The sequence below is a fragment of the Hippoglossus hippoglossus genome, chromosome 6 (assembly GCF_009819705.1).
Source record: "Hippoglossus hippoglossus isolate fHipHip1 chromosome 6, fHipHip1.pri, whole genome shotgun sequence".
Lineage (NCBI taxonomy): Eukaryota > Metazoa > Chordata > Actinopteri > Pleuronectiformes > Pleuronectidae > Hippoglossus > Hippoglossus hippoglossus.
The window spans coordinates 5761408-5883534 of record NC_047156.1 but is presented as its reverse complement, the minus strand read 5'-3'; the positions used below and the strand labels follow the sequence as shown (position 1 = coordinate 5883534).

At 43.4% G+C, this 122127-nt stretch overlaps 9 protein-coding genes across 27 annotated transcripts; 5 read left to right on the top strand and 4 right to left on the bottom strand.

The window, feature by feature from the left end:
* Positions 1-1761: 1761 nt before the first annotated feature.
* fgd4a (FYVE, RhoGEF and PH domain containing 4a) lies at positions 1762-49290 on the top strand. 9 transcript variants are annotated; one of them, XM_034588233.1, is made up of 19 exons: positions 7284-7483; positions 7604-7693; positions 30509-30592; positions 39036-39188; positions 40046-40274; positions 42664-43063; positions 45087-45177; positions 45352-45496; positions 45672-45828; positions 45947-46085; positions 46171-46229; positions 46321-46467; positions 46803-46975; positions 47274-47304; positions 47399-47479; positions 47564-47689; positions 47847-47984; positions 48268-48408; positions 48504-49290. In XM_034588233.1, exons 1-19 carry the CDS (start codon positions 7429-7431, stop codon positions 48771-48773), a joined length of 2709 nt encoding a protein of 902 aa, XP_034444124.1. In that variant the 5' UTR covers positions 7284-7428; the 3' UTR covers positions 48774-49290. The 9 variants fall into 9 exon arrangements, with proteins under 9 accessions (XP_034444127.1, XP_034444124.1, XP_034444129.1 ...); XM_034588236.1 differs by lacking the exons at positions 7284-7483; positions 7604-7693 and adding an exon at positions 1762-2033; XM_034588238.1 differs by lacking the exon at positions 7604-7693.
* Positions 49291-51527: 2237 nt separating this feature from the next.
* On the bottom strand, positions 51528-65149 carry nup205 (nucleoporin 205). 2 transcript variants are annotated; one of them, XM_034588231.1, is made up of 42 exons: positions 64711-65149; positions 63742-63884; positions 63401-63572; positions 63120-63264; positions 62807-62966; positions 62438-62666; positions 62117-62281; positions 61852-62027; positions 61585-61701; positions 61294-61431; positions 61043-61193; positions 60658-60863; positions 60292-60474; positions 60096-60146; positions 59616-59825; positions 59254-59491; positions 58968-59157; positions 58668-58788; positions 58420-58501; positions 58109-58273; positions 57895-58019; positions 57685-57799; positions 57224-57373; positions 57055-57129; positions 56757-56914; positions 56557-56637; positions 56236-56427; positions 55921-56122; positions 55703-55801; positions 55454-55602; positions 55005-55196; positions 54725-54846; positions 54289-54421; positions 53998-54124; positions 53790-53863; positions 53576-53704; positions 53323-53449; positions 52937-53109; positions 52683-52812; positions 52394-52522; positions 52188-52264; positions 51528-52079 (listed from the first exon to the last, which is right to left on the bottom strand). In XM_034588231.1, exons 1-42 carry the CDS (start codon positions 64736-64738, stop codon positions 51927-51929), a joined length of 5982 nt encoding a protein of 1993 aa, XP_034444122.1. In that variant the 5' UTR covers positions 64739-65149; the 3' UTR covers positions 51528-51926. The 2 variants fall into 2 exon arrangements, with proteins under 2 accessions (XP_034444122.1, XP_034444123.1); XM_034588232.1 differs by having other exon boundaries at positions 58109-58267; positions 64711-64801.
* agk (acylglycerol kinase) lies at positions 65134-68563 on the top strand. Its single transcript, XM_034588244.1, has 14 exons — positions 65134-65409; positions 65498-65537; positions 65989-66068; positions 66164-66239; positions 66333-66458; positions 66562-66656; positions 66771-66840; positions 67124-67203; positions 67302-67359; positions 67535-67682; positions 67793-67890; positions 68023-68093; positions 68218-68302; positions 68404-68563. The coding sequence occupies exons 1-14, from the start codon at positions 65300-65302 to the stop codon at positions 68536-68538; spliced, it is 1272 nt and encodes a 423-aa protein (XP_034444135.1). The 5' UTR covers positions 65134-65299; the 3' UTR covers positions 68539-68563.
* A 1830-nt stretch (positions 68564-70393) lies between these two features.
* Positions 70394-77799, bottom strand: dennd11 (DENN domain containing 11). 2 transcript variants are annotated; one of them, XM_034588229.1, is made up of 10 exons: positions 77193-77631; positions 76458-76557; positions 75558-75716; positions 74687-74840; positions 74450-74588; positions 74212-74343; positions 73965-74115; positions 73725-73793; positions 73111-73307; positions 70394-72594 (listed from the first exon to the last, which is right to left on the bottom strand). In XM_034588229.1, exons 1-9 carry the CDS (start codon positions 77593-77595, stop codon positions 73112-73114), a joined length of 1503 nt encoding a protein of 500 aa, XP_034444120.1. In that variant the 5' UTR covers positions 77596-77631; the 3' UTR covers positions 70394-72594; position 73111. The 2 variants fall into 2 exon arrangements, with proteins under 2 accessions (XP_034444120.1, XP_034444119.1); XM_034588228.1 differs by having other exon boundaries at positions 70394-73307; positions 77193-77799.
* Positions 77667-83174, top strand: wee2 (WEE2 oocyte meiosis inhibiting kinase). 3 transcript variants are annotated; one of them, XM_034588220.1, is made up of 12 exons: positions 77667-77815; positions 78757-79125; positions 79231-79439; positions 79717-79774; positions 80117-80286; positions 80391-80512; positions 80940-81086; positions 81155-81259; positions 81355-81440; positions 81551-81721; positions 81829-81977; positions 82694-83174. In XM_034588220.1, exons 1-12 carry the CDS (start codon positions 77702-77704, stop codon positions 82857-82859), a joined length of 1866 nt encoding a protein of 621 aa, XP_034444111.1. In that variant the 5' UTR covers positions 77667-77701; the 3' UTR covers positions 82860-83174. The 3 variants fall into 3 exon arrangements, with proteins under 3 accessions (XP_034444111.1, XP_034444114.1, XP_034444113.1); XM_034588223.1 differs by lacking the exon at positions 77667-77815 and adding an exon at positions 78153-78306; XM_034588222.1 differs by lacking the exon at positions 77667-77815 and having other exon boundaries at positions 78696-79125.
* Positions 83175-84239: 1065 nt separating this feature from the next.
* bida (BH3 interacting domain death agonist) lies at positions 84240-87744 on the top strand. Its single transcript, XM_034588230.1, has 4 exons — positions 84240-84376; positions 84672-84960; positions 85365-85498; positions 86174-87744. Exons 2-4 carry the CDS (start codon positions 84693-84695, stop codon positions 86366-86368), a joined length of 597 nt encoding a protein of 198 aa, XP_034444121.1. The 5' UTR covers positions 84240-84376; positions 84672-84692; the 3' UTR covers positions 86369-87744.
* Positions 86832-101551, bottom strand: bcl2l13 (BCL2 like 13). 4 transcript variants are annotated; one of them, XM_034588226.1, is made up of 7 exons: positions 101367-101551; positions 100450-100634; positions 97886-97975; positions 96813-96969; positions 96162-96234; positions 95835-95963; positions 86832-88900 (listed from the first exon to the last, which is right to left on the bottom strand). In XM_034588226.1, exons 2-7 carry the CDS (start codon positions 100589-100591, stop codon positions 87878-87880), a joined length of 1614 nt encoding a protein of 537 aa, XP_034444117.1. In that variant the 5' UTR covers positions 100592-100634; positions 101367-101551; the 3' UTR covers positions 86832-87877. The 4 variants fall into 4 exon arrangements, with proteins under 4 accessions (XP_034444117.1, XP_034444116.1, XP_034444115.1 ...); XM_034588225.1 differs by having other exon boundaries at positions 100450-100663; positions 101371-101551; XM_034588224.1 differs by having other exon boundaries at positions 100450-100660; positions 101371-101551.
* Positions 101552-102874: 1323 nt separating this feature from the next.
* atp6v1e1a (ATPase H+ transporting V1 subunit E1a) lies at positions 102875-108719 on the top strand. Its single transcript, XM_034588218.1, has 9 exons — positions 102875-103045; positions 105165-105230; positions 105555-105664; positions 106359-106425; positions 106850-106939; positions 107017-107085; positions 107208-107302; positions 107449-107536; positions 108342-108719. Exons 1-9 carry the CDS (start codon positions 103013-103015, stop codon positions 108402-108404), a joined length of 681 nt encoding a protein of 226 aa, XP_034444109.1. The 5' UTR covers positions 102875-103012; the 3' UTR covers positions 108405-108719.
* Positions 108720-109222: 503 nt separating this feature from the next.
* Positions 109223-118293, bottom strand: slc25a18 (solute carrier family 25 member 18). 4 transcript variants are annotated; one of them, XM_034588215.1, is made up of 11 exons: positions 117999-118289; positions 116414-116813; positions 116023-116148; positions 114748-114803; positions 114407-114497; positions 113692-113807; positions 113158-113347; positions 112265-112419; positions 111678-111753; positions 111398-111578; positions 109223-111367 (listed from the first exon to the last, which is right to left on the bottom strand). In XM_034588215.1, exons 2-10 carry the CDS (start codon positions 116431-116433, stop codon positions 111437-111439), a joined length of 972 nt encoding a protein of 323 aa, XP_034444106.1. In that variant the 5' UTR covers positions 116434-116813; positions 117999-118289; the 3' UTR covers positions 109223-111367; positions 111398-111436. The 4 variants fall into 4 exon arrangements, with proteins under 4 accessions (XP_034444106.1, XP_034444108.1, XP_034444105.1 ...); XM_034588217.1 differs by having other exon boundaries at positions 109223-111578; positions 116023-116145; positions 117999-118293; XM_034588214.1 differs by having other exon boundaries at positions 109223-111578.
* Between the last annotated feature and the right edge of the window lie 3834 nt (positions 118294-122127).

Below are 122127 nucleotides of genomic sequence, written 5' to 3'. Positions count from 1 at the left end.
TACTGTCCAAGCACAATTATAGCAATACGGTAGTGGCACCGGTCGTAGACGGATCTGGATGAGATTCACGTGATGTTTCAACCATTTCTGTCTCCACGAGCGCACCAGCAGGCTGACGACAACAAGAAGAAGAAGACGGCAAGATGCTCCCCGACTTTCTCAAAGCGACGCAGTTACAGCACTACTCTCGATTTCCTTTGTCACAACGGAGATATCGTTTCTTTTTCAATCGCTGCTTTGAGCCCAGAGGGACGGGGCTAAGTCTGATTGAGACAGATTTAATTTGTGATGTTTATTACATAATTGAAGTCCCCTCTCTCTCTCGGTCGTTATAAGATGATAATGTCTTTAACGTGGATGTCGTCGCCACTGCTATGAATACACACTTTGCCACATGGATATGAAATGGATGAACTAAAACTAGATAGCCAGTATTGCGTTGTAATGACATGCGGAAAATGAGCAGACTATGTTCTCTGTGTGTACATTTGTGTGTACATTTGTTGCATTTGTCTTTGTTAACGATGTAGATTGTTGCTACAGAGTGAGGAAAAATGTCTGTGGTCCGAAAGTAGCTCCTGAAGCCATGCAGGTTAACTCTCATGGTTTGTTTGCACAATAAAGCTGAGATGGAGAGAGACTAATCCAGTGAGAGGAAATAAAACAAAAACCTGAGGTTTAAAAAGCTGAACTACTGTGGGTTTTACAGTTTCTCCTCCATTTTAAAATAACGTGTTAAATTGGTTTCACGAGTCAATTAAAGATCTGTCCTCGAATTTATATGTGACTGTTTGTGTGTGTGTCCGTTTCTCTATCCAACTGTTTTCTGATCATCCATTTAAACTCTATATAAAGATGGACGACATGACAGCTACTCAGAAGTGAAGCCAAAGCATTTTAATCTCCCCCTGGTGGATGGCTATGGAATAAGTCATAAACCCTGTCTCCTCAAAGTCAGTGGATGGGACGTGGATCAAAGTAAAAAGTTTTGTTTTTCTCAAACGTGGTTTCTGACGTTTAGACTTTTCCAGTAAGTTTGGTTTAAATAGTTAATATCTGATGTATAACTGAGACTGATTCGCCATCGGTTGACCTCACTCCAAATGACGTCATCGGCACAAGATGGCAGCGTTCGTACGCTTCATGTCTGGATAGTGGGAAGAAGTGGACACGTCGCTCATCCTTATATACAAAGTATGACCCATGCAGACCACACACACACACACACACGGTAGATTAGTATGTTTTAAATACACTAGATGGATCTTCACGTAAGACTGCTCAAATGAGAATATTTCTCATTTTAATATTCTGTAGTTATGTATAATTGTGCCAGTTTTTATATATTATTTGGGGTTTATTTGAGGCCACATTACTCAAAATGTAAAGAGTTGTTGAGGAAGTTGAGATGTCATCTGTGGAATGTGACTTAGTACAAAACAACAACTTTTACTTTTTAGTTTTAGAAGAAAACATTGATTTTGACAACTTGCAAATAATGAGACATTGGTGTGTGCGTGTGTGTGTGTGTGTTTAGGGGGGGAGGGAGCAACAGTAGGGACATTGTGTGGCTTTAACAATAAGGAGGTCTGCACCACCAGTACACACTGAGGGGGGGTGGGAGGCGGTCGTGGCGAAGGAAACGCCCCCATCACCAAGGTGACATTCTGGGGGGGAGATTAGTGGATGAGGCCGAACCAGCTGTTCCAGATGTGCGCAGCTGTTAACGTGTCCCTCCCTGTGCGGCTGTTAATGTTTTATAAACGCGCACTCAGGTTGTTTTCACTGGCGGGACGCACGTGAGGAGCCGCCGCGCCGCTGGAGCGGGACGCGCGGGACGCTGAGTCTCAACGAGGCGAACACTTGTGTAGTTATGTGTTGATCGTGTTTGATTGCGTTTTATTTAAGTGTCTCGATGCTGGAGCGGCCAGTGCGTCACCGGAGAATGGACGGATTTAGCAGAGTCGCTTTTCGAAGGAAGGAACGAAGCATGGAAAGTGAGGAGCCAGAAGAAGAGGAAGAAGAGGAAGAAGGTGAGTTTTTAAATGAACACTAGGAGATCGTTTTCATCAAGGAAACTTAAATGATCACAGATGAGATTAATGTAGATTTGTGTGTGTTTTTTGTGACTTTTTACGCACAGCAACACCATGAAAACGTCTTTACGCACCAACCTGTGCAGAGACAGCTTGGCTACAAATGAATAACCAGCTACAGGCTGTAAAAGTTCCACCTGTGACTCAGTGTGGTGACTTATCTGTAGCATTAGCTGTCATGTTTTTCTGGTCAGTCTGGTTGGGAAAGCATGGAATGACCACACTGCAACACACCTATAGACACCTGGGCTACATTACAGCCTTGTTTACACACCACTGGCTGCTCAGCTCAGCAGGTATGAAGGTTTCTCAGACAAGCCCCAGCCTGTTGTGTAACCATGCACATGCTGGAGGGCACATTTCTTTTTCTTTCCGGAAAAACGCCACCTCAAAGGAGTTCAGGAACACTTCTTGTGCTCAAGATGCAAATCTCAGGAGCAAGAGGTTCACTTGCATCTTTATATCTTTACTTTGGATTTTTAAATGTGATCAAAAAACTGTGTGGGATCCATTTCGATTCATGCGTCCAGGTGGATCTTTGCTGTCCCTGAAAGTTTCCCAAGGCTTGAGTCAGATTAAATCTGTCTATATTTTTTTCAGAAAACAAGGATCCAAATAAATGCCAGTTGTGTGTCTGGGCATGAACAGCTGAGACGAGAGGCACTAGTATGACTCCTTCAGGTCTTGCAAATCCGTGGCGTTCGTGTGCAAACATGCATCCAAAGATCTACTGTACTGCACAGGCAGCTTGATGTGAACTTTGCTCTGTGCTTATTTTTGCCATTTGTTAAGACGAGGTCTGCGAGCTCTCTCAGCTCCAGTCTCTTCATCTGTAGGTGATTAGTATTGAGTCAGGAAGTGAGGTAGTTACCCAGAGATATTATCTGTCAGGGAATCATTGGGTGTTAGCAATACTGAAGTCAAAAGATCCACCCTCATAGTTCCCACCTGTGCTGCAGTGCCTCGTTTCTCTATCTTAGATGAACGGTTTCCACCGCCCTGACAGAAAACCTGTCCTCATGTCCTCCCATCATTTCTGCTTCTCCGTGACCCACTACTGAGCTTTAAACTAATCTGCCACGCTGTTTCTGTTAAAAGTAAAATGAGTTCATAAGAATGAGACTTAGCAGAGTGCAAACCTTCACCAACAAACAGGGCCTTTGTGAAACCACATTTAAATCCTCTACATTCAGATTAGATTCAGATTAATCCGTATCAACTGGCACACATTCCTATCAGTTCCCTGAACCTGATTGTTTTCATCAAGATCCCTGAATAATTCCCTGGGGCATCTATGAAAAATTCCTGGATTTGCACCGATGTCCACATCCGTTCCAAAATTGATTGGCTTCTTTCTTGGCCCATGTCCCATCCTTCCTCCAAGATTTGTGGAAATCTGTTCTATAGTTATATAATCATTGCTGACAAAGAAACAAACCAACAACCCACACAACCTATAACGGCACTTAGTCGAGCGCATACCTCTGCCAAGACCCAGCAGTCTCTTTAAATTCAATCAAGCTGCACCAAATTGCACACAACAAAAAATGTAATGGGTTCTTTCTGAGCCCATTTCTCATCCTTCTACCAAATTCCGTGGAAATCCGTTCAGTATTACATGAGTAATCCTGCTGACAAAGAAACAAACGAGGGAGAAAAAGCAAAACCTCCTGGGCAGAGGTAATAAGCTTCTGTGGTTCCAGTGGTTTTATTATGCCGTGGATGTGATTTCATTACAGAAGCAGTGTGTTGTCATAATGATGCTCTGATATGCTTCTTACATTTGAGGTCATCCTGAGTCCCATCAATTTATGCTGGAGAAAAAGAGCATCATTATGAAATATGTCTGTTTTGTTCCTGAACAGATGTGTGTCACACTGATCTGATTTCACAGACTCATCCTTGGATGTACATTGCGAGACGCTGTGATCCTGTTAGCTCTCGTGTAACAGAGGTGGTTGTCGGAAATGCTTTGCGATATAAATATGAACACTTTCTTTATCATATACACTAATAAGGAGTTTGCAGCAGCGGAAGAAGAAAAAAAAGCTCTCTCTTGAAATTGCCTCTTATTGATTTAAACATAAAACGTCCCACTGCTCAAGCCTCCATCTTATTAAACCTCACATGTTAGAATGAGTTATTTATCGCTGTAGCTTCAGGGCAGGTCTGTGTGCGGTGTTGTTACTGTGAGTGCAGCCGAGTCCCTGACAGAGGAGCTGTGTGTTCCCTGCTCAGACACAAGCAGTGGGAATGGTGGCCGCCTGGATTGTGTTATTTTTGCGACACTGGTGACCATTCAGCCTGAACTCAACCCTCTCACTGTCTCCACCGACACTTCACAGTGGTTCCCTTGTGCAGATCAGTTCATGAGGACTTTAAGAGGATTTTATTGTTTTTATATGTCGTGCTGTGCTGCACCTCGTCATTATAAACCACCTATAACCGTACCTTCTGACATGGAGAGCCACTGCTTCATCTGGGATTTGTATTTATTTCTACAAAGTCAGATGGAAATGATTTGCTTTATGGGAATATCACTATAGTCTTGTGAATAACCCCTAAAAACAGGATTCCTCCTCTCAGAAGAGACGTCATGCCGAGAAGATGCATAGACACCTTTGTAAATTTACTATTCTATAAACTTTTTGTGCCGTATATTCTGATTCTAAAAAGGAAAAATATCTTTGCCGCCTGTTAATGAAATGAATAATTCTATGATTAAAGCTGCTTAATCATTATAATACAAAAAGGTTTTGCTTATACTGGTGAATCATCAGTGAATTATTACCCAACTCTGCAGTTCTTGATAATTGTCAGTATCTCTCAGCTCATTGTTTTTGTCATCCACCTTGTTGCCAGCAACAACAGGCAGCTGATTTCAAACAGTTCTGATAAAGCCCATGTTTTCCATACACGCAGCAGTTTAGCTGCTAAAAAAACAAATATTTTCTTAATCCAGAGCTTAAAAGAGAGTGAATGACTAGAAACACTTTTTTGTGAATATATATTTTTTTTATTTACATGTCATGCCGATGGATTTAAACCAATTGTTTAACAAAACGTACACATTTCTCCAGATAACTGGCTACTTAAAGTTTTAATATGTAAACCGCTAACTCAGTCTTTGTGCATCATCCATATTTAAAAAAATCTTTTTATCTTTGTAAAACGCAGTTCATAATAAGAGGGACAGTAGAAATTAACATCAGGCTAATGTTGCTCTCTGTTGCTGAATGTGTAAATTGGCAGTTACATAAGGTATAATCTAGTTTTTGCAGCCTGTTGCAATAAAATGTGTGACGGCTGGTTTAGCCAAATACTTATATAGACATTAAAGGAACAACCTGATGCTTAATATTCAATAAATGCTTTTAAATGTATGTAGAATACAGTTTTGAATTTGGACTGAAGATTGAGCTCTAAGTGTCAGTTTATGACTTTCTCTCGTTCAAAGGTCAGATTTCACTTTGGTACAACATTAGTGACCGTGGTGTATGTTACTGTCACTTATAGGCCAGTTGGCCAACTTTTTATGACATGGAGGAATGCATGATTACATCATTTCCTTGTTTGACTCTTCTGAGTTTACTGTGTCGAGCGGGGACGTCTCAGACAGGACGTGACTGTACATAAAGGTGTGAAGGATGTTATTGGTTTGATCAGTTGGTAATCCCTGTGGGGTGCACTCAGCAGGAAATGACTAATCCGTGTGTGTTTTCGTGATATCGTTCTGCGGTCGCACACACGTGATCAGACACGACACAAAAACACTAAAGTTAAGGTTCAAAGTTGAGATTTTCACACAGGCCAGTAGGTGGAGGTAAACGCTCAGGAATAATTCACCCGTCGAGCGGCAGCTCAGTGCAAAACACCAACTTCTGTGTTCAGTGTTTTATGAGGACACGCACACAGGGTCCAAAGTACAACTTTGTATGTAAAGCAAGATTTTATGCATTAGCTCTTTAACAATTTAATTTAGACTCAAATATGATTTAAAAATACAAAAAAATTGCAAAGTAGTATTAGTACAACTGTGACATACACACAGAGTTGTGTTTAATGTCATTGACTTACATTGATTTCCTAACCTTAAAAAATGTCTTCACCTTAAACATACATGAGCAACACACCCTTTGATCGACCACACACACACACACACACACACACACACACACACACACACACACACACACACACACACACACACACACACACACACACACACACACACACACACACACACACACGTTTGTACCGCTATTTTAGTGAGGACACTCATTGGCATAATGCATTCCCTAACCATCCAAATTAAATGCTTAACACTAACCCTAACCCTTAACCTAACCTAAACCTAATTCTAACCCCGACCCTAAAACCCCCAAACAGTCCATCAGAGGGGGGTCACAAAGTGAGGACCGGCCAAAATGTCCTCACTTTCCTTAAAATGTCCTCACTCCGTAGGTTGTCAACTCAAACTGGTCCTCACAAAGATAGCTGTACAAGAGCACACAGACACACACACACACACACACACACAAACAGCCACAGAGAGGAAGCTAATAGATTAACTACTTGTAGACAGTTTGTGTGTGTGTGTGTGTGTGTGTGTGTGTGTGTGTGTGTGTGTGTGTGTGTCTATATCCCTCACACAACATTCAAGAACAAATTGTTCTCTAATCGAATCTTTAATTTACTGCACTTCAATTTTTTTTATCTTAACTCCAAACCTTAACAGTTTGAACTCATTAATCCTGTCGGTCTGAGTCAGTCCCAACATGACCCGTCCACAGCAGCCTACACATCTGCTGTGATTGGGACAGGAAACACTCCTTTCTCCTTCCATGACCCAGCCGCTGCTTCCTGCCTGCAGCGTTTCCCCTCTTCTGACTGGCATCGTCGGCCTATGTCGGGTCGTTTCCCAGAAAGCTACTGTAACTGACCCACACCTCAAGTCTGAGGTAAGACGGGTAGAATACAGACGTGGACACCGAGGGACACTTTGAGGAAGTAACTTTACACAGAGGAAGACGTGGAGCGGTTTCACCTTTGCGAAATTGTGGACATCCCGTCTGCAAGAGGACAGAAAAGATGTGAAGGTCTCGTCTGTCTCCTCAGTGCCGTGTCTCTTCTCTCGAGCAGGAGATCAGTCCAGCGCAGCGTCCTGTCAGGTGGGGGGTCTCCTCTGTACCTTTGTTCCCTGGATGAGGTGGAAGAAGGAAGGAAGGAAGGAAAAGAGGTGTATTTTTACTCCAAGTTTGAGAAAGTGAACAGTAGCACTAGTTATTTCCCTTGACTTCATCTAGTTGCACACCAGAGATTGGGACACAGCATGGACTGCCTGGCCGCCCGTTACCGGAGGTGCCGCCTGAGACACGCTGCCTCTGGTAGGTGATTCTTACAGGCTGGACAACACAATGAGGATGAACACTGTTAGTTGAATATATCTGTGTTAGGTGGAAAGCTTGAGTTTCATTTCTGTTTTCCTTTTATTAAAAATTATAAAGACACTGGACTGACAATGAAACGACGGCGTAAATACTGGTTTTGGGGCCGGAAAGGTAAAAACTCAAAGACGTGTCTGCTCTGCTGTTATGGTAAGATTTGGAGACTCCAAACTTCTAATTTGAGTTGAATTTTGACATCAACTGTGATTCTTCTTTCATTAACATTAAAACTTTATCCTGACTCGTTCCATCCCTGCTGCTGCGTTGTCCTTGTTTGACCGGCATTCTGCTAAATCCATTATATTTCTACCATGTGAGCAGGATCCATTTTCTAATGTCATCATCTGGCTGCTCTCCCACGTTCCCCTATTTATTTTTCACTCTGCTGATGTTGAGCCGATGTTCCCTCCGACCGTGTGGTTTTGTGAAAGAGCTGCAGAGGACTAGGGTGAATCATCTTTTAAGTGTTCCTCCTCTCTGCAGTGTGCATTTGTAGGTCTTCTGCCAAGGAGGTTATGTTTCCACCCCTGTTGGTTGGTTGGTTTGTTTGTTTGTTTGTGAGCAAGATTACGCAAAAACTACTGGACGGATCACCACGAAACTTGGTGGACGGATGTGGTTCTCATCATTGAAGAACCAATTAAATGTTGTTGCAAATCCAGATCCAGGAAAAAAAGATGTTCTGATATCTATGAGTGTGTGTAATTTGTGGGGCCTTGTTGGATGTGTGAGCTCTACTGAGTGTCCCTCTAGTTTATTAGAGGTTTCGTTAGTAGTCGATTGTTAACCAGAACGAAAGGTTTACATAGAGTGTGTGTGTTGATTCACTGAGCTGCAGCTCTGACCTCCATGTGGACCGGCCTGCTGCTGTGGAGCTATTTACAGCAGAGTGTGAGGGGACATTTAAATCCACCCTGATGGAAAAAAGACAGTTTTGTTCTAAGAGCCCTGGGAACCAGTTCCCCCTCTTAAGACCCTCGTCCAACCACTCTGGCCTTTTGGCAACGTCCCCAGTCCTGTTACCCAACTGCCTCCGAGTTGTGTGTCTCCATAGGAAGCGTAGTGGGCAAGTGTATGTGTGTGTGTGTGTGGTTACTCCGCAACCCCTCAACCATGCACCTTTCTTAGGGTGTAGGGTGTTGTGTGTGTGTGTGTGTGTGTGTGTGTGTGTGTGTGTGTGTGTGTGTGTGTGTGTGTGTGTGTGTGTGTGTGTGTGTGTGTGTTGTTGGTGAGCAGGGGTGAATCACCCTGATTTAACAGCAGAGGGGGGAGGAAACAGTGCGAGGCTTTCTGCTTTCATTCTCACTGGCAGGAAGGAAAAGGCTGGGAACAGCAGTGAGTCCGAATCCTTTCACCGAGCTCATTGTTTCAACGTGGGAGAGGGTGACACAAGCAGCAGTAACACAACATGCTGGCATCAGTGTGTGCACTCTGTGTATTTGTACTGGAGCCTTGCATAGGGAAGCAAAGAGTTTGTGAGAAGTTTGACAGTGAGAAGTTTGACAGTGTTCCGTGGTCCTAACGACAACAGATGAAACAGTTTAGATTTTATGGGGGAACTGTTCCTTTAAGAAAGCCTAAGGTGAATATTGAGGGTTAATAACTTCGGTAATTAATAGACAGCAATAACAAGGTGATATTGACAGACAGAATATAGTTATGTAGTATTACTGATAATTGTTTAATATTGCCTTATTGCAGAAATATATTGGTCAGTCATCAGCATACACTATATGTCACATTATCAATAACAAGTAATTGCCACCAGGGAGCGCTGATAAGGTTATTTTTCAAATGCAAAGATTTTTTTTTTTTTAATGGCCTCATCAAATATTTGTTACTGGATTAAATAAGTCCTGTATTGCATATAAATTACTATCAGTAGTGTTTTTATGTCACACATTGTATATTTTAAGGTGAATAATTAAGCTGAATACTGTTACACCTGCAATGATCTGGCTCCAGGAGAAATCAACTTAATTAGATTCAAGGTTTCAAATCCACTGTTTTGTTTGGGAATAGTTTGGAAAGTTTTCTAACAAAAGAAGATGACATACAATATAAAATCAACCCGTACACAGCCACTCACAAAACATTGAACAAGGCAAACTCACATTTTCTTGCCCACAGTCCAAACATTTGAAGCTTGAGGCCTCAGGTGTTTTTCTTTTTCCTGACAGAGTTCTGCAGGTGAGCTGACTTCCTGTGTAGGTTCTGTGGGCGGAGCCACAGGGATCAGTCAGCCCGGGCTGCGTTCAGCTCCGACAAACTGCAGCAAAACTGTTTATTTAAATGTAAACGGTTTTGCTTTGAACACTGTCGAGATGCAAGCTTTGCGTTCTTGTGGATGAAATCTCAGAGGTAGATGACGTGAGTTTAAATACATGTTTAATACTTCAAAATATGTTTTTGCAGTCTGGATATCTGGAATATCTGCCTCCAACATCTTCAAACATCAAAACAGCAGCTGCTGCATAGAGAACTTGAGAATCCATTGTGTGGACTTCCTTTTTAATAAGGTGGGGTTTATATACACATCACTGCTGATTGGGCGACACCCACCAAACTGATGAAAACAGACAAATGCAGAAAACACAGTCATGCTCCCAAGAGGATAAACCCCTTCACATTTTGGATTTACCATTAACTTTCTTTATGTGTTGCCAAAGATCCCAGGAAGTACAGAACCTGTGACCTTTCTTGATGAGCTGGTTGTTGAAAAAATCGTCAGACAGTGTTGTTTTTATTATAAATAAACAATATTATTGTCCTTTTTTTTAAAACTGCACTGCACTTGTCCATTTGAATACGCAGGAATTTGAGAGGATTTTTTCATTTCTCCTCTCGCACCACTCTCAGAACATGGTTTTTCATTATTACCCCCATTTGTAGTCGGCCTGAGCACACATCTGCTTCACTCTCCATTTTTATTACCTCCGCCGAGGTGGTTAGGTTTCATCTGCGTTTGCTTTGTCTGTCTGTTAGTTTGCAGGATTATAAAAACTGGAAGAATAACCACAAAACCTGGTGGAAGGATGTGAACCCATTACACTTTGCAGATCCAAGAGTTTTTCTTTTTTCACTTTCTTGAACATTATGAGATTTTCGTTGATTTAGTATAATTCATGGATCTTGATGAAAATATCCGACATGTTTAGGAAGCTGATGTTTAGGATTTTGGGCAATTTGCTGCAGATCCAAATAAAAATCTGGATCTAGTGGTTTCACAAGGCGACTGTTGGGCCTTGGTGGAGTTATGAGTTCTAGTGAGAACCATTCTAGTTGCATCATGTAATCAACACCGTGGCCTTGAGAGGCTCGACTGGTTGCTCTTGGCGTGGTTACCTATTAATTTCCCCTGGTACTTCCTCGTGTGTTCCCTATGTCGCTAATGAATCTCAAGCTTCAGATTTATGGAGCGTTAACAGCACAGTATGTTCTAAGTAGATAAGACTGTCTGTGGAGGCAAACCGAAAGTCGGGTAGACAGATGGAGATGCTGATGCTGAGCTAAATTTAACTCTGCTGTTTATTTTCACTTTTGTTGCTGTGGTTATCAGCCTCTTCTGCAGTGTCAGTGCTTCCTGGAAGACAGCATTTTTCATGTTTTTTATCTTCACCTGTTTTTCTCTGGGGCTATTTATGTTATTGCTCACTCTCTCTCTCTCCCTATAGAGTGACAGGAGGTGTGTGCTCACTCACACAGACACACACACACACCCTGAGACGTGTATTCACCACAGAGATTCACTTGAGATATCCGATCATGCAGTTTATTTTTATTTTCTAACACGTAAACAGGGAAAACTTCTCCTGTGGGTGCATCTATACACAAGGAAATATTTACTAACTCTATGTAGAGTCAACATGGATAGCTCCAGGATTATGACACTTCAAACACCAGCAGTGATGGATAACTACTGAGGCTCAGGAGGTAGAGTGGGTCGTCCTCTTACAAGAAAGTCGGTGGTTCGATCCCCGGCTCCTCCAGTCTGCATCCATCATTTGCCCCAGTGCTGAAAAAGTGCTGGATATAGATGAATGAATGAATGTGAATGGGTGATTGTGACTTTGAGTTGTCAATCAGGCAAGAAAAGCCCTATACATAAATGCAGGCCATTGATGTTTCCATCTATAACATGCAATTCTGACTGTGACCAATTGGGGGCTTTGCCAATCAGAACAGTGATGCTGTATTTAGTCATATAGGAAACGCACTGCTGTTACTAATGACATAACAATGGCTGTTTCTGTTGGTGTGTTCCAGTAAGTCATGACAGCCACAGTGAGTCAGCACCAACAACACAGAGACCCAGAAACTGAAGCAGCCAAATGGAATCCAGCCCTCCTCAAAGTTATTTACCTCCGTGTCACAGTGGAATAATGATGTGCATGAAATATGAACTTCCCACGTTGCTCATCAGTCAGAATCAGCTCAGTCTGCTGTGATGTGATTGAGCCGTGAGAGCGTTAAATCACGTCGAAGGGAAAGTGGTCGATCCTGTTAGCCCGGGACGTGATCTGCAAAGCCTGCAGAATAGTGATTCAAGCAGACAGAGTGGAAAGGTGGGAACGTTCTGCCAAGGTTGGAAATCAAAGTACATACAGTACTTTTACACAGTGTGCACAGTATTGAAAATAAAAACAAAGATAATTTCACCAAGAATCAATACAACATGTCAAATAATCCAGTTAATCCGTTTATTCTTCACTTTGTAAACCTTCTTATTTTAATGTCATAAAAAAAAGTACCTGAACTTGATTCCTGTGTGTTTGGTGCACACTCACACACGCTGCTACTGATGCACTCAGACGTGAAGATACTGCAGTATTATCGCCCTCAGCGATCCCTTTTAACCCCTGTACTGTTAATTCAGAGTGGATTAACGTGGGATTTATTCCCTGTGTTTACTCTGAGGAATGCTGAGAAAGATACGGTGGATAATGAATCTTTTTGTGCTGAGATGCTTTTCAAACGCTCGCACTAAACTAATTGTTTAATCAATTCGGTGTCTACGTAAATGTGATTGTCGGGCCGGGTTATTATCCGGCTCTCGCAGCGCCACTCGGGATGAAACTCTGCACACTCAGCATCGATTTTAGGAGGTTGTTGGGTTTTTTTCAGGGGCAGACTGACGGCAGGGATGGCTTGGTGGTCTGTGTGTGTGCATGTGTGAGTGTGTGTGTACCAGGCTGATTTTGGGAACCAATCCAACGTGTGTTGTTGCGGTGACGCGGGGGCAGATGTCGACCGGGTGCCTGCCATGCCCCCACGACAGATGTGCTTTGTTGTGGTATAGCGGCAGAAAAACATATTGTGTACCTTGTCTGCTGTTTCTTTGCAGCTTTTGTTCTTGTGTGCGTTTGCGTCTGTAAACGTGTGCGTCTGCAGACAATACCCATCACTCATCATTGACCTTCATAATGTGGGTGGTGCACCGGGAGGAGGAGGGAGTCAATGAAAACAGCGAGGGCTGAATTGCAGTTTGTGCATGCCACGTGTGTGTGTGAATGTGTGCATGTTTGTGTGTGTGTGTGTGTGTGTGTGTGTGTGTGGTCAAACATGCACGTATGCACACATTCTAAGTGATGTGGGTTTAATTAATGATGTGTGTGTGTGTGGGAGGCCGACAGTTCTATGCATATAGAGATGTGGTGGGTAATGCCACACACACACACACACACACACACACACACACACACACACACACACACACACACACACACACACACACCTCCTCTCCTCTCAGGCCAAAGGAGAGAAGAATGAAGGAGGTGGAGATGGTGGAGAGAGAGGTGGATTAGAGCAACGGAGGGATGAGTGGTCGGTGGACGTGATAGAGAGACAGGGGAGACGGTGAGGGAGACACCAGCTGTGGCAGCAAGGAGGTGGGAAAAGTGTGAGGTGCATGGGCAGTGTGTGTGTGTGTGTGTGTGTGTGTGTGTGTGTGTGTGTGTGTGTGTGTGTGTGTGTGTGTGTGTGTGTGTGTGTGTGTGTGTGTGTGTGTGTGTGTGTGTGTGTGTGTGTGTGGGAGGAAGGTAGTGAGGCATAAAGAAGACAAGGACAGAAAGAAGGGAAATATATGCACATATAGAACAGTGCGGTTACATAAGATTTTAAAAAAGCCCATTTGTGATGCAGTTATTCAGGATTGAGCGGCAACTGGATCAATTATTTTAAATTGAATTAAATCGCCGCTGTTCCTTTTTGTTGAATCATTACTGATCTGGATGACAAACACTGAAAAAGCTCAGAGTGTGAAAATGTTGATGAGCTCTTCATTCTGCAGTCAAACAGATTAAAAGTCTGTTCAGGAAGAGGTTTTTAAATATCTCTCACACTGAGCTGCTGGTATGACGAGCTCAGGTTTTAATTTGAAAATAGAAAAACAAAAATGTTATCTGTAACTTCCCTGTGATACGATCCATGGGAGCATTTCCTGCCTGTGGCTGCCAGACTCACTCTGTTGCTCCTGATCCCACTTGAACTTCATCACGTAGTTTTTAGACCCTTTGCTGAAGAAAAGAAATGACCTGGGAGGTAATTTACTTATGGGAGAACTAATCAATATTTCTATATTAACACTGCAGATCATTTAAAATATCATCACATCAGCTAAAATAGGAGTGAATACTGGGTTTAGTTCATTTTAAGTTAGAAAAAGCATTTATTTACTCACCGTCATGTATCATTTAGGTGATTTTCCAGTTATTCATTATTAGAATAGAAGGTTTAATATTCTTAATCCATGTCACCTGCCCAAAATTATCTAATAATAGTAAATTTTGTGCGGATTGCCTCAAATTCTGGTAAAAAACTATTAACTTCTAATTCTTCATTAGATTTGATAAACGTATAAATAAACTATGGACTAAATGTTTAAATTCAATCATACTTTCAACATCTGTGAGTTTTATTCGCGAGTTCTGTCCCTCGCAGCCCGAGTGGCTCCATTTTTCCTTTTTTACTCAAGAATGTGAGTTCAGACTGTCGCTAACCATCCTGTCTGGAGCCCGCACATCCACACTCTCTGAGGCGTGAGGACGAGTCGAGGCCTGTGAGAGCATCAGGGTCACCCGACTGTGAAAGGCAGAGCCTGACGCCGACAGAAATAAGGTGCAGGAAAACGTCCGACACGGCTTCCTTACACGATGTTCTTCATTACTTCATGAATTTTGAAGGGATACCAACCGAGCGGGTTTAAAGGGAGCGTGTGGAGGGACTCAGGAATGATTCTTTAAGCCGCTGTGACAGCAGCAGTGTGTGACAGCAGATTGATCCGCTGCAAAACAGAGAGGAAGGGCTTATCTGCCAGCGAGCAGTTTGATAGCATTTCTCATTCCAAGTGTATTTGTAGCGTCTCTGTCTGCATTCATTTCACTGCTTCCGTGTGTGTGTGTGTGTGTGTGTGTGTGTGTGTGTGTGTGTGTGTGTGTGTGTGTGTGTGTGTGTGTGTGTGTGTGTGTGTGCGCACAGTTCCAAGATCCAGGGATTTGAGTCGTTTTTCACACGTCTGCATGATGGTTAATATCTGTATATGTGCCTGCGAGCTCACTGCACAAATTGAATATTGTTCTGTGAATATGTAAACAGGCCCATTACTCACCGTCTGAAAACCAATAATACAGGAAAGTGTCGCCATGGAAACAATAGGCCGTCGTGCTGATAACAATCAATGAGCGTATTGGCTCGTGTAAGAGGTTTGATTTATTCAAATGTTCAACACATAACGATTCCATTCTCCTCGAAAGTGGTTTTCAGACACGAACTCCGGAAAATGCCCGGACAATTTCCAAAATTTGCCTTTCACATGTGAAGAACACAGCAGACGACTGTCCGAGTCCGACGCGTTCACAACAACAGATCATGTACCAGATTAAACATCCTTTATCAGTCTGACTGATCCGTGCGCTACAAAGGGGTTGATGGACTTTAACTGCTGGAATGTGTGAGCTGAATTAAAGTAGTTAGACTCAAGTACAAAGAAGAAAATAGGATCTTAAGTCTAAGTTGTCGTATTTATACTTTAATGTTTTCTCAGCTGTCATCTCGTCACCAATGGCAACAGATGTGCATAAAGTCGTATCTGTGCTCGTCATGGAAACGAACCGACCTTGTCTTCTATTAGTGAAACTAAATCCAGCAAAGAGAATTTCCTGCTTCTTCTTTACTCTCCTGCTGCTTATTAATGGCGGATGTTTTAACTGCTGCGATTTTATGAGTCCTGAAAACTGAACTCAGAGTATGGACCCTTCACCTCTGTGTGTCTGTGTGTGCTTTGAGTGTGTGTGTGTGTGTGTGTGTGTGTGTGTGTGTGTGTGTGTGTGTGTGTGTGTGTGTGTGTGTGTGTGTGTGTGTGTGTGTGGTGTGTGTGTGTGTGTGTGTGTGTGTGTGTGTGTGACCCTGTGCACAGCTGCAGGCCATGTGACCCCTGATCACCAGAACTGCCATGTTGGTGGTAATGGTTCTGCAGTTCATGGTCAGGAAGGATCAGAGCACATGTCGCACCCTGATGTCCTGCATATGGTTTGCACACACACAAACACAGACACACGTGCACAGACACACACACATGCACACACACACTTGTAGGCACATACATCTGATGGTGAGGTCTGGATATAGTTATTGCTCGCTCTGCCTTCCGGTCACTAATTACAGTGTAATGAGGCCTGCACACACTCATACAGTGTAGGCCTATTCATGGTATTTCCGAGACTAGTAGAGTGTGTGTGTGTGTGTGTGTGTGTGTGTGTGTGTGTGTGTGTGTGTGTGTGTGTGTGTGTGTGTGTGTGTGTGTCGGATGTGAGCTGGAAGGATTTCATTTTGATGGGCGTCCATGTCTGGCAGTGATTCTAAAAGGTGAACAACAAAGTTATTATAGCGAACCGGCCTCAGCTGTAGGGAAACATTAGAGATTGAGAAGTGAGATGAAGATGGAGGGAGGAGGAGGAGGAGGTCAGTGAGGAAGAAGCGGTTCAGAAAGAAAGTATTGAAGTTGGAGCTGAAGTTAAAAGGATGAAAAGATGGTTGCAGGAGAAAGAAAGGAGGTCAGGCCTGTGATGGCTGCCAGTTTGAATAAGTGAAGAGATGGACAGAGTGAACCAGTGAATCTGCTCCCGTCATTTTCCAAACTTTGCCTTTCACAGAAGCAGAACGCAGCAGGAGATGGTCCGAGTCAGTCTGGGTGCACGTTAAACATTTAAAACGTTTAAACATGACATTTAAATTCTGTTGGGGAAATCACGTGTTTTTGTTTACAACAGCCGTCTTTGCAAGTTAAATTCTTTGGCGGCGTCTTCTACGTGTTTGCATTCTTATAGTTTTTATAGTTTTGCGTCTGTTGCCTGTTGGAAACGTCATCGTCTCATCCACTAAAGAATTCTCTGCACATTTTCCTGCTGTGTTCTCACATGGGGTTCAGTGTATAAAGACACAGTTTCCTCTCTAGCCGAGTGTGGATTTGCTTCACATTCAAACAAAAGCATGTGTCCTCACACAAGTTGAGAAAACAACACTTCACTGTCACATCTATTTGTGCCTGTAGGTCATTTTCACAGACACATTTTACACTATGACGACAAACAGCAGCACTTTCTCACCATGTCAACACTTCAGCCTGCTCAGCCAACCAGAGCTCAGATCTGTCCACGCTGCCGTCAGCTGACGAGCACGGCTCTGACAGTGGGCTGAGAGGAAGAAGACTCATCTACATGCATATGGTGCATTTTTATAGTTTATAATTTCCCTTCAGTTAAACACTGAGAAGTTCTCTATGACAACTTGGCTCATTAAAACGTCTCAAACCTCAAAATGTGAAAAAACAACACGTAATGACGTGAAGCTTAAAAAAAATGTGTTGGTGCTTTAGAGGCTTTTACAGGAGCTGTGAATTTTAGACCTGATCTTAAATCTTGAATTGGACTTGATTGCTGACGTTTGATTTCCCATTGACTTGAGACTTGTGAACAAAAACATTAAGATTCAACAATCAACATTATTATATTTGCCACATTATTCATACAATACAAATGAGTGAAAAACATTTGCAGAAAAGTTCCATTAGCAAAAAAAAACAAAGCAATCAGGTAAGGTAAATGATAAAGAAAGTAAATACAGTAATATTACAATAAAAACTAATACTTGTGTACAATTACAGAATAAGAATGAAATAAGAATACTTGTATGGACATATTGGAGCAGATATTTGAAATATATATATATGTGATGTAGTGAAGGCTGAATACTTAATATTGCACAGATTTATGGTTGTTGCATTGCACAGGATGGTTTTCATTATTTATTGAATTGTCTTATGGCCTAGGGGGAAAAGCTTTTATCGTCTGGTGGTGTGAGTCCGGGGGAGGGGGGGCAGGAAGGAGGACAGTCTCACATTTTGTCCAGGTCAAGTCTGATAGACAATAGATGAGACAAATGCTGCTTTCAGACAAGCACTGACCTCCGGGCATTATCTTGAAATAATCCGGAGGGGCTGCATGAGAGAACGCAAACGTCCGAGTCAGTCCCGACATTCTCCAGATTTTTTTCCTGCCAGCCCCTCAGTGATATTTCCAGAAAACTTTCCAGTGAGCTGCATGTGAGAAAACAGCAGGAAACTGTCACAGGGAGAGATCGGGTGTGTCGATAACATTTCTAACACGTGACGGATGCGAAACTTAAAAAAAAATAAGGAACACAAATATCTCAGGATGGAAAAGATGTGTCCTACAAGTAGTAGAAGCCAAAGAAGTGTAAACAAAAACATGTGATTTCTGCAGCAGAATTTATACGTCATGTTCCGCCTCCTGCTGTTGTAGTGAACGCATCTGATTCGGGTAACTGAAGATTCAAAGATTCAAGGATCTTTTCATTATACGCATACTCAGGAGCATTGGGATTTTAAGAGGCTCCTGCTGCGTTCTTCACATGTGAAGAGTCTGCAGGTTGCAAAATCGTGCAGAGCTTTAAGCTAAAGCATGACAACATGCTCACACTGGTCGGGTTTCCATCAACAAAGCAAAGATGATTATCCAACCGGCTGCTCCAACATGTACATCAGCATGCAGGCAATGTGAGGCCGGATCTGGAATCATTACATCTGCAACATGTTTTAATTCCAGGGGAAAAAAAGACCGATATAGAAAAAGAGTTAAAACTATTAAATATAAAAACATCCTTTAGTGGCTGCAGCTCTTAGTACTTGGAAGTGATTTGAGCTTTGTAACTGCAACTGACCTATAAGACTTGTTTGTGTATTTGGGCTTGAGACGTAATTGACTCGGACTTTGTCTTTGTTGACATTTGGACTCAACGTACATCTCTACTGTCTGCATCATTTCAAGAAGATCTAATTTGTATTCTCTGTAAATATTCCTCAGAGAACCTCGGGGGGGGGGGGGGGGGGGGGGGGGGTTGTAGCGACTGATCTGGTTGTCATGGGAAAAGAGTGGGTGGCCTCCTTACTTCCACTTCCCCCAGTGTACATGGTGCCTCCACTTCCAGACCTCTCCTCTCTAACGGACAGATCAGTTCTTCATCATCTCTCTCTCTCTACGTGCCACCCCTCCACCCCTCCACCCCTCCACCCTGCTCCACCCTGCTCTTTCTAGAGGAGGGGGTTGTTTTGTGTCACGCTCTGCACCTATATATGCTATAGCCAGCAGCAGCAGCAGCAGGGACAGCAGATGAGTGCGGCCATTGGCTTCATCCCCTCTCACTGGCCCTCCCCTCATCCGACACAATGGGAGTGATTGTCCTTGCGACACACACACACACATGCATACATATACGCACACACACACACACACACAAACACACACACAGAGGGGGCTTTACTCTGTGGCCGAGTGTCGCTCCCCCGCCGTATGCCCCAATCTCCGCTGGAATGTGGTTATCTTCCCTCGCCGTATAGAGAGAAAGCAGTGAGGAGAGGGTGAAAGAGGAGAGGAGCATCACAAAATAAGGGGAGATTGAGTGAAAGGGCGAGTCTGGCTGTCACTGGGCGTCCAAGTGTGTGTGTGAGTGTGCGTGTGTGTGTGTGTGAGTGAGAGAGAGAGCGAGAGAGAGAGAGAGAGAGAGAGAGAGAGGGAAGGAAGGGAGGATGCAACCAATGCAGCGAGGCAGCAGTTCAACACAAGCCTGAACCTGCCGGTGCGAGCAGCAGAGCGACAGAGAGAGAGAGAGAGAGAGAGAGGAGGGAGAGGTCCTTTTGCTTCAGTCTAGCAGCGTGGAATTTATTCTCCTGTACCGGACACAGCCTCCACTCAGGTTAGTGCTTCTCTCTCTCTCTCTTCTTACAAACCTGCACCAAGTGCACGGACGCAGTGGTGTGGCGTTGGGCTCACAGATCTGTCCGAACAAGATGTTGGTGGTTCATGACCACAGAGAGACTGAAATACTGTTCTGCGTTTCTGCACACACACACACACACACACACACACACACACACACACACACACACACACACACACACACACACACACACACACACACACACACACACACACGCACACACACACACATGCACAGACACACACATGCACAGACAGAGGCTCGTCGTCTGTTCAGAGTGATGCTTAACAAAGGGAGGAGTAGATCAGAGACGCCAAACCCTAGATCACATCACTGAATGTTTTCGTCTGGCAGGTACTGTAGTTAAGTAGCAGTGGTTGTGTGTGCTTGTGGGTGTTGTGGGTGTGTGTGTGTTTGTGTGTAACCAGTGGGAGCTGTATTGGCTGCTGGGGTCTATTAATTTCCTTTAAGGCGTTGTTGGCTGAGCCTCTCAGCTGCAGGCTGTCTCAAGATATCCACACACAAACACACACACACACACACACACACACACACACACACACACACACACACACACACACACACACACACACACACACACTCACACACACGCATGTGGAGGCTACTGCTGTGGATCTCAGTTAACTCTATTTGCAGTGATTTGGAGTAATGTGCCTCAGCTGTCCACAGTGCGCTATGGGAAAATTGTGTGTGTATGTGTGTGTGTGTTTGTGTGTGTGTGTGTATATCTGTGTCATATTCTGTGGCTGCTGCTGAACCTTGTGCAAACAAAACAGATTTTAAGTCACCTTGTCATCACCCTGATGGTACATAATCCCAACTGCTGGTAGTCGCTGCTGATTCCTAATGTCCACAAAGGAAAAGTCAATCTTATTCAGAAGTGTTGCAGTTATAATCTTTTCGTTACCAGGCACATAAAAGACAATAAATTCCTCGTGCTTTTTTTTTTCTCTTCGTGCACAATCTCTGCACCACATCTCCCTGCTGGGTGCACTCACTGTAACTCATTGGGCTATAACAATCTCTGCAGCTGAAACCATTACCTTTATCTGCAGCAGTATATTTTCTATCCTCTGCTCTTAAAGGCATCGGCTGAGGTGTTATCAGATCTCGATGCTTGTGTTGCATTTGGAGGCCATGTATGTGTGTGTGTGTGTGTGTGAGAGAGAGGGAGAGATTCCTCCAGACTCGAGGAAGTCCCTGCAAATCCAACAGCTCAGATGAAAACAAATAGAGGTTATGAGCTTCATTCATATCTGAGATGCTCCTGCGGCTCAAATATAAATCAGTAAGGGGGGGGTTTAAAATGAGACGTGTCCAAATTGTCATGGAGAGCTGGGTTTCAGTGTGGCGTTGAGATTGAAGGATCTGACCCTAGACCCTCTTCTATACTTTGTAACCAGAGTCTGGTGGATGTTCGGATCAGGTTCGGATGGATCAGCGTGCAAAGGCCTATGTAGATTCGTAGGCTTGATGCTTCCTCTTCATCTGCTTTCACGTTCCTCTCGTCTCTGCTTTCAGCTTGTGCTGCCTAATTAAGTGCAAATTTGAGAAATAACTAAAAAACTGAGGGAAGGGAGCCTGTCATGGGGCTTTTACTAAAGAGAAGCTGAAAGGAGGAAGGAGAGTTAACAGCCTTTTCACAACCAATACTTATGTAGCCTCGGTTATTCTCATGGGTATTTCGCTTCCTCCTCTCGTTCGTGTTGCTTAAAGTAAAAAATGCTGTGTCATGGTCCTGCTGTGGTCTCACCGGCAGCGTCTGTGGCGGCCGATCGTCTTGTCCTCTTGTCCTCTCAGTGTACGGTGGTTTATCTTTCTGCTGAGCCTCCGCATGAAACAGACCAGAAATGCTGATGCAGTTTGACACTTTATTCCGCCAGGCGGTGTGAGATTAAGTGCTGTGTGCAGGGTGTGTGTGTGTGTGTGTGTGTGTGTGTGTGTGTGTGTGTGTGTGTGTGTGTGTGTGTGTGTGTGTGTGTGTGTGTGTGTGCACGTGCAGATGAACAGAAAAGCAGCTAACTGAGGTTATGTGCACTGTGAAGTGTGCAGAGCAGGTTCACATGAATATTGAGTAAGAGAGGAAGTGATTTTAGCCGAAGCGTTATGAGCGAAACAGGAAGTTTAGATCAGGCCCTTTTCTCTTTCTGCCTCATTAGTGCCCCGGCCTCGGCTGTGGGCTCGGCCTGCAGGGTTGCTTTCAGGATCGCAGGGTTTTTACTGTGCATTCCAGCTCTGTGCCGAGGATACGGGCTCCAGTCAGAGGAGCTCATTCATACTGAGCACAATGAAACACAAGTCTTCACCCACGCTGTTTGATGTTTACTTCATTCATAATGCATCGAGTCAAATCTCTTTAGTATTGATGCATCTCTGCTGTTTTAAATGCGCAGGGATCAATCGGAGATAAACAAAGAGACATTGAGGACAGATCAGAATGAAGAATTGATTAATTTGTCAATTCAAACTATCACATCAACTACTTATCACTTGAGATATTGTTTTTGAAAAGAAAGGGTCACTGAGACAGAGGCAGGAACAAGCAGCTCCTCTCACAGTCACTAGCCCCCTGTAGCTGTGGCTAACCAAGCTAACATGACTTGCTTTAAACGCACATTATGACGTTTTGTCACATTCATGTGAGAATTCTATAAAGTACATGACGCTTTAGATGTGATAGTGTCCTAGTTTTGAGATGTAAATCTTAACATGATGAGGAATACAGGTATTACAAGGAAAATCTTATTTCTAACATAACAAGCAACAACCATCTTTGATGTATTCTCTGTTGTATTTTCAAACAGTATAGATTTTTAATGTTACACAAGGGTTTTAGGGTGTTACCAACGTTTTTGGTAAATGCAACAGTATGAACTTCTCCAAATCTAACAGCCTCTGAGATGTTGTCGGCAACACATCCGTCCACCATGTCCTTTCACAAATGTCATGCGCTGTCCTCCTGTGCACAAGGCATCTGTTGTGGCTCTGTGCTTCTAACTCAGTGCCTCCGAATATTTTGTCAGCCAGCGCTGTGACTTGTAGCCAGCGACTGGATAACAACTTAGGCATCAGTTTGTGAGAACTTCTCATGGGGGAGTTATTCTTGGAGCTGGAGCTATATTTTCACTTCAGGAAGTCATTTACATTTGCCGAACTGATGGAAACTTTAATGGTTATTTTTGTAAATATTTGCTCGCCACAGACATCGAACGGAAACATGGCTTCATTGTGGGAAGAAATACCCTCGGGGGGGAAAGCGGCTCGCTGGTTCGACTTCACAGATCTAACACTAATATGTGAGTGCAGCTGGTTTGCGACTGTAGATTATTGCTTTTCATAGACTTATTCTGATTGCTTTGTGCACACAGAGAAAAAAACAGTCTTTCATACTGGATATCGGTCACTTTCACGCATCTGCATCTTATTTATGAGACATTTCAAATCCGTTTGACTCAGTCTTATCATTAAAGAGCAATGAGTAAGCACGCTGCTGTTCATTGGTGGACAGACGGGTCTGCTGGGGCCCGGTCACACGTGGTGATTGAGCGGACGGGATATTGATTGACACATTTGGGATCGCCTGCCCAGCAGCTGTGATCTGTTTTCCGAGGTGTAGCCGGGGCAGGCCACAGGGGGGGAGGAGATGGGGGGAGGTGGAGGAGAAAGAAGGCGATAAAGAAAAGACTAGAGGAATGAAAAGGGTCATAGTGAAGGGGGGAAGTGTGAGAGATAGAGAGAGAGAGAAAATGACTGTTGCCCGTTGATGTTATCACAAACTCTCACTCCAACAATCGATCTCTCTCTCAGTGACCAGCGATCGAAGCGTCCACTATCTCTACGCTTATCACTTCCTATAACCTCTGCTTTTATCAACTCACGGTTTCCTGCTTAGGTCACTTGTGGAACTACAGGGTCCACAGCACGTGAACCACTGATGCTGTTGTTGTCTGGAGGATTGTTATCTCTCGCAGTGACAACCAAGAAACGGCAATCTGTCTTGCGTCCTCTTCCTTTTTTCTCCGTGTCCTCTTTGAAGTACAGACAGGAAGTGTTTAACGGCGGGGGCGGCTTGCCTTTTAGGTTCAGGATCGCTGCGTACCCAGTCGCCCACTCGGCCTGCCCTCATTAGACATGGGCCAGGGAGCCAGTGTTCAGATCATGCTAAAAGCTTATCTTCACATGCTGGGGCTCTGCAGGGAGGATGCTGGGAAACGGTGAGGCGACTGACAGCGTCCGCACAAGATGTGAGGACCATGTTTAAGTTATTGGAACGTGAGTTAGTGCTAGGTGAGCAAAAAGAAGGAGGAGAAAAGTGCAGCCTGGCAGTTTGAACATAAATTGGTTTTCTCAGTGTTTTTTCGTGGCCTGAAAAAGTTAAAGTATCCCAAGGAAGTATCCAAGAAAAATCTGAAGTTACTTATCACTGTGAATCATTCTACTCTTCCTTTAAACTCTAAGAGCGTCTTCAGCTATTTGTTTTAGTTTTTTAAGCCTAAACTTGAGCTGGAGAACGTGGTGGAGACCAAAATAAAGTTAATTCTAATAGTTAATGGTTAGATTGTAAAATATCAAGCCTCAATTACATTTCTTGGTTATTAACAACAACATCTTACCGTTCATTGACAATTTTTTAAATACATATCAACTCATATATCTAGTATTGGAAATCTTTTACTCCATAACATTATTTTGGCTTCAGGCTTAGAATTCGTATCGTTTTGGCTCCAATAAAAGGAGAGTGATAGGTGGACGGACGAGAGGCTCCGCAGGGGGTCACCACAAATATGCTGTAAATACTTTGCTGATTGGCTCATTAGCCGTAAAAGAATTCATCACAGGATTGAATTGTTACGCTGAACTCTACTCATGTCCGTGTTTGGAGACGCGGGGTCTCGTCTGGTCACATAAAGGCTTCACAAGGCCTTTTAATTTCCACTCTATTATGTTTGTGGCAGTAAACCATAACTCTTTGGTGATTGTCCATTAAGGACGGACAGGAGACGGAGAAAGGAGACGGACGCATCTGGTCTCATTCAGCAGCCAATCTCCTGTGTCAGGCATGAAAACCTTCAGACGGACACACACACACATTATCACCGGCATGAACCTCACTGTGATTAAAGGGGTGTGACTCGGCATATTAATGCATTCTGCCATTTCCATTATTTATGAGTTACATTTGAATGGTGGTTATCTCAATCTGGGGCAGACATGCAAATGAGGTTACTTTGCATTCTTGTGTCCTTACGGGCAGAAACGGGCCCTTTTTCATATGTTCAATCGTATCTATTTCACATCATTATAGGACGATAAGTGTCGACCCCCCTCTGTGATTCTGGCATTTCTAATGTCAGATTCTCTGTTGTGGAGCATCAGGGTTCAGATGAGGTTAAAATTGGGGGTTTGGGGTTTTTTACGCAGGCAGATTTGTGTCGGAAATAGAGTTTGGATGCACCAGAATAAAACATGATTTGGTTCATTGTATTAAACAATGTGTTTCATAAGGGGGTTGGTAGATTATTTAGTTTTATCAGTAGTGCAGATAGTCAAATATTAACCGTGCAGCTGGTTGATTTGTATATTTCTCTCTTCCCCCTTCCTCACAACACAACGCTCCTTTCTTCACCTTTACTCGGCATCGATTTACATTGTTTCCACCCCCTCCTTTAGTCCCTCTCCTCTTCCCCCACCTCAGGGTGACTTTGTCCTTGAGCACTGGCATTATTATGGAAATGGTAAAAAGCGAAAGGCGACTTCTCCCTCCCCCCTCCTCCCTCTTCCCTCTTCCCTCCTCCCTCCCAGCTCCTCCCTCCTTCGCTCCTCCCTCCCTCACCTGTTGGCTCTGGTTTCCAGGGAACCGGTTTGTACACTGACACATAGTTTAGAGGGTTCTATGAGTAAATACAGACATGAAGCAACCAGACGACAGGGACGCTTGAAGAGAGGAGTTTAATTTCCCTGTATGCCTGCGGATACAACTGAGTTGAAGGAGGTTGTGGGATGGATAAGTATCGTGTGTGTGACAGGACGGGCCTGTACTGGAGAGGAGTGCTCACAGGTACTGTTGTCTTTTGTTTAAAGCTGCTCCGGCAGCGCTGCTTGTTTTGGTTTCGTCCGGTGAAAATGTTATTTTTATACGTCAGTGACACGTTAAAGTACCGTTTATGAAATTATATTTAAAAAAATGTATGTGATTTAGGCTGAAAATCGTATCTGTACTCTACTGCCTTGTATTTGACGGGAAATTAGCTTTTGGTCGGAATAGACAAGGGTTTGTTCAATCTGTTTAGAAACTTCAAATATGTGATAAGAACAAAAGTTCTTATCTGCACAGGCTGGAGAGATATTCCAGATTTGGGTGATTTCATGTTTAATTTAACTCAATTCATTGAGTTTTTAGTTTTGATTACTTGTCTTTTATTGGTTCCTGCCAATGTCAATGTCAATGTCAATCTTCAACATTTCTAACATATCTAAACATCACCTTTTTTTGTTTTGTTTGTAAAGGTCAAATAGTTTCATGACGTACAGCTCTATGCCCTTTGTGCTGGGGAGGAAGCTTTTATATCTGATTTGACTGGTGTCATATTCTAATATTTCCATCCCATGTTTTATAATGTGAAAAGTCAAAGTGGAGACAGAGACTGAAGATCATAACTCATTATGCGTTGGACTCTCTGTCTCTCAGAGGCTTCCTGTTGCTGTCGAGCTGATAAAAGTGAAAAGCAGCAGCTGGTAGATTGAATTATGGGATAAAAAGTTTGCTCACACTCCTCGACTGATACTGGATTTATGGGAAGAGAAAAATTGCGATACGTATAAATCAGCAATCGGACTCAAGTTTGCATCTCTTACTACATATAGAGTCCTGAAGATCTGATAACCGTCACAGATCATTAACTGTGTGACGTTGGCAGATAACACGAGGAAACTCCACCACTGTGGTTTTATCAGCCCCTGTCAATACAGCTCTGTATAAATAAAACAGAAAACACCAGTTTATGATGGTGACACTGTGGAAATATCATGTGGGAAGCAAAAGCATATATTTGGTGACTGATTCCAATATAACTGCAATATTTGATCATTGTTTTTACCTTGATTGTGATCATTGGAGAATTTGCAACCTGCGTTGAGGCGTGTCTACGATAAACTGAAGCCCAAAGACGTACACTCCCGAGTTAGCAGGTTGTGTTGAATATAAATATGAACTGACATAACCATCCTCTAATACCCTCAGCTTTATACTGTATGTGCGGTGTGTGTTTACTGTAACTGACAGCAAACTGGCAAGAGACACAGACATCAATTTCTGTCACATGCTTTCTTTTTTCCCCCTGTTGTTGTGGAATGGGGGGGGGGGGGGAAGCACCACAGTATCTTGTCATTATCTTTGCTTCCAGACAGATTTGAGTTTAACTGGCAGATATGACCCTTTCAGTTTCCTTCTCATTATTCAGATGTTGTTGTGGCCTGCGTCTCACTTCACTTCCCCCAAAAGACCCGACCTATAACCAGCGTCCATTATTTTGCATGTGGACACGTGCATGTGATTTCTCGCAGTTTCTCCTTCGGCCGTAGTTAAGACTCTTCTCATAAGAGTCTAAGACTACCAGATTAAAAACTTGAGAATATGAAAAACAGGAAGTTGACAGACAGGAAGAGGAAGTTTGGGGTCAGGTCAGTCGACTCTCCCCTCTCCTTCATACTCCCCCCCCCCCCCCCCAATACCCGAATCTCACAAACCCATTCACTCTACCTTTACATTATGGATGTTGTCACGAATGTTCAGACAGAGTGTGTGTGTGTGTGTGTGTGTGTGTGTGTGTGTGTGTGTGTGTGTGTGTGTGTGTGTGTGTGTGTGTGTGTGTGTGTGTGTGTGTGTGTGTTTTCAGTACTGACATGGTAACACGTACCTCAGGAGACAATAGGTGTGTGATGGCTGTGATCACGTGACCGGTGGTAGTTTCCTCTATAGAAAACTGTCTGATGTGTACGTAATGCTTTTGATAAGCTGCTTAAATTCATGCTCTGAATAGAGAAACTTATATAACAGATTGTGCTAACATTTATGAACTGTAAAGTAAGTTTATGTGTAAGTGTGTGTGTGCGTGTGTGTGTGTGTGTGTGTGTGTGTGTGTGTGTGTGTGTGTGTGTGTGTGTGTGTGTTTGTGTGTGTGTTTATATGTGTGTGTGTGTATGTGTGTTTGAACAGCAGGCAGGCCTGTCATGAGGAGTCCAGATGGTGGGTGGAGAAAACCCTCCTTTAATCCCTGAGCCAGGATATTATACCCCCCCCCCTCTACTCTCACAGACACACACACACACAGACAGACACACACACAGAGACAGACACACACAAACACACAAACACACACACACACACACACACACACACACAGAAACACACACACACACAGACACTAACACACACACAGGGTACCTCCTCATGCTCGGCCCCACGCTGAGTCCACTTTTCTTTTACGTGGCATTATCCACTCTCAATTATGTCGGCCTCAGTTCTGCCACATCACAGCACAGATACTGTGGATAAATACTTTTTGTATAGAAAGTTTGCAGACGCGTGGACGGACATTTTATCAAACATTTTGTGACAAAGATCTGTGAGAGTAAATATATTTAAGAGTAGAAACAGCTGATATTCAATTAGGTTATTCATTGTTTGTTCATCTTTATAGCTCTGGGCAAAACACACACATCATTGAATATTTCTTGCAAATTGTTCCTTGTTCAAACAGTTTCTGTAATTTAAAAGAAGCTTAGACACATTTATGCCAGGGTGCGTGGATACATAAAAGCGGGAGCAGCTCCTCTCTACGGAGGCAGCCATGTTTTTTACAGTAGCCCAAACTGGACAAACTAAACACCTTTTGGGTTTTTATGACAACTGAAGGCTGCCCCAGGTTCTCTGTCATGTTTGGAAGAGGAGGGTGAGGTGAGGGGTGTTCAGCTGCAACATGCAACTTCACCACTAGATGTCACTAAATCTTACACACTGAACCTTTAATAAATACCTGATATATAAACTACTCAGTTGTCATAGTTTGTGTTGTTTAATCAACCATAAAATCAAGCTCTGCCACTGGAGACACTCATGGTTAATTATTTATTATGAACGAGTGGACATGTTGCTGACGTTTATGACTCGTGACAGAAGCAAAACTGAAAAGAACAAAAAGAATACAACAGGATGAAAAAGAGGAACCAAACGCTTAGAAGATGTCGACAAAGATGTCAACGAGACAGACAACGAGATTCCAGAGCTTTGTGTGATAAGAGTAGATGTCGGTGTCGATGTGCTGTGAACAAAAACACGTGATTTCCACAGCTGACTTTATACGTCATGTCTCCTGCTGCTCCACCCAGTGACCCCCCCCCCCTCACCTGATCGTTCCTGACTTTGTCCTGTTGTTGTGAATGCGTCTGACTCTGACCGTCTCTCCTGGTGTCTTCTTCATACGAGAAACGTCCGTGTCTGAAAACGGCCTGACACACACCTCACTGAGGCGAGGGAAGAAAATCTAAATCACAAGATTCATCCTCAAAATCATTTGTACTAAAATTCATGGCAGTTCTTCTAATAATTAGGTGTTTAATTAACCGATGTAACATATAAGTGCATTTTGACAGTTAATGTGAACATAAAATATTGTTAATAACAACTCGAAAAAGCATAAAACTGAACTGTATAAAACTTAAATAGGGGAAAAATACTGTAAATTTAATATTTACTCCTGCATTTGGCTGCTGTGATAATCCGGTGTTAGCTGATTGTTCTGAAAAGTAGTTTTTTTTCTTTTGAAATAAAATAAACCCTTCAGGAAAAAAAATGTAATAAAAGAGAATGAAATAAGCCTTTCGCCGTTGGGATCGTTGTTGTGTCACTTCATTGTCATTACCGGCACATTACTTGAGAGGGATAAAACTGAATTGAGTCAACTCAAATTTAATTAGCTCAACTTTAATTTGTGCAGCTGTTGTGTCGTGCGGCGCGTCGCTTGCACATGTTGCTGAATGTCAATGTGCAGCTTTGATGCACAATATTAGATCAGGCCGTGAGAGCACAGGTTGGTGTCTGTGTGTGCACCCCGCCTTTTAATTGTGTCTCGTGTGTGTATGTTTGTGTGTCTCACTAATACTCATGTGAGCCCATCATAGCTGTTATCTTCTCTTTAATCTTTTATGTGCATATGAAACGGCTTGTGTTGAAAGAGGCTTCGCTCTGCCCACAGACGATGCCCCACAAATCACAGACTAATTAGGGTTCCGCTCCCTCGAGGGACGTATATGTATTTCCTTTTCATTCTCAAACACACAAAACCAACATAAGTTTACACCCGATCTTGATAAATGCAGCTACTGGATCCACAGCTCCGGTGGCTTTGATGATCTCCGGCTTCGTGCACGTCTATCATATCATATTGGGGGGGGGGAAGAAACCATCCTACGTCTCACTCCACAATCTTCATTTTCATCTCCTCCTGAGTTGGAGCCCCTCTTAAATAAAACATGGGCTTGCCTGAAATTGCTTGAAGTTGCCCCAGATGCGGGTCGAGTATTTAAATAGCCTCCTGTTCTCCAGTGTGCTCGCACCACACGACAATAACAGTGAACCTTGTGTTTTTGTTGCAGCGAGGAAAGGGAAAGCTGCATGTTTCCAGTCGAAGAACGCTGACGAGGAGGCGTGCGTGGCCGTGAAAATCGAACACTCCAGAGGTAGGAAACTTTAAAAATCATCCTCTACCTCCTTTTCCACCCCCCCTCTTTCCCCATGCACCTATTTATTATCATTCGGTCTCAGTGTATCTGCTTTGAAAATAGTCTGCAGCATTTCACATCTCATAGTTGTGTGGGGTTGTTAATAAACTTTGGTTTCCTTTTGCTGGTACTGATGTCGTCCACTTTTGTTCGTCCTCATCTTGCAAACGTGTAGGATGTCGTATCGTTAAGATGCAAAGCTTTGTTACAAGTCAGTCAGCACTTTTAATTCACAGCAGGAGGCCTGTGCAACTTTTGCATTTGAAATTCATATCACAACAGGAGTTTCAGTCCTCGGTAAACTCGACCAGATCTAATGCAATCGTCTACTTCTAATGGGCAGCATGAACTCCCCTCGCTGCAGCTCACAGATACGCAGGGGTGAGAAGGGAGCTGCTGCTCTCTGCTCTATTTTTACTTCAAACCTGCAAGCGTGTGTGTGTCTGTGTGTGTGTGTGTGTGTGAGTGTGTGGTGCACAGTTGACATCTTGATGAATGGCTGCTTGCCTCCAGCCCCCTGGTGCCTTCCTATTTTTCACTTTTTCTCATTTTCTCTCCTCTTTCGCCCGTCTCACCCCCTCTCTGTTTCTCTCTTCTTTTCACCTGTCTGTCTTTTCTTTCCTCGTCTATTTTCATCACGTTGTTTTTCCTCAGCGCTCCTGAAGCATTTTCTCATCATTTGCATCCTTCCCCCATGCACCCCCCCCCCCCCCCCCTATACACTCCATCCTCTTGCTCCCCCCCACCCCTGCACCCCTTATAGTGTGGTGCACACTGGGGGTTCTAATCTCACTCTGGCCCTTGGATTAGGGGATGAGGCATTGTTAATCTGAAGAAAGTCTGGGTCGTTGAACAGAAGTGGCTAATCCCCCATGCATGGTGATAATGGTTATCCGTCACCCTGTTACAGACACACACACACACACACACACACACACACACACACACACACACACACACACAATGAATTCTTCACGTGCTAGGTTAAAACCAGACATGCAGTGTATCTGCCCTCGCTCTAATCTCTCCGAGGGATGTAGGGCACCAGAAACACTTAGATGGTGGGTTTTGTGTGGAGTTTATGTGCCGCTTAAGTGTGAATATGTAAGTGAGATCTATGGACACTCTCCTGAAATTATCCAGAGGGGGATGTGAAAAACGCAAATGTATGAGTCAGTTGCTCCGAACCTATTCTGCCAGCTCCCTAGGTAGTGATACAGAAAATGCCCAACTGAGAACACAGCAGGAAATTCACAGTGAGCGAGTGGGCGTGTTGATGATGTTTCTCACAAGATGTCCACTTGGAAAGAAAACGAGATGCGAGAGCTTTTGCTGATAAGAGCCGACGCAGATGTTGATGTGCTGCAAAAACTTCTTCTGCTCTTCCCAGATGCCACCCCCCCCCCCCCCCCCCCCCACACACACACACACACACACACACACACACACACACACACACACACACACACACACACACACTAAATGTTGTGTACATGTTCCTGTTGTTGCGTCTGAATGCGTCTGACTGGGACAGTCTGTGGAGTTCATGTCTGAAAACATCTTTCTTAGTATCCTAGTATTGTGTGTCTGCCTCAGCACTACTGTGTCAGCAGGAAATTTAAATGTCCTAGAAAAACCTGATTTTTAATTAGGAAAGATTAAATATCTTTGGGCAAATTCTCCTCAGTGAAGCCTCAAACAAAACTTCTCAAATGTAAACACACACTTAATATCCTAGTTTGTCTCATCGTGCTGCAGTAAAAAGTTCTATTAAACCCAATGGAAGATAAATTCAGGTTGTAGTAATCATGTTAACAGGGTTAGATTTCTGCAGAGATAACCGGATTTCTATAACATGTATGTGCACATGTGCGAGGTGATGATGTCCAGCAGGGAAATAATCGTTTGCCTGCACAACTGAGGGATGAAAACAAGTTTGAATAAAGCATTCCTGCAGCTGAATTGATTAATGGTTAAATTTACCCATAAGACCTCAGGATTCAGCATCAAATATCACACATGTGAAGAAGTCGAGGGCAGTAATCTTTTAATCTCATTTCTGTTCAGCTGCATGTAAATGTCGGCTTTATACCAACGAGGTGCTTTCTAGCCCATTTCCTGGATTTCCTGTGTGACAGTGAGTAAAGTACTGAGACACTACCACAGGCAGGATTCCTGAATCCCAGTGAGACCTTGCCCACAACAGTGCAACAGGATTCTGCAGAAATTGGTTAATTGCCCCGACTCACCCCACCCTTACCCTCCTGGTCAGCACCACCACAAGTAAAGTCTAACTCTGTGGGAAACACTGCGACTATGGCTGCGACTGGGACATGACAGTGCAGCTTTGGTCAGTTTTTATTTTCCCCCACTGTGGGAAGATTAATCCTCAGCACTGTAATCATAGATGTTTGTTTCATTTGTCTAGAATGGGTCTGATTTGAAACTTGGCTCTCCATGAACTGCAGTCGTGTGAGCAAAAAAGGAATTAAAGGGAATGGAATCTCTACTTCCCCAACTGGTTTAGGGGAATAGCAAATGAATGACACGTCGTTTCTCCTCATGCTGAATCTGAAACATGCAGGTGTTTTGACGTGCACGAACGTGTATGTGCCACACGAGCACACAGGCACCTTTCACACATTCACAGATAGGTCAGTCACATCGGAGCTGTAGGCGTAACTTAAATAAAGGCTTCCTGTGGTGGTTCAGTTTTTCTTTGTTACTATGTGATAGTTCAGAGTTGATAACACTGTGCGCAGCTCTAAACTCGACGTGCAGAACAAGACTGATACAGAACATGGAGAAGCTTGAGTCGCAGTTCCCTGTTCCAACTTCTGCAAAAGGTACATCTCGTTCGGGTTATAAATAACATGTAAGATGAGGTCATTGTTTCACTTTTATACGTGTTAATACAGATTTCTACAGATTTTACCAATTGCATGTTCTCTTTTCTTTGCACGTCTACGCCTAAATTTGACGGAGAAGCATGGGCTTTAGTTTTTCATTTTGTTTTACTCGGTTCCTTGTTTTTGTGGCTTTAGATATTTGCACTAGTGATGTGCAGGAGAAGAGAAGTTGATATGATGGTGGTTAATAATATTATATTATGTGCTCAAGGGCATGCAGAGGAGAGAGCTGGTGTGTGTGTGTGTGTCCCTCTACACTGTGTAGTTTGTTAATCATTACTAACTAACTGCACACCCTGCTTCATGTGTTTGCTTATTGTACAAACTGATTAAAGCAAGTGAAACAAACAAGCGAGAGGAAGCAGGACTTTAATCACATTGTACCTGCAAGGGCTGTGCACGTTGAATTCAATGTGCCATCAATCCAAATTTAACATCTCCTGATTAATTAACTGCAGTTCATTTCCACACGTCATCGATGAAGAGAAGAATATTGGTTGTGCAGGAATCTGTAGCCGGACTCTCATTGGTTTGTGAATTCTACATGTGCAGACCCTGTGAGTTCAGAGCTGCAGAGGCAGTGTGTGTGCGAACCTCTGGAGGTGTGTTTGTGTGCGTTTTTTTAAAGCCACATAAACCAGGGGTGTGTGGCAGTGAGAGCGAGGGAGGAGCCTCGTGCAGCTCTGAACTCTGATGCAGCTCGGTGAGTGTCTCCGCTGCAGCTGAGTCACTCATCAGTGGCGGTGCAGCCTGGGAAGATCGCATGGAACCTAAACTCAGTGCTCTTCTGGGACACACACACACATTCTCTCTCTCTCTCACACACACACACAGCATGGCCCCTCACTGAGGAGACTCTCCACAGCTCTTCTCCTCACTGTCTCAAACACAGGGTGAGTTCAGAGATTTTCAACTTTGCAGAATGATTCATTTCTCCTGCCTGTGTTTTCACCTGAGATGTTTGTTGCAGTGTTAGATTTCTCATCATCTGCAGCAGAGCGTATACGGTCCTGCTGTGTAATAACTAAAACAGCCTCTGATGTCTGTGAATCTGTTGATTTGTGTTTACACTCTCAAACTGTCCGAGCCTTTAATAGAACAAACTGCTGACTTGTGTAAACAGGCTCCGACAGATCAGTGAACCCACTCGTTTTCTACCCTTTTGTGCCTCAGCCATGATGTAACAGTTGCAGGTTGATTTACGGCTACAGAGCAAAGCATGAAAGTGTTTTTTTTATAAGAAATCTCTGGGTATGCCTGTTGGTTCCAGCTTCTTCTATCTACTTCTCTTCTCTTGTTTCCTGTGTAGAAGACACGCAGACCATCTTTAATATGCCAAATCATTTATTAAGCAGAAGCAGAATAAAAAAAAAAAGTCTCTTTCAGACAATCCTTGTGGTCTGAGTGTCTCAGCGGCGAGAAGACAAAGCCTCTCTCTTACGTTGTCAGACACTCCTCTGCTGAGTGCTGGCAGGGTGCGGACACACACACACACACACACACAGGTTTGCCTTTTGTTTTTGTGTCACTCTGAAGTATCGACACACATTCTTCCAGATGTGGGTGAGGAGGAGGCACAGAGAGAGTGTGATAATGCTCATGTGAAAGACAGGAAAGGCAGGTGTCCTGTGAGGCGGCAATGCCCTGCTGAGATGTGGGTTTTGCCTCAGAGCATGTGTTTGTCTGAGAGGCTGAGTGGAGGTCAAGTAATTACTGGCACATCTGCCCAGGTCATTAGTGGCTGGTGGACGACCCGCTCTACCTCCTGAGCCACAGCTGCCACCAAATAGTAAGCTTTGTTTATACAGCAACTTTCAAAAGACAGTTACAAGGTGCTGCACGTGTTAAAACTGAATACTTAAGGGAAACAAGTGAAAGCAATTACAGCGTTAGACAACAATAGAGCACACATATAAAGATGAAAAAAGAGACAAAACAAAGTGAAACATTATACATTGATTAAAACAGTCGGTAAGATTAGAGCTAGATTAAAAGTAAAGGAAATAGATAAAAAGTAAAAGTTGAAGGTGACCCCCCCCCCCCCCCCCCCCAAGGCCTGAGAAAGCACTCCTATAAAATGTGCCTTTAAGTAGGATTTAGAAGAAGCAAAACAAATCGCCGTGAATATTTGTGCAGAAACTCTGTTCCAGGAAGATGATGCAGAAGTGACTCCGATTCATTTCCTGTGAACTGTCATTCTACAAAATTGTAGCCATTCATCTCTTGGTTGTTTTGCGTTGGACCAAAGTGTCTCGTCGACAGAACCTTGCTGTGCCTGGAGCCTGGAACTATTTCAGGCTCTCACTCGAATGATTCACTGTTTTCAGGAGCTGTTTGTTTTTTTATTGTTGCAGAGAAAGATATTTGTCCCTCAGCGTCTTTTAGTCGATTTGCAGTAAACTCTTCTTCCCTCTACAGCTGTGGAGCAGCAGAGCTGGAGGGATGTGGATGTCATTAATGCTGCGGTACCTCACACATTTATATGAATCGAACTTGCTGAGCCATGGACGCTTTTTAACAGATTTGATATAGCTCGGTCCTTGAAGGGAAATACTCTCCGTAGTTGTAGATAAGTTTGTTCTGTGGCGTTTTGCAAACCAGCGCTGTGCATAATTCCTTTTTATCTACAGCGTGAAAGACGCCTGACCTTTACGAGAGCATTTCTCATTTTCTCGCACACGCTGTGCAGTTTTGGATTTATTGAGATAGAGGCAGACGCCTTCGGGGCTCAGGCCGCTCAGGAGAGAAATAAATTCAGCATCTTCGAAACGGTAACACGGCAGTTGCCATGACAGCAAGTCTCACTGTCCTGTAACTAAGACAGAGGCAAAAGGTCTGGGTCTCGGTCTGATTTGACAACTCCTCACTTCCTGGTAGCACTGTTTCGGTTTTCGTAAGGAGACAACCTATGTAAAAGTAGCAGTCATATCCAAAGTGAAAGCATATAAGACGTTGGTCATGCTTGAAGTCCTTGTCCATCAGAACCTTGTGTTTTATTTACACGAACGAGTCTCGTTTCCAGACGACAGGCCTCGTTCCCGTTCACACAGATGGAGGAGGCGAGTCGAAGTGGCCCAGCAGGGTGGTGGCTGGCTGCTTCTAATTTACTGTGCCGGCGGTCTGTCACTTGTGCCAAGCCAGCTTTAATGACAAGATGCCAGAACGAGCGTGTTACCCAGGAGCTCTAATTCCTGCCAAGCGCAGAAAGGAAGCGGAGATCACGCTGGTTATTTTTTACTGTAACAGACACATCTGCGTTTCACGGCCCCAATCGTTAAGATAAAAGCGTTAACTCAATTGTACACGAGAGCTGGCATACGCAGGCACAAACCGAAGGCCGTACTTCTGCATTTCCACATATACTCTATTTGCATCTCTCATTTTATGATCTTGAACATTTAAACACACTTAAAATACCTGCCCGACTGGCTCTGGCTGCACTGGGATGAGTTAGAGCTCAAGGGACTGGTGTTTGACACAGTTAATAACAACCTTAGGAGACAGAGACGAGCTGTGGACCGTGGACCCCCTGCATTATCCCAGGATAACTCCACCCAAGCCATACATGGACTACTTCATGTTGGACCTTATATGTACAATATGCTGTACAACTTGTCCCTGGGTGTTTTCTTACGATCTCTTAATGTGGCCGTGAGGAGAAACCAAGCACGTAATCAAGAGGAATTCCTGAGGCTGCCTCCGGGATTGATTGGTGATTTTGGGGCTGTGTTTAAAACGTCTGCTCTGCCAAACTCGGCGTGGGACCGTTTCCAGTCAGACGGTTTCTCGAGCTGTTGTCTTTAATTACGGTCATGTTGTTAAAAATAGAAAGAGTCACTGTATGATTCTGTGGCGATTTTGTTTCTCTTTCTGTTTTAGGATCGGTAAGCTAAAGATCACTGTCGAGAAAAAGAAATGTGATGGGGCCCCGAGCACCATCTTTACAATTCTTGCAAACAAATACAGTAAACAACACATATACATTCTTCACTCTCATAGTAGTTGTACATATTTATCGCAAATTAATTATGTTTACAATTAATCAAATGAGTTTATAATGTGAAAGAGAATTACCACCTCACACTCAGTTTGTACTTAAGTGTCTAAGTGAAAAATAAAATAAATTAAGGCAGTAGAATAAAATAGGGGAGGAGATTAAAAGAGGTAAAAGAAATGAAAAAGGATCAATCTGTTTAAAGTTAAAAGAGTACGGGTAGTGAAGATTGGTCTTACGCTGGATGCCAAGAGCGCTAACTCCAGATGTTTCCGTCTTGAGTTTGCTAACACTTGATAAGGTTAAAAACCGAAACTTTCTCCTTTCGCAGTTTACAGAAAACAGAGCAGACGTGAGCTGTAGTTTTTGCGGATGCAGGGTTATTCCTTCCCCTACACACACTGTTTATCCATTCAAGTTAGTCAAGGGCGAAGCTACATCGATTTCTGCTGCAACCTATTTATCAGGGCCTCTCGTTAAGTCACACACACTCGTTTAAAGGGTCGCCCTAAATGGAAAGTAATGGACTAATGGCCTATAGAACAATGAGAGGGCCCTCGTAGCTCCTGACAATGTAGTTCCATATACGGGCATTTGCCTTACTATAGGCTGTGTGTGTGTGTGTGTGTGTGTGTGTGTGTGTGTGTGTGTGTGTGTGTGTGTGTGTGTGTGTGTGTGTGTGTGTGTGTGTGTGTGTGTGTGTGTGTGTGTGTGTGTGTGTGTGTGTGTGTGTGTGTGTGCGTGCGCTGTGAGGTCAGACAGAGGTGGATTTAGGCTCCTGTAAACACTGTGCCTTAAATAAGTCTGTGCGTTCTCTCTAAACACCGATGCTGCTGCACCATCTGTGTCCAGCTGGTTGGTTGAAAGCATGGATCTGGATCATTAGCCAGATAATCAACCGAAACCGTCTGACACGCTCCGATATTTGGTCTGCAGCTGTTTAGCATGAGCATGTTCACAGAGATAAATATTTACAGTATGTTCTATTTAAATATCCTGTGATTGTCAGGGGGGGGTGGGGGTCGATGGAAGAAAGTTCAGTATGTTTCTCTGAATGGTTTATGACAGCGAGTGAGTTTTTGAAATCCACAGTAATTCTCCAGCTAAATCTAGATGTGAAAAGGTAAAGTAAAAATGTTAAATAACTGTGATTCATCCATTTACACCTGTTTGAGCATCACATGAGATTTTTCAGTGATATTCAAAATGTTGCAGAGACACTGGCCTTTTCAAACAATTTCAGATTTTTAAAGAAAGGATACACGTTGACAATATATCTGAATATGTCAATATCTTCATCATCGTCATCATTTGACATGAGGTTGCACCAGTGGATCTGCAGGAGATTTGTTGTGACCCATGGTTCTTGGTTGCGTGTCACTCTCTCACCAGTCTGCCCTCATTTACAGTTTCATCATCACTCTCTTTTCATTGAGCTTGTTGTAATTGACTCTCTCTCTCTCTCTCTCTTTCTCTCTCTTGTCTCTGTGTCCTTCAGCTCTCGGCAGTAGTCCGGCGCGCGATCGCAACAGCGCACCCAGCGTGCAGGCGTGTCTGAGTCGGGCCGGCGGTGGGACGAACAACAAGAGCAGGGGGGGAGTCAATGGAAGAGGCCCTGGCGGCAGGCCTCGGCTGCAGTCTAAACCAGAAGGTAACATAACAACCAGACACTCTGAGCTGTCAGACGACAGGAAACTGTGACAGGGTCTAGAGATGAATCATACGTGAAAGTAGTGACACACTGATTTAGTGTTCAGTCCCATGTTGACCTTTCTGCGGCTCTGACATTGTCCCTCTGTGTTTATTTACTAATTCTACCAACAGTTTATATAATCAATAGATAGTGTGAGTCCAGGCCTGGGAGCAGAGAACCCTGAGCCTCGTTCCTCTTTGGTTCCAGTAAATCATTGTGCACAGATAAGACAAGCCCCATTGTTACCGCTGCTGTGAACCAGACAAGAAATATTTCATTCCTGATTAACAAGAGAAAAAACATGTATCTCTCTTTCCTGAGCCAGGTGACTTACTAAATACAAGTTAAGGATGTTAAACACAACCAAAATCAAATCAAAACTTTACTTTGAAACCTTGGTCTCTCCATATTCTAATTGATTTGTTTAAAAGGTGCTGTGTAAATAATCTGATAACGAAACAATTTGATGTGAGTAAAACAAAAATAATTAAAGAAGAAGAAAGAGATGATAAAATAGAGAATAACAATAATAAGAACAACAGCAATTATATAGCATAAATGCCATAAATTATACAAATTATACAAATTATAAAAGTATGGGAAACTATGACAGCCAGGCTGAAAAGGTGGGTTTTAAGTTTACATTTAAAAACATCTACATTTTCAGCTCCTCTCAGATCAAGTCCATGTTCTTTTATAAACAGTCTGTGGTTCTGCAGCAGGTGTCTGGAGGCATCTGTTGGGATGTCTTATACCGCCCCCTTGAGCTCTAAGTTGAAATTGCAGTTAAATATTTCCTCCTGTCCTCTCTCCAGTGCCTCCAAAGCCACTGCACCTTCAGAGCCCAGTGACAAACCTCTCATCCCCACTGGGCCGCACCAAGAAACCATCACTTAGACGGGGCATGGAGGAGGGAGGAGGAGGAGGAGGAGGAGGAGGAGGGGGAGGAGGAGGAGGAGGAGGAAAGACGGCAGTGAACCGGGAGAGGGCCAGGGAGAAACACTCCAAAGTCTCAGACCTGATCAGTCGCTTTGAGGAGAACAGGTAAAAAGGTTTTCATACTAAATCTTGCCGACTTTTTTTTATCTTGACACATCAGCTCTGGTTGAATAACTCCATCTACGTCACTCAATGGCTTTTGTAATGAAAAAAAAAACCTCATTCAAACTGTCGCAATCCCAGTGACGGAAAACTCTTGCCCTTTCCTCATGTTTCCGTCTCGGTGGTTAATTTCAAGGAGGGGAGAAAAGCAGAAGTGTCTTTTATTAAAGTCTTGACTCACTGATAGTAGCTCAGACGAGAGCCGCAGACGGAGCGAGCGGAGATTAGCCTGTTCCTTCACAAGCCAAGCGTTAGCCAAGGGGATGAAAGGAGATTTGTACCGACGAGGGGAAACGCGGCTCCTCATTCAGTGGTGGGACAGGACTCTGCGTCGCGGGATGAAGCCCAGGTGGAGGAGGTAGGAGCTTTCTGAGAAACTTAAAGGTCTCTGCTTTTATGTGGATCCTTTACAGTTAGAGGGAGATTTAAACTTTCCTTTAAGGTCCAGATCCAGGATAATAGACTTTTCTACAAGGTTTCCCCCCTTTTTTTTGGTGTGTCTTACGTCTTGTTCTGTTAAGTTTGGATTGGAGCTGCAGCCCCAGGAAACGTGAGTGTGGCCTGTTGATGGTGATGAGAGGCACAACAATGGTGCCCTTGTCCCCCTCATACAGTGGAGCCCAGCAATATCCGGCAGTAGCAGCCCACTACTCAGTCTCCCTTCACTCTGTAGACTCACTCACCTCCGTCTCTGAGCTCTGAACGCAGGATTACAAAATCGAATTCCCATTCCCGGGCGTCCTCTGCACCTGTCGTCGCATTTTCAACAGTGAAACGAGGTTAATAAGAGCGATGTGGTGAATCTGTCCCGTTCACACTCCGGCAGGGCTGTGGGGATTAGCCCTCTAGTGGGAGAAAAGTGAGAAAAGACCCGCAGCTTCCGAGAACAGAATTAGCCCACTAATATACTAATCTGGTTCACATGGCAGTTGGCTGCCTCGAAGGTGCCTCGACAGCCACATGGCAACTGAAGCTGTTGTTGAAGCTTGTGATTCGTTCAGCCTGTTTAGAAAACACTGGACGTGCACTGGAAGGCTTTAGAGGAACTGTAGAGTGTGTGTGTGTGTGTGTGTGTGTGTGTGTGTGTGTGTGTGTGTGTGTGTGTGTGTGTGTGTGTGTGTGTGTGTGTGTGTGTGTGTGTGTGTGTGTGTGTGTGTGTGTGTGTGTGTTGTATTAACAATCCTCCTCCAGCTAATCACGGTACATTCAGTGTACCTCAGACAAATGGAGATTATCCTTTTTTTCACATTTTAAACACGTCAAGTGGCCGTCAGCCCAGAAGTGTTTCACCAGCCTGTTGTTGTTCCTCTATTTATACAGACTTCCTGTTTCGACCAGACAGTCGCACTCAGCGCAACAGTGAATGTCCCCTGAAGCCTGAATATATATATATATATTTTTTTTTTTGCATTTTTTGGATAGAGATGCAGCGTCTTTTGTTAATTTTCTGCCGAAAACTGGGGATGTTCTCAGTGCTGGAGGTTTCTGCTCAGATCTGATGATTTATCACCGTTTTTTTAAACTCAGAGGATCAGCACAACTGAGCTGAGCTACAGTAGCTGTAACAGTGGAAGTCTGGAGGGTCATTTATGGGGAAACAGCTGGACTGACTGCCGGGAGAGGAAGCAGGAGCAGCTGAATGGTGTACGTGTGTGTACGTCTGTGTGTACGTGTGTGTGTGTGTGTGGTTTCCATTCCTGTGCTATATTTCAAATCGTCTCCTGCAGACTGCTGTTAACGTTTCATTCATGTTCAAGCAAAGAGTGAAAGTGATGTTACAGCTAAATGTATAAAGCAGGTTCTCTCTGTGTGTGTGTCTGTGTGTGTGTGTGTGCGTGCGTGTGTGTGTGTGTGTGTGTGTGTGTGTGTGTGTGTGTGTGTGTGTGTGTGTGTGTGTGTGTGTGCGTGTGGTTGTGTGTAAGTAGGACAGCATCAATCACACTCTTGGGAGCTGTGTCGTACTCCTCCTCCTCCTCCTCCTCCTTCTCACTGTACCTCCATTCCTCCTCCTCTGCACACATACATACACACACACACACGCTTCATTTGCGTTACAGCAGCCTCTCCGCAGCCTCACAAGACAGAAGGAAGTTTGTGCATCTCCACCATTTTATTTTTAACCCTCACACTCACATGCAAAAGCTCTCTGCTCGCCCTCGTGTCCCACACTCCCAGATCAACGTGCCCGGGCAGAGCAGCTACTCAACCTCCTCCTGTAATCTTGTGTTTCTCTCCTTTTGTCTTCGGTTCAGGCCGTTAGTTAAACTCTCTCTTTTCTGTTGATGTGCTAACCCACTTCCCCCTTTTGCCTTTTTTGCCTCCGGTCCTGCAGCAACACAGAGCACAAGAGAGACACCTCACCGCTCAAAGCTGTCAGCAAGTCGACCAACGGCAGCCCGGCCCACCGGCCCAGCCCGAAGCAGACGGAGAGCGACAGGAACCAGGAGAACCACACCCCCGCGCTCAAGGATGACCACAAGCCGGCTGCCAACGGGGTGGTAGCGCAGATGGAGCCGGTGAAGGAGGATAAGAAGGAGCAAGAGAACGGAAGTGTGACGATAGAAACCGCCGGGCTGGTCAATGGAGATATGGGGGACGGGGGAGCAGAGCAGGATGAGGATCCTTCACCTCCACAGACAGGGAGGACTGATGGAGAAGCTGAGGAGGAGAAGGACAGTGGGGCCGCGACAGAAAGCGAGCACAGGAGTGAAGAAGCGAGCACAGACCAAAAGGTACAGTGATGAAACAGCGGATTTATCTTGTTTGTGTGAAGTATTAAGAGCCTCGTTCCGTCTCGCTGCTCTGACGGCGCAGCCTCGGACAAACAAACATGTATTTATACTCTGGACTTTCAGAGTAATTAAAGTCTTCTGATCTGCTTCAGTTCTGGGTCACTCGGACATTGTAAAGATTGAGTTACAAAGTGTGTATGGTCGTTCCTCACTGCTGTGTGTGTATGTGTGTGTGGGGTTATTTTCAGATGCCAAACGTTTGAGCAGCTGACTTTGCGTTTCACTGCCCCCCCCCCACACACACTCCCTGTGGTGGCTGCTGTTATCTGCAGATTATAAATATCTCAGGTTGGGATCAATCTGTCTTTCTCAGCGCTGGAAACAACCGTCTCCAGAGAGAGAGGAAGAGCCACGAGCAGCGGCTAGAATAACCGTCGTCATGTTTTCACTGGTGTTGTTTTACTTTGGAGCCGTCGCATGTTCCCTCAGTAAATCTAATCTAGCAGCCAATTGAGTCATGTGACGATTCCAGTCCGGATTACTTCTGAGTGTCTTTGTTCCCGTGATTGAATTTCCCATCAAAGTTATTTGTACAGTTTGTATTTATCTTGATCTGGTTCCTCTTTATCTCGACTGGTTCTAAAACACTTCTTTAACCCTTCCAATCAGTCAGATCAGAGGTTTTTATCTGAGTCTTTCTCCAACTGTGGACGTCCTGATTCTAATTTTTGGCCTCAAGCAATGAATGAAAATGATTTAGAAGACTTTATGATAAGTTTCAGCTCACTGCAGACAGTAGATGAACACACAGAGATAAAATCATGCCTCCAGATGCATGCAAATGTAGTTTCATATCTGCCAGATGTGACAATAAGAAACCGTTTGCTCATAAATTTGACAAAGCTACTTAGAATCTGGTCAAATTCAAAAAAGACAAAAAAATGAAGCATGCAAAGTGTCTTTTGAGGAAGTGGTAAGTTTCTAGGTTTCAAGCCTACGAAGAGGTTTTGAGCTTTAATATAAATGTGTTGTGTTTTTAAAGCTTATCTCGTCCTTTTTTATAAAAACATGTAAAATATCAATCTGAAAAGTAGCTTGTGGCTGCACCTTTAAGATAAAACTACAACGTAAACCACTATACTATGTTCAACTGTCTAAAAACATAATGATTTGCGTTTTTTTCTTCTCCTGAAATATAATATGCCTGAAAATACAAAACAAGAACTCATCTGTCAAACACTCATTAGAGAATCGTGGCTGTACTGACAGATGAATTATGTAGAAACCTAAAGCTAATTGCTCTCGGGACACTCACATCTCTACCCCACTGCCTTGGTGGGTTGCATAGTGTGAAATATTCCTCCATGGACATCGTGGTGTTAACTTTCCTGGCGGGCGAGAAAGACGTCACACTTCATGTCAGCGAGCTGGTGGAATTATTTCGAGTACTTCTGTACTGGTTGGCCTCTCACACAAACTCTGTCTCAGACTTTATTGTTTCTTTATTTAAATTTGGTGTCATTTCCCCTCTTCACTTCCTGTTCTGAGGGCCCTCCTCGCCACACCACAGTTTTAATAACACACACACACACACACACACACACACACACACACACACACACACACACACACACACACACAGACACACAGACACACACAGACGTTACATGCTGTTGTTTGCCAAACTGAGCTGAAGTGAAATCACGAGCTCGACACAGTTTATCCCAAACTTCTGCAAAATGTGGGTTTCATTGCGAATGCTTGTGAGAGTAAAAGTTGTGTGCACACGAGTTAGTGCGTGGGCAAAACTACACAAAAAAAAAAGACTTTCATTTGTTAAATTGGCTTCATGTGTCACAGAGAAACTTTGTGAGCTCCCATCAGATCGTACTGGTCGGTCATGCCTCGGAAAAGGTTGAGAACGCTGACAGAATCAGATCACGTCCACGAGCTCATTCGCAGCTTCATTAATAATTCAATGTTGTTCAAAAACTCATTTTAAACACGCTCTTGTTATTTTCAGGAGACGAACGAACAGAAGCTGTTTAAGATCGCCAGCGAGCTGCTGCAGACAGAGAAGGCCTATGTAGCCAGACTGAACCTGCTGGACCAGGTAACACAGTGAAATCTGCACCTCACTTCTCTAAAGCGTATTTACACATCAGAGAAACTGTGATGTAAAAACCGACAAAGCAAGTTTTCCCGTTTTCATTTCCCTTTTACGGCAAAAATGCATCTTCTCAACCACTTGTTGCTCATCAGCTCCGTGTTGTGTGTGACTCCTCAACAGTTCTGTACTAAGCTAATGGAGGAGGCCAACAAGGGAACGTTCCCGGTGGACGTGGTGAAGAACATCTTCTCCAACATCTCCTCCATCCACACCTTCCACAGCCAGTTTCTGCTCCCAGACCTGGAGAAACGCATGGGAGAATGGTGAGAGTCCGACAAATGATACGGATGATGATGAATGTTCTGTATGAAGCACAACACTTTTTTATCCAATAACTCATGTATACAAAATAAAACACTCACTATTTTTAAGATTAATAAACCAATAGATTGTTAATGTCAATAAGTGACTTACCTCTGTCCCTCCCTCCCCCTGCAGGGCGTCGAAACCTCGCATCGGGGACATCCTGCAGAAACTCACACCCTTCCTCAAGATGTACGCCGAGTACGTGAAGAATTTCGAGAAGGCCATGGAGCTGCTGAAGCAATGGTCCGACCGCTCTCCTCAGTTCAAGTCCACCATCCAGGAGATACAGGTACCGTGGACCTGGATCCAGTCTGGAAAAGTTTCTGATAAGCATATTTCATACATGCAAACATGCTGCAAATGTGTTAAGTGAAGTAAAATTTGTTTTACTGGTTATTTTTGGACAGACCCACGAGGCCTGTGGCAGCCTGACGCTGCAGCATCACATGCTGGAGCCCGTGCAGCGAGTCCCTCGATATGAGATGCTGCTTAAAGACTATCTGAAGAAGCTGCCTGAGGAAGACCCGGACAGACGAGATGCAGAAAGTAAGTGTCTCATCATCTCACTGCAGGGGGACGTTCTTATTTCTCTGAGGCCATATTTAGGTAACGCGTCCTTTTCTTTTTTCAGAATCGTTAGAAATCATCGCCACAGCAGCGACTCACTCCAACAGCGCCATACGGAAATCTGTAAGTTCAGATGTTTGGAACCTTTTTCCTTAGGATTATAAAACAGACTGTTACTAACAAACAAACAAAAAATGTCCCATCCGTTGTTCAGGATAATCTGAAGAAACTGTTGGAGATTTACGAGTTGCTGGGAGAGGAGGAGGACATCGTTCACCCGTCCAACGAGTTCATCAAAGAGGGCCACATCCTGAAGCTGGCCGCCAGGAACACGTCCGCCATGGAGAGATACCTCTACCTGGTGAGAGAACGAGCCGAGCACAAGAACATTCTCATGTCTAATTAAGGGCCCTGCAGGGAAATATGCTGAGACGAGACTCCGCCTGCACGAGTCAATTGAAACATTTAATGCCAGGAACATGTCTGTGTATGAATACATCAGGGGCACATTAGCAAATCTCTATTACTACGATTACAAGATGATTATGTTTTCCCTGTTTCTTATTAGCTTCAGGCTGAATGTCTCCCACCTGTGTAGTTTCAGTTTTCCTGCAGAGTTTCGGGCCAGAAACCCAAACTAGAAAAACGCTGATCTTTACTCTTACTCTAATGTTTCTTCTTCTTCTCTCCTGTCAGTTCAACAACATGCTGTTGTACTGCGTGCCCAAGTTCAGCCTGGGAGGACCCAAGTACACGGTGAGGACGCGAATCGGCGTGGACGGCATGAAGGTCCTGGAAACGACCAACGAGGACTACCCGCATACCTTCCAGGTGTCGGGGAAGGAGAGGTTGCTGGAGCTACAGGCCAGGTGAGCAACACGCTCAAAGAGGATTTACACTTATTTAAAAATAAACCTTTTTTTGTAATTGTAGAATTTTTGATGCAAACCACGTTAAAGGTGCAAAACATGTCATCCCCTCCCGCACTGAAGAATGTAATTGTATGTAATTTGTACCTCGTACAGTATAATGACCAAACCCAGGGTTCATTTTTAAATCTTGTAAATCTAAATAAGCTCTTTGACCTCAGCTAATTGCCATGTTGGTGTAATTATAACAATTTATTGGTTTTTGTCGCTTATTCTGTCTTTTGTTTTTCCTTCTCAGCTCCGAACAAGACAAGGCCGACTGGATCAAGGTACATACGATACAATCACAATGGTTTTTTACATGATTTTCTTACTTCAAAAGGTTGTTCAGAATGATTTCAATGCTGATTTTTTATCCTCCAGGCTTTCAGGAAGACCATTGAGATCTTCCAGCAAAAGAACGAGTCCTTCAAGAACGCATTGAAAGATGTGGAGGACGTGTCGGTAAGTGTCACGTCACAGAACTGTTCGCTCAAAGTTGAACTTCTCCGAGCCGTCGCATTGACCTCTGTCTTTATTTTAATACAGAAAGCGGAGCTGGGGAAGCGTGCCCCTCGATGGATCCGCGACAATGAAGTGACGATGTGCATGATGTGTAAAGAGCCTTTCAACGCTCTGACGCGGCGGAGACACCACTGCAGAGCCTGCGGATATGTAAGTAACATTTTTTGCATAATGCATGAACAGAGAGCGGCAGTGGAGCAAAAACCTCACGAGTACAACTGTAAACCCAGAAGCTCTCATGTGGATCAGTGTGACGTCTCTTCATCACCTGGGAGACTGACCGATCTCGTCTTCCCGTCTCCTCCAGGTGGTGTGCTGGAAATGTTCAGACAACAAGGTGCAGCTCGAATACGACAACAACAAGACGAACAAAGTCTGCAAGGACTGTTTCTCCATCCTGAAAGGAGAGACAGTAGCTGAGGGGAAGAAGAAGGGAATACTGGAGGTAAAGAGGATGCATTGACAACTAGAATTTAGATCAAGACCCATGAATTATTCCCTGGGAAATCTGTGTGAATGTTAACGAAGGTGTTCTGCTTTAAATTGTTTTCTTTCTTGGCCCTTGTCTGATCCTTCCACCGAGTTTTGTCCAAATCCATTCACTAGTTTTTGTGTAATCCTGCCGACAATCATACAAACTAACCTACTGACAGGGGTGAAAACGTGTTTGGATACAGATACATCTATCATCGAGTTTAATCTGATGTTGTGTCGTTCCTCCTGTGCAGATCGAGGCAGCTCAGTTCTCCGGCAGCAGCATCATGTGTGGCTTCCTGCAGTACTGCGAGAAGAACAAACCCTGGCAGAAGGTTTGGTGCGTGATCCCTGAGAAGGAATGTCTGGTGCTCTACCTCTACGGAGCTCCACAGGTAAAACACCACGAACAAAAGTTCACCCCCCCCCCCACAAAAAGATTATTAATTTGAAATCAATCATATGGATAACGGTCTTCTCTCCCCCCCAGGACGTGAAGGCCCAGTGCACAATCCCCCTCCTGGGTTACTCCGTGGACGACAGCGTCCGGCCCACAGACACGCCGGCCAGCTTCCGCCTCTCCCAGTCCAAGTCCGTCCACAACTTCTCTGCTGAAACCGAGGAGCTCAAGCAGCGCTGGCTGAAAGTCATCCGGGTGGCGGTGACGGGAGAGGTGCCAGAGTGCCCCCCCACCAACGGCACCAATGCAAACGTGACTGAGGACCACAGCACCCAGGAGGCGGCGACCGACAGCTCATAGAGGCCTTTCCTCTGTCGAACTTCTGCTGTTGTATTGCTCGAGAAAGACGGGATGAGCGGGGGTGCGTCTCCATGGCGTCTTGGAATCTGACTTCTAAAGATTAAGTGGACAAAAAGAAATCAGTGCTGGATAAGCTGCCTTTCCTCGTAGCTCTCCTGTTTCCCCAGTTTCCTCCTGGATTTTCTCCTAAACTTTGATTCAGAGCTGTGCTGGATAACTAAAGGATCTCTGGTACAATCAACACTAGAGCAGCGGAGTTTCTTGGAAGTCCCTAAGACTCGCACTGTTAAGTAAGAACAGCTTAAACTCTACAGTCTTCAGGGACCTCGGCCAAATCCTCCTGAGCCAGAGGACGACAGGACGTGAATCAAAGCTGAAAGACGGTTCAAACTATGTCTGCTGGTGCTGTGACTCAGCTGTGTACATGTATAGTATAAATGTTTTGTTTTTTCGTTTTTTGAAAAGGAACACGTGTGTTTTTAATGTACAGAAATCAGAAAACCATCTAAGTATGATATTAATCATTTCTCAATATTCTGCCGCTTTTTCTTTGCTAAAGACGATGGTTTAAAAAGTGAGAACATGAAGGAGATAAAAGATAATTTCTCTCTTCACTCAGCCTAATCAAACTCTGGATGAGCTGATGTGTCTGTCTGCTCTGAAGCTGGATGCACCCATTCTACGAATTTGCAAATTAAACCAGTTTTGAATATATATAGATGGATAGATAAGAATAGGAATAAATAGATTTTTGAATATACTCAAGCAAAAGTACCACATCAACTTTTCTACTTCAGTAAAAGACAGGAAGTACTTGCTTTTAAATATACTTAGAAGTACTGTATCCTGTTCCCTAATGAAGCGTGGTCTACTTCATGCTTATGGCTGAGCCTGGGCTATTCAATCAAGCTGCACTAAATTGCTCAAACTAGATATAGATACCAGTCGTCTTAATGTGCCTGAAATAACGTCCATTGTAGAATCTTATGTTACAGAAAGTGACAGAAATTCCTGTATCTGCATTAAAGTTTTAGATGTTAAAACAGTTCTTACAGCTTGGTCTGGAATGTCTCTTTTAAAATAATAGTTTCAATATTAAAGACAATGGCGTAAATAGACAAATCTTAATTAATTAATTGTGTTTCATCATCGGCTGCTCCCCCCACAGCCTGAACAGTGCAGTTTGTATTAAAATATCACAGTGGTGGTTTTAATATATCATAGAAAGTGATGGATGATAAACCTCAAACCGTCGTCCAGCTCCACAGCAGCAGACCTCAGTTCATGTGGAGAGAGATTCTCTTCACATGCGAATGCAGCACAATCTCAGACAGTGAACAAGCTGTCGCGGGAGAAATGTAAATGTACTTTTAATGCTGTAATTATTATTTAAAAAAGTAATTTATAGAGAATGACGAGCATGATCTGTTGATAGTAGCACAACATTTGTTCCCTCGCTGTCCACGAAGAAGAAGAAGAAGAAGAAGAAGTAGGCAGATGTTTTGTTTTTTTCTATGAGCAGATGTATTTCCACTAACTCTACAAACGCATCACCTCGGCCCTTCAGCGGGACAACGACCAGTCGCAGCGCTGGAAGGACTAAAGGGGGAAAATGTGCCTATATTCTCCACAGTGAGCTTCTCTTCATTCACGACATCCTCTTGTACTCGATGCTGTTGCTCGGCCCCCTGAACTCCTCCTCCTCCTCAGTATTCAAAAAAAGGAAAAACCAAGAGCACAAAACATCCCCATCTGTTGGATCTGAATGTATATCCTGATTTCATGTCCCTTCTTCTCCTCCCCCCCAAAGGATTGAGAATCTACGCACTTTACAGTCCTATAAAGTGTCCCTTCAAAGAAATAAAACAGCATAATGAAATATAACATGTGCGCCAAGCTCATTTGTAACGTGATTTGACTTTATGAGTAACTTCAGTGTGAGTCACTTTGTGATGCTACTTTCACAAAGAAGCATCTTGTCTTGTTTCCTCATTTTGCTTCTCTCCTGATGAGGATTTTCATAGTGAGTCATGATTCTAAAAATGGGTGAAGTCGTTGTAGTAGTTGCTGTTTGTCAGGAACGGTCGATACTATGACAGGGTGAGGTTTCAACCAGTTTAATGTAAGACTTTGGGAGATCATGATGAGTAAGATTTAAGTCTCAAGGAAAATCAGAGTCACAGATTTACTTACGCTTCCCCATAAGTAAATATAAGGTGAAGTAGGTGAGTAGAGAATAACTTGAAACACCACCTTATCCCTCAAACTAGAGACAGTAGGAATCAAGTCTTTCTCACTGACAAGTCCAGTTAACTTGTAGATGATCAGTTATCACGGTCACGTTGGTCTTATTTGTTTTATTACGTGTTAATATCTGGATCATTAAGAAACAACTACGAAAAGCTACATAAAAGATTTTCTCGTAGTGACCCTAGGAACTAAATTTCAGATCTTTTTATTTAAAGTTTTAGGACCCCACAGAAACCCTGTACAAAAGATGTAAGTGACAAATACAATAAAATTTGTATTCACCTAAAGCTCGTCTGACAAACTGAGAAGTTCCAGCAGAGTGAGAATGTGGCTGTGAAACAGGGAATTGAACCAGGAAGTAGTTTTCTTTTCATAAACGTGTAAACTCACAACTACACATCAGGAGACACTGACTCCAGTTTAACATTAGAACCTAAAACCTCTGCTTGTTTACTGGTTTAATTTAGGAGGTTTGCTGTTTGGTTGGTGTGAACAAGACACGAATTTAACAGACATAGAAAATGTTTATTTTCACAAAAGAAAAAAAAGATCAAATCAAACAAAACCATATCAAATACTTCCTTTAACGAGTAAAACTTCCATATTAAATTTGTTCTGCAAGTTAGATTTCTCACCTCTTGCACAACGTTAGTCAAACATACTTAAGATTGATCACACAGAATGTAGCACGTGTTGTGATGGTAGTGACATCCCATAATACTCCAGAGAGGAGCTGGGACAGGTCGGTAAAAAGGATGTTGCAAGAAAAAGCGTATTGATTGAAAAAAGTCTCAGTCCTTGGGGTTTTTCCTGGAGTTGCTCGTCTTCTATGCTTGGCAGAGGTTTTCATTGAATCAGGGGGAAATTGAAGTCTTGGCCAGTCTCTGTGTTTGTGTGTGTGTCTCAGCTCTTGGGCTGTCGGAGCAGACCCCGGATCCGGCGAACCAGGGCCTGGATGAAGGTATATCGGGAGCGGACCTGGCTGTACAAGCCCTCCACCTCCAGCAGCTTCCTCTGCAGAGCTTCTCCGAAACCTGCAACCATGTCGCTCTTCAGCTGCGGGAGACAAACAGGAATTGAGAGATGCAGTAAACACGTGTGAAGAGATACAACAATTGTTAGAGCTTAGATCCCAACTATAGAATGTACACATCCATTTCTTACCAGATCAAGGTCTTGCTGGCTGACTCGGGACAGACTGAGTGCGCGGCTTCCACTTGGCTGCAACCCGCCAAATGAGTCTAGAGAAAATAAAATAAAAATACATAAACAATCAAGCACAATTGTGTCTTTTTCACAGCCAGGGGAGTTTTTTTAAATGCTTCTGAAGTCTTAAGCTCATATGTGAATATATTAAAACATCTTCTCACCATCTGTGAGGCGCGATCTGTACAAACTGGCTCCAGGCATCAGGGAGTCCTTGGGGTCAGTGGGGGTACAGTGCAACAGGTAGTACTCCAGGTGGCGCCACAACACAAACAAACACGTCTCTATAACGTCTGAGGAAAGAGGGAGGGGTCAAGGCAAAACAACTCGTGATGGGACATTTCTACTTGGTGCTACTCCAGCTTCCTAAAGAAATACAACCATACAACAACCAGTGATGGACACTGTCAGAAACCCCCCCCCCCCTTTACTGTGCCAGGGGCCAAAGGATACAGGAGCACAGGGCCAGCAGCTTGGCTCTGTTGTTGACGAGCTGGACCAGTCGTCTCTTGGCCAACAAGCTCCTCTGGACTGATGAGATTTTCTCCACACCTCCGGGTCCTGACACCAGACCCTGGCACAACTACAGAAGAGGACTGTGCTTAGAACCCACTTTAAATTCATTCATTTGTTTACTCGATCTTTTACATAAACAGTTTGCTCATGCGTGCACCAGTGTGGTGACTGTGAGACAGAGGGATCATTACCTCCTTGAGCTCCTCGGGAGGCAGCTGATCCAGACTCTGCAGTTTGCTCAGGCTCTGTCTGTGGCTCTGGTGGAACCTGAAGAAATCGGCAGCACTGTTCTTCAGCAGGTAAAGGACCAGACCCAGACTGGGAGCTCGGGAGTAAGCCATCGACGGCAGAGTGGATGAAAGATCTAAAAAAAATAAATAAAGGATTTGAGTCTCATACTTGCTAAACCTTTCGGTAAACCTCCAGGTTTCTAAACTGATGTAACAGCTTTCAGACATTTCACAAACAGGAGGTCTGACACTGAATGTATCAACAACAGTAGCTTGGTTACACAGTGTAAAGCGTCATGAGTTAATTTCCTGTTCCTTTGCTTTCCTATGGGCAGAACATCACTGACCTGTGCGTCCTCCGTCCCTGCCAGCTGGCTCGCTGCCCGACGGGCTGAACAGGCAGATGCTGAACTGAGCCTGGGTGGAGCTCTGCAGCAGCAGCGTCTGGCAGTACTCCATGATGTTGGCACACACCTGGGGACAGAGGACACCACCTCTCAGGGTCACTGACACAGCAGAGTTGAGGAAGAAGACTCCACACACATTATATCAGTGTCATATGTGTAGTTTACTGTATTTATCAAACACTTTTTGTCAAACCTGTTGCATGGCCACCTCCATCTCCTCTCGTCGTTCTGCGGACTCTCTCGGCACAGCGATCTCAGCCTGCTTCAGCAACCTCTCCCGCTCACTCCCCACCAGGTAGCCGAGCAGAGACAGACACAGACGCTGGAAAAGATCAAACATGTGACTAACTGTGCTAAGCTGCCAAAAAAACATAGTATATGGAGTTAAAGGGAAAAACGGGCCTCACCTGGAATCTGTTTATGTGACCCTGGAACTCCATAAGAGCTGCACTGTTGACCTCCCCACCCGACTCCAGGGCACCTGAGAGAACAAGCCGTTCATGATCAACACCATCATTCACTGAATCACTGATGTGTGTGAAAATGTAGTTTGCAGAATGGAAATTAGAAAATATAAGAACACTTTCAGTTTTATGTGCTTGGTTTTCTTTGTACCTGGCAGAGCTGTTTTACTGATGATGCCCGTGAGCAAAGAGAGCTCCTGCAAAGATCCCATGCTGAGCTCATGACAGCGTAACAAGGACTGAATGGTGTCTGCGTGGACTATGAGCCACTGGAGAACCTGCACAAACAGACACACACAAAAATTGGTATTTGGACAGTTAGATTGCAACGTTTATGAAACTTCTTGTTGTCCAAGATACACATGATACCAGCAGATCACAGAAAAATACCTAAATCATTATCGCTTGCCAATTTTGAAATAAAACAATCTTCTGTGCTTACCTGTGCTGCCCCCTGCTGGTGATTCACGGTGGTAGAGGTCAGGATGACCTGGAAGAGTCTCAAGGTGGGTAAGAGAATCTGCCTGTAACGATCCATAGGACTGGGGAGGAAGCCTGACGGGTCCCTCATCCCCCTGGAGACCACAAGGGAACATACGCAAACATGAGGAATACTCAGAACAGATGTATAAACAATATGGAATAAAAAAAGATAAAGGGTATTTGAAATCCTTCTGTAGGGACAAGTTGCTGACTACGACAATTACTACACTGCCGGACATTTCTGCCTGCAGCCGAGAAGCTTTTAGTTGTGGTGAGGAGTTATCATCACAGCACAAAGTTCATAAATCTATTTAAGGTAATTCAAGTAGGAGGAATACAGATGTTTTCTCCCAACGTTAAAAATGCAGTTTATTCTTTCCTCTCTAGACCCGTACCTGTGCGCATCACTGTCAGGTACCATGTCAAACACCTGACACTCCATCAGCTGCACCACAAGTCCACAGCGCAGCAACTCCACCGCTCCCTGGCCTGTCTTCGCCACACGAGTCATCAGAGCCTGAAAACACACAAATGAAATGATATCATCATAATCCTGTATTTACACATTTACACATACAGAGTCTACATGGGGCTTTTTGAGTCTGACTTTATTACAACCAGCGCAAAACAAAGCGTGTCTCTTTAATAGTATTGCAGCTGTCAACGTCTCCTCACCATCTTGCTCTCATAGATGTAGAGTGGTTTGAGGAGTGGGGGCTGAGGTGTGAGCAGGGTCTGCAGGGCGGCATCATCTCGTCTCAGGCTCTCCACTAGCGACCGCAGGTAGCCACTGTTGCAGACGTAAACCAGCCACTGATTCTGTCGATCTATTGACAGGATCCGGTCCAGCACGGCCAGGGCCAGCATCTGAAGGACAGGGAGAGGAGACGAGGAAGTCAAAAGAGGCACGTTGTGACAAAGAAAAGATGTTTTGAATCACAGTGATTAACAAAATACATTAAGTATTAGAGCATTGATGCATCTTTAATGATTCAAAAGCATATTTAAAATCAGAATTCAGTATCAGTAGACGTTCACATGTAAAAACATCAGGTCACTATCAGGCTGAATCTGGCAAAATGAGCACACAAGTCATATTGTTAAAGAAAACATTTGGCTCTTACCCGGCTGATTTCATGGCCGTCACAGGCGTCCCTGCACACAACCTCCATGAGGGATTTGCCATAACTCTCGATGATAGCGAGGTTCTCTCTCTGGAGTTTGGTGAAACCGTCTTCGGGGGCCGTGAGTCGTTCCCACATCGCCTTCCCAGCTGATGGAGGGACAGAGAGAGATTTGATGATAGAAACTTGTCTGCAAAGCTTTTCTGACAGAATATACCTGCACATATCAAATGTGAAATCACAGTGTACCTGTCTGTAGAGTGTCGGGTTCCTCAGGTTTCTGGGCGATTTGCAGGTAGTACAGCAGAGAGCCATACAGGTGAGCCCGCAGACGCTGGTATCCACCTCCTTAAAGTGTAAAAGACCAAAATCATTAAGTCTCATCTGACCAAGAATTATCCCCACAACACATTCAATATGAGAAATGTGGGTTTATGAGTGAGAGAAGGTCATAGGTCATCACTGACCAGTACAGAGGATGAAGTCCAGCAGCTTGCGGAGGACCAGATGCAGGGCGGAGTTAGCGATGGAGGCGAAGCCTGAGGATGTTTCTAATCCCTCCCCCTGCTGCTGCTCAGATAGCACCGATTGGCTGAGGTGGGCAGTCAGAGTGAAGACTGCCCCGGCAACAATGGGCATCAGTTCTCCTGCTGCGTCCTCAGATAACACCTGGACAACGCAAAACAACATTTTCATTTAGTTAAAACAATCTTTGGATTTGAGAAGAGTTAAACCTCCTCCTGGACATGATCAGCCTCCATGTGACAAATGTCCTCACTGACCTTATCATGCAGGTCCAGCAGCAGGTCTCTGATAATGAGCTGTCGGTCATCAGCAGGTATGAGATCAGCAGGGCAGGCGGTCAGCAGCACCTCCACCAGGCTCCTCCAGGAGCGCAGCGCATGTCGCTTTGCACTGAGACTTCGACGGACGCGGTTACGTTCCACCACCTGCTGCAGGATGGAATTCACCTCCTGGAAGATACAAACAACCGGGGACAGAAATAAGAATAGGAAAAACATTTTAACTCCAACAGAACATTACAGGCTGGACATGTTGTTGTAACAACAATATGTTGGACAATGGAAGTCATTTTTACTCACCTCCAGTAACAGGGGCCTCTGTCCGATGGCTGCCATTCCCTGTAGGGCATTCACCTCAGCAACCAGAACTCTGTGAAGCAACTGTGAGGAAAAGTACATTATATAATAAATGTGTCTGACTCAGAGAAAGAAAATCCACAAAAATATTTGAAAACAACTCAATAGGGAAAGAGAAAATCACGTTAAAATGGGAAACTCACCTTAACGTTGCACACAGTGTGTCCCTGCTCGTTGACGTGCTCACAGTTGGAGATCACCTGCTCTATCTGAGTGCGCTCAAAGAAGTCCAGCTGCAGGAGCTCGGGCATGTCCTGACTGAAATCGATGGCGTCCAGCACACTCAGCAACTTCCTGCGCACTGATGACATCAAACAAGGACAAGATGAGAGTTAAAGTCAAAAACAATCCAGTTGAGAAACAAGACAAACATCAGCGGAGTCAATGCTAAATATATTACAGCTATTAAATATTTTATCTGTTCACTGAAATGTCACAAACCTTTAGAAACTGTGTCAAAATGGAGGAAGCCGCTGACTGATCTGGTCTCTTCCTCCATCCCGAACTCTCCATCAGCTGAAAAGAAAAGTAAGTTTACATTTGAAACCTTAACCCCCCCATTAAATTACTTTTGAAATCCAAACATCAATTGAGAAAACACACTACACACCTGTGTGCTGAGTGTGTGGCTGGTCGTCCAGCAGGAGGCTGACGAGGCGTTGCGTGTGTGAACGCTGGCGGTTCAGTGAGGTCACTCTCAGCTCGATTGCAGCTGTTTTCATGAGCCAAGACATCTGGGAGAGGGCAGCGATCTGGTTACCTGAGGAGCGGAGCGAGCAGAGGGAAAAAGACAGCACAATTATTATTTTTTTTCACTGTATTTTTAACACTTTTTATCAGTGATAGAAAAAGCTCTGACATATTAAGAGTTCATTGTTGCTGCCGTTTCCTGGCTTTCTTTATTTTTCCTCACATTCATCATCATCACTGATTTCAATTAATTGTTCTCATTTCCTTTTTTCCCATTTCCTGCCCCTCGTGTTTCATGCCATCCCTTTCTCACATCCTTGATGATGTTTTTGTTGCTACATATTTCAGGACCGGGCAGATCAGCAGGGATCCTGTACTCACTGGGGAGGATGAAGGGCATGTGCTGCAGGTGAGAGAACAGGAAGTCCTGGCTGGTCCTCAAATAGCGCATGGTGGGTCCCGATGTGTCAGGGCAGGCACACAGCTGGTAGATCACCTAAGAGAGGAAGACAATGGCAGAAAAAGACAAATAAGGAATCTGACTGCCCATAAATATATCAAAGCTACTGGACATAAATGGTTGAGGAGTACCTGGTAGCAGAGCTCGGCCAGGTGCGGGGCCTGCGATGTGATCACAGGTCCTGATCTCTTCTCAGTTCCTCTCTGCAGCAGACTCAGGATGGCGTGCAGGCAGCTCCGTGGACATCCCAACACACCTGCAGCACAGCAAGCATTGTGAAGTTAACATCTATTGCAAATACAGCTACCAAAATCAACATTTCAGTGGCGGAGATTGAGGTCTGACCTGGGTCCTGGAGGTTGGTGGAGGACACAGGCTTCTTGACTTCGTAGCCCAACAGGTAGAGAGCCAGGTTGGGTGTCTTGAGCTCCAAGGAGTTGATGAGTAGGTTCAGAATATGGATCTGGGTTTCATGTCGGATTCTTGCCATCTTATTGTGTTGGTCTGAGTCTAGAGACAGAGGCAGCTGAGTTTGAGCGTGATTCTTCTAAAACACAGGTTTCGACTTCACATTGTGAACAGCATTTTTTGAGCTTGTGAAGAATTTTACAGACAACAAAGAATAGATAACAAACTTTTCTCTCTCTCTCTCTCACCATCTCCATTCTCTGTTCCCTCTTCTGCTTCTTCACTGTCCAGACACTCCACAAAACCTGCCATCAGTTTTTCACTCACTGTCTGAAGGACAGAAGAACAGGGTTCTGGAGTTAACATCAGAAGTTCCAACAACTTCACAATAATGATGGTAACTGATGCCAAAATATCACCTTTTCCAAAGCTTACTTTGGGAAATATCCAATTCTTTTGTAAGAAAAGTAGTGTTAACCTTGAGATTTGCTTATACCTGGTCATGTGTGAAATCTCCCACCAGCCTGTTCTGGATGTTGGGGTAGCTGGCGATACGACGCAGGATCTTGGCACTTTGGAACGCAGCCTCTGGGTTGGAGCTGCTGTGGTACAGGAACCTGCAGGGGACAAACAAGGTTCCCCATTTAGTTGTACCTATTCAGACTTTGAAATAGTATGATCTTTCATAAATTACCGACTATTACTCCTAGGGAGGTTTGACATTTCAAAAGGAAGGACAGAACTGGCTCAGCAAAACGCAATGCCACAGTTTGCACTATGACCTGGATTACCTTACCTGGCAATACTGACAATGTGATCAGCCCGTCGGGTTTGAGGACTGACACCCTGGAGGAGCTGCTCCATGGGGGAAACCAGCAGGGAGGACTGGCTCTCCCTGAGGAGATCCATAAACACCACCTCCTTCTGCAGAGCCAGGTCCAGCAAGCACAGGCAGTGGAGAACCGCTGACTCCAGGTGTTTTTTACCTGTAGGGGGGGGGCAGTAATGGAGCGCGTCTTCAGAACAAACACATACACACTACCTCTCCCTTTCTCCAACAGCAGCAGTGTATGTTTTCTCACCAGGGAAAGGTGCATAAGTGTCCAGCTGGCGTACACCCTCCTCCAGCAGGCTGAGGCAGAGTGCCAGTGTGGGTGAGTCGTTGAGCAGATGGAACATGATGCTGTGGCCGGGGGGCTTGTGGGCTGGGAGCTGCTCACCCTGCAGCTCCACCATCTCCTGGACAAAGTCTGACGGCTGGGGCTCGTAGTCCTGCAGCAGCTTATGGAACACCTCCAGAACAGAGTCGGCCACCTCCCACTGAGACATGGCAGAGCAAAAAAGCAGGATAAATGAACAAATGCAAGAGTAGGGAAATTGAAAATATATGCATGTTTGCAGCTACACGTCTAAACCCCGTGAAGACACAAGAGGAGAACTCTACCTTCTCAGCTGCACGACGATATGCTCTGGTGGGGAAGGGGAGGAACACGGAGTCTCGCAAAAAGTTCAGGTAGGGCTGGAAGCCTGGGACGCGTAGCCCGGCGCCCAAATTAACAGGAAGGCTGCTCTCGACTAGTGTGCTGATCAGATGACAGAAGGCTTGTGTCAGAGGGTACTCCTCGCAGCTCGACTCGATCTCATTCAGCTCCACCTAAGAGACAAGAACAACAAATCAACCCATATTTATATTCTTCATTACATAAAACATAAATCCTTCATAATGTTTATCTATGATTGCCAAAAGAAATTTGCAAAGTGCTAATTTCACTCATTTCTATTTGGGCTTTAGTTAAGAGTTGTCTTGTTGGATTAATTGGACTCTTAATAAACAACCAATGAATCTTCTCATTTGCTTGAATCTGACAGGGAAAGAAGAGACTGTTTCTTACAGTAGGACAAATCCAGTTTGACATTAGCTCACCTCAATGCCAGCCGCCTGCCTCTGTCCTGGGGCTCGAACAGTCTGGAGGATCTGTGGTGGAAAAACAAGTTACAACACTTTAGAAGATCTGACACAAAACTTATGAAACAACACAAGCTGGAAAATTAAAAAAAACAAGGTCACAACAGTACAAGAATGACCAGAATATAAAAAGGGAAGTTTTTTAAACATTGACCTGTGTGTACTCCAGTGACTGCCAGAGGGAAGCGGCGATCTCTGGTGACTTCCCGAAGGCGGCGAGGCAGTTCAGGACCTCGGCCTTCAGGACGGGTGGAACGCTGCACTGCAGCAACCCCAGCATCACCACAACTGGAGTCCACTGAGGATGTTCACACAACGCCAGGCGGGCATTTTCACTCTAGGAAAATCAAAAACACACACACACACACAACCCCAATACAGTTAGATAAACATTTAAACGGTTTTCCCAGACATAAGGTGAACATATAAATTGATCTTGATATTAATGTTGTTTTCTAATTCATGTGATATTAGCACAAAACAAAAACTGCCCATCCTTGTGGTGAATGTTGTAACATACCCATGTAATGATGGTGGTGAGTAACTCCAAAAATGAAGTGAGTCCTTCCAGCTCCCGTTGGGTGATGCCCCTCAGTGGTGGGTGGCGGTACTGTGAAGCATCTGGATTTGGAAGGTCTCGCCGCAGGTTCTCATGGTAGAGCATGAGGGAGTGAAAGAAATGTTCCCAAGACACTGGGCTGCCAGAAACTCCTTGAATGTTGTCACCTGCATAACGTGTGCATGAAGTTAGTTTGCATTCATTTGAATATGCTTTGAATAAAACGATAAGATTAATTAGTGCTTGCCAAAGGGACAAACAGCATAGTACGAGAATATGTACATTCTTCAATCTCTGAGAATAAATTCACAATGTTTTTCATGTTACAGAAACAATGGGCTCTCACTGTGTGTGGCTCCGTTAGTTTTCAGTAGGCTGAAGCAGTAGTGTGCACACTGAGGACCATTGGCGAGGCCTTTAAGCATACGCAGATAGGAGATATAAAGGGTGGAGGGCAGAAGGTCTCCCATCTGACGGACAAACTTGGACAGAACCACCTGTGTGAAATCACAAGTAATTAGAAAAGAAACTTGACTGATTGCATTTTTCTATACCTTTCACTACATCCAACCTGGGATCAGAAAATATGGCCCTCACCTGTTTATGTGGAGGCCTTTGAAGGGCCATTCCCAGGTAAGATCCCTGCAATGAGGTGTGTTGGAGAGACTCTGTGGGAGACCAGAACTCCAGACCCAGCTCCAGCCCAAAGGAGTCTTTATTGTAAAACTCCCCGATCTGAAAAGACGAAACAGAAACCAAACTGAGACATACTTAAAGCCACACACTGCAGCATTTTTTCTTACACACTTTTTCTACTGTTTACATGTAACCGAAATGTAAAAGGTTAGCTGAAGTGTACATATGCATGCGTATGAGAAAAAGACTGACAAGGAACATGAGGTGGTCCAAGTCCTTGCGCATCGACGACGGAAGCTCGCTGTCCATCTGTAGCGACATGTGCACCAGGCGGGCGTCCTCATCGGCACGGTTACGAAGCTGCTTCACCTGTAAAGACACAAAAATATATATATATATATATATATAAAAAATCAGGATACAAAATAACACAAACTAATAATGAATCAGTGTAATTTCCAATTCTGGAAAAGTTGACAGTATAAAAAGATATCCAAAAATATCTTTGGCATCTCTCACCTTCATGGGCATGAGTGCCAGGAAGTCTGTGATGAGTGAATGGAGGCGGCGGATGTAAAACTCTTCCTGTGCGAAACTCTCACATCCCAGCATGCCCTCCCTCATAAACAGGAAGACATCTCCCAGTAGAGCCTGGTCAGTTAGAGTCTCATCAGCCTCAGTGAACTCAACCAGGGCTGCACAACACACAAACACACAAGATTTAAATGGCTGTTATCTTTGTGAACTATTATTCCTGCAAGCGAGGCAGAAATAGAGGGCTTACCAGATCCCTGTGGTAGCTGGGAGAGGACCCTCAGGGACAGAGCCCAGGCCAGACGACACACAGCCTGCAGGCCTGGAAGCTTCCACGGCTGGCCATCCATCAGACGACTGTGCACTGCAGCTACATACTGCCTCTCTGTCAGCAGTGGCAGAGCCTGGAGCAGATCTGAAAGACACAAAGACGGGCCTTCAATAGCTGTAAAAGCAAAACACTGAAACTAACAGCAATGTTATGCAACTGCAAGTACATGCATTTTAGTGGATATAACTAGTGACTTCCAAGTTAAAAACTCTAGGCTATATGTATTAAACATGACCCCACCTTCTCTATCTTCAGTCCCCTGCTCTACAAAGCTGACATCCAAGCAGTAGAGCAGAGCCATGACCAGAGCCTGGTTCACATGGTCCAATGAGCCGTCGGCCTGAGCTGTCGCTGTCTCCAGGTGGCCAATGAGAGCCAGAGTGTCATCTTTACTCAAGGGTGATTGGCAGGTCCATGAAAACAGGCTGTCAGCCAGTGCCTGTCTGCATTCATTAATGAGGTCAGAAACCTAGAAACAACAGAGGGAGTTAATGAGGTCCATATTTCTCTCGGTACATTACTTTAGTATATTTACTTTCAGCCGAGTATGTTCAAAGTAAATACAATGAGAAGATTTGTTTTAAATTAACACAAGAGATTTGCTCCCACCTCCTTCCTGTGTTTTTCGTTGCCCAGGCCGCGCTCCTTCTGCAGCCGTTCAAATTCACGCGTCACACTGATCTCAGAAACCAGGGTCAGGATGCGTTTGGTCAGACCCTGGCTCATTAGTTCATCTGTAAAACGTGTCGTCAAGGCCACCAGCTCCCCACTGAGGCACAACACAGACAACAATATAGGTCAACAACAATTAACATGAGTAACAGAGAAAAAGATCATTCAACCACAGAACTATAGTATGCTCATCCTGTGGACCTTTAAAACCACCCGTCATATCTTGAATAGACTACCATAACATTATTACCTCAGATCCAGGGTGAAGGTCTTGCCGTGGCGTGACTGGATGAGTGTCCGCAGAGAGTTAGCCACACACAGCTTTCCATCCCAGTAGAGCAACACACCTACAAGTCCTCGTGTCAAACCTGGAAAATGAGGTTGTTGCTGCTCACCTGGAGAAAGACAAATGTAAACACTGAATCACTTTTGTGAAATGCTAATATGTCATACAGTCAGCAAATTTACAACATAACTTAATTTAAAAACATTTATGTATGTAAATGTTCTCATTTGAAGTGTCCACTTTACCTGCCAACAGAAGCTCCAAAGCTGCCAATTCTCCAATATCAAATAAGTCACTGAGGATGAAGGCTTCTGTCAGAAGCTGCTCAGGGAGGAGTCGAGACCCCTGTTGACCCTGGATGGCGATGCCCTCTGTGCTGGCTTTACGCACCTTCTCTCTCTGTTCCGCACTTTTTGGCTATAAATGGAGAGAGGACAGAGGTTATTGATATTACAGTGACAGAGGAGACACTTTATACTACAAATCAGCCGGTCTGCACCAAAGTAATTTCTATGTTTGTAACACAAGAAAAAAAACTATTAAAAACATTAACATGTGAAATTTTAAAGTTTGCACAGCATCTCACCGGATTCTTAAAAAGTGACAGAAAGTGCGTTTTGTGTTTCTTCAGCTGCAGGTCCAGAATGTGGACACTCTCTGGCTGTCTCCTCAACACGGCCCCGTCCACCGTCTCCCAAAGCTCCTTCATCGGCCCCCACAGACTGGCTCCTGGTTGGGATAAAGGGTGACTTCATTGGTGTGTTGTCCCATCACAATTGCACAGAACTAACATATACCACTCCTGACGTGCTAGTCTCTCACAAACATATTTTGAGTATACATGATACATAACATGACTTGTAGGGAATTAACAATCCTGTATAACCTGAGATACACTATATGGACAAAAGTATTGGGACACACCTCTTAATCATCGAATTCAAGTGTTTCATTCAGTTCATTAGATTTTAATTGAGCATGGAAATAATGAGCATAAATTACATTGTAAGTCTGGCACTTCATGGTGATGAAGCTTTTATTAGCCTGCACAAACTAATTAAACCCTCCCTATAAATCTGGTACATGTATATGAACCATTGTCCTCAGTGACTGTTCCTTTTAAATACAGGTTAACAAGCAGGAAGCAGTGGCACAACAAAACAAACCCACATGCACAGTGACATGTGAAGGAAGTGAAGCCAAACATCAGTTGCTTTCAGTTTTGTTTACATGTGAACTGGTTTGGGGACAATATGGCAGAGAGGTCACATCTAGTTTGACTTCCGCTCTACGGTGAAAACGAAGAAGAGTAAACACGTCCTCCTTCCTGCTGCTTATTGATTCAAAGCTAGCTAACTAAACGTTTACTTCCAGGCTAGGCTAAGTTAGCTTAGCAGCCCGAGAGCCGGAACTTGAGGGTTCCGTCAACATGTGGTCAAAGCATTCGACAAATGGCGCTGACACACAAACGTGTACGAGTTTATCTACGAAACGACACGAAACAGCAGCTACTCAACACACTGGAGTTAATAAATGAATTAATTGTTGTACATACCCGAATTTACCGCCATCTGCGCCGCCATGATTCACCCGGAGAACTGGAGTGAAACTTCCGGGCCTGTGCCAGTGTCAAATTTAAAAATAATAAATTCTCTACCAACACTCAGGTGCAATTTTTCGGAATTAAATTAAAAATTGTAAATCAATGTGTACGTTAGATGATTAATCCAGTCAGATATTTTTAAACCTCGCCACAATTCTGTAATTTCCTTTAGGCGGGGTCCTCGGCCCGGCAGAGCACCGTGCCCGGACGGAAATTGAAGTTTACCGATGCAGATTCAATCAAAGTCATTTCACCGGTTTAACTATTAAATGTGTCAGTTTTGATATCATATAAATTCAATTCTCCTTAAAATATATTTTTAAGTGACGCCTCGATTGAGAACGTCTCTTTCTTTCCCTCTGAACTATGTCCGGGCAGCAACATTGGTTCCGCCTCGCGTTGGCCCGAACTGTTTTTGACGTTACTCCAACATGTCCACGCTAACCTGACAGATGTGAGTCGTGTGACCGCTGCGATGCTGAACTGTGAGTAAATGCAGCAGCGTGTTTAAAAACCACCGGGAACTTAAATCGGAACAAAGATGGCTCGGGTTGTGAAGGTGTTTCGGACCCTGAGGAACCACTGGAAGAAATCCACGTTCGCTGCGTGCGTCCTGTCATACGGGAGCTACTGGCTGTATGGGAAACACTGGTGGGTGTCTCTGTGAATGGTGTTCACACGTTTTTTTAAACATCGAGGCTGTTTACGTGTCTGACATCTTGTCTTTTCATCCCATTAGTGACAGTATTCTGCGGAGAGAGGCGTGTCTAGTGGCCAGGGTAAGACACGAGATCTGTCAGTAATAATGTGCAGGTTGTAGTCCACAAAGTGCAGGTTGTAGTCCACAAAGTGCAGGTTGTAGTCCACAAAGTGCAGGTTGTAGTCCACGAAGTACAGTTGTAGTCCACGAAGTACAGTTGTAGTCCACGATGTGCAGGTTGTAGTCCACAAAGTGCAGATTGTAGTCCGTGAAGTACAGATTGTAGTCCATGAAGTACAGATTGTAGTCCACGAAGTACGGATTATAGTCCATGAAGTACAGATTGTAGTCCACGAAGTACAGATTGTAGTCCACGACGTACAGATGTTGTCCACGAAGTACAGATTGTAGTCCACGAAGTACGGATTGTAGTCCATGAAGTACAGATGTAGTCCACGAAGTACAGAATCTGTGAGTGATACAATCAAGCCTCAAGTGCCCATAGTCCTACTCATCAAAATCTCTTTCAGGAATTTGGGCGTCAGCAGATTGCACCTCAGGAGCGGCTGAGGAAAGCAATGGTCATCATGAACCCTGCAGCCTGTAATGGGTAAGAAGAGACACATCTCCAAACATCTCACTGACCGTTCTGCTGGGACACCATTCTTACTTTGTTTTCCAACTCTGTGTCAAAATCTCCCTCAGCAAAGCCAGCAAACTGTTTGAAAAGAATGCTGCTCCTATTTTACACCTGGCTGGTGTGGAGGTCACAGTCGTAAAGGTATCCTTTGCTTTTTAGTTTTCAGATTTGAGTTGCTCTACGTGGGTTTTCATTGTGTGGCTCCATGATTTTATACTGTCTCCTCATCTACAGACGGACTATGAAGGCCAGGCCAAAAAGATGATTGAGCTGATGGAACACACAGACATGCTGATTGTAGCCGGAGGAGATGGCACCTTACAGGAAGTCATCACAGGGTTACTGAGAAGGCCAGATCAAGTAGGCATAATGACAGTAATTGTCATTTTATTGTGTTTAACAGCTAAATGAGACCAGAATACATTTTTGTTTTCTTTTTCTGTTCTTATTTTTCTTATTATAGGACACTTTCAGCAAAATGCCGATCGGATTCATTCCACTGGGATCTCACAATACCCTGAGTCCGAGTCTTCACCTCCTTAGTAACAACAAGGTCCAGTAAGTAATGTGATCAGAACCATCCCCACAGATCTGACAACCCCATGAGGGGTCAATATTGATTTCCTCATGAGTAACTTGCACTAATTTTTACGCATTTTTTAACATTTCCAGAGACATTACATCTGCAACTCTGTCGATACTGAAGGGAGAAACTGTGCCTCTAGATGTTTTACAAATTCAAGTAAGGAACTGGTTTGTTTTACTTTGCAAAGCCTCAAAAATATATTGTACATATTTGTTTTCATGTCAAATCAATAGATCATTTCATGAAAATGTGCAATAACTTCCAGGCCTATATAAATATACCATTGACCTTATGTTAACATAGATATTACAATACAACTTAAAACTTGAGCCTACATTTGTTTGAAAATAATGTCTTACAACAATAAACAGTTTTTGCCCTGAATTATTAAATGAAGTGTTGGCACATGAACAGGAATTTAAACTTGTGTGGTTCTCAGGGGGAGAAGGATCAGCCGGTCTTCGCTCTGACTGGTTTGCGTTGGGGAGCTTTCAGAGATGTGGCTTCAAAAATCAGCAAGTAAGATTACTTTGTTCTGACTGTTACCATGGTTACTGATAATGATATAATCCACGATACATAATGTAAGACTAATTAACTATGATATTTCCCCTCAGGTATTGGTACCTCGGGCCACTGAAGTCAAATGCAGCACATTGGTTTAGTACTTTAAAGGTGAGGTGATATGTCAGCTGTGTGAGACTGGGAAGCCATGTCAGCACATTCAGTCATTCTACTTTAAAATGCTGTTGTCGAGGTTTTTATAATGTGTTCATGGTGCTTTTAAAGAGTTGTTATATACCTGTGTTTGATGTATTTTAATCACACATTGTCATTAAACATCCCTCAGGAGTGGCCCCTGGTCCGGGAAGCGTCAATATCCTACTTGGCCCCCAGCCTCCGGCCCGCTGACCTGCCCCTATATAAGCCCACCAGGCCAAATCTGCTCAACCGCATTGCCCGCAGACTGAAAAACTACTGGAACCCGCCTGTGGAAGGTCAGTGAGATTGTGTTGATGCTTTGGTTATAAATTATCCCCACAACTCAACAGAACAGTGGATTTTACAGTTATATTTTTGTGTTGTTTACGTGTGTGTGTTTGCTCAGAGCCTCCAAAAGTGGAAGAGCCGGAGAAGTGGGAGGAGAAGCAGCTGTCAACTTTAGAGCTGTTCATTCAAACGCACAACAAAAACCCTGTGGAGACGGTGAGTCCAAATATAACTGTACTGATAACATCTCGTTCCAATTGTTATAAAACTAGAGCACTTAACATGTTGATGTGATTCCATTAAACCCCATCATTAATCATAATTCTTTCTATTTATTTGAACTTGCAGCGTGTGAATGACTCCCTGATGATCTGTGCGGAGCCGGACGACTTCACTGTGGGCGAGTTCATCACTGTTGGGTCAGTAGTTAAAGTACAATTTAAAGTTTGTTTGAAACAAAAACTTATTTAGGCCATACACTTTATTTAAAGGTTCATGTTTATGCAAATCTAAGTAAAAGAAAGTAAATATTCTTCACTATAGGAAAAAAAAAGATGAGGACTCAACTGTTTTCACTAAAAACGCCACAAAACTGGAAGTCAGCGCTTGTCAGCTGCAGCTGCCCGAGGTCAGTATCCCTGAAGTGATTTTATTAATACAATTTTATTGCTCAACCTAATTTCTAATTCTCAGTGTGTTGGCATTTAACTTTGTATTCTGACTCCGAAGGGCACCACTGGCTTCTACAACATCGACAACGAGGAGTATGAGGCCATGCCCGTGGAGATAAGGCTGTTGCCACGGAAACTGCGCTTCTTCATCAGCGCAGAGCGCAGGGAGCAGCTCATGTCACAGACACAGTGAGAAAATATAAAATCACAAGGAGGACGAGAATAAGCAGAACAAACACAAAAGAATTCATGAAACTTGTGTTCGTCAATCGATCAGGAAGTGCTGACGGTCCGTACAATCTGTTTTACTACTTATTAACATAAATGTTATTATTTTTAACTGTTATGAAGAGGATTCATTTACAGATTGTTATATGTTAAAGGACCAAGACTTTGTTTCTCTAAACTAGTAACACATGTATAGTTTGTCTTACAAGGACTTTGTTTGCTGGATTATTTACTATATCCCTCATATCTGAACTTGGCCAATAAAAATGTGTGTCCAGTTCCGTGCAAAGTGTTTTTATACCAGTGTGACCAAAGGTTAACATTTAGCAGACGCCTGGTTTAAGAGGCACAGGCGTTTGTTGGAGGGCTGGAGGTGAGAGGGTGTGAAGTAAAAGTTGAAGCTGCAGTTCCATCACTGAGGTGAGAGGACAAAGGACCAGAGTTATGGAGTCGTTGTCACAGAGACAGGAAGGATAATTAAAGTGGCCAAACACAAGTTGCATGATGCGAGCGGCTGCTGGGATGTAGAGGAGACTGGACCGTTGAGGCAGCTCATAGATGAACATGAAAGAAAAGAACAATACTGCAGGCTTCTGATCAGGAGCTTGGCAGTGAGCTCGGTGAGTCTGTGTCTGATCCGACAGATGGTGTAAACTGCAAATCTGCAGGATTAAGCTGCGCGGCTGCATCACAGGCCTCCTATTATTATATTTAGTTTAGGATTGCATTGGATGTTCTTGGTTTTATTTTGCTTATTACAATCATTTTTTATTTTACATCTTTAAAGATACATTTGGGTGGAATGTACATTTAAGTAGGTACTGTATCTAAGTTCAATTTTAATTTACTTGAGCTAAATATTGTACTACTCCTAAATATTGTAGTACTACTACTTTTTACTCAACCACCTTTATTTTACAGCTTTAGTTATGAGTCACTTTGAATATTAAGTTGCTGTATACAAAATATGGTGCGTTCTTATAGATTAGATAAGGGAATATAAGGAGAAATAATCAACTACAACAGTCAAATTTTATGCAAATATTTAAATAATAAAATACTTTATAGTTTAACACTCACATGAGACATTTATCTGCGCATGAGAACTTTTACTTTTGAAACTTAAAGAACACTCTGCTGAAAATACTGATCTACTAAGTACTGCACTTTAAGTACAATTTTAAATGCACATCTTTTACCTTGAACAATTTGTTTTTATTGCTGCTTTTACTTCTTTGTTATTTGCTGCTTTCCCTTGAAGCCACACTAAACTTTTATTGAGCGACAGCGCCCTCTGCAGCCACACGTAGAGATTAAGTCTGTTGGGCGTAGAGAAAAAACAAGTTGAGTGGATCTCTGACTGCATCGTCCCTCTCACTGAAACACAACTGAATGGTGGATATTACCCATGATCCTCGGCTTCCTTGACTAGAAGATCTGCTGATGTAACAAATCTACAAAACTGTTCAGAATTCTTCATGTTTTAAGTTTCTTTGCTGAATATTGGAGATAAAGGCTGGTTTCTAAAGACTTTAGTCTTTTAAACTGATCTACAGTTCAGCATCACTCTTCTACTTGCTGGACCTGGTTCTGGTAATTAGAGCTGTTAGTCAAAATTACAAAGAGCAAGAACAGACATTCAGGGTGAGGAGGGGGAATGAAAGAGGAAACATTCTCCCTATTCCAAGTCAGCGAACCATCAAACACATTTTGAAGCTGCTATTTTAAAAAGGTAAAAAAGTTTTTCACAAAGGGCAGAGAACGGTTCAGGCAGACCAGGATTATAAAGAAGGCTGAAGAAGCAGAGGATTAGAAAGCTCTTAACCAGTATCAGTGTTTTATTGTCTTACAATGGCAGTACAGTGAAATTAACAGTTGCTCATGCTATTGAGTTGACGTGTACATTATTACTGACAGTGTTTCACATTAGTAAAGGTGAAGACTTACTCGTTATTCTTTGAATAAACTTTGAATCACGTTACAATCGAGAAGATAAACGGTTACAACTATTTGGATGTGCTGCTGCATGTGTGCAATACGTCTGCTGTCTCTGACAATCAGTAGTGACGCGCTGTACAAACGGATTCGTGCGGCTGCTGCCCGGCTGCGAGCGACTCCACAAAGAAGGCATTTTATACAGTGGCGTGTGGTGTGTACGTTTCTTTTTTTACATCGAACGTACACCTGTAAAGCAAACACTGTCGGAGATAAGAAAACATGTCTCCTGACGAGCAAACAAGAGGCGACAGGTTCCACTGGAGACAGTAAGGTCATTCAGAGGTGCTCGGAACAACGAACTTAATCTTTCAGCAAATAACGCCGACGAACGCACTTTAGTGAGTCGCCCGCTGCTTTGACGTGAGAAGGTCACATGTCTTTTAAGGCCCCATTTAAACAACAAAGCACAAGTGTCCTTTTATTTCATATACACAACACTTTCTTCAGTTTTTATCCAACTCGGAAAACACCATGACTCACTTGGGTTTCAAATCAAACTATAAAATTTGAGGTTCTCAACCTGTGGCCCCTGAAAACTAAATACTTTGGGACTCTTTTTGTGTCGGAATAAGAATTGGGCTTTTCTCCAGTGTACTTCCTCACAGTACACATGACCAAGTATCACTACCTCTGCCAAGGCCCAACAGTCCCCTTGCAAAACCACATTTAAATTCACTAGATCCACATTTTTTAAAAATTGGATCTGGACACAATTGCACACTGCTCCTATCTCTCAATTTTAGAGAAAGCGATAAAAATAAAACTCCTGGATCCATCCCCTGATCCGGATCCGCACCAAACTATTTCATGTATTCCTTCCAAACAGACAAACGCAGACGTAACCTTGGCGGAGGGAATGCCAGTGTCCATCAGGGGGCCCACGACAAGGTTGAGAACCACTGCACCGAAAATATATACGAGGCATCGACATCATCCTCATGTGTTCCAATGTGGAACAGATCATCACTCTGATTGACAATGAGATGGATGAACACAACCGGGTCTGCCAGCCGCCTTCAAAAACACACAGTTGGCCCGTCTCTGGAGCTGGATCCTCTGAATGGGGCCTCGATGAAAAGAAGCCAGAGAAGCCCTCAGAGGGAACAGACGGGGGCCTTTCTGTGAATGCACCCATAGAGGAGGAGTTAAAGCTCCAGCTCAGCCCTAAACATGACATTAGCAGATCTAAAAAAAAAAAAACCCACAAAGGAGTCTTTGTCACGAATGCAGACAAGAAGAGGGGGAGCTGTTTGAGGCTGACAAACAAGGAAACTCCAAACGGCTCCATCGAGGACTCTTCATTCAGTGGGATCACTACAGATATCGAACCAGCCTCTGTGTACAGTGAAAGCCTGAATACGGTTTTGCAACAACACACACACAAAAATACACAAAAAAAATCCTCGACTACACAACCACTTGCTGGCTCATAAACATAGCATCTAAAAAAAACACACACACACACACACACACACACACACACACATTACAGTTAAGCATGATCACTGTGTGCAGCAGGAAACAGTCCAGTGGTGAACATGGTGCAGCATTCATGATAAGTTAAGAGTTATAGAGTCACATTCATTAATCAGTCCTTTTTCCAGTTAAGACAAAGTAGACACAACACATGACAAAACATCCCCGACAACGCTTTCACTGAAACTGGGATCGAACCGAGATGCTCGTGTTGAAGGTGCATCAAAGTGAACTAAGTATTTATAACAGCTTTTCCCTTCAGGATAATTATAATTAATGAAAAAGAGGTTTTCAGCAAACGACTGTGCGGCTGAATCTACATGAAAAAAGGCCGATACCTTCAGCCGCCACAGACTCATATTGCTTTCTTCTTTTGAAAAGGCAAATTAAGTGGTCACAAAGCTTTTTGAAATAGTAGCTTCACAAGAGCAAGGAACATATCTCGAACACCTACGTATGGTATTACAGCAGAGGATCTGACGTCGTTGAATTTGTCACACGTTACGGAGGCTAGAATTTCAAACAAAAGGTTTTTGAAGCACACAAATTAAACTCTAGCTCTAAAAACTTGTCCAAATCATATGAATGTGTTCTTCGGAGAAAGCACAATTGACGACTGAAGCTGGAGGACTGTGAATGTGTCACTTTCTTGACGGGTGCAGCAGAGAGCGACTGAGCATCCTGCTGCGATGACCAGGCCTTATCCAGACAGGTTTATGTTTTCCAGTGCTTAAAGCCTGGCCACGTGAGCTGGGAATCTGAGTCAGTCAAGAGCAAACAAGGAGTCACAGAAGTGATGGAAGATGTGAAAGGCTCTAAGGGGCGTGCACCAACGCTAGGTGTCCTTTTTACCCACGCTGGCTGGAAACGGTCTCTACAGGTCAGATGAGACACAAACACGGGGGGGGGACACACACCCAGCAGAGTACAGCAGGCGGCAGATGAAGCCCCAGGGTGGAGGCAGTGTCTTCAGTGTCTTGGTGTGTGTGGGCCTTGAAGGCACAGATAATCCAGTGACGTCCTGAGATTCCCAGGCTGAGTGAGGAGGAGGATGGGGGGGGGGCTCAGGAGCAACAGAGGTTGTCTATGACCAGGGCGACGTCGATACCGTACACCTCCAGCAGGTCGAGCAGGAAGGAGCGGTCACACTGGGGATCCAGCCCCATGGCTCTCACGTGATCAGCGGTTAGGGTGGGGTCAGAGCTCCCTGCCACCTCGGACAGGGTCTGGAAGATGCGGTTGTTCAGCTCCATGAAGAATCTACGATTGGAGGTTTGAAGAAAACGGTATCAGGCGGTGGTCCCCCATAGCACATTAAAACTCTCAAATGAAAGAAGAATGAAGGAAAGGAATGAAGGTTTGAAGGAAAGGAACGGAAGGGAAAGGAAAGGAGGAACAAAGGAGGGGAAGGAAGGGAACGAAGGAACGATGGAAAGGAATGATGGAAAGAAGGAACGAAAGGAAGGAAGAAAGAAAGTAAAAGAAGGAATGAAGGAAGGAGAGGAGTAAGAGAAGGAACGAAGGAAGTAAAAAAAGGAACTTTAAGTAAAGAAGGAAGGGAAAGAAGGAAAGTGAAAGGAGGAAGGAAGAAAAGAAGAAATGGATAGACAGATAGACAGATAAAATATAAATACATCCTGTGTTACATAACTATGAATAAAGCTGCGGAGGACTCACAGAATGAAAAGGTCCTCCTCGTTAGACGTGCAGTCTCCGTCCACCTCCTGCGAGTACAGCAGCAGTTGTCTGGGGAAAAAAAGTAATCATCCATCAATATGAAATCTGAGAGATACGACCTCAAACCACTAACCACTGACCTCAAACCACCATTAACAGCTGATGTGAGGGACTCGTTCTCACAAATTGATATTGATTTCAAATGTAGCGCAGTTCATTTAATTCCACTTGTTGGCGTACCTCTGCTCACTCAGTTTCCTGTACTTCTCCTTGTCCGCCGCGTTCAGCCGGAGCAGCGGCTGCAAATGGCTCCTGTGTGTTTTCACATTCTGGTTATCAATGTAGACATCGTACAGATCCTTCTTCTCCTCAAAGATCTTCTCTGTGGTACCTTCACACATAAAAAGAGATTGTATGTTTATAATTAAATAGATTTTTTATTTTTAAATGGTGGTAAATGAGCTTTTAAAAGTCAACCTCCACTCACAGGCCACATATGACATCTCTGTTTCCAGTGTGGTGATGTCGGCTATGTTGATGTAGAAGAACGGACGCAACTCAGGCACAGAGACGCCGACTCCAGGTAGAGACACGTTGGCCAGGCAGCAAAGGCAGTAAACTGAGGAAGCACAAGTTCATGTAGAATTAAACATCTCTTTTGTGTCTGCTGCAATAAAGCCGTGTGTGTGTGTGTGTGTAAAAGCCTTTATATCTGAGCTGCTCACCCCTGTAGCAGACCACACCTACAGGCGGAGGGGAGAAGATGAGGAGACGTTTCCTCAGCAACGCAAACTTCCACAGCACCATGATCTGCTCCCCGAAGAACTGGATGAACTGGGACATGCAGCCCGCAGGGTGGGTGATCTGCAGGAGAGCAAACAGTCACACATACTGTTGTTTTATGGGACTAAAATCTGAGGAGAACATGCAACGCTGCAAGTGTGTTCGGTTGATTTCTGCACCTTCATTTCTGGGTGCATGCAGCGGTTGATGGTGGTGACACTCCAGGTCGGACAAGCGGTGACCAGGCCATTTCCTGTCGGGGGAAGGACGGCCTTCTTGTCCTCGTAGAAGGCCTCCAGTGGAGAATACTGGCCTGGACACTTCAACTGGAGTCTACGAGAAAAGAAGAGCAGGAAGACGAAGAGAGTTTATAACATTTTCAGATTTTGGTAAATAGCCTCTTGAATCACGACTTTGAAGAGTTCGCCGATAGTGATTGATGACTGCCAATCGCACCAGTGGAAAGTGAACATTATTGCAAATTAAAACCAAGAAGCTGAATATGAGCATATGTTTTTGAGACTTCTGTATATTGATGATCTGTCATCTGTCGCTGTGCTGCACAGTGTAAATATAAAGAATTGTGCATTTAATGTTAGATATAGCTATTTATTTCCTCCATGATGCAGATTACAGGTTGTGCTTAGTTAGTATCCATCACCAACGTCAGTCCTCTATGTGTTTAACCTGAAATGGTGGCTGTGTTTTACTGTATTTTTATACACAGTCAATGTGGAGTTGAGCTTTCGTGAGAGGATTGAAGCAGCAGCAGCACAGAGTCACTGAGGAGAAGAGAGACGCTGTCAGGCTTTGTTTCACTTCCGTGCTTTGACTTCATACAAAAACTGCCTGTAAATGGGCTCCTGTGACGATAGCTGTGACTGGGACTCTGGCTTCATGTATAATAGATGAGAACATTTAAACAAAGGAGTGCGGACAGGAGGTAGGCACATAAGGAGGAACGTGTAAACACAGTTGGGTAGGGGAGAAAAAAACAAGGTGAGGAGAGAACTAATCGTGAAAAGAAACTCGCACATGCAGATAACTCACCGGACTTGGTTCTCCAGGAAGTGCATGTAGCGGTACAGCAGGGTGTAGGACGGAGACAGAATTCCCACAGACTTCATCCTCGCCCCCCTCTCCAGCTCACTGTCCACAGGCATGTTGGCGAAACAGGCCAGGCCGAAGTAACAGCCTTTACGGAAATAACTAAAAACAAGAGCAGGAATAAACACAGTGTTATGGAGACTAGAGACTGAACTAGAGCCCGGCTGATTGATCTGCTGGTGGATATCAGACTTTCACCGGTATATTGGTCTAAGTATACAGATATGAGAACTTTTATTATTTAGGTTAAACAATGCAGAAAAGATATGCATTTATAATAAAATGATATTTGCACTGGATGATATGGTCAATAATTATGTAAATGTTCATATTAGTCAATATCAATAATTATCAAAAAATGTCACATTATTATTTCCATTAAGGTTTTGTCCCTGAGTGAAGGTTTTGGTTTTTAAACTCTTTTTATTGAATAAATGATTAATTATGTGTTCTACCTCGTCACTGTGCTTAGAAAATACAAAAGCATTATATAGAAATATTGGACTTTTGTTATATTGCAATTGATGAAAATAATGTTGGGATAATAACTGATATTGTTTTTATTGCCCCGCCCAACATTTTATGTAAAATGTTTATTTTCTTAATTCAAGTTCTTTATATTTCTTCATATTTCTCTTTTGCTGTTATTTTAAGTTGTTTATGATAAAGTTCAAGTTAAAGCCTCTTTTTCAAAAGGGTTCGATTATGACATTTTAGATTTAGGACACATTGCCAAATTGTGGTATCAGAAATCTTTGACCCCCTAATATCAGCATTGGCCCCAAAACAAATCTGTATCAGTCGGACTCTAGACTCTAGAAACTGAATTTCACTCTCACGTACATGAAGTCACTGGTGATCCGGTGAGAGCCACTGGCCATCGACTTGAATTCCACTCCGTCAAGGTTGATGTCATGAGGCAGGCACCACTCCACCATGTTCCCTGCCAGACAGACAGACACACACACACACACACACACACACACACACACACACAGTTATTTATTGTCAACTTTCATTCTGACCACTTCCTCCAAGTCGCTCCGTGTTACAGTGGCAAGAGGTCATGTGAGAAAACACTGACTCAGCTACTGTCACTATCCAAACACTGAACTCTCCCACATGTGAATCCACTGACATCCTGATCCTGATGCTCTGATGACTGACTGCTGACATGATAGGTTTTCTGTTTTCAAACGATACCATAGTTTAAATAGTGCAAAACTGTACAATTATATATAAAAAAACTAAACTGAATCTACTGGGCTGGATTTACAGCTTCATTTATTGTTGCTCTTGCATGAGAGCTGCAGATTGCAAAAACTGGAAATCTTCATAAAGGAAGTTCACTTCTTACTCCATCAAAAGCTAAAACGGTTATTTCACCACATTGAACTGATCCTCTACTGTAAAATTGTTTACTTGGGTTTAACGTTAGAATATTTTGATGACCACAGACAACTGGATATTGGAGAAGGGAATTAACATAAACAATATATCATATAATATTCTGTCAGGGATTATTTGTGGCTGTTTCAAATATGAATAATAAAAACCTCTGAGGCTCTGCTTGTTTACCTGATCTCGTATCGAACGTGACCACAAACACAGCCACGATCTGGTCCTTCTCCTCCCACTGATCCCTCACCGAGAGGCCGGGGAAGGGAACACGACGATCCGCTCCCAGAGGCTCCGGACGAGTCCACCCCGGCCCGCGGGGATCCGTCAGCGGGCGGCCCGGGCTCCGGTCCCCGCTGGCAACAACAGCTGTGAGCGCCTTGGACGGGCTGCAGATCTTGGTTTTTGTTGCGGTGCCCCACCCAGGACCAGGCGCGGTCCCGCCGGGTGCCTTCGAACTTTTCCCCGCCGGAGCGTCCTCTGTCAGCGGCGGCGGCTGCAGCGGGCCCGCCTGGCTGGGGTCGGGCGGCGGGGGGATCTCCTCCCAGTCCAGCAGCGGGGCTCGGTCCGACTGCTTCACCATGGCGCTGCTGCCTCGGGGGGGGAGACACGGGGAGAGATAACACAGAGAGTCCGAGGTCCGGTGCGATGGAGCGGGTTACACGGTGCGCTGCTGCCGGCTGTGGATCATGTTCTGCGGCCGCTCTCCGGGTGTTTTCTGTGGATCTGAGTCACATCCACGATCGAGCTGCTCTTCCTCCCTGTCTCACTGTTGTGATGACGTCGGTCACTTCCGCCCACGTGTCTGTATTACTATTTAATACAATGACCCAATTTGGGTTATAGGATATTTATTTTATCCATATATAGTATTACAACATGTATAATGAGGCTCAGCTGGCTATTAATATAGTAGTAATATATTAAATGTTTTATTGCAACTTTATTTAACATGTTTTTATATTTAAATATGTTTTGTTTTAATATACATTGGTAGTAAATGCAAAGTTATATATGAGTTAATATAATTTGTAGTTGTAGTGTACATATTAATGTGTATATACAACACATTTCATTCAGTTATATATTTATTTATATATATAACTGAATGAAATGTGTGCATGTCATTAACAGCTCCTTTAAAGTCAGGTGTGTGGCGCAGGTAAAAAATCAGCCAATCAGAAAGCGCGATGGGTCAAACCGGGCGGGGTAGTTTATTTAAACAGGAAGTAAATTACATACAGGGCGCGAAATTCGAGCGTGTTGTTGTGCGGCTGCTGTTTGCGACTTGTTCGTGAGTAAACGGGATGAACACAACTTGTTACTCAATATCAACACTCACTCTCACACTCACACTCGCACACACACACACGCTGATGTTTATGTGTAGGAAGCATCTGTTGATCTTTCACTTTCAGTCTGAAAATCACAGTGTTAGTTGATTGACTTAAAAATATAAATCATTAAGTTATTTTAACTTGTTGGTTACATGATGGAACTTGTTCTTTAGAAGTGAAAGTCAACAAAGAGTTAATAATGGTGGTCTAGAATCACACTGGATATATGTGGGCCTACCTGCTTCAGAGGTTGAGGCTTTAATTGGCAACATGCATGTTAATTATCTCCCTTATCTTCCTGAAGAGAAATAAACGTAGGACTAATAATGTCAATAAGTATTTTTGCTCTCTTAGGGCAGTCTTACGCAGGATTAAGCATTTTAACGGAAGTCTTTGCCAAACTACAGGCCCCAAGAATGATGATGTTGTTTGAGGAGATCAGCCAGCAGCTGGACTTCTCTAGCTGTGGAGAGGAGGGCAGCAGCAGCGACAACAGCTCTGATGACTTCGCCCCCAGCATCCGCAGTCCCAGGATCCATAGTCCCAGGATCCGCAGTCCCAGGATCCACAGTCCCAGAATCCACAGTCCCAGCATCCGCAGTCCTAGAAACCACAGTCCCAGCTTCCACAGTCCCAGCTCGGCATGCAGGACACCCAGGGTGCAACGCCACCGCGGTAGGAGCCACACCTTGTCTTCCCCTTTCCAGTGCACCAGCCCCATACCTTACGCCTCCTGGAGTAAACTTAGGCTCTGTGACTCCCCCAGCACGCCAAAGGTTGGGGAATACTTATTGTCCTTAGTGCACTCATGTAGTCTTGGATGATTTTATCACTCGTCAAACCAGTTTGAGTTCAATATACGATGATCTGCGTTTTTCCAGAGTCTGCTCTCGAAGTCGTCCCAGCCTTGCTCCAGCTCTAAGATAAGTTGCAAACAGAGGAGCCTTCATTTCGCCTCGGCTGCTGCAAACCCCTTCCAGGCGCCTTCCGTCAACGTTAATCCCTTCACCCCCGACACTGTCCGCAGGAACAGTGAGCAGCAGTGGAGGAGCAGCTGCAGGAGTGATGAAGATGACGACTATGGACACAGGTTAACTTGTGGATCGGTCAACACTCACATTACAGGGAAATTACTCCATTTATATTCGGATGTGGATGTCACATTAAAAGCAGTTAATTTTAACATCAAACACTTAAATGACCAGTAGATTCCCACAATCCAGCAGGGGTGAAACTGTTTTTGACATGTGATGGGAGATAGAAATATTTTGAGTCCATTTTCCTGTTTTTAGTGCCCTGACACTGCAGGCCTGACTGTTAAACACTTTTACAGTACAAAGGTCTAAAGGCCCTTCTCCATCTTCCAGGATGAAACACAGCCTAACGTCATCTGAGGAGGACGATGAGGCCTTCCTCCCACGAAAGGTACAGCTATTTTCATCCATGCTTTCTGGTGAACGTAACCCTCCCTCTCTGATGACTCTGATGCGATTTCATCAGCAGGCTTTGTCATCTTCAGCTGCCTCCTCACTCACTGTTTTGTCCAAAAACTGACATGCTGCTAGTTTCCGGGATTTCTCTGAGGAATCTCCAACGAAACACTTCCACCGTGGAAGTGTTTCCTTATTTGGTGACACAACAAAGAAACTCCCCGGTTCTCCGGGCTGTGATCAATCTGGAGACGGGAGAATCTGTGACGTGTTGTGTTCCTTTTTTGGAAATCTTTGTTTTTTTACCACAAGGCCTCTCCGTCTGTTTATCTGGCAGAGACGAGCCATCCAAACCCTCATGCTGTCACGTTATGAGGGCGAGTTCCTGGAGCTGGAGTGCATCGGCGTGGGCGAGTTTGGGGCCGTGTACAAGTGTGTGAAGAGGCTGGATGGTTGCTGGTACGCCATAAAACGCTCTCGACGACCCCTCGCAGGCTCTGCCAATGAGTGAGTCAGCACCATGTCACACTCACACACAGACGTTTTTTATTATTTGGTTACTGATTTGATCAAATGAACCCATGACCTCCTTTTTTTTAACATCCTTCCAGGCAACTGGCCCTAAAGGAAGTATATGCACATGCTGTTCTTGGGCACCACCCACATGTGGTTCGTTATTACTCAGCATGGGCAGAGGACGATCACATGATTATTCAGAATGAATACTGTGATGGTAAGTTTCACATTAACGTCCACAGCACGTAACAAACAAGTTAAATGATTAACTGGTTTCACCCGTGTCTGTTTAATGGTTTATTTATGAGCTGGGTTACACAATTATAAAATTATTTGTTCCACAACTGGATTGTTGTTAAGCTGTAGCCTTTCCTGGTGATATATTTCATGTTGATGTGATAATCTGTCGAGTTTATCTCTTTCGCATGTAGTTGAGTTAAATTTGGTTGTATTGTTTTGGACCATGTTTTTATGACAAATTAATCATTTAGATTATCAGACCGCTTCCTTGTTTCTATTATATCTCTACTATGAGAAAAATTCAATCATGTGTAGGCTTGTTGGCAGAGGTTTGTGTTCATGTGAGTGCCACGCTAGTTGTAAATATGTTGACCCAAGACATGGACGTGTGTGTGTTGAGCCAGGTGGAAGCCTCGGTTTTGCCATCGTGAAGAAGCAGGTGCAGTGTGAGCTGTTCTCAGAGGCAGAGTTGAAAGATCTGCTCTTACAAGTGTCCATGGGTCTGAAATACATCCACAGCACAGGCCTGGTGCACTTGGACATCAAGCCAAGTAAGTCCTGTACAGTGGTTCTCACTTTGTGTTTCCTTGCACCTTCTGACAGTGTTTCACCTCTGCAGGTAATATATTTATTTGCCAGCGTCCCTGCCCAACGGCGGCAGGCGAGGGGGAGAGTGAGGAGGAAGATGACAGGAGCGCTCCCGCAGGAGTCATTTTCAAAATTGGTATTCCATTTGATATTAAATATGTTTCTACCTTTTTTTTTTTCTTTTTTAAATGTGTGTTTGCTGTTAGTTGTGATTCCTGTTGCTTTCTGCAGGGGATCTGGGTCACGTGACATCAAGCAGCAGTCCTCAAGTTGAGGAAGGGGATAGCCGCTTTCTGGCCAGTGAGATCCTGCATGAGGTGAAACTGTTTTATCCTTGACTGAAATTAGTAATGGATTCTGAGCTGGTATTAAAAATCGTAGATCCAGTATTTATCTCCTAACATCTATGTAAACTGTTTCCTCCCAGGATTACAGCCACCTCCCCAAGGCTGACATCTTTGCTCTGGGCCTCACGGTGCTGCTGGCAGCTGGGGCTCCTCCTCTGCCTCAAAACGGAGATGAGTGGCACAGCCTTCGAGAGGGGAAGCTGCCGGAGCTGCCGCAGGAGCTCTCACCTCCCTTCAGAGGCCTTATACAGGTACTCCAACATAATGGAAGACACTTGGATTTCAGCTGCTTCCTGTGTCGAAGTCAGTCCTAACTGATGTACTCTGGTTCGTTTTATTTTATTATTTCTCTTGTCAGTTGTTACTGGATCCAGACCAGAGGAAGCGTCCATCTGCCAGGGAGCTTTGCAAGCACACAGTGTTGAGGGATGAGAGGACTGGGAGGCTGGCCACTCAGCTGCGTAGAGAGCTCAACGTGGAGAAGTTCAGGACGGCCATGCTTGAGAAGTAAGACGGGATAATGAAGGATGATTAAAGCTGCAGCTCTGATTCTGGGCTCCAGCTGCTTAAATGTAATGGGTCTCATTCACCAACTGTTCTTAAGAAGAAATGTCTTCACTCTGACATTCAAAAATGTTTTCGTATCTGGGATTTGTTCTTGTGTAAGAACAGAATCTACGCACACTGAAGAGCACATCTTACGCACACTTGACTACTGGAATGCTTGTGTAAAATAATCAGTTATTTGTTATTCACTTTTAATTATGCAGTTTGTGTAAATGTTCTAATTTAAGAAAATTCTTAAACATTATGATATTGGTGAATGAGGCCCAATGTTCCTAGGCATCAGTTTTCAATCTTTAGGGTTTGACTCCCAGAACAAGCTTTAGAGGATTATACCACAAAATAAAGCGTGATAACCAAGGACTATCTTTATTTTGCATATGAATAGTTTTGCCTGAGACTGTACCCCTACGTGGTGTATTACAGTAATTCTGTAATACATCCTGACAAATCTTTCAGGATGTCTTATGTATGGTTACTTAATTTATAATAAGGGGGGCAAGTATAAGTACGTCTCTTTTCGAGGCTCTGAATTAACATAAAATGACCAGTAGGTGGCACAATTTCATATTTTATTGAAAACTGCCACATTATTGTTTTGCACTTTGTTTTATTAAATTATCACATTGATCATAGTATTTAAATTCCCTTCTCCACAGAGAGCTCCAGGAGGCTCGTCAGGCAGCACTGTCCCCCAAGCAGAGCCTCCCTCCTGGGCTGAAAGCTCCTGCCAAGATGGGCTCTCTACCCAAATCAGGGAGGAGACTTGTTGGTCGGAGCACAGCTCGATCCATGAGCTACGATTTCCCTGGATATGGAGTCTGATGGGGGAGGGGGGGGGGGGGGGGAGTGAAGTCCATGTCTCTCCTTCTGAAACAAGATGGTGGTATAAATGCAGAATGTCAAAGTGAGAACCGTACAAGCTTATCTGTTCCAGACGGGCACTGGAAAGGACAATCATGGATGGACGACTGGTGTAACTGAAAGTCTGGAGGATGTTGGACAGCATCAGTTTGACACAGATTAGTCCTTTCAAACGTTAAGTGATACATTTCAACATCATGTATCTGCTGAAGACCAATGTCAAGGTCTTGTTTTATTTTTTTTAAACTGTAAATAAACATTTAAACCATTTTTTTCCTCTAACTTAAAACAGCTCTACAAGTCTCGTCTTTTTAACTTCTCTGGGGTCTAAGTACTTTTAAAAGATAATAAGTTAGACAAAGCTGAAGCAGGGACTTTCCAGCGGAGAGTTGCTCTTATCACCAGCTGCAGTAAACTGTGACTGTGCAACCACAAGACTTCACTGAGCCATCACTGTAAAGGAAATGTTTGGGATTCCACTGTAAACTAGAATGGCACCAAATAGAACTGTACCAAATATCTTGTGAGTGTTAAAATATTCTGCATTTTATTATTTAAATTCTTACAAATAATTTCAATTAAGTAAAATTTGACTGTTGTAGTTGATTAAGGGTGGAGTACATTTGAACTACTTCTTCTTCCATTGACTTAAAGAGGCACTTGACAGTCTAATCTATAATGATGCACCATATTTATATTTAAACATTTGTGTGTGCTCAACATCTTAATATTTAAAGTCACTCATAAGAATAGAAAGTACAATATTTTCCTCACACTTTAAAAAGTTATGCTTATGTACAGAACTTTCACAAATGTACATTTCTCCCACAACTAACGCAACCGTAACTAGACTGGTACTCAGTAGAGCTCATACCACCACCATGGCCCAACAGTCCCCTCATGAAACCACGTGTAAATCCACAAGATCTGGATCTGCACCAAGTTTCACACACTCAAATATCAGACCCTAAATATGCCAGATTTTTGTTTAGCAAGATAAATTATTCCTTAGACTAGGTAGCCTTCAGTTGTCGTAAAAACTCAAAGGTGTTTAGTTTGTCCTGTTCGGGCTACAGTAAAAAAAAAAACATGGCGGCCTCCGTAGAGAGGACCCGCTCCTGATGTGAAAAATAAAGTATTTAAATATAAAGGGCCCACTCCAGGGTAAAGGAAACAATAACTCGGACAATTTATATTTATTAAACATCACTGTGATTATTTTACATTCAATTTCTGCCAATCGATCCCTTTCACAATAAATCTTACACACTGGACCTTTTAAATATCACAGAAGTGTTGAAACTCAAATTTCCCGACGGCTATTGAATGCGTCATGGTGCGTTCACAAGCCCAGCCCCCCTCACTGTAAATCAGTCAGGGAGCTGCAGTTGTTTGTCTCGCTGGGATCGATCAACAGCGCTGATCGATACCGGGTATTTATAGGAGGCGAAGAGTTTTTCCGGGCTCGAGAAACGAATGTGAGTCAAAGTATTTTGTCTATTTGTCTATTTTTGCGTTAAATTTGACTCGGTGATGCTAACGCGGCTAGCTAGTGCAGAAAACTTTAAACGTAGCCTTAGCTTAGCCTCCCCAGCTAGCTTAACTAAAATAAAAGTTGTTTTCTTTACGTTGTGGTTGTGCATAGCAACTTCTATGACGGTCCAGGTGTTATTTGTTTAATTTAGTGCGTAACTCAACGCGTTCTTTTCCTCTTTTTACGTAACTTTAAGTGAGTTTCATCTCCTCCCATCTGTGTGTGTCTGGATTCACCAGGCGGAGGGTGTTGATTCCTCCATGGACAACCTGGGGATGGATGTGACCGGGGGTTCGAGCGCCGCCCTGGTCATTCTGGCCTTCCTCCAGGCGGACTGTCGCGGCTCAGAGTTCCGGAAGGAGCTGCTCTCTCTGGGCAGCGAGTTCCAGCTCACCCGGGACATCAACTGCAACGGCCCCCGGATCGAGCCCGCGGAGGACGGGGACCTGGAGACCGACGGTCACCTGGCCGAATGTGTCCGGATGGATCTGCGCGATATCCAGCCTGTGGTGGGGCCGCAGTGGCAATGTGAGCGTCTTCAAACTAAATGCACCTCCAACTGTCTCCAGATCAGCTGTTTTGTGGGTTTATTTATCAAGAAGTAGAGTCATTTTAATTTGAGGTAAACGCACAGAATCAAATCTGTTCACTATCCCACTTGTTTAGCTGCAGATTGACTCTGTTATCTCACTAACATCTCGGTCCGGACGTCAGAGAGTCTTTCCTTTCTGAAAAGCTGTTTCCATTTACAGTAAGAGAAAACCTGTTGTGTAAAGTGAAAGCAGGAAATGACAGCTGTTTGTTAGACTTGAATCAAAAGAGATTTAACCCCAAGGGATTGCGATGTAGTCACATCCTCCTCGTTGAATCCAGACTCACTGAACGTTATTTTATTCCTTTTATTATTATTATGTTCTGATGTTTCCCTGCAGGGAACCACGATGCTCTAGCCGGCATTCAGCAGGTGGCGGATGAGCTGAGAGAAATCGCAGACCAGCTCCAGGCAAGGGTCACGGCCCGGGCCACCAGGAACCTGATGAGGAACACATCAGACTCCCAGTCTGAGGTGAGCCGGCGCTCAGCCTCTATTCACGAGCTGTCGATGATGATAGACGAGTCATTAGCTGTAGTAACTTGTTTTTAAACAAACACTGAATAGTTGCCTGTTTTTTTAAATGGTCACAAAGTACACAAAGAGCTTCTACTTTTTTCTCAGAATGAATTAAGACTTTTACTCTGTTCTTAGGTTTCTCTGCTAAACAGTTTAGCAGATGTGGTAAACCACGGAGGTAGCGACACAAATTGTCTAAACACCAACAACTTATTTAAATGTGACATTTGCGGTTTTAAATGATGTCCTTGCTCTTTTAGATTAATTTGATTGCCAATGATTTTTAAACAGTGGATGTACTTTAGACATTTTCTGTTAGAGCTTACAAACTGTGTAAGTTTATGTATTGAGGACTTTTGGAGCAATTTCAAAATACAAGAAAACATTGTGAGAAAAGGCATATTGTCTTTTTTGTGAATTTGTTAAAAAATAATGAAAAGATTGAAAAAATCTGGCATATTTTGGGGACTGATATCTATGAGTTTGTGCAGTTTTGCCATTTGCAGAGTTATGCACTCAACTGAACGGCATTCTAATCTTTCAAATAAGCACTTTGTAACTTTAAGAAAGTGCAATATAGTTTGTTTGAATTATTTAAAGCCACAGTGGTATCATTTGTATTTCCAGCAGTGGAGAACCCACCTGACCTCGGAGGTAGAGCGGATAATGAGGGACGGCACTGGTCTGGAGCATCTACCTCAGGAGCGGGTCTTCATGGCCCTCACGCTCACCCTGGTTAAAGGAGTGTGTGAACAGGCCCCACAGCTTCTGAGGAGCCTCTTCAACGCGGCACTGCAGTTCATCAGCCCCGTCTGGGCCAGGTGACTTCAGAGCTGCCGCCTGACAGGAAGTAACACGTACATGTGGTGGAGCGATGACCTGAAATCTGCTCCTCATTACCAGTCCAGTGAGAACGGAGCTGTGCAATCGGAAGTGTAGTCGACACTTTTCAAACTTATCAATTGATTTTTACTGGAAGTGTAAGGATGAGTTTGTAAAACGTTTTTTTTGTTGCTTTCTTTGCTCTGCATCTTTCTGCCTCTGTTTACTCTTTACTTTAAAGTGTAACTTTTTGTTTATACTTGAAATACGTGACTCTTTTTGTATCGTTATTCTGCTTTTGTTTTTCTAACTTGAATTAATATACAGTATTTCTGGGATTTAATTTACTTTCAATCTTAAAATAACTAGTTTTGAGATTTTTCTGTTTTCCTTTCATAAATGTGAAGTTTGTTAAAATGAAATTACACACATTTTAATAAAACCACTACAGAAAACTTCTCGAATGCTCTTTTTCATCCAAACTTTTATTTTCACATTTCAAATTCAAACAGTGTATTTCAGGAAAGTCAGAGTACAAAGTGTCTTTAGAATCCATCCTGCTCTGTACATTGACACTTTCCCTTAGAGCAGGTCGAGTATTTTAATGTTGAAACATCCCTCCGGTATCTGAAAAACCCTTAGCAACAAGAATTAATACCGTACACCGTTTTATGTGGGACTTCACATGACTCTGGACCCAGAGGTGTTTAATGCAGCAGCAGCAGCAGCACTGTACTTTGGGAGACATTAAAATACTTGAACCCATTCCTGGGCAAAACCTTTTTATGCTTCAATTCACAAAAAACCAAAACATGCTGCGTCAGTGATTCAGATCCCTTGTGCAAGATGAACAAAACAGAACTAAAATGTCTGTTGTGCAATTCAGATGTCTCACAATGACTTACTGCATTGCTGGGTTGAATTCCCGTAATCATACATTTGGTTTGTTTACCAGAGAAAGTATCAGAATTACTCATCACACTTAGAGGTAACATTTATAAGATCGATGCTGCTTTGTCGCATAGAAAACCTGAACTCACAGCAATAATAAATGTTAACTCTTTGTTTATGTGAAGTTTTTCTTTAGCTAAGGGTCATGGAATTTTCCATTTAGCCAATACTGAGTCAAATGGCCCAAAACAAACAAAAGCTGCAGACGCAACAGAAACTGAAAATAACAGAACAGGGATAAAAGTCACACTTTGCAATCAAGGAGATTAAGCGCTGGAGTTTCACGAATTTAAACTAAGGAACAAATTAGGGAACAAATTGGAGTGCATCCTTCTCCCCTTTCTGTGTTTGTGCCTGGTGGAGTGAAGCAGTGAGGAGTTGTCATGATGAGGACGAGGTGGAACCTTCAAAAATCAAAGATAAAAAAACAAATCGGCCTCATTTGATAGATCCAACACAATTTGTAAGGAGAGTCCCACCATGTGTTTACTAATACATTAATTACTACTTCAACATCTTATAATGTGCATTCCTCTCCCCTGAGAAAGATACTTCTCCGTTCTACTTCCTCCTGTAGCTCATGATGCTGTACGCCACGACAGCAGCGAGTGCCATCAGCGTAGCGCCTCCGTACAGCAGCGCTGAGAGCTCTGACGGCTGCTCCAGCTGCACTGGAGGCTCCTCAGCTGGGGCTTCTTCAGGGGCCGCTGCCTCCTCCGTGACCAGAGGTGCAGCCACGGCGACCAGAGCTGGTTCTGCCACAGTCTCTGGCTCCTCTAGCTGGGGAGGCACTGCAGCTGGTTCCGCATCCTGTTCTGGTTCGGGAGCTGGTTCTGATGTGACTTCAGGGGTCTCACTGGCTGCAGGTGGGGGCGTCACCTCAGCAGGCACTGGTGCAGCGGCTGGTTCTGGCTCAGGCTCTGGTTCAGCAGCAGGAACAGGTAAAGGTTCTGCAGGTTCTGGCTCTGCAGGAGGAGCAGCAGCTTCTACAACCGGGGGAGGCAGCTCTGGTTCTGAGGAGATGAGGGAAGGTTCTGCGGACAAGCTTGCAGGCGCCTCTATGACAACGGGGTCCTCTAATGAAATCAAGGAGGCTGGGGCCGAGGAGTCCACCTCTGCGGAAAGTGAAACAGGTGGAGTTTGGTTATTAAATTCCTCCCGGAGCTCGGCCAGCTCACTTTCGGTGCCTATAACGCTTATCATGCTCTCGTCTATTGCTCCGACTTCACCGCCTTCCTCCAGCAGCTCCACCTCCTCGCGCTCCACGTGGACAATGTCAGAGTTTGACGAATTGTTTTCGCTGCGCTCCTCGGCCAGTGCCACGCCGTCGTTGCTGTCCAGGCTCTTCACGTCTTCGGGGTCCATCGCAACCTGTGCCCAAGACTCGTGGCCGGCGAGAGACACAGGTAAGCTTTCCGTCTGCCAGGAGCTCTGCCCGCTGCTGTTGTCTCCAGCGCAGAGCAGCGACGAAGGAGGGCTGAGCTGGTCGGGATGCTGGTCCCCCGACAGGATGTAGATGTCGTTGTTGTCTTCGGCGATGGTCACACCTCGCTCCTCCTCTGACCCGAGCCTGAATATTTCACCCTGTGGTAGACAGACGGGAACAGAGAGGATATCAGTATTCTGTATGTTGTAAACCAGACAAGTCAATCAAATCAAAAAGATTAATTTCTGTATGTTTACACTGAGTAACTTTTCCTACAAGCAGGAGAAACAGATACAGGAACTCATTTGTCCCAGCTGCCATTACCTCTTCCAAGAGGGTCATGCTTTCGTCTGTGTTTGTTTGTTTATCTGATAATGGACAGATTATCACGAAACCTGGTGGAAGGATGGGGTATGGGTCAGGGAAGAACCCTTTCAGTTTTGGTTTTGATGTGGAACAGGGGGCTGATCCAGGATTTATTTTTAACTTTCTTTAACATTGTGAAAAAGGGTGTTTTTTCCACATTTTCCTCTAATTTCTCAAAGAAGAATTAATGGATCTACGGGACTGATATTTATGAGTGTGTGCAATTTGGTGCAGATCCAAATAAAAATGTGGATCTAGAGAATTTTTATGTTTTCATGAGGTGACTATTTATTGCGATTTGAATTTGTTGAGACCCTGAAGATTCTTGTGTTTTATGTCATTTATATTATTTACTGTCCATGTTTTTAGTTCAGCTTGTGTGGATACTGCTGTTTGTACCACAAGTTACCTCACAGGGACTCTAGAAATATCCTTGATCCCAGAGGTGAAATTATATACAAGAATCATAAAATCACCTAAAACATTCTGAATTACTTTAAAACAATTTGCATTTCTGGGTTTAGATAAGGACAATGCTGCAAAACACTGAGTCAACTGTGTACTGAGCATTCACTGCACTGCTTCATACCATAAATTGGCCCTTTGTGACACCTAGTGGTATTCAGATACAACACAACATTGGCTCCAGCATCTCTAATGCCCTATTATGTAACATGCATATCATATGATCATGTGACAGACAGAGGTTGGCTTGCTCATGCAAAATACACTTAAGTCAAATGAATCAAACAGTAGAGGCTGCTGAACCTAGTTCATGTTTGACCTCAACAGTATGAAAAAGGTCAAACTTATTTCCAGAGCTGGGTCGTCAGGACATAACACAACGGGCTTATCTCTCAGTTTGGCTGAACGTGCAGTGTTGTGATGCAGATTCTGAAATATGTGGCTTAAAAATAGGTCAATGACTTTGCACAATGTGCACGAGATACACGCTCGTTTATCTTGAGGGACATGCTCGCTTATCTCGAGCATAGAAGCTCACTTATCTTTGGCACCACTGGATGAATACAGAGGTTATGTGACATTGTATTGTATCCTCCCACTTTGTCAAACCCTCTCACATGTTGTGCCTTCGGGTGCAGGTTTACACAGGCTTCAACTTAGAATTTTCCATTTCATGTGTTGCAATAAGATGCAGTTAGAGTCAGCAGTTTTTGATCCAAGTTAGCATGCTAATACTTGCTAAGCAGCCCTCAAAAGTTCATCCTACGGGGAACATGCACGTACTAAAGGAATACTGAGAGGAACCACGACTATCTTTTCAGCCAATGACAAGTGAGGTATTTCTGTCTGAACCCAACAAACAAACAGACATACACAGAACCTCTGCATTGCTATAACAGTCACATCTACGACCATGTGATGAATAATTGATCCATGTTTAAAAGATACTGAGTTGACGAGGGTGGAGTTAAATGTGCGTCTGTCACAAGGCTTCTGTGTTGTGTTGCTGTGCGTGTCACGTAGGTGTGACTCCAACAGATGAGATTCTAACTGACAGTTGGGTACAGAGGTGTGTTTGTGTGAGCGTCACACACTAACAGCAGCTGAGAGTCGACGCACTCTCATTTGAAAAATATACTAATAACAGGTCATTATGTTCTTCAGTGTCCATAACTGGCAATTTGCATCTGATCAACAGACCATTTACACCCTGAGGTAGCACAAATAAAACCTATGTAAATATAATTTATTAAATTACAGAGATAAGCTGGGAAGGTTATTTGTCCTTTACAAGGGCGCTCACAGTGATGTGCAAAACAGCTGCATCCTGGGAGGCGAGAGATTTAATCTATCAGCGTTCCGTCGTTATCCAATGTTCGGTTTCTCCATAAGCTGATTTACATGTCGCAGAGTGAAAGAGTGTTTCACAGAAACCTCGTCCCTCAGGAGGACACAGACTCCCGATCAGCTGGAGCGGGGTTCGAAAATCCACAAGAAAAGGTTGCTGAGCTAAACTGTAATATATATAAGAAATCCTGCAGAATGTTCATCTTCAGGAAAGGTGTTCTGAGGAATATGTCTGGTATTTTGACATCTGCTTGTAAAAACGCACTCACGTGGCCCAAAATACCAGAAAGAGATGATGTTGAATGAACGACACTGAAGTTTTTCCAGTCGTACAGATTTTTGTTGTATTTCCTTTCCAATCTTCTTTGAACATGCTTTGTGTTTTTGTCCACGCCCTTCACCATTCCCCAAATTGTACAAAGTACTTTGTCAGAAAAAAGAAGTTATACCAATTAACACAAACAATAGACCCTTTCTTACAAAACCTTTCATGCAGTTTTGTTGGTCGCTGTCATACAAAGCTTTGAGGATTAAAGTTGTACAGGAACAATCTGACTTTCTCAATAGGAACGGTCCAAAGTTAAAAGCACTATGACTAATAATAATCACACATGAAATATAAAGATATTTCAAAAACACTTTAAGAAATAACTCATCATAAGGAAAGACACAGACCTGAGGAGACAATCCACTTTGAATTAGCTCTAAATTTCTTCTTGCTTATATTCCATGTCGCTGCATGTAGGAAACGTACTGTTCTGCTGTCAGGCACGAGCCCACAGTTCTCCACCTTCGCCCCGGGACAAACACAAACTATGTCAAACCAGAACAGATTCCTGAGGCTGAGCCAAGAGAGTGCGATCTACATATCTCACTGTAACACAACTTTACACTGCTCACATATAAAAAACACTGCAGCTGAGAGGAGCCAGGCGACACAACCACTTCACCAAAGCCCCTAACAAAGAGGGGAAAAGAAGCAGAAAACAGCTGCTACAGTTCTGTGACTGTTACAGCTACTTGTGACACTGGCACATGGCTGCCACACACAGGCAACATGCATCAACAACATTTCAAACTAACCTACAGTTAAACCAGTTTTGAACCAATGTCATTAAACTCTTTTTTTTGGGGGGGGGGGGGGTCAGATCAATGCACTGTTCACTGGCTCATATCTGTGCTTGACATTTATGAGGATTATGTCATCACTGTTTCTCACCAGCACATAAACACAGCAGGAGGTCACAGAGGAGCTGACTCAGTAAAACGCAGGAGCAGGAGGGACGTTAGACTCTAATCAGCACGTCACTCTACCTTTATTTTAAAAAACAGAATAGGTTCTGCAGCAAATTTAAATATATATATATATGCTGATATACATGTATCGTAATTTCTATACTTCCTAATTTCGGTATCAGTACTGGAAAAAACTACAAAACACACCAAAAAATGCTTTACTCCAACAACAAATGTTCAATTAATGATGAAAAAGAAGAGATTCTTTGTGATAATCTCTTATGTATTGTAACATACAATCACCTAAAGTATGAAACAGTCATCCTTGCTTGGATCCTTGCATGAAATCATTTAAAAAACTGATGCAATAATTTTTGGTTGTGTGCAGATTTGCAGTTTACATCACTCAACAGTCCTTGGTCATGAACCATTAATAGTGTTGTGGCAGCAGTGAGGCTGATTGAGAGATGGAGGCCGAGGGAAATGGATGGACGCCCTGTTTAACCTCTGGCGGTCGGCCAGTCTGCTGCTGCTGCTGTAATAAGTTTTTCACTGAGCTACAAGTGGGACAGTCAGGCCCCTGGTGATGATGATTTTAGAGGATTATTGAGAGTTATTTTTGGGGCTTTCTCAGGCTGCGCAGGGAATTCGCTTCTCTACTCTGCTCTGGTCCCGTCTCACGTTGGTGCAGTGCCACAGCGATGCACATTATTTCACCCCAGAGCTGCTGAGCGGGTGCTTATGTAATATGGGGAGCACTGTTACACTGCACCGGGTGCTGCGTGATGTGCCCTGACTCAGCCCAGGCTGGAACCCTGACAGCACTTTGACCTTAAACGATCCCAGCTGCAACATCACTGTCTCTAAGCTGCAGCGACTGCCACATGTGAAACTACAGGGCCTTCATAAACCACTTTATTGCCTTTTGAGATAAGATGCTTTTACGGCATCATGTTTCCTAATAAATAGATAGTCAAATTATGTCTGTCTTTGTTAGTCGAGAGGTGAGTGTGCCACTGTCAACCCTCTGGTGTCGTATTCCATCACACTCACGAGGACGGTAATATGAAATGGCTGATGTGCAGACTCAGTTCACACGCAGCAGTTTTCCCTGGGGGAAGGACAGCTGTCTGAACCCTCGGGAGGACGGAGACGCAGCCTTAACTCCCTGGTAGGTTGTTGTATAAATCGGCAAAATATACACAAATACTGATATATCTGTGATATGCCGTAAAATCGGCTAAAGGATGTGTTGGTCAGGCTCTTGTTGTCAGACAGACGGACAGACGGACTACAACCAAGACTACGTAGGCCATTTTTCTGCCCCTCCCTCCCCCAATCACATCCTCCCCCCCAGCTGCCCCTGGCTGTGCCCCATCTGAAGGCTGCTGGTTTTGTTCCTGCCAAATGAAGTGTACAGAATATTAGGGTCATAACAATGGTTATTGTATTGTGGTGTAACGAACAAAAGGAATTGACGAGGGTCGCCCCAACCTTGCACGGTGCGTTACTCACAACCGTGTCCTGGAGGAACAGTACGAACAGAATGTCCACTTTTCAACAATTCAACACGGAAAACTGTGCAGATCTTTGTTGTAACATTTCATCGCAAAATGTAGTAAAGAATGAAAATAAATGTGATAAAGAAAACACGTCTCCTGCCTCCATCTTAGGGAACTTGATGTTCCTCGTGTTTTAGTCCATTAGCATCTTTATATTTTCTGTTCTTCGCTCATCAAGTTCAGGTTTTATGGACTTGAGATAATCGTGCTGTATATTTACATGCAACCCTTAGGCGATGACAAAAGCTGGTGAGAGTTTGTAACTGACGCACAGTCACTCTTTCCCGGAGAACACACATCAACATCGATTATCTCACTCTGCAGTTGCTTCTACATCCCAAATACAACATCCTACCTCAGTGCAAAGTGTTGAAGCGACCCGGTTCACAGTTGAACAGACGAAGCTCGAGAGAATCAAAAAGACAAGACAGTCGTAGAGATGGAGAGGAGGTAGGAAGCCAGTTGGAGAGAGAGAGGTGCACAGAGGCAGCTGTCAAACTAATGGAGATTTCACTTTTCTCTCGCTCGCTCATTCGCCCGCTGCGTCCACCCCGCTTCTTCCTCATCTCTCCCCCCTCCCCCGTGTTCCCTCCCTTCCGATGGCCAGTCTCTTCATGCACTCACCCTCTCTATCTCTCTCTCTCCCTCCTGATCCTGTCCCAGCCTATCATTCGTTCATCCCGTGACATAACGCGGAGCAAGAATGTGGCTTTGTTTTGGAGCCAGGGCTCGTTTGCACGTTACGTCGCACGAAAAAAACTGCCAGAGCATCATGACAACGACGTAATGGCGACCAGGGCAGCGGTGAACATGTGAGGTCACGTGACTGTTCATGAGCGTGACCTGGTTCATAGGACGCCATCTGTGACGCAGTGTTCGACGTGTTATAAGATGGGAGAACTGAAGCCTCACTAATATCATCACTGGTAGAAAATGCAAATCTAAACCGCAGGATAGGTTGTAGCAGCAAATCGTCACATATGTAGGAGAGAAACATGGAAAGTGTGAGGACAGACAGTGAGGTGACATATTCCTGCTATTGCTTCATTTGGTTGAGTAAACACCACACTGCAGGCTTATAAGAACAAAGCATCAGAAATAAGTAGAAGTACATTTTTGGATGAAACTACAACAGCTTAATCTATCTACTAATTCAAGAAGTCTCTGTCTGTTTGTATGCGGCTCACATATCTCGAGAACTGTTCATCTTATTGGCTTCATACTTGGCGTGTGTATTATTAAAAGCCCAAAGAAGTGCAGTGTTGAATTTGGTGAGATTTGGACTCACGACACATTCAATATCAACACGAGACCGGCGGGACTCATCAACTGATTCTCCTCTATGGGGTTAAACAGGTGAACAGCTCTGTGTGCAGCAGCGACCACGCAGCTTCAGGGTTCTGTGGACTGAGTCCAGTTACACAGGTCTGTACTTGCTGTGGCTCAGGTCACGTTTACAGTTTCAGAAAGAACCGGCATCACCACAGGCCAAACAAACACCTCATTCCAAACAGGCAGGTTTAGAACAGACACCGCACTAGAAATGTTCAGGTTTTAACTGATCACAAGGTTCATTACATCACAGTTACAGCAGTGGAGTCTCTGGTATATTTTGTGAAAGAATAAAGAAAACTGAAATACGGTCAGATTATGTTTAGGATTACTCCAGTTTAATGTGCATGTTAATCTCATGTGTATGTTGATGTGGATCAAGAAATAATGTGTATGAAACTGCGTAGGTAGCTCACCGACGCCCCCAGATGGCCACTTAGAGACCTGCATATCTAAGTTAAGCACGGTACAAGCACTACTCCTGTTCACTTTGCACTACACAGCAACTTCTTGTTTCATCCTCAGCACAATGTTGCAACATATTTTGTTATTAGTGGTTGTTTCTCATTGAAATGTAGACTTTAAAATGACATCACTATTTTTGCAATTGTGGACATAAATAATTGACACGTTTCTGAACATGTGCTAAAATAAAAATTCTTGCTCATCTTATTATTCTTCACACAAAGCCAGGAAGTGAATTTTGATTTCCAGGTGACAGAGAATAAAATGTACTTGTGTGTATTAATGGGTTTCCTCCATTGCGTGCGTGCCCTTAACTCACCCATCCCCCCTGCTGGATGATGTAGCCAGATTCATCCTCCTCTAGCAGGCGAATCCCCAGAAGCAGCAGAGTTGTCACGGACTGGCCCTCGCTTTGTAAAGCCTGGAGCAGCACCAGAGGCACCAACACCTGGGACACAGACACGGAAAGATGAGTAGAGGTACGTGTTGTGGGAAGCGAAAAAAGTTAAGAGGCTTAAGAGGAGACTTAAAAGTAAGAGACATTAGATATTCACAAGAATATGAGAAGGCAATAGAGGTAGAGATACTTTGCATGTCTTGAGTAATTCTTTAAGTTTGTATAGAGAGAAGGAAAGTTCTGGCTCACCTTGCTCCAGCCTCCCTGTACGTGTGTTGAAAGGTCCAGTGCTGCGTCTCTGAATCTCTGGTAGTCCACAGGTCTGAAACACACAGGGAGCATCACTGGTATTAAACAAAAGTTTGGCATACGTTTGTTCAGGAGGATATATTAAAACACAGATTATTACAGGTAGAGAAACAGTGTTGCTGTCGTCCAGAGCTTATTCTCTGCCTTCATGGAGTCAGGTGAAAGTTGAGCTTCTATATGAAATTGTTTCCCCAATTATCTGTCGTGTGAGAGTGATGACTTCTGAGGCTTCAGATTCACTGGACTGCATCACTGCTGAAGTTCAAAAGTTCACCGAGGAGAAAATGAACTTCAGCAGCAGTGTATCAACATTGACTTTGTCCATTCCTTTGACATTGTGGCACACGCGGTTTCCTCATTCTGTTTGTGTACTGTACGAGCAGCGTTTTGAGGATAGTGTGGTGGCTGCACCAACAACCACAATGATGCTTCTGTGTAAAATGCACGTTACATTAATAAAGAGCTAATGGAACCGAGGCGCAGCAGCAGAGATAACTGACGCTGCTCTGGCCTCATCAGCGCTGCCCTGAGAACTACAACCCATTCAATTCATCTTTTTCTCAAACGTGGTCACAGCTCTGCACAACTGACCCTGTGAGGAGCGAATGCACTGCTGCCGCCAGGGATGTGCCGAGCTCTCTGACCACCCGGTTCCCCATCACAGCGAGGCAGTCTTCGATGAAGCTCTCCGGGTTGGTTGGACTGAACACGGGTGACGAGCGGCGGTCGAAGCCTGTGGTGGAAAAGGCTGCAGTCACGCAGACCACAGAGCAGAATGAGATCTCACACAGGTGGTGCAGTTTAATGAGAAAAAATGATTTGCATTGCCAGAAAAGTGAAACAGAGAACAATCACATCTTATTCATAACAATTTGTATTTGATTAGTGTATAACCACCTGAAACTAAGGACTGTTGTGTTTTTATTATGTTATCTAAAGGCCACTGGTGGTTTTCCTACACATTTAGAAAGGGAGGGGTGAGGAAAGAGGTGTTCAATTGGCTACAAGCTGCAACATCACCACTTGATGTCACTAAATCCTACACACTGATCAGTGAATTCATAAAATCTAAAGCAAGTGCAAATGTATTTTTCAGACAGCACACAAAGAGCTTCAAAGAACCTCTAAGGCTTTTCCAAACTTGCTCTGGCAACACCTCCTGTTCTCCACTTATAAATTAAGGCTTACGCTGCAGCATCAGGGATTCAGAAAGTTTTGCCTCTTCCTCGCTGCACATGAGCTACGAGGGTCGTCTGACGTAACGCCCCCTCGTGCTACAGAACCGAGGTTATGTAAAGAAACCAAAGTTCTTCTTCCACATACGTTTTATGTTACACATTGACAAACACTGACTTCTGGAGTTCTTTGAACTCTAAAAAACTTTTTACAATTATATCAATTATATCTTAGTTATTTTGTTATTATTTAAATATTTTGTAAACTGTATGTATTGTGAACGTGTTTGTATTTATAAATTTGATGAATAAAATGTCTAAACTATGTAAAAGACTTGAGCAGTATATTAGTTGAGCTTTGGACTTTTGAAACATTTATCTGAGAACAAGCAGTGGAGTGTGTGTGTGTGTGTGTGTGTGTGTGTGTGTGTGTGTGTGTGTGTGTGTGTGTGTGTGTGTGTGTGTGTGTGTGTGTACGTGTCCACATACAGGCAGCCATTTCATCTTCCAGTTGCCTCAGCTCTTCCTCTATCCGTTCTTTTATCATTCTCGTCTTCTCCCTCTCATTCTGGGCGTCTTCTAAAAGAGAAAAGCACGTGACACATGAAATCACCCTCTGACTCTCTCTCTCTCTCACACACAAGCACACACACACCAGACTCACACATGCTGACTCTTCACAAATACTTCACAGCACTCTACAAAATATTACACAAAACCCCTAAAGAAAAACAATATAATTTGTTTCTCCATCATAACTAACTTTCCTGGAGGTCATTTGCAGGCTTAGATGCAACTAACACCGACACCCTTTACTCTCATGTCGTTCACCTCCTCCTCACCATGTGTTTGAAGTCATAAGAAAACGCTGAGTCCGGTGTTCTGTCATCGCGTGGATACAAGACAGCAATGCACAGTTTATGCTGAAGGGCGGCATGGACGTTCGACCGTGAGCTTTCACATTGACACAGAACACGTTGTGAATGATGCCATTCATAACGGACAGACGCAGCAGACATTTGATAAGGTGTCTGATACACACACACACACACACACACACACACACACACACACACACACACACACACACACACACACACACACACACACACACACACACACACACACACACACACACACACACACACACACACACACACACACACACACACACAAACGTGAAGACCTTTCCACTGAGTTGCATTAATATTACTACATCCATCAAGGAGGTTACGTTTTCAACCCTGTTTGTTGACTTGATTGATTACAGAAGATCTACCGTGTTACCAAACAACGGCGGAGTAAATGGGACCTTGCACGGGAATGCACACACTGCATATTGATATTTTCACCAACTTCCCAGGGAATAATTCATGAATCTTGATAGAGTGCCACTCTAGTTTCTGTTGGCTTGACTTGGGATTTGTAAACTTACAAGTACCATTGAAAAATAACACTATTTGATTTCCCACTTGTTAAATCAAACAGGAAGGAAGCGACCCCTGCCCCACTCTCTCTCTCTCCCCCTCTCTGTCTGTATCCCTGCAGCTCCAACATGAACACCCTGAGGACCAGTGTTGGTTTTTCCTGGGCTTGGTGCTGTTTCAGCATTCAGCCAGACAACAAGCCCGGCCAGATAGTTTGCTTTGGTCCATTGGCGTGAGTAATCCTGCGGTGATTGCACATGACAGGCTGTCAGAAATTGGACCGGGTCAAGCGGAAAGTGGGGATCAGCCACTTATCGGCCCTTCTCCGCCCATTCTGAGCACAACCGGCACACAACGAGAAAAAAAGAGGCAGGAAATATAAAGAACTTCCCTCTCTCTCTCTCTTTTTTTAAAACCATCTCTACTTCTGTTTTTCTTCCAGAGAGATCTGCTCATATCCTGTGACAGAGGGAATGACATGGCCCGACTGGGATACATCTCTCCCCCTGTTCTCAATCTGATTTACTGCTCTGCATGGCTTCACTGCGCAGAGAAGTCATGACATGCTGGCGGCGAGTGTGAGATGTAGTTTCACACATTGTTTCGCTGACAGCCCATAACACGCTTACTCTTAAAAGAATTACAAATGTGACAAAACTATGTGACAAAAAAGGTCAGAAACTGCTCAAAAGACACTTTACTATGTGTAGATTTCTTTGTATTCCAGTCACATAGGGAACAAGATGAAAAGCCAGACGTGCTGCAGCCGGAGGTCATGTCACAAGGTTGCTATGAAAGCCTCTGTGAAGACATGCCAGTCCTCCGTGAGTCTGGACACCATATTGGAACGATTGTAGCCGAGCTCAATGGGAAGCTCACAACTATTTGTTCATGAGCACATGTTTCAATAGGCACCTCAGTCTCTGGGTGTGTTTCCAAGCCGATGTCAGAGAGGGTTAAAGGTAACGGGTGGAAACCTGACTACACACCCTGAATATTTATGTGTGTGTCTCTTATGTGCTGTGTCAATGCACAAGAGTAATGGTTGCCCTTATTACCTCTGTCAAGGAGGTAATGCTATTGTCTGTGTTTGTTTACACGGCACGTAACAATTTGTTTGTCTTAGTAGGCAGGATTACACAAAAACTACTGGACAGATTACCACAAAACCTTGTGAAAGGATGCAGTATGGGTCAGAAAACAACTGGATCCGGATCAAGGGGCAAATCCTGGATTTTCTTTTGCACTTTCGTAAACATTGCAAGGGCATTTTTCCACATTTTCCTTGTTTTCTCAGAGAATCATTTATGGACCTTGAAGAAAAATTTGCCAATTTTAATGGGACTGATATTTATGAGTGTGTTCATTTTGCTTATTCAATAAAAATCTGGATTTAGTGAATCTAAATGTGGGTTCATAAGGAAACTGTTGGGCCCTGGCAGAGGTATGTGCTCCTCTAGTAAAGTATATCGGTCAAACTGCACAACATGAGGAGGATAGGAAGGACTAGTGTCCCGTCTATATAATTTAATTTCTTCACTTCGATTTAAGATTGAGGCAAATCAGATTTAACCAAACTACAATAAACCAAACTACAATAAAAGTATTTAAAGTCCCTCCTCTCACCTGGAGCTGGGGTTAGTGTGTGTGATCTACCAACAGGCAGCATGCCCAGGTAGGTGAGCACGATGTACTTGGTTTCATAGTGGAAACCCTCAGGCACAGCGGAGGCGATGGAGGCAGAAAAGGTGGAGCCCGAGGTAGCCATTGGACAGACAGGTGCGTGTGTTAGACTCTCAGGCACATGAATTCTCACGGTCGATGTCGGACGTGTCACCTGCAGAGAAAGATGGGAAGAATGGAAGGAGGAGGAATTAGTGATGAGTAATGACGCAGCAGCAATGAACTAGAAACACTAGAATCTGAAAACTAAGCAGAAACAGCAAATAAATACAATGAAATCAAAAATGATAATACAACAGAATCTCAAATGCTTGGACACACTTCTTTGCTGTTGACTCTCCTGCAGGTTTTTCTGGAGGTAAAACTTAACAAAAACTTTATTATCTAACGTAGGTGTCCTCTAGAGAGATGAGGTCACCGGGCAGGACCTGCAGTTACAGTAGTGACAAGTTTATCTAACGTAATTAAACTTCCGGCCTGAACCATCAAAATAAAACCTCTTCGCCAAAGTCAAAGTTATCTTTTAAAACCAAAAGAATATCACGAAGGGAATAAGAGCATATAGAGAATACACACTGTTTCTTTTCGAAGTTGCAGCACACCTCGCACATTGTATAGCAGCTAATTTTAACAATACGATTAATTCAATAAAACGCACATAGCTCGTTAGTTAACTACTTTTAAGATCTTTTATAAAAAACTAAATAAACGCGTGCTACAGTGAGAGGTGCGTGCAGGTGGCGGAGGGAGGAGTCGCCCCCCCCCCCCTCAGCTCACATGCAGGCTACAGCTAGCTTAACATGCGTGTTTCATTTCTAACTACTTTCTTCCCACCGGAGCTCGTCCCCGGTGGCTTCTACTCACCGTCCCCGTCTGAAGTGGACCCACGGCCACTGGAGGGGAAACGTACAACACCGGTGGTGGCTGTGGCGGACACACACACACTCACACACACACACAGAGAGAGAGAGAGAGAGGGAGACACACACCGCTGGACAGGCTGCAGCAGCGGGACACGGTGTGCTTTACATGCTACACAAGCCAGCGAGGGGAAAACACAACACACTTCCTGTGAAGCTTCAACGTAAAAGCCTGGGAAGGTCGCGACAGGAAGTAAAGTCGTTACAGATCAACGACATTGTTTGAAAGTTGTTCTGATGACCTCACCCAACAAAAGAATATATTACACACCATGCAAAAAAATATGAAACAGATCTATAAGAAAAATAAGGTATTTTTATTTTAAGGGCATAAAGTAAAAAGTAACTTTGAAGGGAAAGTGTGTCAGTATCAAGTGTTAAAGTTTCAACTTGCAACAGAAAATATCACTTGCACAGGCACTTTAAGTCGCACACATGCTTCACTACAGCAGACGTACGATTTAAATAATTTATGCTTATGATTTGGTAAAACCCGCCTCTAAAAAAAATAAGTGCATGTTTCCTCCCAAGTCCTTGCAACCCACAAAATAAGATTTGCCACAAACAGTCAGAGTTACAGAGGCGACATGGACTTCAATTTTTTACATGACGCATGATTTAGGGATAATTTGTGTTTAAGACTTAGTAAAACCCGCCTCTTATAAACTTGAATTACGCCCATGTTACCTCCCAAGTGTTACTTAAACTTCTTACTTGCAACCCCAAAAATGGCCTTTCCAGGAAGTAAAATTTGGCACAGATAGCGATAGTTACAGAGCCCGGAAAGTGACGTGGACGTAATTTTTCTATAAAGTGTGCAAGTGGTTTCCAACTCGCGTGCATGTTCTACTAAGTCGCACAAATGCATCACTAAAGTGCACTTGCGCATTAATAAATTTGTATGTGCGACTTAGTAAAAGGTACTTCATTAAAATAATTACATCCATTTTACCTCCATACAGAGATATTGCATCAAATAATTTGACAAAAAATGTTTTCTCTTCCAAGATTTAATGGTACCTATTATTTTGTTTTTATTCTTTTGATTTGGTATCTTTTTATGTTTGTGTTTGTCTTGACATCTTGGGACCATGTTGGAAATAAGTGTTTTTTCACTTTAACATGTTATCCTATGGATTTATTTGTCTTATCGTCTGCTAATCCCTAAATAAAAATCAATCAATCAATGATGCACTGAATATAAAGATGGATGACAGATACAAAAAAAGTGAAGCCAAATCATCTGGATCGCCCCCTAGTGGTTGGCTGTGGTACAGGTCTTAGGAGTCTTCTCTTAATTATCCCATATTTTAGAATAATGGAATAATAATAATGCCACTGGTATTCTGCTTGTTGGTTTATTTACCTCATCTCGCGCAGAAACAAAGAACCGGATGTGTTGAATTCGTGTCTTATCTTGAAAGCCACAACCGGAAGTTGCGTTTCCTCTGAAATACGTGACGACGTGAACCCGCCAGGAGCAGAAGTGACTTCCAGCTGTTTTCTGAAGAACTGCGCGTGCGGTGGACAACTCTCACTGTTTGTTTTTACTAACTTTACACAAACGCAGCCTTGTAACAGCGGACATGGCGCTGACCGACGCTGGCGTGCAGAAACAGGTAAAGTGGAGAAAAACACGCGACACGTTAATGAGACGTTAAACCACCGGGATCCAAGTGAGCGGTTGTGAAAGTCAGTAAACATGTCAGCTTGTTAGCTACGAAGCTAAAAAACCAGGAACCGCCACCGCTTCCGTTTCTTCAGGCTGTTTAATTGTTGTTAAGAAACAACTGTGACATCTTATAAATCAGTTTATTAACTGAAATGTTGTGTTACACTTCACATTTAAAGTTAAATTAAGTTACAGCTGGAGGCTACGAGTTAATGTGTCCTGACAGGCTAATTAAACCACGTGAGGAGGTAAATAAGATTATATATATATATATATATATATATATATATATATATATATATATATATATATATATATATATATACAGGACTGTCTCAGAAAATTAGAATATTGTGATAAAGTTCTTTATTTTCTGTAATGCAATTTAAAAAAACAAAAATGTCATGCATTCTGGATTCATTACAAATCAACTGAAATATTGCAAGCCTTTTATTCTTTTAATATTGCTGATTATGGCTTACAGCTTAAGAAAACTCAAATATCCTATCTCTAAATATTAGAATATCATGAAAAAGTATACTAGTAGGGTATTCAACTAATCACTTGAATCGTCTAATTAACTCGAAACACCTGCAAGGGTTTCCTGAGCCTTGAAAAACACTCAGCTTGGTTCAGTAAACTAAATCACAAGTATGGGGAAGACTGCTGATCTGACTGCTGTCCAGAGGACCATCATTGACACCCTCCATCAGGAGGGTAAGACACAAAAATAAATTTCTCAAAGAGCAAGCTGTTCACAGAGTGCAGTTTCAAAGCACATCCACAAAAAGTCTGTTGGAAGGGGGAAATGTGGCAGGAAACGCTGCACAACCAAGAGAGATGACCGCAGCCTTAACAGCATTGTGAAGAAGGGTCGCTTCCAGAATTTGGGGGAGCTTCAAAGACAGTGGACTGAAGCTGGAGTCCAGGTATCAAAAGCCACTGTTCACAGACGTGTCCGGGAAATGGGCTACAATAGCCGTATTCCCATGGTCAAGCCACTTCTGAACTCAAGACAACGGAAGAAGCGTCTGACTTGGGCTATGGAAAAGAAGCACTGGACAGTTGCAGAGTGGTCCAAAGTCCTCTTTTCAGACGAAAGCAAGTGTTGTATTTCATTTGGAAGTCAAGGCGCCAGAGTCTGGAGAAAGGCTGGAGAGGAGCAAAATCCAAGTTGCTTGAAATCCAGTGTGAAGTTCCCACAGTCAGTGATGGTTTGGGGAGCCATGTCAGCTGCTGGTGTTGGTCCACTGTGTTTCATCAAGTCCAGAGTAAATGCAGCTGTGTACCAAGAGATTTTAGAGCACTACATGCTTCCGTCTGCTGAAAAGCTCTATGGAGATGAGGATTTCATTTTCCAGCATGATCTGGCACCTGCCCACAGTGCCAAAACCACCAGTAACTGGTGTACTGACCATGGCATTACTGTCCTCGATTGGCCTGCCAATTCCCCTGACCTGAACCCCATAGAGAATTTGTGGGGTATTATGAAGAAGAAGCTGAAAGACACCAGACCCAACAATGCAAATGAGCTAAAGGCCGCTATTGAAGCATCCTGGGCATCCATAAACCCTAAGCAATGCCACAGGCTGATTGCCTCCATGCCACGCCGCATTGATGCAGTAATCCGTGCAAAAGGATTCCCAACCAAGTACTGAGTGCATTAATGGACATTTTCAAATGTTTGATTTTGTTTTGCTGTTATAAATCTTTTTTTTACTTGGTCTGAGGAAATATTCTAATTTTTTGAGATAAGATTTTTGAGTTTTCTTAAGCTGTAAGCCATAATCAGCAATATTAAAAGAATAAAAGGCTTGCAATATTTCAGTTGATTTGTAATGAATCCAGAATGCATGACATTTTTGTTTTTTTAATTACATTACAGAAAATAAAGAACTTTATCACAATATTCTAATTTTCTGAGACAGTCCTGTGTATATATATATATATGTATGTATATATATATATATATATATGTATATATATGTATGTTATGAATAGTTTGTACTTGTATGTAAAACACTGACTTGACGGGATAAAGACTGAACCTGTGTCTCTTGTCGCAGATCAAACAGATGATGGGCTTTATTGAACAAGAGGCCAATGAGAAAGTTGAGGACATTCATAACAAGGTAACAGAAGTCTGTCTGTCTGTGTCTATCTTTCTGCCTGTCTGTCTGCCTATCTGTCAATGTGTCTGTCTGTCTCTCTGTCCTTATGTCTGTCTGTGTCTCTCTTTCTGTCTCTGTCTATCTGTCAATGTTTCTGTCTGTCGGTTTGTGTCTACCTTTGTTTTTGTCTGTATGTCTGTCTGTGTGTGTTTATCTTTACCTGTCTGCCTGCTTGTATGTGTGTCTGTCTCTCTGTCCTTATGTCTGTCTGTCTGCCTACCTGTGTGTCTGTCACAGTGCTGTTGGCTTCATTCACTGCAGTGACTCCAGCTGATGTGTTAACAGGCGGAGGAGGAGTTCAACATCGAGAAAGGTCGTCTGATTCAGACTCAGAGGGTGAAAATAATGGGTCACTACGAGAAGAAGGACAAGCAGATCGAACAACAGAAGAAAATGTGAGTTCCTGGTCATTTAGGGGTCAAGCGATCTCCACAAGCACAGACACAGACAAACGCATTCCTCCGCCGAGGCCCAACAGTCTCCTGTGAATTCAATCAAGCTGCATCGAGCTGCACACACTGGTTGTTTTTCTGTCAAGAGCCCTGAATTTTTCCCTGGGAAATTTGAGAACGTCCCATGAAGTCCTATCTCGCAATGATAGAGAAAGAGGACACAAGTTCCCGGATCTGCCTCTTTGCCCGGATCCACGCCAAAATGTCATGGTTTCCTTCTTGCCCCATGTTCCACCCTTTCACCAAGTTTGGTGGGAATCCATCTGGTTGTTTTTTGCGTAATCCTGCTAAAAAACAAACCAACTGTTGAGCAAAACATCACCTCCTGGGCAGAGGTGATTAGACTGGCTCAAGAGCACAAACCTCCACCAAGACCAAACTATCCTACATATGATCGTCTGGTTCTTATAGTAGACATGTTACAGAGAAGAGGACATGCTCTGATAACCTGAATGAGTTATTTCTCATTAAACATAGTAAAAGAAAATGGAAAAAAACTAACAACAATCAAATGAATCAAACCAGGTTTTCCCACTGTCCTGGTTGTCTTTTAAATTCCAGTTAGATTCAGTGTAAAAATGTACTGGAAACAGTGCAGCCAATTTACTCATTGCCTATTTTTCTCCCACTCCCACAGCCAGATGTCCAACCTGCTGAACCAGGGGAGGCTGAAGGTGCTGAAGGCCCGAGACGACTTGATCGGGGTTAGAGATCAGCTGTTTATGTCGTACAACATTTTACATTCATGACATGGTTGTATTCATGAGATAGGATTGTGTGTTTATTAACACAGGCCACTAGTGTGTATGTGCGCTTATGTTAAGTCCCATTGACTCCTGAATTAAATCTCTACATTTCAGTTGGGTCTCCTTCCCCGCTATGATGGAAGTAATGGAATTTAATTTATGGTCCTAAGTTCATAACATTTATCTTTCCCCACAGACGAGTATTTTTACACAACTGCCTATATTTCTATTAGCTTAATTTACTTGTACCTTATTTCCTAAATGTGTCTTATCCCACTCTATCTGAGTAAGAGTGTCAATGAGCAACATGTTTTGTGCTGTAAAAGTTATCAAATTAATCCTTAAACCTGCAGACACTTGTCTATCTGTGTTGCTGTCTCAGGATTTGCTGACCGAGGCTCGTCAGAGACTTGCAGAGATCGCCAAGGACCCTGCGGTGTACTGCACCCTGCTGGAGGGCCTCATACTTCAGGTAACTTCTCCGATCTGCTGTAGAACCCCCTCCTATCGAGTTGTTGCTTTCCTCAGTTTGTGCGTTTTCTCTTTCAGGGATTCTATCAGCTGCTGGAGCCAAAGGTTACCATTCGCTGTCGACAGCAGGATGTAGAAATAGTTCAGGTGAGGTTGATGTGTAATTTTGGGATTAGCGAAACAGGTTATTTCGGAGATCACAGAGCATCACCATAGCCTCGCCGATGACAGTCGATAGTGTTGTGTTTTTATGCTTTATTACATGATAGGCTGCAGTGAAGAAGACCATACCCATCTACAAAGAGGCAGTGAAGAAAAACATTGCCGTCAGAATCGACCAGGAGCGTTTTCTTTCATCAGGAATGTAAGATGATTTAATGTTCTTTAACATCAATCCTTACTGTATCAATTTATTGTCAGATGACTGTGTTTTTATTGTGACTATGATTGAAATAGGTGAAGAAAACATCTCTCATATTTGTAATAAGTCCCTGCTCTTTGTTTTTTCAGCTGCGGAGGAGTAGAAGTCTATAATGATAATGGGAAGATCAAGGTTGCCAACACTTTGGAGAGCAGGCTAGAGCTTATGGCTCATCAGGTAGAGTAACTTTTACAAAATATAAAAAATACAAATCATTGTTCCTGGTCTGAATGACACACTAAAGGTAGTTCCTGCTGCTCGCCTGTAGAGGGCAGCACAGCCCACCGGGTTTCCCAGTGAAATGTATTATGGAAAGGAGGGAGAGTTGAAAGTTTCCAGTGGTGGAGGAAGTAGTGAAACCTTTTGTTTGAGTAGAAATAAATAATCAAACATGTACTCATATTATAGTAAAAGCACCAAATTAAATGTTCTACTTTAATATTGCAAGTATTTGCCTTTAAATATACTTATATATTACGTACTTAAAACTAAAAGTACTTGCCAAGTCTCTTCCCTAATACTACCATGTACTACATTATTAACTTTGCTGACTGTATTTGATGCTACTGAAAGAAGTCGCATTGTCATGTTAATTAATAATTAAGGCTGAGTCTCTGCAGTGGCCTCTTTCGAATCCATTTAGTTGAAATCTAATGCATTTTTAAAATGTATTTGAGTGTAAAGTACAGATATTTGCTGATAAATGTAGTGGAGTAAAAGAGAAAAGTACCTCAAGATAAATCTACTTAAGTAAAATGCAGATACATGCATGTATGTGAAAGTACAGTAAGTAAATGTACTTTTCTATATCCCACCAGTTTGTAAATTAATATTATTGAACCTTCTTTTCTGTCCATAAAATAAATAAGAGAAATATTGAAGCATATGTGACGTTGATTCACTAATTCACTTCATTACTTTTTTTCCTTTCACTTTGTTGCGTGAGTGATTCTAACTTGTATCCCGACGTCACCTCTGACAGATGATGCCTGAAGTCAGAATGAACTTGTTTGGCGCCAACCCCAACCGCAAGTTCACAGATTAGCGTTGGATTTGAAGAGGGAGCAGTGCGGACACAGGTGGAATATTTAAGGTGACCACAGACTATCCTCACAGTGTTTCAACAGCCTGCACAATCACCTGCCAGTCACCAGGGTCAAAGAAAAGCCAGATTTACTGAATTTACTCATGGGTCGTCTAACCGACTGCTTGCAATGGCTTTGAAAATATATATATTCCCCTTGTTGTTTTGGGTACATTTTTGCTCTTTCTAAGTTATTAAATTGATCAAATCTACATGTTTATGTCACAAGAGATAAACCTGTTCCTCACACAAACGTACTCTACATTATCTGTAGATCAAAGCCTATAGTGAGGTTGAATATCTGGTATGTTCGCCAAACAGTATTTGAAATAGTTTGACTTAGTGTGTGTGTGTGTGTGTGTGTGTGTGCATGTACGTGTGTAGCATAGACTGCAATATAAAGCCAAACCATCTTGATCGCCTCCTGTGGGCTGGTGACACTATAGGTCATAAACTTCACCTCCTCCATGTTAGCGGATGGGACATGGAATAAACTGAAAAGTCACACATTCAATTATTTTCTATTTTTTTCAAAGAGTTTCTGTCACTTTAGGTAGTTTCACACTGACGTTTGTCCAAGTGCTCATTTTTGTGGTAAGTTCGTATCAATTAGTTATTTGATGGTATAAAAATGGGTGGAACATGATTGACAGTGCGTGTATCAGCAGGACTTCGATATCTCAGCTCCACATCACAATCCCTACTTCAGAGACTCTGGCTCCAGATGATGTCAAAAGCACAAGATGGCAGCGCCTGTATTTTTGATATTTTGACCGTTTTTTTATACAATTGGAGGAAGTGGAGACTCGTCATCCATCCATGTATACAGTTTATGTCAGAGACATTGCAAGGGGGGAATATTTTGTCTTCATGTTTGTGTGAGTGGACACACGTCGGCCATCTTTTTATACAATCTGTGGCGTGTGGACACAGACGGGATGTTTTCAAGTGTTGTGGAGCACAAAAAAACTACCAAAGAAATAAAGTCATGTGACACATAGAAACCAGCATGTATGAGATCTTTTATTTACAGCTTGTAAACAAACAGTTTACTCAGGCTATGTTCACTCTACAATGAGGGAAATGTAGTAGCCTAGGTGCACTAGCCACATCGAAATGTGTCCTTCATTAAAAATGTAAAAAAAAGCTTTTAGTGCCACCCAGTGGACTTAAGTAATGGCAAACAGTTGGCAAGACAAGCTGCCATACTCCCTCCATGGGTCTAACAAGTACGTTGTCCTCGCTAAACTGGACTCAAGTATGAAAACAATATTTCAACACCACCGATCCAACTGAAATCATTTAAGACTTACAGTTTTGATGTTTTGAAATCTATCAGGAATGATAAGGCTTTAATTGCATTTTTTTTTGTTAAGTTAATGTGCGCACATCATTTGAAGCAACTTAAATGTTTTTTACGTGTAACTAAGCAGTAAATACAGGCCTAGGCTTCTGACAGGTTTTATTTGAACCCCCTCTAAGCTGTGAAGAAGAGCAAGTCAAGGCTACGAGACAGTGGCCCGGCAATCTAACCTGTGGCCTTTAGGCAGGAAGTGATCTGTGTGTTAGAGTATATTGTACACTAATACAGGGATTAAAGCATTACCGTCAGATTAACAAGTGACCTTTAAAGGCCCCCGGCAGGCAGCACCTCCCAATCCAGTGAGGGAATCCGAGATTACAACTGGGACCTCACGGATGGAGTGGGAGTAATGCATAACAGGCTTGGCCAAAAGAGATCAAGCTCCTTTTTTCAGAGAAACACGTCAAAGTCGAAATCGAAGTCGACATCACTGGCGTTTGAGGTTGAAGCCAAATACCCGGCTCGAGTTCTGAGGTCAAACTTTAGGCATTCGTAGTAAGATTAAAAGGAGAATTTGTCACTTACATTGGACTATGAACACTTTGTCCTCACGACCACATGTGGTCAAATTGGTAGGCATTTTATTTAGCAGCCTCAAACAAGCAACATGCAGCAGCTCTTTCTTGACCTATGTGCATCCCTTTAAAAAATAAAAACATATATTATTATTTCCACTTTGAGTTAATCAGTCCTGATCTTTTTGCCCCTTTTTTAATATAATTTTTTAGTAAATGTTAGTTGTTTTTATTCTTTTTAAATTAATACTGTCTATATAAGACATTTATTTTGATCTAAAACTTGCACTCAGGACCTTAGAGGACAAAAATATCTGTCAAATAAACTCCCAGTAAAATACATTAATTTTATTTTCCGCTTGTCATAACTACCAAACATTATTTCAATTTAATTTTAATCGTTAAAGATGTTTTGATTTGTTTACACATCACTTTATTAGTATCTTCCATATACTGAACCATTTGCCCTTGGTTGATATGGACGATATCATCACATAAACTTGCATGTAGGCACCAAAGTGCATCAAGTACAAAGATGCAAACATCTTCAAAGCTCAATAGCTAATATCAGTTTTAATGATTTCACTGGAGTCATTTGTGTCCTTATGATCCTGAGTGTACACAAAGTGTTATAGATGTGTTATTGTATGTTGAAATTCCTCCAAAATAAAAGCCTTGGCAACATGTTTGCTGAATGTATTAACACAGCCAACATGATCAAAAAATAAGAAATTAAAAGGACATAAACCTCCGTAAGGATGCACAACTAGAGAATAATCTCTCCCAGGTAAAAGGAAGAGCCTCAGACATATTGCAGCGAGCACGCTGGTATAACTCGGACAACTTGGGACACAGATCCTCAGATTAGTCACACATACACAGAACCCTGTGTTACCTACAGGACCCTGCTGACAGCATGAAAAACCCAGAGAATATTAAACCCACATATTAGTAATTAGAGCATCTTCATATCTCAGACCAGCAGATTGATCCTCTCCGGCTCTCTGTTTGTACACCGGTCACTCGGTTGTGTCATCATGCATTCACTGCAGATTAAACCAGCGAATTAGTTGAACCGAGACGACACAATTGCCACCGCCGATGCCAAAGCACCGCTATTCCATCAAACCCAGCAACGCCTCCCCTACCCCAAGAAAGTAGACACCCTGTGCAATGCCAAAGAGAGGAGCGATGACCAGCGCACGACACGCCGCGCCCTTCAGGAAAGCTCCCGGGCCCTCTCGTCTCAGGATGCGCCTGCAAACGTGCACAGAGACGTTGAGTTATTGTTACTCGGGCCTTTTAAGCTTGAGAATTTTAGTGCAACAAATCTCTAACTGTAGGATATAGTCGTACCTTGTGCAGTCAACAATTCCTTTGTATGTGTCTTCCCCTGCACCCTTTTCCAAGGTCTGCAGACGAGTCTTTATTACTGTGTGGGTAATGAAAGATGAAAGATGAATGTAAGTTGGCCACAAATAACAATCACAGGATAATGATCAAAAGGCAAAACAACAGTAAATACATTCAATGACTGAGTCCTGAGTGTCCAAATTCTGTAACAGAATTTATCCACAGCATTTGACGCAGAAATAATGATAATTAGTAAATGTCCAAACTCTTAATTTGCTTCTCACCATTTACTATACTTTTGATTATCTATAACTAAAGGAGATATGAATGAGAATCTTGAGTTGACTAACATTAGCAACAATAAGACACCAGTCATACTAGACCAAGGAAGGCTGTGAAGTTAACTGATTTAGAGCATGAGAGCATTTTATTATGTAAATTCAGCTTTATTTGAGGAAGATTGTGTAATTTAATCATTCGAGGGAGCACACCAAACTGAAATTGCAACATTGAGCATGTGCACACGCTGGCTGTTATGAGGAGAATATGCTATATACACATTGGACTTTCGAGGCCTTTTCCCCACTCACCATCCAGTGGCGTTACGGCCACAGCTGCCACTGAGCCCGCGGAGCAGCCAGCCAAGAAGGACTGCCAGAACGGTGCCTTGGCCTGCAGATCAGCCCGGCCCAGCGCGTTGAGGTTGGCAAATAGAGGGAAGTAGATCATCGAGAAGGGGACATCCCTGAAAAGTACGGTTTAAAACAATGGTTAGTTTAATTGTGATCGGATGGGAAGGAAAAAGAGAGAAGCTGCTGCAGTACAGGTTGGGGGCGATGAGGAAGGATTAGGGGGGGGGAAAGATTGTGAGTGAGAGAGGTAGAGAGACACTGAGGGACACTGAGGGACACTGAGAGACACTGAGAGACACAGAGAGACACAGAGAGACACTGAGGGACACTGAGGGACACAGAGAGACACAGCTCCCTTCAGCTGCAGCATAGTAACCAGACATAGCGGCAGGGATCTATTGATCGGTGTTGACTGGCAGAGGAAATATAACCAACACAGAATGAGTTATGCAATTAGAATCAACGATCATCAAAGCAGCGATGATACAGTTGAATAAAGGAATTGACAGTCACTGGGCCTTTTGCAACATATGTCAATACACAGTATGTCTGGATGTGTTGTTTATGGAAAATGACAAACTCTCAGTCTGGCTCTTTACTTTAGTTGTCAGAAAGTAAATAGATATGCACATGTATAAATAATCCTCAAACTCCACCTCTGTGCTCGTAGCCAACGGTAGCCAGCAGTTGTCCAAGTCACAATTATCACAATAAAAATGGTGGTTTGAACTAATAACAGTATGCATAGGTCCACTTAATTAATCCTCTTGCTTTTCTTGCTGTGGTCTTCTTGAAAAAAAAAACGTTCTTATTGTGGGTGAGAGTGTGTGTTCATGTCCCGTGTGTCTGACCTCATTAACGTGGCCCCTGCTCCTCTGTACAGTCCAGGCAGGCCACGGGTCTTCAGTAGCTCCACAGTGAGGCCAGTGGCCGAGGGGCGGTGAGGAGGCGCCGGCCGGGCCTGCGTTGGGGGGGCCGCCAACGACGGAGCTGGACCGGGGGCAGCAGCCTGAGCTGCGGTTGGCACAGGCCTTTGTGCAGCTGATGAATAAATACAGTGTCCCAGGTTAGCAAACACATGCAGCCATCACTGTGCACGCTTTATATTATTGAACAAAGGAGAGCCAGCCAACCGTTTGGTATTCAAATTTTGTAATAAATATTTATATTGCATTTTACTCAAAAGTAAACATGAGCTGTGGCTTATTTGTTTGGTAAATTAATTCATGATAAAACTCCTGGATCTGCCCATTTGGATCACTTCCTAATTTAATGGCTTCTTCCTTGTGTCATGACTCATGACCCGACCACTTTACAAAATGGAAATCACATGAGGAGCTTTTGCATAATCCTGAGTTCCGAAACAACCAAAGTGAGCAACTCACAGATTCGTCCTGCGTCCTGCAGCTGGATCTTCAGCATCTCCATCGGGGTGGTGACGACCACCTGACAGGTCCCAGCCCCACACCCGGCCAGCACCTCCCCCCACAGGGGCAAGTGCCTGGAGACACAGAGTCAGAGTCAGTGATAGATACAGTATGAACAAGGGAAGGACACGACAACAGTAAAAACACTTATGTTTATTGATTCCTATTTTATTGATGTCATTTAACATTTGCTTAATTTATCTGTAGAAATATGACTAGAGTAAAGGTGTAATAGTGTTTCATATAACAATAAGTTATTTTAGTTATTAAAGACTAGGTCAAGGCATCGGCTCACTTGTGGTATATTGTGGCACAAATTAAATTCAGATTCAGCAGCAATATTCATTCATTAATTCATAATTCATACATACATTAAAAAAGAATCCCAAATGAAAAACTGTATAATTTTAGAGACATCTCATGTTGATGGGGTTCCACGAAAATAAAAATCTCAAAAACCAAAAAAACTTCTTTATCAAACAATATTTTGTTGATGTAATGTAATAATTATTACCACTTTTTTTAAATCTAATTTTCTAATATCTCATTATTTTTTTTATAACAATAGGCATATTTTGGCAGAGCAGGTAGATCTATTGATTCTGTAGTTTGTGATTATTTCCATGGATATGGATCACGTCATGCATCAGCTGTACTGGTGATGGTACGTTACCCATCCTTCGAGAGCTTCTGCCTGAAGATGTCATTGGCAGCCAGCTTGATGGCTTTCTCCGGCGTGACGAGCGTGAGGTTCACGGCCGCACCTGGAAGAGACACAACAGGCTGATGACGGTGACACACAACCGTTTCCGCTACAGGACACACAAATAGAACAAAACCTACACAGCAGCTTATGGCTCGCCGCTGTGGGCTAATGGCAGCACACACCGGTTATTATGATAGAGAGATTTAGGGCTCACATGGGAAACAACAGCGTAGGAGGCCAGATTAAGCTCAATAGTAAAGCGCGGTCGTGGTGTTGTTTGTGACGGGGATTAGAAACGTAAAGAATACCTCGGTAGCACCCGAAATATCCCTCTGAGCGAACCGTCTTCGCCAGACAATCCAGCCTTTAGAGACAAAAGGGAAATAAAACAGCTATCAGATCTTTCACCATTTAATCTACTGACATAAACCTCTGTCAAATCAGAAATGTTATCCTTCATTTGTCATCATCACCATCATCTTGGCCTTTAAACAACTACACCATGACCCTGTATCCTGTCCCAGCTACAAAGTGGACCAGTGTTGTCAAAGAACTGTGTAAAGTCTCTTTTTCTTTGCAAAGGGGGAAAAAAGAATCAAGCTCCATGTTTATATAATCTGGCCTAGAGGAGAATGTTTTATCCTCCTTCTTTTCCATGTCTGAGTCACAGTGGAAAACCACAGTCTGCTGACAACAGGATGGCCACACCCAGCCAGCCAGTCGTATTGATGCTGTCCAGGGGTCAGGGTCTTTTGAGGACACAGAATCTGCCTTTTTCCTGCCATCTCTTACTTGTTTGTACTATAGTACAACAAATCAGGACCTGAGCAAACGGAGCTCATTCCCCTGATGTGATCCCGTGGGGGAGTTCAGCACAATCCCCTCAAAACTCTGCACCAAATATGGGAAGAGTGTTCACATGCCACAGCCTCTAGGATTCATTGGAAAAGTATGTGAGATGTGGTGATCTGAGTAATTTTGTGTTGTGGGGAGCCCAAATTAGAGCGCTGTTAACCAGAGAGCACATGTGAAACCATTTACCAGCAGGAAGATGCAGATATTCTGAACTGGTTTTGGACTTTTACATTACTTTTGCACATATTTGCATGTAGCCGTGCACCGACTCAAACTTTTATTTTACAGGCCTTTTTGAGACTTTTTGCAGTTATAACAATTTACAAATGTATAATTCAGTGATGCCAAGAGAAAAAGAGCTGCCTCACCCTATAAGATTCATTGCAAAAGTATGTGGGACGTGGTAATCTAAACCATATTGTGTTGTGGGAAACTCAAACTGGAGCAGTGTTTACTAGAGAGCACACGTGAAAGCATTTACCACCTTGAAGATCGAAGGTTTTACAGTTTCAGATGTAGAAAAGAATACTCATCAGCAGCCCTGCACTAACTTTAAGGATAAAAAATATAATTTGAGGCGTTTTAGAGAAGTAAAAACTAATTTTAAAGTATCACTCAGTGTCACTAAGACAGAAATATTGCAGCAATGTGAAATTCTTATCTTTGTTTACACTTGTCTCCAACATCCATTATAGTGGGTTAACTGGGGCCAGGGGAGCCCTACTCACATTCCTTTGTAGACCTGGACGCCCTGCTGGTTCTGGAGGCGGGTCTTGGCCAGGTCAATAGGAAACACGCATGTCACACCAACCAGGCCCGCCACGCCCCCGTTAATCAGCTTAGCAGGGAGGCTGCAAGGGGATCAACACAGACACACGCATGCACAAACCCATTCACACGTATGGCCACCGATACACAAGCCATACAAACAACACATCCGTTCATGGACAAACATGCAAAAAGAGCAGGCACACACACACACACACACACACATACACACACACACACACACACACACACACATGCAAAGACTGTCAGACACCAACATTTACCAAGATGCTGCTTCCATTTCATGAACATATCTTTATTTAGTAAAACAGACAAGATAAAATTACTCACCTAACTTTCTGCTCCGCCATCCTGCTCGTGTTTGGGCTCCAGGCCCTGGTCCACTACTCCTCTCCTCCTCTTACTCCTCCTCCAGCACCGACTTCTCCTCCTCCTCCTCTTCCTCTCCTTCCTCCTACTTTCCCTTGTCCCTCCCGCACTTCGGCACAAAGTTGTCACCGCGGACTCTTGACCTCTCTCACCTGCCCACCCGCGCCACAAATGCAGCTCTCTGCTTCTTTTGATGTGACAGTGGTGGACCGCCTTCTCCTTCCTCCTCCCTGGTGCAGCAGGGGTGGACGCCCTCTTTCCTGTTGTGGCCAAAAACCACTACTGTTGGATGTGTGTCTTCTGGCCGGCCTTCCTTCTCTGTTGTACCTCACACCAACATCCAATCTCTCTCCCCCACTGCCTGGGAGAACAAAACACCCGAGGTTAATGTGGATTAAATACTTCTAATGAGTTTATTATTTATTGTTATTATTATGCTCTTACATTTGACTGTTTTGTTTGCTACTGGATGCCAAAATCCGTCTGTCTAGCTATCTATCTATCTATCTATTGAACTGACACCACTGTTTTCCTGTTCACTACCACTCTATTTCCTCTGTCAACGCCCTGTTGAGTAGACATTTGTGATGGCTTTAGTAGCAGAGCATGGTTGTGATGGGGGAATGATGATTCATCTCACGTTGACCATCAGGAGCTTTAAAAACCCAGATTTAGTCATTCATAAATATGAATAGAGGCATATCCCAGGACTACCCTACTGAGACGGAACATCTTGAGTCTCTCTAATCTGCCAGCTAAAAGGGATTTGATCTAGGTAGGAGGGCACCACTGAAAATGAGGCTTACTCGGTTTCTCTTGAATGCATTTGAACTCCAGGACTGAAAAGACGTTTTTTTTTCCTGTCTTTTTTCTTTCAGGGAGTACAATAGTTGCTTGTGCAGCCTGAGAAGCATGCATCACAGGTAATACAAGAGGCCTTGTGTAGGGTCTGCGTTCCTGTACTGAGTTCTCCCTTTCTTTCATTCTTTTTCTGCCTTTTCCCTTCCTGACTTCTCCCCCTTTCCTCAGCTCCCTAATTAATCTCTCTCTTAATCTCTCCACCTCCATTCCGCCTCTATTTTTACCACTGTAAATCTTCCCTCTATCCTCACCTGTCTTCTCTGGTGGTGAGAGTACCGGACGCAATCAGTTTTGGCTCTGCTCATCCTGCTGGACGTCCGTTTCCATCACCAGTCCAACTTTGCATCTCCAAATATTATTTTTGTTCATGTCCCCTTTCAAACTCTCGTCTTTTCGCTGCTCGAGCACCGTCACATTCTACACATGCCTTTCACTGAGCCTCTTTCTGTGAAACTTTCTTTCAGCTCAGCTCCATTCACGCACAGTGGTGACCCTGCCAAAACACAGACAAGGGTGCCTCGGCCCAAGCCAACCTCCAGCTCCCAGACCTCTAATTCCCCCCAAACTGCACTGGTACGCCCGGCTCACACAGTTCACTCAGCACAGCCCCGACGAGGGACAGCTTTCAAAACCCCTCGTTCTCTTCCATCACACAGACATAGCAGTGGGGAGCGGGGGGTCTTACCTCTGTCGGTGCATCCCACAGGCAGGATCAAGCTGTCCACTTTCCTTTCACTTCAACAATGCGTGCAGCAGTGGTAGTCAAGCGAGAGCAATATGAGAGAGCCAGCCGCCACTCAGGGGCCGTTGCACAAACACCAGCATTGTCCCACCGCCTAAGTCCCTCCCTCTCGTGGTGACTCCCCTGTGTGACACAGCCGCAGCTACACAGCTCTGCACTAACACAACTTGACATAAACTCATGCCTGTGGAGCTGCTGCCACAACACATGCAAGAAAACAACACGGCAGAGGCGAACACACACTTATAAAGGATCAGTGTGTGTTGTTTCTGAGAAGATACAGATGAGACGAACAGAAACAAGAAAAGAGAGGGTGTCCATCTGTAATTAGCTTTCTGTTCAACAGCCCTGACATTACATAATACCTCTGAATGCACTGAATGCCACACGGGTTCACAGATTTACAATTACTACTGAGTTAACCCTGATAAAACCAGTGTGATCATCGCCGTTTGGGAGATTTTTACAATTATAAAGTATTTAAAAGAAGACGCGTAAAAGAATGAGAAAGTTATGTAAGGACATCAACAATAAGAGCATGTGATCTCCACCACAGCAACCACTCAATGCCCCTTAACCCTGTTTTCATGAGCATTGATTGATGTATTGATTCCTGGTAATGGAAAATGAGTGATCGGTGATAATGTCACTCATCAGCAGTGGAAATCTTTAATTGAAGATGACGTTTTTCTAATAGGTCACGTCATTCACTGCTGGGAAAAGAGGTGAAAAAATAAAACTGCTTGTTGCAAATGCGCTGCAACACTGTGTGGCAATCACTTGGGTTGCAGAAGTGCACGTTCTTTAAGACGGGCAGCAGCTACAACCGAACTGTCAGGGCCTCTTTAACAGTTGGACTGAGGAATAAAGAAAAATAAATGTTTCTTAGATTATAAAATTAAAAGATGTTTGTCACTGAAGACTGAAAGAATACAGAGGATGAAACTTTGGCTGTATAAGAATACACAATGAATGAAATTAACACATCTTCTACACATTATTATGAAGTTTATGGATACTTGTTAAGTACCTTCGGACACTGAATGTTCCCAAGTAAGGAGATGATTTTCAGTTTAATTGTTACAGGTGAAATGTGGCTCCAGACCTGAAAAAAAGTGATAAAGAAAACAGGTAGACAGACCAAAATACACACTTACAGTAAATGTGCACATGTTGATGATGATGATTTTCCACAGCAGTTGTTCTGACTTTCCACAGCAGGAAATGTGCAGGTGTAATCAATTACATTAACAATGGCTCAATTGTAGTAAACTGGAACTGGCTCTCCTGGGTGGAATACAGCCACCATTACTGTCTTTCATTACACCGGGGCTTTCTCCTACTATGACAAGTCAAAATACCTCCTGGGAGAAAACAGTCGACAGGAAACTAATACCTGGTTTTGTTTCCTGAAGATGAGGAGTAAGTATTCAGATACTTTACCTATAAGTAAAAATAAAAGAAATATAATTTGCTGCAAATAAAAGACCTGCATTGAAAATATTGATTTAGTAAAAGTACATGAATATAATTCATTATTATTAATAAGTGAATACAAATGTGTACTTTTGACCAGTATTTGAGTACATTTTATTTCTGGGTTTTTCCCCATCTCCAAAGTCAGGTTTGTACTGAAGCCTAAAGAATGGCCATGAGTGTAAGTGGAAATCAGAGCAGGGTGGCTGCGTGTATTCTGCAACTTTCACAAAGATAGACAACAAATTAAACTCAGAGGAAGAGTAAACCACTGATCCTTTTACCACCACAGTTCAGACTAATGGTCCAACTGGGAAGCTCGTCTCTGGGGTTTGTAGTTCAGTGTGCAGGACATGCCACCACTGGTGCCTTTGTTAAGTGACCAGTGATAAAATCAACTCCCTGATGGTTAATGAGAATAAACAGATATTAGCAGTTGATAAATCAATGATGACATTTTAACGTGGACTCTTCTCCCTGTTGCATATAAACACGGTTTAGAAAAGCTTGGATTTAAAGATGCAGAACACTCTTAACCGCTTCCCCGAATCCCTGAATTCCCTCGCAGCTTACTTACTTCCTTTCAGTTTTAAATTGGACCAATAAGCTTGTCGTCACTCAGAGGCGATACTGGATTGCTCTGTCACCTAGCAACATCCCCACTCCGGGACTGATGACCTACAGAAGGAGCTGTCACGGCACTGACAGCAGCGTGAGGGCTGTCCACTGATGCCCAGCCCCACTGACAGGTGGCTGTCAAGGAAAAGCTCTGCACACCTTTGAAGGATAGAGAGTTTTCCTATGAAATCTGAGACGTCTGGAAAACGTCAGTCAACAAAGATGTGTGACATTTCTATAATCTGTTGGAAGAATAGGATTATATGCAATAGAAAACAAAGCTAGAAAGACCAAAACCAAAAACTTAAGGAGAAAAATCTCCAGAGCAGCACCGACAAGAAATTGTTTGACCAAAGAAGGATGAAATGCATTCATTTGCAACTTCTTATATTGAGCTTTCTTATGTCCTTATCATTATATAAGTATCCAAATATGATAAGGACTGAAATTGTTTTTTCATTTATTCTTATTCTTGTATTAAGATAATATCAGAGTGCATAATCATGTGTTTTGTTTAAAAATCCTGGAATTGATGAAGGTTTCCATCCTTAAGTGAAGACACCAGTGGTATTAAGCTCATAACAAGCATGTGTTATGATGACAAGGATATTTTGATTGCTTATCTAGATGAAGTATTAGCTCATTTATTAATCAATCATTTAAACATGTTTAACATCTATTTTTATTACATTTAATCACTTAATCATTTAAGTTGTATTTTGAATATGTCCTACAATCTCATTTATCATTTTATTATAATTGTTTTGATTGTCATTTATTCATTTTAATTGTTGTATTGCTCATTTTTATTATCATATACTCGTTTTAATGTTGTAAGAAGGGTGTCAAGCACCAGTGCCTGAGGTTGATGTGGCTGATCAGATGCTCTTTTCAAGAGTTTGGTCTACAGCAAAATATCTCAGTTAACCACTTAACCTCTCGTGACCCCCATGACCCTTCCTCCAGCACCATGTCTAATCTATCAAATCTTCTGAAGGTCATAGGTCACATGTCTCAATCCTGCAGGGTCAACAATTTACAAGGACATCTGTTAAGTTTTCACCATCTGTTTTAGTTTTACTTGGGATCTTAATTATGAAGAAAAGTCAAAGTGGCTGTTCACTGATATTTTTTTTTAACCTTGGCCTTTTAAAGTCTTGAACTCTATACAAAGCAGTTTGTCTGGGCTTTAATTCACATCTACTTTTACCCATGAGGCAATGATGTCTCATTGGAACTCTCACCATAGAAATAGCTTTGGTCCAAAATTGAATTGCTGCCAGTTTAGCACTCAGCAGATACTGTCTATTACAAACAGTACACAGAATACCGCATGTATATGTGTATATATTATTTACAATACAGCAAATATACTCCCTCGGTAAGGAACCCTCTCCATAATTGAGAATTCGTGAGCTTTCCTCTTGCACCACCTTTAGGCCAAAATGTCAACTTTCATGTCCTATAAATCTGATAATGTAATTTTGTGGGTATTAAAAGCTTTTACTTGTAATGAGATCATTGCCAACCTTTAGGGCAAACGTTGCAGTTTCATTTTTTAAATGATATTTTTCGAGTTAATGTGATCATTTAAATGCATACATCAAGTTACTGCGCTGACGCAAGCTATACGAGGAATGTTTCATAAAGAGAAAGGTAGTCAAACTTGTTCTGCTGCTGAAGGCTGATGAGGAGCCTCGTGTTACAGGCGATAACCTTTCTTAGTCCCTGCACCAAATACATGAGCTAGTGAGAAAAGTGCCACGTGGGATATTTAATTATCTTAGAGAACAATAATTATTTAATAGAACATACGTGCATTGATCATTTAACTGTGAAAACAACCTCAGAGGAGAAGTGGCCACTGGTCACAGAACTGCAGTGCTGTCTGATTAGCTTGCGCTTGTCACATATTGCGATAGGGGGCGCTCCTGTGTAGTGTGTTGGCCAAAGCTTTCAACCAGGGATGTTTACAAAA

Excerpts from the sequence above, each read along its gene's own strand:
- fgd4a (XM_034588233.1), top strand. The coding sequence starts at position 7,429 with ATGGACTGCCTGGCCGCCCGTTACCGGAGGTGCCGCCTGAGACACGCT. Across the intron at positions 45,497-45,671 it reads GAGAAACGCATGGGAGAATG|GGCGTCGAAACCTCGCATCG; the intron begins GTGAGAGTCCGA and ends CTCCCCCTGCAG. Across the intron at positions 46,468-46,802 it reads TGGAGAGATACCTCTACCTG|TTCAACAACATGCTGTTGTA; the intron begins GTGAGAGAACGA and ends CTCTCCTGTCAG.
- nup205 (XM_034588231.1), bottom strand. The coding sequence starts at position 64,738 with ATGGCGGCGCAGATGGCGGTAAATTCGG. Across the intron at positions 60,147-60,291 it reads AGTCACTGGAGTACACACAG|ATCCTCCAGACTGTTCGAGC; the intron begins GTCAATGTTTAA and ends TTTCCACCACAG. Across the intron at positions 53,705-53,789 it reads GTCACATAAACAGATTCCAG|CGTCTGTGTCTGTCTCTGCT; the intron begins GTGAGGCCCGTT and ends GATCTTTTCCAG.
- agk (XM_034588244.1), top strand. The coding sequence starts at position 65,300 with ATGGCTCGGGTTGTGAAGGTGTTTCGGACCCTGAGGAACCACTGGAAG. Across the intron at positions 66,657-66,770 it reads CTTAGTAACAACAAGGTCCA|AGACATTACATCTGCAACTC; the intron begins GTAAGTAATGTG and ends TAACATTTCCAG. Across the intron at positions 68,094-68,217 it reads GGCGAGTTCATCACTGTTGG|GAAAAAAAAAGATGAGGACT; the intron begins GTCAGTAGTTAA and ends TCTTCACTATAG.
- dennd11 (XM_034588228.1), bottom strand. The coding sequence starts at position 77,595 with ATGGTGAAGCAGTCGGACCGAGCCCCGCTGCTGGACTGGGAGGAGATC. Across the intron at positions 76,558-77,192 it reads CACGTTCGATACGAGATCAG|GGAACATGGTGGAGTGGTGC; the intron begins GTAAACAAGCAG and ends TCTGTCTGGCAG. Across the intron at positions 74,589-74,686 it reads GCATGCACCCAGAAATGAAG|ATCACCCACCCTGCGGGCTG; the intron begins GTGCAGAAATCA and ends GCTCTCCTGCAG.
- wee2 (XM_034588220.1), top strand. The coding sequence starts at position 77,702 with ATGTTCTGCGGCCGCTCTCCGGGTGTTTTCTGTGGATCTGAGTCACAT. Across the intron at positions 79,126-79,230 it reads ACTCCCCCAGCACGCCAAAG|AGTCTGCTCTCGAAGTCGTC; the intron begins GTTGGGGAATAC and ends GCGTTTTTCCAG. Across the intron at positions 79,775-80,116 it reads AGGCCTTCCTCCCACGAAAG|AGACGAGCCATCCAAACCCT; the intron begins GTACAGCTATTT and ends TTTATCTGGCAG.
- bida (XM_034588230.1), top strand. The coding sequence starts at position 84,693 with ATGGACAACCTGGGGATGGATGTGACCGGGGGTTCGAGCGCCGCCCTG. Across the intron at positions 84,961-85,364 it reads GGTGGGGCCGCAGTGGCAAT|GGAACCACGATGCTCTAGCC; the intron begins GTGAGCGTCTTC and ends GTTTCCCTGCAG. Across the intron at positions 85,499-86,173 it reads CATCAGACTCCCAGTCTGAG|TGGAGAACCCACCTGACCTC; the intron begins GTGAGCCGGCGC and ends TATTTCCAGCAG.
- bcl2l13 (XM_034588226.1), bottom strand. The coding sequence starts at position 100,591 with ATGGCTACCTCGGGCTCCACCTTTTCTGCCTCCATCGCCTCCGCTGTG. Across the intron at positions 97,976-100,449 it reads CACACTAACCCCAGCTCCAG|AAGACGCCCAGAATGAGAGG; the intron begins GTGAGAGGAGGG and ends TTTCTCTTTTAG. Across the intron at positions 96,970-97,885 it reads GGAAGATGAAATGGCTGCCT|CCTTTTCCACCACAGGCTTC; the intron begins GTATGTGGACAC and ends GCGTGACTGCAG.
- atp6v1e1a (XM_034588218.1), top strand. The coding sequence starts at position 103,013 with ATGGCGCTGACCGACGCTGGCGTGCAGAAACAG. Across the intron at positions 105,231-105,554 it reads TTGAGGACATTCATAACAAG|GCGGAGGAGGAGTTCAACAT; the intron begins GTAACAGAAGTC and ends ATGTGTTAACAG. Across the intron at positions 107,086-107,207 it reads AGGATGTAGAAATAGTTCAG|GCTGCAGTGAAGAAGACCAT; the intron begins GTGAGGTTGATG and ends ATTACATGATAG.
- slc25a18 (XM_034588214.1), bottom strand. The coding sequence starts at position 116,433 with ATGGCGGAGCAGAAAGTTAG. Across the intron at positions 116,149-116,413 it reads ATGGCGGAGCAGAAAGTTAG|CAGCCTCCCTGCTAAGCTGA; the intron begins GTGAGTAATTTT and ends TTGATCCCCTTG. Across the intron at positions 111,579-111,677 it reads GGAATTGTTGACTGCACAAG|GCGCATCCTGAGACGAGAGG; the intron begins GTACGACTATAT and ends GCACGTTTGCAG.